Below are 122,228 nucleotides of genomic sequence, written 5' to 3'. Positions count from 1 at the left end.
GCCCAATAGCCGAAGCTCTCTGGGTGGTTCACAAAAATTAAAACCATAGTAAGACAACCAACAGGTTAAAAGCACAAATACAAAATACAATATAAAAAGCACAACCAGGATAAAAACCACGCAGCAAAATTTATATAAAATTAAAATACAGAGTTAAAAATTTAAATTTAAGTTAAAATTAAGTGTTAAAATACTGAGAGAATAAAAAGGTCTTCAACTGGTGACGAAAGGAGTACAGTGTAGGCGCCAGGCAGACCTCTCTGGGGAGCTCATTCCACAACCGGGGTGCCACAGCAGAAAAAGCCCTCCTCCTAGTAGCCACCTGCCTCACTTCCTTTGGCAGGGGCTCACAGAGAAGGGCCCCTGTAGATCTGGGCAGGTACATATGGGAGGAGGCATTCCTTCAAATAGCCTGGCCCCAAGCCGTTTAGGGCTTTAAATGTCAATACCAGCACTTTGAATCGGGTCCGGACCTGGACTGGCAGCCAATGAAGTTGTAAAAGGACTGGCGTGATGTGATCTCGCCGGAGTCTTTTATGACTACAGAGGAGGGGTGGTGGTGAAAGCAACCCCAGTTATCTGAAGTTCCACCAGCCCTACCCAACCATTGGCTGCTCTGGCTGGGGATGATAGGGGTTGTTGTCCAACACAGGATTGCCTACTTCTGCTCTAGAGTAACAGCCTTCCCAATATGGGGCCCTCCAGACGTGTTGGACTACAACTTCCATCATCCCCAGCCAGCATAGCCATTGTCTGATGCCTCTGAAGGGCACCAGATTTGGGATACAAGAGGCTAGGCACCGTGGCACCCCCAGAAATGTTGGTCTATACAGCTAGCTTCCATCAGCTTCAGCTAGGGTGGCCATATGAAAAGGAGGACAGGGCTCCTGTATCTTTAAAAGTTGCATAGAAAAGGGAATTTCAGCAGGTGTCATTTGTATATATGGGGAACCTGGTGAAATTCCCTCTTCATCACAACAGTTAAAGCTGCAGGAGCTATACTAGAGTGACCAGATTTAAAAGAGGGCATCAACTGTTGTGATGAAGAAGGAATTTCACCAGGTTTCCCATATATACAAATGACACCTGCTGAAATTCCCTTTTCAATACAACTGTTAAAGATACAGGAGCCCTGTCCTCCTTTTCATGTGGTCACCCTACTTCAGCCAACAGGGCCAATGTCAGTGATTGTGAAATTGTGGAGGGCACAACACTGGGCAAGTCTCATCTATTTCTGAACCAGAAATGTCTTCATTTCTCTCCCATCTGTACTGGTCTTCCTAATTTTTCAAGGAATCCCTGGAAGCCTGGCCTGCAACAGCAGGTGATATGATCATAGAATCACAGAATAGTAGAGTTGGAAGGGACCTCTAAGACCATCAAGTCCAACCCCCTGCTCAGTGCAGGAATCCACCTTAAAGCATCCCTGACAGATGTCTGTCCACCTGCATCTTGTATGTCCATAGTGTGGGAGACCCCACAATCTCCCTACATCATTGGTTCCATACTGCTCTAACAGGAAGTTTTTTCTGAAGTCCATTGGCTTCCTGTAATTTCAACCCATTATTCCGTGTCCTGCACTCTGGGATGATCAAGAAGAGATTCTGGCCCTCCTCTGTGTGACAACCTTTCAAGGATTTGAAAAGTGCTATCATGTCTACCCTCAATCTTCTCTTCTCCAGGCCCAGTTCTTTCGGTCTCTCCTCATAGGGCTTTGTTTCCAGACCCTTGATCCTCCTGGTTGCCCTCCTCTGAACACGCTCCAGCTTGTCTGCGTCCTTCTTGAATTGTGGAACCCAGAACTGGACGCAATACTCAAGATGAGGCCTAGCCAGTGCCGAATAGAGAGGAACCAGTACTTTGTGCGATTTGGAAGCTATACTTCTATTAATGCAGCCCAAAATAGCATTTGCCTTTTTTGCAGCCACATCACACTGTTGGTTCATATTCAGCTTGTGATCTACCACAATTCCAAGATTCTTCTTGCTTGTAGTATTGTTGAGCGGGTGAGGTTTTTGAAGATAGGGACATTAGCCTGCCTCCAGTCATCCAGCACTTCACCCATCTTCCATGATTTCACAAAGATAAAAGACAGTGGTTCTGAGAGTTCTTCTGCTAGCTCGCTCATTACTCTAGGATGCAGCTCATCAGGCCCTGGAGATTTGAACTCGTTCAAAGAAATTAGGTGTTCCTTGACCATTTGTTTATCAGTCTCAAGCTTCAATCCTGCCCCTTCAGCTTGTAATTCACTTTTGCCAGGGGGTCATAGACTTGCTTTTGGGAGAAGACTGAGCCAAAGTAGGAGTTCAGCATTTCAGCCTATGTCATCCTCATTAAGCAATTGAACCACCATTTCTTTCCTCTGTTTTTTTACTATGCACATACCTGAAGAAAGGATTTTTTGTTGCTTTTAGCATTCCTCACTAGCCTCAGCTCATTTATTTTATTTCAGATTATTTGGGAGAAAAATCAACTGGCTAGCTTTGCTTTCTGTGACAATACATCTTGGTAGTTAAGTTTGCCATATGTAGTTCTAAATTGGCACATGCAAATTTTATGCCTGGGTCCCAAATCTTTTAAGGCCTTAGCAACGCCCTGAGCTGCTTGTTTGGAAAGTGTCAGGACCGGAATCTGTGGCCTTGTTACTGCCAGTAGGTCGGCTGCGATCGCCTTTATTTCTGTGCTGGGAGCGGCCCCTTTAAGAAGCAGCCACTGACGGCTGAGCGGGGCTCTGTCACGTGATTTGTTTCTGGCACACGCAGCTTCTGCCCTTCCTCGGTCACGTGGCAATGGGGCTAGCACAGAAGGGGCCAATCAGAGCTCTGAGGAGCAACGTGGTCCCGCCTCTTGCTGAGCCCCTGCCTGATTTGTTGAGCCACAAAGGAAGGTGGGCTTGGTTGGAGCAGGTAACTTTTCCCTTCTCTTTTCCCTGTCCTGCAGCCATGCAACGGCTTCAGGGTTCCTCCCTTCTGAACCCTCTCCTTCCCTGCAATGGCTTTAAGGACCTTCCCTAATCATGGCCCCAATCCTCCCTCCTCCCAGGTAATGATTTTAGGATCCACTCAGGATTTATTCCTTCCTTCCTTCCAGGATCTATTCCCACATTTAAATTATCTCTGGCTCCCACTGCGTTGCTGAGTTTGGGGGGTGGGGGGAGGAGGAGACTTTTGGGGAACTTGCTGCAGCCGGTGGAAGAGGAGCGTAACTAGCGTTGCCTTGCTACAACCAGCTGCAAAATGTTGCTGGTGGGAAGGAGGTGCAGGGCAGCGCATGGTCCGTGCCCCCTTTGGTGGAGCTCCTGCTTTGCCCCGCTGAGGACAGCATGCAATGGTCCCCTGCCTTTGCAACACCCCTGTGAAATACCCTTAACAGGAATTAATGCCAAAGGGAAAAGGCTGGGGAGTAGCCCTATAGAATGTCAATGGACTTGCCATATAGTATTTTGGTGCATCCACACCAAGCCAGTGTTGCACATTCTCGGCTCAAAGCAGCTCTCTGAGGTTTTTTTCTTGGGGGGAGGGGAGGGGTGTTGTCTTTCCTATGAACACCCCCCCCCCCACGGACTTTTTGTGTGCAAAGCAGGTGCTTTGGAACTTGGCTAATCTCTCTTTCCTTTCTACAGCCGCTTCAGAATCCTGTTGTGTTAACAATTTCAGAAAATCTTAAAACTTTCCCATGAGGATGGCTGTCTGCTTTTGCTTTTAGAAATCCTGCTCACACTTGCCGGCCCTGTGCCAGCCAGATAGGAAATAGAGGCAGGGCAAAACATAGTAGGATGAAAGGATCTCTTCTTGATCCCCCCAGAGTGCAGGACATGGAATAACGGGCTCAAGTTAAAGGAAGCCAGATTCCGGCTGGACATCAGGAAAAACTTCCTGACAGTTAGAGCAGTGCGACGGTGGAACCAGTTACCTAAGGAGGTTGTGGGCTCTCCCACACTAGAGGCCTTCAAGAGGCAGCTGGACAACCATCTGTCAGGGATGCTTTAGGGTGGATTCCTGCATTGAGTAGGGGGTTGGACTTGATGGCCTTGTAGGCCCCTTCCAACTCTGCTATTCTATGATTCTATGATATTTGGGGGTGAGTAGGTGGGCTGCAGTTTACTGGCTTCTCAGATCTCTGATACTGGTCATTTTCCAAATGCAGTTCTACTGCCCAGACCAGTAAACTATGCTGACTTGTCACTTTCGCCCTCCCAGGATAATATGTGGCAAAGAAGCCTTGTACTGATTGGCTGAGCTGGTGTGATGTCACAGAATGTTCATAGATCTCCCCACAGACTAGGAGACAAAAGTTATTGGCTATAATTAAAGCCTTGCATATATCCCAGGAGCAGGAGTTGTGTTATGGGGGCAGGATGGGGCTGAAGTCCTCACATTCACTTGAACGAACCTGGAAATAAGTGAACACAGAATATCTAGGTGGAGATTAGCATGCCTGTGTGCACCAGTTGCTGGGGAACCTGGGTGGGAGGGTGCTGTTGCATTGTGTCCTTGTGGGTCCCTGATCAACAGCTATTTGGCCACTGTGGGAACAGAGTACTGGACTAGGCGAACCCTTGGGGTGCCCCAGCAATGGGGCGTTGAGTGTCCACTGTTACTTAAACCCGGAGAAGGACATAAGGCGCACCCAGAGTCCCAATGAAACTAGTGCTGATGAAAGGGGGATGAAAGACCCCCTCCCATGTGTTTTTAGTGGCATCAAAACAGAGCTGTTTTGGGATTGTGGTTGAATCTAGGATTATGGCACTTTAAGAGGGGTTTAGGTGATTTGGAAAAGGCTTCGGAGGAGGGCAGTGAAGATGGTGAGGAGGTATGGAAATCAAATCCTGGGAGGAAAGGTTGAAGGAGCTGGGTAGGGTTCGCCTGGAGAAGACTTGAAGTGTTTGGGGTGGGGGAGACGAGAACCCAGGCTTCTTCTCTGTTGCCCCAGACTAGATCGAATGGGCTCATGTTTCAGGAGGGTGGCCTCCAGCTGCACACCAGGAGGAACTTCTTGACGGCTAGAGCACTTTGACAATGGGGTTGATTGCCTGGCGGGGTGGTGGGCTCTCCCTCGCGGGAGGTCTTTGCACAGAGGCTGGAGAGCCATCGTTAGGGGATGCTTTCGAACAGCGGGGTGGGGCCCGATGACCCCCAAGAAGATCCGCTCCAAAGGTACGATTCTCTCTCGAGTCGTGTCGTGCGTCTCTTTTTACGTGCCACAGCTGTGAGGTTTCCCCTCCTGCCCTGCCCTGCCACTGCCGCCATGTCCGAGCGGGAAGAGCGCCGCTTTGTGGAGATCCCGCGGGAGTCGGTGCGGCTGATGGCGGAGAGCGCCGGCGTGGAGCTGACAGACGAGGTGGCCGCCCTCCTGGCTGAAGACGTCTGTTACCGCCTGCGAGAAGCAACCCAGGTGAGGGAGGCCTCCGTGGGCACTGCCCTAGGGATGCCGGGGACCGGGGGGGACCCATGCCACGCCCTCATCCCGCCTGCCAGTGACCCGACGGCTCTTTCCCAGCTCTGGGTGGCCAACAGGACGGCTGCTGCTTTGGAGTCTGCCATGTCCGTGGGCCTTCTGGCTTGCCCCCGGCCAGTCAAAGGAGAGAATCCGGGGCTAAATGGACAGACAGCTCCATTAAGTGTAAAGCAGCTGTTTGTTTCGTTGGGGAAGGCAGGGGGGGCATCGCTCCGTGGCCAAGCGCTCGCGTTGCATGGAGAAGGTCCGGGTTCCCTTTCCCGGGTCTGTATTCAAAAGCATCCCCGATAGCAGCGCTGGAAAAGGGAGCGCCTCCCTCTCTCTGCCGGAGAGCTTCTGCCACTGCCAGAGTGTGCGATAGCCCAGGGCTCTGGCTTCATGCATCCTCCTTCTCCTCCTCCTCCTCCTCCTCCTCCTCAGAACAGTTCCCAGTTTATGAAACACACCAAACGCCGGAAGCTGACAGTGGAAGACTTCAACCGAGCCCTGCGCTGGAGCAATGTAGAGGTGAGCTGTGGGGCTGAGCTTGTTGAGTGCTATGGAACGGGGAAAGAACCCCCCCCCCCGAGTGGCCCCTCTTAGGGAAATCTGTTGTCTTGGCAGCAACCAAAACTCAGAAGCTCCTGGCACGTCAGCATTGAGTTTTTTTTTTAATTTTACAGAATTTGCATACCGTTCCGTATCTGAAACAGATTCCAGAGCGGTGAATATAAGAAGAAAAGCAGTAAAACGTACAAAGATTAAAACACCATTAAAATTATACTTTTTAAAAACAGAATGCCAATAAAAATGGCGGCTGGTCAGTTGAGGAAGGCTTCTTGGGAAAGAGCCGTTTTCAGAATGGGCCGGAAACAGACTAGTGTTGGTGCCTGCCTGACCTCCAGGGGCAGGGAGTTCCAAAGAAAAGGGGCCACCACACTGAAGGCCCTTGTCTTGGTGGACGCCAGCTGGGCCATAGGTTCACGTGGAACCACCAGGAGCCTGCCCTCAATGACCTCAGTGACCGGGCAGATTGGTAAGGGAGAAGGCACCCTCTCTCTCTCTCTCTCAGGTATCCTGGTCCCAAGTTCCTTAGGGCTTTGTAGACTAGTACCAAAACCTTAAACCTGGCCATGTTGTGAAGCACCAGAGCACTGCTTATGCCCAGAATAATGGATTCATTGAGAAGGTGTTAGCATAACCACCTCCATTTTTAACAGGAAACTGTAAAGTCTCCATTGCACACCAAGCAAAATGTCATAATGCCCTGTATGAGAATGTCTCCTTGTGTGCGTCCTTGCATCCTTGATTACTAATATAAACAAGAGTCCTGGCTCCAGCTGTCTGTGTCGAAGTTAACTCTCTGTAACTTACTGTCAGGCCAAAGATATTGTTTACAGGACTGTTTAGCATAATTAGCTATGCCCCAGTGTTATGTTCTGATTGGTTAATGCTGCTACGGGGCCCTGCCCCTTGCAAGCTCAAATACTGTACCATATTCCCTATGTCTTTTGTCTGATTGCTCCCTTTGAAGAGACCAGGCCTTGATTACTAATCAATAAAGCGCTTTTGAGCCCTCTGTCGCTGGAATGGTGGAGTCGTGCTTAAGGGCTGTTTGGATCTCGTTCTTGGGTGAAAAGAACATTGATCTAACAAAGGGGCTGGATTTTAAACAGCAAAAGCTGATTTTAATCCAGGAGCTGTGAGTTAAGGGTTGTTACTGGAGAGATTTTGGTTCTTACTCATTACTGCAATATGGAACAGCAAAGAAACCTTTACAGGCTGCTCTGTGTTCCTTTTTCACAAGTAGCAGCTTTGGTTTATGAGGCCAGAAAAGTGTTCTCGTGCTTCCTTCAGTATCCTCACCAAGTCGTCTCTTGCTGAGGGTTTGATGCCGGGGAAAGCGTGATCCATGAGCATCCGGTCATTTCAACAAAAGTGTTTTATTATGGGAATATGTGACGGGCTTCTTGTTCAACTTGGGCTTTTATTTGTGATGTTCCGGCACAGTAAGTTAATAGGATATTGTAGAACCTTCTCTTGTGTTAGCATAAGAATAAAATTCCATTTCAAATAAGGCAGTGGGGAAAAACCTTTGAATCGATGGACAGCCCTGCTGGGAACCGCAGGAGGCCTCCTTTTTTATTTATGTTATTTATTACATATTTATACTGCTCAACAGCCAAGGCTCACTGGGCAGTTCACAATTCAAATCATAATATACAATGGTAAATTTAAAACTTAATTTTTTAAAAAAAATATCATATAAAACCAGAAAAAGTTATACTCCAGGGAAAGCTTGTCTAAAAATATGTGTTTTCAGGAGACATTTGAAAGATGTTATATTCTCCGCCTCCTGAACCGCACGAGGGAGGGTTTTCCAGAGGGTGGGTGCCACTACGGAGAAGGCCCCGCCGTCGAGGTTCTTCGTGACGACACTCTGTTTGCCTTGGATTGATGAGCAGGGCCTCTTCTGACGATGGTAAATGTCGTCTGGGTGTGTATAAGGGAAGGCGGTCTGCTAGGTGTCTTGGTCCCAAGTAGTTTAGGGCTTTATAGGATAATACCATAACCTTGTACATGGTTATGGCATTATCCTGTTGTAAGGGCAGCAATCTGAAGAGGTTGTGACACTTGCAGACGGTGTGCGGCTACGGCTCCCAGGACGCCCTGCCGTTCCGTTCCATCAAGGAAGGTGAGCTGTACTTCCAAGAAGATCGCGAGGTCAACCTGGTGGAGCTGGCTTTGGCAACCAATATACCCAAGGGCTGTGCAGAGACGGCGGTGAGAGGTAGGCATTGCCGGCGGGGAGGGGAGGCTTACAGGTGTGGAGCGGCTCTCCCCCCCCCCTTCCCGTAGATCGGTTTTTGTTGGACTGCTTAAGCTGCAATGAAACCAAATTAAAAGATAAAACACACAAATCCCTCAATATACTGAATTCCTGTAGCCAAAGATCCGTAGGTCCTGGCCATGTGCACCTTGTCTCATCATCATTTATTATACGGTCACAGACCCAATGAGAAACCGTGTCAGACATCATTAGGACTGTAAAAACACAATCATTGTTCCATCTGCCACTGTTCCTTCCGCTTTTATAGCCTGCCCTCTGCCTGCCTCTTCCTCTTCCCCCTCCTCCTCCGCACCACCCCTAGTTTCCTGGTTTTAACGCCCCCCCCCCCCGCCCCCAGCCATGCAGTAGTTCAGACCCTGGGCCGATGGGCCTTAGGCCTCCCTCCCTGCTTTTTGACGGCCACACGTGTTACTTCAGTTGTGAGGCCCACAGCGGACACGTCTCTTCTCCCCCGCCCGCCATCCCACGCTTTGCGACTAGATCCACATTCCTGTCATGTGAGAACGAACCCAAAACCACTTCGCCAACCCTGAATTTTTAAAAAAGAAAGAGGGGGGGATATTTTGAGCATGTGAAGCAGCACATTTTAAAGTCACTGGGTAGGGTCCAGTGTTAGAGTAGACCCATTGAAATGAACGGGGCTTAAGTTAGCCATGTCTAACGGTTCCCATTAATTTCAATGAGTCTACTCTTAAGTAAGGCTGCCATTGGATACTACCCACTGAAATCATAGCACCACTGTGCCTACGGCAATAAAATGGCGCGTGCGTCTGCTGCCCCGGCGCTCTCTGGGTGGCCATGTGGTGCCCTGGACTTCAGCCCCAAGGTCCAGCCCAGGCCCAGTTCCAACCCACTGCTCTCACCACGCTTCACCTCAGTCTGCTTTGTTCTTCTCTGCCTGATCCCTTCTTCTCTCGGCCCCTGTTTTGGACCTCCCGTCTTCTGCTTTGGGCAGTTGAGAGAGACTTCTCAGCCCTGAGCCTCTGTGACATCATAGCAGACCAGCCAACCTCTCCCCGCCATCAAATCCAATCCAGAATTTACAATACAGACAACGGGACTAAAGCTGTGCACCAGTTGCTGGGGAACATGGGTGGGAGGCTGCTGTTGCACCGTGTCCTGCTTGTGGGTCCCTGGCCGATGGCTGGTTGGCCACTGCGTGAACAGAGTGCTGGTCTAGATGGACTCTTGGCCTGATCCAGCATCAGGGCTCTTCTGATGTTCTTATGTTCAGCAGTGGATTAAAAGCAGCCCAGCCCTTGACTCTCCCCTGTTCCTCTCTTTCTAGTCCATGTCTCTTACTTGGATGGGAAAGGGAATCTGGAGCCACAAGGATCTGGTAAGAACGATTTATTTATTTTGCTTTACCTCTGTATGTGCTCTGATAATAACAGTTTTGAGACGATGGGTTATAAAACGATGATGGCGTTAAACCAGTCAAAACAGACACAACAAAAACTGAAATGGTGTCACAAAACACAGGGGCAAAATGTGGGGAGAGTAGCAAGGTCACTTCAGCCAAAACCTGGGAAAACCAAACTGTCTGGCCTTGGTGCCTGAGCAATAAAAGGGTGGACCACTCTGAGGGGAGTGCGGTGGGCAGAGACAGGGCACCGCCATGGAAGACGTTTGTCTCTGGTTGGCGCCTGCCTCACCTCTGAAGGCTGAGACAGGGCCTTGGGGAGGATCTCCCATCATTCCCAACCAGCACGGGATTGATGGGAGTTGTAGTCCAAGGGCTACAAGGGTTGAAATGCAACAACATGACAAAACACAGTAGAAAACTTTTGGAAGTTTAACAGTACGGTACGAAACCAAAGTAAAAACTAGCAGACCTAAACTTACAGTAACAGCTCTCCAAATCGGGAATGTTTGGGGCCTGGCATGAGCCCTGCTTGTCTGCCTCTGGCACCCCTGGGCTCCTCTTCCCCACTCCAGTGACCCCCATTTAATCTCCCCCCTCCCCGGTTTCTCCTTCCAGTGCCCAGCGCCGTCTCCGTGCTGACAGACGACCTTCTGAAGTATTACCAGCATGTGACCCGGGCTGTGTTGGGGGAGGACCCTCAGCTGATGAAGGTAGGCCCTGGGGCAGCAGGGAGGGGGGGCACAGCAGACGCCCGAGGGGGAAACTGTGCTGCTGTGTTGCGTGGCACGAGGAAGGAGGGGATTGGTGTCTCCAAGGGCTGCAAAGAACCTCAAACTGGCCCACCACAAAGCGGATGTGCGTGGCTGAGAGTGACGCAGGGTGGCCCCCGCCAAGGGGCCAGGGAACCTTGTTTTTGCCCCAGGCCTGTGGAAGCAAAGAGGGCGACCGGTGCCCAGGAGGCCAGGATGCTTGGCTGTTCAGCTGTGTGCCTCGTGCTCTGTCAGGCTTCTTTTGTGTCCCTGTGCTTGGAGTGGGACCCATTCCACGCTGCTGCCTTTCTCAGCTTCGGGGGTAGAAAAGCAGGGCAGAAAAGAGCTCCAAGCTGCCTGTCAGGCGCTACGCTGTTCCTTTCTCGGCGCCCTGGCAGCTCTGCAGCAGGACCGGAGCTCTGTGCGCGCGCAGCGGGTGTCCTGCCACTGAGCTCCAGCCCTTCCCCGAGCACAACAACGGCCTGTGTGAACCACTCAGAATTGCGCCCGGCCTCTCTGGGGTTTCCTACGGAGGCTTTGGCTTTGTTCGTGCAAGCCCCGCCCTCCTCCTCCTCTCGGTTGCGTTTCACCTTTCTGGTCCCTTTCTGCTCAGGTCGCCCTTCAGGACCTGCAGACCAACTCGAAGATTGCTGCCCTCCTGCCTTACTTTGTCTACATCGTGAGCGGGGTGAGTCCTGCACCCCTTTCCCCCCCCCCCCCCCAGTCCTTTCACACAATTGGTTTTAAGCACAGGAAACACCAGCAGCAGCCTCTCAAAATGGCTTATTTATTTATTACATTTATATATAATAAAGCCCCATAGCCGAAGCTCTCTGGGCGGTTTACAAAAGTTAAAGACAGTGAGCATTAAAAAGTATACAAAATTAAAAACCATCAGAAAACAATAGTATCCATTTAAAACAACAACAGTTCTGGGGTCCATTAAAAAAAAAAACAACCTCAGCATATGTTGTTAAATGCTGTTAAATGCCTGGGAGAAAAGAAAAGTCTTGACCTGGCGCCTGAAAGATAACAGTGTTGATGCCAGACGAGCCTCAGCGGGGAGATCATTCCACAGTCGGGGAGCCACCACCGAAAAGGCCCTCTCCCTTGTTGCCATCCTCTGAGCTTCCCTTGGCGTAGGCACTCAGAGGAGGGCTTTAGATGTTGAGCACAGTGTATGGGTAGGTTCATGTCGGGTGAGGCGTTCCATCAGGTTTTGTGGTCCCAAACTGTGTAAGGCTTTATAGGTTAAAACCAGCACCTGAAATGCCTGGAATGGAGGGAGGCCATTGGTCGGTTTACCCCCCAACTCTGGTTTGCCATGGCTCTTGGGCAAGGGTCTTTCACACTGTCTGCTACCTCAGACCCTTTTAACTAGAGATGGCGGCAGAGACTGATGCTATAGATGTAAACCTGGCTCTCATGGGGCTCGACGAACTTCCATTGCCCACCTGACTCGGCTGGTCTTTGCAAGCCGAGCCATGGGTTTTTCCCGAAATCTGGAAACTTCTTTTTTATTTGCTGAAAAGGTTTCCCAAAATCTGGGGATGGAGGCAGGATTGTACCGCATGCAAATTTTGGAGGGGGGGGGATTCACTATACCTGAGACACATTTGCATTATTCATCAGCCCCTCTGTTATGAGGGGACTGAGGGGCAAAAAAGTGGGGAAGGAGCCGGATGACTAAGCGCCCGTGGCGACACGGGCTCTATGCTAGTTTAGATTCAGTGTCTTGCCTAAGTGTTCATGTCCTTTTGACTTGTCCACATTTTGTTGGGTTGCAACATGGAATTAAAATGGAGCTCGTTGGCATGTTCACCGTTTGACTTACACAACATACTTAAGACTTGGAAGGTGCAAAAGATGTTTATTGTGGCATAAAAGTTAATTATACAAAAAACAAATTTGGCAAATGTGGACAAGTCAAAAGTGAGGGGGGGCGGAATACTTCTAAGAGACCCGGTATACTGTTTAGAAATGATGTGCCAAATTCAAGTGGAGCGATACCTGTTGAAATAAAATCATGTGTCCGTAAAAAATATTAATAATCATAAAGCAAATATATACACTTAAAATTTGAACAGAATGGTCCACAAACAGTAATCCCAAATGCGTTTCGGCCCACAAGGTCTTCTATCATGTGTATACTTTTGAAGGCTGTGCTTTTTACCAAGCCTGCATGAACTAAAGACATTATTTATGCTTCAGATACAACTTGGGAGTTAAGTTTCTTGGAGGCAGGAGGGAACACCAAGTCCCCCATCTTTTCTGGTATATCTTCAAAGATTTATAGGAGCCAATTTTTGGTCCTGTTAAAAATTCATGTATTTGGGGCATAAAAATGGTTTTTAAAAAAATCTGTTAAAAAAAAAGTTTTTTAAAATCTGTTAAAAAAAAAGTTTTTTAAAATCTGTATTAAAAATTTTCCCCACTGATGAAGACCTTGAGGTTCGAAACGCGTTTGGGATTATTGTTTGTTGTATGTTTGTGGACCATTCTGTTCAAATTGTAAGGGTTTTGTGTGTGTTTTATGATTAAATATATATTTTCTATGGACACATGATTTTATTTCGACAGGTATCGCTCCGCTTGAATTTGGATTGAATTTTCCAATCAGTTCCCTTAAATCTATTTTGTTCTTTGGTTTGGTTTTGGTTTAAGAGAACACTTTTTTTTATCAGATAGGCCCTGTATAGTGGGTGTGGGTGGGAGAGAGAGAGAGAGATATGTTTATATGCTCTTTTTCTTTTGTTGAACTTCATATCATGCATTTTGCCAGTTTTTAATTATTCTCTTTTCGAGCTGCCCGGTGGCTAGAGGGCAGGAGAGAAATATAATAAATGAGAAGGAACGGAGCAGCTTGGGCTGCTGCTTGGGTTGGGTCTGCCTTCCCTGCATGTTCCCCGTTGGCTCCCCTGGCAGGTCAAGTCGGTGAGCCACGACCTGGAGCAGCTGAACCGCCTTCTGCACGTGGCCAAGAGCCTGATCCAGAACCCCTACGTGTGCCTGGGCTCCTACGTCAAGAGCCTGATTGCCAGCGTCATGTACTGCGTCCTGGAGCCCTTAGCCGCCTCCATCAACCCTCTCAATGACCACTGGACCCTACGTGACTATGCAGCCATGCTCCTGGGACACATCTTCTGGTCGGTGCTGCCCGCTGCCTCTGTTGTGCCCCTTGGGGATGGGGAGGGCTTCTCCTGCCCCCTTCCGTTCCCTCTGGGGTAACTGGGAGCCACCACGGCCGAGGACCGGCTCGCAGGGGCACCCGGTCGCCCAACAAAACGTCTTATGGATTCACCAATGGAATGGATGGGCTGCAGGTTCTGGGCAGCAGCACAGAACCGCTTTCAGGCCGAGGGCCGGATTCCATTTCAGAGAAGGTCTTGGGGGCTGCATCGTGGCGGAGGAGGCAAAAAAACAAAAACGACATGTTTTAATTTAAAGCTCATATTATCATAGAATCATAGAATAGCAGAGTTGGAAGGGGCCTCCAAGGCCATCCAGTCCAACCCCCTGCTCAATGCAGGAATCCACCCTAAAGCATCCCTGACAGATAGTTGTCCAGCTGCCTCTTGAAGGCCTCTAGTGTGGGAGAGCCCACAACCTCCCTAAGTCACAGGTTCCATTGTCGCACTGCTCTAACTGGGCCTGTTTAGCCTGGAGAAGAGAAGATGGAGGGGAGACATGATAGCACTCTTCAAAGACTTGAAAGGTTGTCACACAGAGGAGGGCCAGGATCTCTTCTCGATCCTCCCAGGGTGCAGGACACAGAATAACAGGCTCAAGTTAAAGGAAGCCAGATTCCGGCTGGACATCAGGAAAAACTTCCTGACTGTTAGAGCAGTGCGACGGTGGAATCAGTTCCCTAGGGAGGTGGTGGGCTCTCCCACACTAGAGGCCTTCAAGAGGCAGCTGGACAAGCATCTGTCAGGGATGCTTTAGGGTGGATTCCTGCATGGAGCAGTATGGCCTTAGAGGTCTCTTCCAACTCTACTATTCTATGAAAGCAATGGGGCCTCTGGTCTGATCCAGCAGGCTAGATTCCTCACGCCTGGCTAACTAGTTTCACTCCTAATTTCAGGGGGAAACATAAGGAAAACTTTCCCTCGGTCACGTTGGTTGGTGACTCAATCTGTGTTGGGGGGCATTTTAAATTTTTTTTGCCTACCCTCGCAGCGTGTGTCACTTGGACGATTCACACGAGCCTTCTGAAACTGCAGAAACCCACTTGAGCAATTTCCCATAGCGGGCTAGATTGCGTCCTCGTCTAGGCAGGGGACCCCTCTTTTTTCCGTTTTGCTTCTGCTGTCAATTGAGGTGTGGCGTGTAAACCGTACGTCTTCCTCTTCTTCAGGACTCACGGTGACCTGGTGAGTGGCCTGTACCACCAGATCCTGCTGTCGCTGCAGAAGGTGCTGGCCGACCCTGTCCGGCCCCTGTGCTCCCACTATGGGGCCGTTGTGGGGCTGCATGCCTTGGGATGGAAGGTAAGGAGCGCTTCACCGTCCTCTTCCCGGCTGCCTCCCCAGCCTGGCTCAAATAGCTGACCCGCCCCTCTGCTGCTGCTTCTGTCTTGCGCAGGCTGTGGAGCGAGTCCTGTACCCCCACCTCTCTACCTACTGGTCCAACCTACAGGCCGTGCTAGACGACTACTCCGTCTCCAATGCTCAGGTGAAAGCCGACGGGCACAAGGTGTACGGGGCCATTCTGGTGAGTCTCTCCCGGCAGAAGGAGCCATCACTTCGTTGCTAGAGATTTCTGAGAAACCGAGGGCTGCAACATCTAGTCTGTTGATGAGTTAGGTCAGGGAGTGACCCTCTGCCCCCTAGAGAGTTATCTGAGGGGCCGTACCATACATTGGATCCCCAGATCCGAGGTCGGACACAGAACCCTGACCTCGGAGGGGGGAATCCTCAATCCGTCCCTCCTCCTGCTCGCAGCTGGTATGGAAAGAACCACGCCAGCTGCCTCCCCAAATTTGGAAACGCAGCCTTGGAGAGGGGGGTGGAAGGTGCCATTTCAGTGGGCAGGGAGGGGAGGAGAATAAAGCTATCCTGGCACCTCCCCATCCGTCTTCGTTCCCCCTCTGAAACATTTCCGCTAGATGGGCAAAAAAAGCCCGTCTAGTAAAATGCAGGGCAAAGGCTGCCTATGCCACCTGGCATAGGATGAACGCAAGGCTCTGAGTTCCGGTGCTGACGATCATCGCAATAAAATCGGCACCCTAAGGAAACTTTAAAATTAGGGCGCCGTTTTAGTTGATCAGTCAGGGAACACATTTTTTAAAACAGTCACACATTTTTAGTATAAATGCCCGATTAGTATCTGCAGAAGGGAAGCATTTAAAAGAAGCATTCCCTCCGGTTCTAAGACAGATGCGTGTGGATGTGGGGGGCAGAGCGCCTCATCGAAGACAGCACCTGACATCTGCACTTCTACGTCAGAAATTCAAACAAATTTATATTAGAAGGGGCAGAAGTCCAGAGAAGAGCAACACAGATAATCAGGGGACTAGAAACTGAGTCCTATGAGGAAAGATAAAGGGTTGTCACACACAGAGAAAACGGGCGTAACCCTGGCATCTTGTCCAGGACTGCAAGACACGAAATAACAGGCAGTTATAGGAGGGCAGATTGTGGTTGAACATCAGGCAAAATGTCTTAACTGTCAGAGCAGTCAGACAAGGGAACTGACTGCTCAGGGAGATGGTGGGCTCTCTGTCGCTGGAGGTATCCAAGCAGAGACTGGGCAGGCCATCTGATAGGGGGGCTTTTATTATTATTATTATTTATTTATTTATTTATTTATTTATTTATTTGTTACCCGCCTCTCCCTCTGGATCGAGGCGGGGTACAACACAAATACAAACACCATAAAATACATATAACTAATTAAAACATTTTAAACTAGTACATTATTAAAAGCAGCACATTATTAAAAAGGCATCTTAAAATTCAGCTGGGTAGGCCTGCCAGAAGAGATCAGTCTTTAAAGTATTTATATATTTATGTACTCCTTTATGAGAAGACCCAAGGTAAAATAAAACGTTTTTGAGGCCTCGTTAAAAGCCTGCAAGGACGGTGCATGGCGGTGAGCATTCGTTCCACAGGCATGGGGCCGCTGCTGAGAAGGCCCTGTCCCGTGTGGAGACCCAACTAACTTCTCTCAGTGGTGGGCAGGTGAGAAGGGCTTGAAATTGGATTCCTGCACCGAGCAAGGGATTGGACTTGGTGGCCCAAATGGCCCCTTCCAGCGCTAGGATTCTGTGACATAGCTGACATGTTTTCCTACGAGAAATGTTGCTTGTCCAAGAATGGTTTTAAATATAACCATCGTGGATGGAGGCTGCTGTTTGGGAAAAGATGCCCTTTGCTCTCTTCCATAGGCATTTGCAGTGCAAAATGGCCTGGCTGTGGATTCCAATTTCCCTATCCACCTCTCTCCCTTCTACACGGGGGGCGGAGGGACGGGACATTTGCTGCAGGTTCATGTATCAGGAGCCCTGCCGTCGCTTGCTCTGCGCCGGTCTGTGAACAAGCTCAGTTTGATGTGCTGTATTTCTTTATTTACAGTCAACAGACCAATATAAAACAAGAAGATACACCATTATATAAAACAATACAGAGTAGGGATAAAAAAGAAGGAGTGTTACAAAATCACTAAAGTGCTGCTCCTCCCTCTAGGTGGCCGTGGAGCGGCTTTTGAAGATGAAGGCCCAGTCCCTCTCGGCCCTGGCCGAGGGCTCCGGGGGGGAGGGTCGCCCGCAGGAGGGCTGCCCCTGGCTCAGCCCCCTCCAGGACCCCCAGGTGGAGTTCGGTTTCGGCATCGCCAGCCACCTGCTGCAGCTGGGCAGCGGAGGGCCCCAGGCGGGCGTGGGCATCGCCGCCAACCCCCCGGCCGTCTCCCTGAACGAGATCTACCAGGAGCTGTACTGCTTCTTCGGGGACAGCCTGGCCATCCGCTTCGGCACGGGCTCGGGGCTGGGCCCGGCTGAGCCCCCGCCGGCCAGCGCCCCCAAGGTGGCTGACGCCAAGAAAGAGCAGCCGGCCTTTGGGGGCGGCGGGGACGCCGTGCGCAAGATGCCCCAGCTGACCGCCAACGCCACGGTCAGCCCCCGGGAAGAGGAGAGCCCCCGCGGGGACTTTGCCGCCGGCCGGCCCGCCGTACACCGCTCCGCCAGCCTGGCCCGCTCCCGCAGCGCCTCGCGCCAGCAGGGCCACCGGCCGGGCATCCGGGACGTCTTCCAGAAGAGCCGCTTCTCCCCGCCGGGGGCCCCCTGCTTCAGCTTCGTGATCGCCGGGCGGCAGGTGGAGCGGCGCTGCCAGGGGCGGCTCTTCCAAACCGCCTTCCTCCAGCACCACGGCCCCAGCCACGTCTCCCGCTACGCCCAGAAGCTGCCCATGATCGGCAGGACCAGCAAGCCGGTCAAGAAGTGGGCCCACTCGGAGTATTCCCTCTACCTGCCGCTCTGAGCGGATTGGAGGGGGGGCGCGATGCGTGCAGCCCGTCTCATTCATCTCGGCCACGGATCGTGGCTTGTGACCCCCTTCCCCGAGGACCTGCCTGCCTGCCTGCCGGGGGATGATGGGAGTCGCAAGGCCAACGCCGCTGTGGGGAACTAAGTTGCTTTAGCGCCACAGTTTCCCCAAAGGAAAGGAAGTGGATTCCTGAGGATTTGGGGCTTCTGTTGGTGCCACTGAAGTGACATCTGTGCCTCCCTCCAAGGAGCCAGCCCTGATCATTCTGCCAAGAGGAACTCTGCACGAGCCACCACCCCAAACCAAAGTCTTAAAAACCTTCCGTGCTTTGGGGGGATGGATTTGTCGTTCTCTGTCGCTCCCATTAACTTATCAGTTTGGCTGTGGAATCGGTCCCGTATCCAGCTTTTCAAGGCTGCTCGGATCTCCCTTGCTTAGAATGAGAGGCTCTCTTGGGCACTGTGTAAGGTTGCCACCTTTTCCCCTGGTGTGTGCTCCTGTGCTTTGAAGAGAAGCTCAACACGCTGAAGTTTAGCAGGAGGACTTGCCTTGCTCTATGTGTCTGTGAAGCATCACCTACTGCTTTCCCTCCCCCAGTCAGGCTGCTATTAAAATGCAGAGGAACAGAGCTGATAAAAAAATGTGGCAACCCTAGAACTGGGTGGAGAAGGGATGTGTGTTTCTCTGTTTACGAAGCAGCTCCTGGCATTAATTTATCAATACATTAAAGGAATATTCAATCTGTTGAAAACTTTCTTGCGAGGTCATGGAATATCCTCGGTCCGTTTTCCTGTGCAGTGTGGGATTTTGTCCGAAACAAGGGCAGCCTGTGCACCCACCTCTGCCCCCACCCCACAAAAACAAACAAACCACCATTTTCATGCTTCTGCATAAATTCACCTGCATTTTAGTGCCCTGAATTTGGTTGGAAGAAGCATGTTACAAGCCTCAGATTAAGAGATTATTCTGGGAAACGTTAACTTTTGGTCGCTACTTAAAGAATGGGAGTGGCGTTTCAATGGGTTACAGTGGGGGAGAACTACAAAGGAGGGGTTTTTTGTAAAAAGAAAAAAAATTGAAGGTGTAACCTAATAAAAATGTTATTTCTCTTCCATAAGAATGTAAGAAGTGCCCTGCTGGATCAGGGTTAGGGGTCAGTGTAGGTGCCAGGCGGACCTATCCGGGGAGCTCATTCCACAGCTGGGGTGCCACAGCGGAGAAGGCCCTGCTCCTAGTAGCCACCTGCCTCACTTCCTTTGGCAGGGGCTCACGGAGAAGGGCCTTTGTAGGTTCGGGCAGGTACATATGGGAGGAGGCTTCTTCACACAGCGGTCAAACTATGGAACTCACTACCACAAGATGTGGTGATGGCCACCAATTTGGGTGGCTTTCAAAGGGGGTTGGATAAACTCCTGGAGGAAAAGTCTATCAAGGGCTACTCATCCTGATGGCCATGTGCTATCTCCATTATTATTATTTATTACATTTATATACCACCCCATAGCTGAAGCTCTCTGGGCGGTTTACAAAAGTATCCGAGGCAGTAAGCCTGTGTGCACCAGTTGCTGGGGAACATGGGTGGGAGGGTGCTGTTGCACCATGTCCTGCTTTGTGGGTCCTTGGGCGAGGCTGTTCGGCCACTGTGTGAACAGAGTGCTGGACTAGATGGACCCTCGGTCTGATCCAGCCTTAGGGCTCTTTTTAGGTTCTGATGTCAAGCCAAAGGGTCACATCTAGGGGTGAGCATATTACCCCAACATTAAAATCACTCCACTGGCTGCCCATTAGTTTCCGGGCAAAGTACAAAGTGTTGGTCATTACCTTTAAAGCCCCAAATGGTTTGGGTCCAGGTTACCTGCGGGATCGCCTTCTCTCATACAGTCCGCCCCGCACACTCAGGTCCTCTGGGGTGAACTTACTTCAGTCAGCTAAAACTAGGCTGACATCAGTTTCCCAGAGGACCTTTTCTTCTGTCGCCCCCAGATTGTGGAATGGCCTGCCGGAGGAGATTCGTAAAATTAACTCTCTGTGTGATTTTAAGGCAGCTTTAAAGACTAGCCTTTTCCGGCAGGCCTATCCAGATCAATGTTAAATCAAGAATTTTTAAGATGTATTGATTCCTGTTCTAATGTTGTTCCCCGCCTAGATCCAAAGGGAGAGGCGGGTAAGAAATAAATATGTTACATTATTAATTATAATTATAATAATTATTATTATAAGAGACTGTGGATGTGTTGAACTAGTGCCTGGCTGCGACAATGGACTGGATGAGGGCTAATAAACTCAATCCAGACAAGACTGAGATGCTGTTAGTAGGTGATTCCGCTGACATGATGGAGGGTGGGTGGGTGTTCTACCGGTTCTGGATGGGATTGCACTCACCCTGAAGGAGCAGGTTCGTAGCTTGGGGGTTCTTTTAGATCCAACATTGTCACTTGAGGCTCAGGTGACCTCAGTGGCACGGAGTGCCTTCTACAAACTCCGGTTGGTGGCCCAGCTACGCCCCTATCTAGACAGGGATAACCTGGCTTCAGTTGTCCGTACTTTGGTAACTTCCAAATTAGATTACTGCAATGCCCTCTACATGGGGCAGCCTTTGAAGATGGTCTGGAAGCTGCAGCTTGTGCAAAATGCGGCGGCCAGATTGATTTCGGGAACCAGAAGGTTCCACCGTATAACACCTGCTCCGGTCCGCTTGCACTGGCTGCCTGTATGTTTCCGAGCCCAATTCAAGGTGCTGGTTTTGACCTATGAAACCTTGGCTTGGGACCACAATACCTGATGGAACACCTCTCCCGACGTGAATATACCTGGTCACTACGTTCAACATCTAAGGTCCTCCTCTGGGTGCCTACTCTGAGAGAGGCTCGGAGTGTGGCAACGAGGGACAGGGCCTTTTCGGTGGTGGCCCCCAGACTATGGAACGATCCCCCTGAAGAGGCTCACCTGGCGCCAATGCTGCTATCTTTCTGGTGCCAGGTTAAGACCTTTTCTCTCTGCCCAGGCATATGGTGGCACATCTTAATCACCCACATGTTTAGTTTTTTTTAACGGTTTTTAATGCTTTATGTGTGTATGTTCTGTGTTTTAGAATTTTAAATTTGGTATACTCGTTTTTATCTTAATTTTAGAATTTCTGTAAACCGCCCAGAGAGCCCTGGCTATGGGGGCGGTATAGAAGTGCAATAAATAAATAAATAAATAAATAAATCAAATTATTAAATGGCGCATTCCGGACCAGCCGTGCAAAGCTCCCAGCAGCGTTTGGTTGCTGCGGAAGTCAGTCCCCGCCCCCTCCAGCAAGTGTCAGGACTGCACCTCAGCTCGGGGTGGGGGTTTGCAAGGAAGCCCGCGGGGTGGGTGGGGGGTGCGGCGGGGCCAGCCCCTGCTCCTCAACAAGGCCCTGCTGCTGCTGACCCGCGAGCCGGGGCTCCGCTGCGCCGCGTCCGCGCAAGCACGCAGCCGAGGGGCGCGCCAGCCCGGAGACGGGGCGGTTGCAGCCCGGGAGCCCGCGGGTCGAGGCTCGGGCAAGCGCGGGCGCCGCCTCCGCCTCCGCCTCTTCCCGCTTGTGCGGACGGGGCGGGGACGCCCAGGAGCCGCGTCCCCGACGGGAAGATGGCGCAGCTGTCGGCCTTCGGGCTGGTGGAGCTGGTGCTCAACGCCGCCGCCCTCCTGTGCGGGGTCATTTGCGCCTCCGCGCTCACCGTCACCCAGGTAAGGCAGGGCGCGGGCGCACGCGGGCGAGCATCCTGGGCGGCGGCGGAGGAGGAGCCGCTCCCCCTGCCCCGCCGGGAGAAAGTTCTCCGTCGCTTTTGCGCCACGGCTCCGCAGGGCGGGAGTGCCTCTGAGCACGTGGAGAGGGCCGAGAACGTTCGCGTGAGCGCAGGCGCCACCCCAGGACCTGCTCAGCCGCGGGACGCAGCCTGACGAGGCGGTTGCGGCGCTGAGCATGTGCGGAGTGTCCGGGCTGTGCGCCCCTCGGGGCGCAGAGGCTGTCGGAGGTCAAGGAGGGCGTGTGACCCCGAGCATGGGCAGAGCGCCGAGGGCTTTTGCTCACTAGAGCAGGGCTGTAAGGTATCGGGAAGCGCTCCTGCTGCCCCACGAAACAGTGTCCAGGGATTTCAGCCCACGGGGTCCCAGGTGAGGAAACAGGTGCGCTGGCCAGGACTGCAGCTGCCCGCAGCCCTCCGTCCTCTTCGCAAGGGGCTCCCGACTCGGAGGGCGGAACTTGAGCCACTTTTAACCATTAGATGTAGCCCTCTCATGCGCGTACACACCGGCGCCGCCCCCCCCCCCCCCCCCGTGTTTGCCGCAACAGTCCGCGCTTTCACGAGCTTCCCGGCTGGGCGGGGGAAAGTTTCAGCCGAGCTCGAAAGCGCCACGTGTCTCCCCTTCTCGGCTGTTCCACCGCCGGGCTCTGCTGTACCCGAAACTGCAGACCCCCGTAATTAACGCTGATTTGGAACCCGCGTAGATGCCTCCCTCCCTCCCAACAGCCCTAGGACCCCTTCTGCTCGGAGTGCCTGGGACTCCGCTGCTGGAAAACCCCACCGCAGCAGCGCAGAGAAACTGCACGTTCCGTGTTTCAAATATGTCCAACTTGCAGCAGACTTCAGACCTCCCTGGCTCTGGCTCCACACCGGCACACACAGCTGTGTAGCTGCAGCCCAGTCAGCCTCTGGTCATGTGAATCCCAGGGCTGCTGCGCCTAATGCTCCTCAGCTGAGAGGCCCAGTGAAAGCTTGGCTGGCTCTGCTCCCTTCTCTCCGCCCTTGCAATGCTTCCTTCCCTTTCTGGGAACACCTTCACTAGACAGCCGCCCTGGTCTGTGTCATGCGCCGGGCGCACATGCCACAGGCGTATCTGGATCAGTGCTCCTTTGTTTTACCCCTGGGATGCCTCATTACCACATCTCCATTCCTGACTGGTCACAACGTCCAGATGATTCAGTGGGGGCAGGAGGGCAAAATTCTCCGTCCGGCCGAAGGTCTGTTCCAGGATGCTGTCAGGATTCAATCACAGGGGAACCCAAGCTAAGCAAGCCAGGCTTTTGTGGCAGCAGACAGAACGGCCCATGCAAGGAAGGGTTGGCGCTGATGTGGTCTCAGGGTCGTTTTAACAATACTTGCCGTCTCAGCAGGAATAAGCTCCGACATAAAAACAGAGACCAATGTAAGTTTCTCCTGCTACACTCCCTCGCTTTTATTTTCAACAATGCTGCCTAGATTAATTAAATAACGCCTTGTTTATTGGGTGAGTGGGTATATCTTTCTTTCTTTTTTAAAGTAGGGTTTGGCCTTAGACTGGTAAGAAAATATTTAGCAAATTCACCCGTAACGTCGGTCATAAGAACATCAGATGTGCCCTGATGCTGGATCAGACCGAGGGTCCATCTAGCCCAGCACTCTGTTCACACAGGGGCTGACCAGCTGTCGACCAGGGACCTGCAAGCAGGACATGGTGCACCAGCACCCTCCCACCCATGTTCCCCAGCAACTGGTGTAAATAATGGTCAAATGTTTTTAGAACAGCACAAATGTATATTTATTACATTTATATCCCACATTCCCCCAAGGAGTGGGTCACCTCCCCACCAACCCCTGGTTTAATCCTCACAATGGCCTGTGAGCTGGGCTAGGCTGAGGCATTGCAACCGACCTAAGGCCACCCGGGAGCTTTGTGGCAGAGGGGGACTTGAAGCTGGGTCTCTCTGGCCTTAGTAAAGCTGCAAGAGCCCTGCCCTCTTTTGTATCTGGTTGGGCTCGATGGCCTTGTAGGCCCCTTCCAACTCTGCTATTCTATGAGTCTATGATTCTATGAACTCAGTCCTGCAGCTTTAACTGTGGTGATGAAGAGGAAATTTCACCAGGTTCTCCATATATACAAATGACACCTGCTGAAATTCCCTTTTCTGTAGAACTGTTAAAAGTACAGGAGCCCTGTCCTCCTTTTCATAGGGTCACCCTAGCTTATGAGCATTTCCTAAGTTTAACCTATCAACTCGTACCATTGCTAGATATTTCTGACGGGTTGTTGTTATTTTATTTCCCTTTGGGAGTTAGCTAGGGTGACCCTATGAAAAGGAGGACAGGGCTCCTGTATCTTTAACAGTTGTATTGAAAAGGAAATTTCAGCAGTTGTCATTTGTATATATGGAGAACCTGGTGAAATTTCCTCTTCATCACAACAGTTAAAGCTGCAGGTGCCCTGCCCTCTTTTAAATCTGGTCACTCTAGTATAGCTCCTGCAGCGTTAACTGTTGTGATGAAGAGGAAATTTCACCAGGTTCTCCATATATACAAGTGACACCTGCTGAAATTCCCTTTTCTATAGAACTGTTAAAAGTACAGGAGCCCTGTCCTCCTTTTCATAGGGTCACCCTAGAAAAGGGAATTTCACCAGGTGTCCTTTGTGTGCAATGCAGCACCTGGTGACATTTCTTCTTCATCACAACAGTTAAAGCTGCAGGAGCCCTGCTCTCTTTTGTATCTGGTCACTCTAGGGAGGGCTCCTACAGCTTTAACTGTTGTGACAAAGACGAAATGTCACCAGGTGCTGCATTCAGCTGTTAAAGATGCAGGAGCCCTGTCCTCCTTTCCAGATGGTCACCCTATGTACCGCTGCATATAATAAAATCTCTCAGCAGTTCACAATATTAAAATACAATATTAAAAACACCAACTGCAATAAAAACAATTGAAGGAGCAGCAAAATGAGCGGCATGCTTACGGCCAGGGAAATGGCGTGTTTTTAGGAGAAGACACCACATTTTCTGCCACCTAAACTACATGAGGAGGTTGGTGCTCCTTGACGTGGTGTAAAAAGCGCCCAGGGCGGCACCTCCCCCACCCCAAAGTACTGGGGGGGGGAAGCCCCTCTGCCCAACTCCCCTTTATCCTCTGCTAGCAGACCTGCCCCCTTCCTGCTTTTCTCTCTGTTCCAGGGGGAATTTGACGGCAAATGCATCCTGTACGGGGAAGTCCTCTACAATGGGCAGCTGACCTTAAGTAGCTCCAGCAGCCTTTCTCTCTGCTACTTCGTCTCGGCGATCTCCATCATGGGGGCCATCTTCTCCTTTGCGGTCCTTCTCTTCAAGATTTATCATTGTTGCTTTAGCAGTGGACAGACGTGAGTGGGGAAGCTGGGCGGGGTGAAATGGAGGGGTGGGGGGCCGTGGGAGTGCCTGGGCTTGTCCCTGAGGGTCTCTGTCCCCCCTGCAGAGCCCACGGCTGGTTCAAGTGCTCCTTGGTGCTCCTCGCCGGCGTCCTCTTCTTCTTGCTCGTCTCGGCCTTCATCCTTCGGTTCGGCATGGATGCTCTCTGCACGTCCATCCAGAAATCTGTAGCTGTACAAAGGCGAGTCCAGGGAAGGGGGCTCAGTTCTCAGTCTCCAGAAAGAGAATCGAACCTGCCTGTATAAAAGACTGGAATCTCTTTCTCTAGCAAACCAAATAATAATAAATAAATAAATAAATAAATAGAATAATAAGAATATATTTCTTACCTGCCTCTCTGATTGGATTGAGGCGAGGAACAACAGCAAGCATAAAATACATAAAATACTGATTAAAAACATAGTATACACTGTTAAAAAAACATCCTAAAAGCATACTAAATGTATCCTAAAACCAATGGGTGACCCAAAGCCCCCAAATCCACACCTGTTAGCTTTGAAAATCAAACCGGAGGGGGTTTGGAGAATCCAAGTGGCCCAGTTTTTCTCTGGCCCCTCTTTCCGATTCACAAACCAGCATGAAAGGAAAATTCAGAAAACTAAGAGGGGCATTTTAATCTTTGCCTGGGGGTTTGTCTATATGTTCCATATACCACGTTATGGCCGCGCAGTTGCGCCCCATATATGATGCAGCTGCCAACTTGCAGCCAAATCGTGCTATTCTCTGTGAATGCGCTTCTTCGATGTGTTGTTTTACTGCAATTTTTTACTTTGCTCCAATGTCGCCACGGTTGATTGTACGTATGTCAGTGGTGGCTTCAGTTCAGATTAAGAGAGTAGGTATTGCGTCCAGTTCTGGGCTCCACACTTCAAGAAGGATGCAGACAAGCTGGAGCATGTTTAGAGGAGGGCAACCAGGGTGATCAGGGGTCTGGAAACAAAGCCCTATGAAGAGAGACTGAAAGAACTGGGCAGGTTTAGCCTGGAGAAGAGAAGATTGAGGGGAGACATGAGAGCACTCTTCAAATACTTCAAAGGTTGTCCCACAGAGGAGGGCCAGGATCTCTTCTCCATCCTCCCAGAGTGTAGGACACGGAATAACGGGCTCAAGTTAAAGGAAGCCAGATTCCAGCTGGACATCAGGAAAAACTTCCTGACTGTTAGAGCAGTACGGCAATGGAATCAGTTACCTAGGGAGGTTGTGGGCTCTCCCACACTGGAGGCCTTCAAGAGGCAGCTGGCGGGGATACTTTAGGGTGGATTCCTGCATTGAGCAGGGGGTTGGACTCGATGGCCTTGTAGGCCCCTTCCAACTCTGCTATTCTATGATTCTATGATTCTAATTGGCAGCCAGTGAAGAGATTTTAAGACTGGTGTAATATGGTCCCCACTAGGTGTACCAGTGACCAGCCTGGCTGCCATATTTTGAACTAGTTGAAGTTTCCGGACTAGGCACAAAGGTAGCCCCATGTAGAGCGCATTGCAGAAGTTGAGCCTCGAAGTTACCACGACCGTCTTTAGGTCTTCCGACTCTAGGAAGGGGCGCAGCTGGCATATCAGCCGAAGCTGATAGTAGGCACCCCTGGCCGTCGCATCTATCTGGGCTGTCATTTGGAGAAGCACCCCCAAGCTGTGAACGTAGTATTTCAGGGGGGAGTGTAGCCCCATCCAGAACCGGTTGACACACCAGTTTCCTTTGAAACAGCAAGAAAACTTAGGGTTGTGTCTGCAGACTCCTCCTAGGAGCCTGGGGGCAGTTTCTGCTCTGTCTCACTGCTCTGTCTTTCCCCTTATCTCATCCCGCGTAGTTGCCAAGACGCTCAGCACAGCCCTTGGGTCAAACCTTACCATGCTGAAAGGTTCTACGACAACCTCTACACGGCAGAGGTGAGTGGCACTTAAATGTCGGTCCGCCGAGTCAAATCCATTTGGCCCTGTGCCGCGACCTTATTATTATTATTATTATTTATTTATATAGCACCATCAATGTACAGAGAAGACCTCTTCTCTGAGTTGTGCCAGTTGGGCACCAACACGCTCACTGTGCCCTAGAAGTTACCAGAATGCCCTCTAGCTCAACCCCATCAGCTCTGGTCAAAGGCAGGGAGGGTCCATAGCCTAAGGAGACCTTTAAACCTCCCTCATTATTTTCTACACCAGTAAAAATCATCATCATCAAGGATGAATTTGGCCCCAAGAGAGGACAGAGATTTTGGTGAGGGAGGATTGTGATGCAACAGCACTCTGCACCATCTGGGCGGTCTGTGACTTTCCTGTTCTGGAGAGGAACTACAGCTAATTCTGGGCACCACACTTCAACAAGGATGCAGACAAGCTGGAGGGGGTTCAGAGGAGGGCAACAGGGATGATCAGGGCTCTGGAAACAAAGCCCTATGAGGAGGGACTGAAAGAACTGGGCCTGTTTAGCCTGGAGAAGAGAAGATGGAGGGGAGACATGTGAGCACTCTTCAAATACTTAAAAGGTTGTCACACAGAGGAGGGCCAGGATCTTTTCTCGATCCTCCCAGAGTGCAGGACACGGAATAATGGGCTCAAGTTAAAGGAAGCCAGATTCCGGCTGGACGTCAGGACAAACTTCCTAACTGTTAGAGCAGTGCGACAATGGAACCAGTGACCTAGGGAGGTGGTGGGCTCTCCCACACTAGAGGCCTTCAAGAGGCAGCTGGATGCTTGAAGGTGGATTCCTGCATCGAGCAGGGGGTTGGACTCGATGGCCTTAGAGATCCCTTCCAACTCTACTATTCTAATTCGACAGACCCTGTTCGCTTGTAGATTTAGTTATCTCAGAGCGTGATCCTACAGTGATGCCCATGACCCTCTGAACTTGGAAGCGTATGGGCGTCCTATGCAGGGTGGCAGGAGCAGCGGAGGCCATCTTGCGCTCTCCTCCCACTCTGTGTTTTCACCTGTCTATGTGGGGCACGTTGGAGCGGGAGAGAAGGAGGCTGGGAGAGGCCTGGGGATCTGTTGTATCCCAGTCTCCCCAGTACCCTGCCTGCCCACCTGGCATTGTCCCTTTACCCCTGCCCGCAAGGTCACTGGCACGGTTCTCTCCATGCCAGCTAGGGAGGGTGAAGGTGCAGGGAGTCTGCATTCCTGGCTCTGTGGTGGGTGGATAAAAATTAGAGGGACCTTTCAGCCTTGATAGGAAACCAATCCCGTTGGACTAAAATGTGCTCTACGATTTACCCTGCTTTGGCGGCATCATCCTAACTCTTGAATGCCTCTGTGTGTGTGTGTGCGCGCATGCGCGCGTACGCACTCTGCCTTCACCATCTCTTCTGCTTTTCTGGCTTTAGGCAGCTGCCTGGGTCAACTTCTTATTCTGGTGCCTGATGGTGGCTCTACTCATTGTGGAGCATTTCAGCAAACCCTCTTCACGTGACGAGACGACACCCATCATTGGAGAAGGACCGCACATCCCTTGATGACGTGGAGGAGAAGACTGTACCATGGCTGCTGTGCGTGGACCAGCTTTGGGGAGCCCTTTCCCCTTCCATTCCCTGTAAGCAACTTGAAGGAGATGTGTGCCTCTCTACTTTCGCGTGTCAAGAGTGTGGATCTTTCCAAGGGAGCATCTCTCAGCCTCTGACGGCCAAAGACTTTCTAAAACAAAGTGCTGGGACTGCTAAGGCCTTCTTGGTCCTGGAAACCGCTTCTTCTCCATCTCGCCCTTCCCATAACTACTCCCTGCCCCCACCCCAAAATGGCCAATTTCTACTAGAAAACCATGCAAGGCAAGTCAGCGTGACAGGCAGATGTCCATGGAAACAATCTCTAGTTGTCCTGAGAATGGGTGGATGAGGAAATCTACATGTTCGCCTAGTGTCGAGCCCCATTCAGCCCTACACCTCTGGGTTCCCCTTGCCAAGAGCTCAGGGCCCCAATTAATAACCGGCACGTCTGCTCTGGGCACCGGCTGGCAAGAAGGGCTCCTTCGCCATTTGCCAATTCCTTCGCCAAGATCGGTGGTCCTTCTTGCGTCGACGGAAGAGCTCAGAATTCAAAGAATACAGCAGATACTTTTTTCCACGGAGTAACATCACTTTATTAAAGTGTGACTAAGAAAAGAGAGAGATGCGGGGTGGGGGGACACAAAAAGAAGCAGCCGGGTTTTGAGCCCCTTCTGCATTTTACTCCGGCACCATCTCACAAGACGTGAAACCTCAGAGACCCTTTAACGAAAGACCCTCCAGCCCCCACGTGGCGTTCCTCAGCCTTCTGTGCTCCGGCATCTTCTTCCAGCCTGGATCGCCAAGAGATGGGGGAGAAAGCTGGACGGAGTCACCGGAAGGTGATGGGATTCCGGTGGCGGCTTGTTCAATGCTTTGATTCTCCGGGACGCAAGACATAGAAGGTGTGGAGGGGAAGGGGGAGCACAGAGCGCAAACACCCGCCTAAGCACACAAGGTTTATTTAAGGCATAAACTGATGAGAACTCCTGGCTGGCTCTTCTCTCTGGTGGACGTCCAAGAGCAGGTCTTGGGCAAAATGTGGGCATGGGGGTCTGTACGTACCTCTGCACCCCACCCCAAAGATCCCAAACTTCTTCAGCCGTGCAGAGCACCTGCGTGAGGGGCCCCAGGGAAGAGTGGAGTGGCCGGTGGCCCCCTGGGTTCGGATCAGATCCAGTTAAGGGCAAGTCTGTTTATGAGTCAGGGGTCAGAGAAGTTTCCACTTAGGGTTCATTTCCTCTCCCCACAAATTTTGTTCTTCAAATATTCACATTAAAGGTGGTGTTTGTGACACTTGTTGGTCCCAGCCGTAACCTCTGGGTGGCGCTGTGATACAGCAGAGCAGCGCAAATACACAAAGGAAATCGCACTTTGTTTCACTTTCATAATCAAATGCAATTTGCAGTTGGTCTCTGCTGCACATGCACGTGAATGCATGGGCCCGGCCTCCCATTCACCCCCTCACCCCCCATAACCAGTTCAACATATAACAAATTTTGCTGAAAATGTGTGTGGAGTTACATTATTATTATTGTGGTACAGTCCCAGTTTAAAAGCACTTTGGGGGATTTATTCACACAATTTAGATTTTTTTTAAAACACACACACTTAAACAGGAATAACCTTATAGAATTCAACTATCTTGAAATAATAACAATCCTGTGCACAATTACTCGAACGACATCCCACTGCTTTCAATGGGTCTTACTCCAGAGTAAGTGTATTCAGGACTGCAGCCTAAAAAGAGGGTTTGAATTCTGCAAGAAGTAAAATGTTCTTACGACATATTTCTACGCCCTTGCACAATCACACACACAGCCCTCAATTGCAGACACATCAAATGTTAGCCTGCTTATGGCTCCTCGCAGAGATGTTGGTATTTGGCGTTAGACCCATGCAATCGTCAAACAAAGTGTCCCCCCCTTGGTAAACCCGCAGAGGGTTTGGGGCCACTCAATGTCCGGAGCTGAAAATGGCTCTTGGAGGCCAGCGGACACTTCAGCAGTGATTGGCTTGTGCGAAGAAGCATCGGGAAGGGCGTGGCGGCTGGTGCTGCTGGTGCAGGAACTTCTCTGTTTGCTCGGCTCCTGCTAAGCGCATTGTACCTACTTCTCTCTTTGCAAGCGAAAGACGCCAACTTCTCTGGAATCTCTCCCTACTTGGTGCAGCAAGGCCACTTGGCAAAAACACAGGCACTGATGCTCACTTTTGCAACCATCAGTGTGGCGACTGTAACTCCGATGAGCGTTTCTGAAAGTTGGCCGTGGGGGGCGCTCACACCGGCACCTTTAAAAGAGAAATAACACATTTCAGCCATTGCAAGAACCATCTGCTTGCAAAGTACATTTTTGAATCCCCAAGGGTATTTTCTCTCAATGCTTGGTTCAGTGCATAGTCTTTTCAAAGAAAACCTGCTCTCGATCACATCTGAGGCCTGGAGCCGGAACTGGTCCAGTCCTGATGGATCTAGAGGAACAGAGATGGGGAAGGCCTCTGCCTTAGCTTGGGGAGGGGTCGGCTTCAATCCCCAACACCTTTAGTGAGAAGAACTGCAGGTAGTCAAGCTGGGAAGGACCGTGGAGAGCCACCTCTGCCGGTCAGAAGGGGCAGAATAAATTGAGCAACTGTAATCTGCAGCGATATACAATTATGCTTTATTTCCATCATTCATACTAGTTGCTGAATTTTTGTAGGTGTGGAATGTATTTGGCCTTGATGTTCAAGCATCGTCCCCGCAGCAAAGCCTCTGTTACACAAGCCAGCGTGGCTGTTTCTGTCTTCTCTGGGGCTCTCTGATCTCCCAGCCAACCCCCCTCAGAACTTCATCTGCCATCATAGAATCGTAGAGTTGGAAGAGGCCTACAAGGCCATCGAGTCCAACCCCCCTGCTCAATGCAGGAATCCACCCTAAAGCATCCCTGACAGATGCTTGTCCAGCTGCCTCTTGAAGGCCTCTAGTGTGGGAGAGCCCACCACCTCCCTAGGTAACTGATTCCATTGTCATACTGCTCTAACAATCAGGAAGTTTTTCCTGATGTCCAGCTGGAATCTGGCTTCCTTTAACTTGAGCCCATTATTCCGTGTCCTGCACTCTGGGAGGATCGAGAAGAGATCCTGGCCCTCCTCTGTGTGACAACCTTTTAAGTCTTTGAAGAGTGCTATCATGTCTCCCCTCAATCTTCTCTTCTTCAGGCTAAACTTGCCCAGTTCTTTCAGTCTCTCTTCATAGGGCTTTGTTTCCAGACCCCTGATCATCCTGGTTGCCCTCCTCTGAACACGCTCCAGCTTGTCTGCGCCCTTCTTGAATTGTGAAGCCCAGAACTGGACGCAATACTCTAGACGAGGCCTAACCAGGGCTGAATAGAGAGGAACCAGTACCTCACGTGATTTGGAAGCTATACTTCTATTAATGCAGCCCAAAATAGCATTTGCCTTTTTTGCAGCCATATTGCACTGTTGGCTCATATTCAGCTTTCGATCTACAACAATTCCAAGATCCTTCTCGTTTGTAGTATTGCTGAGCCAAGTGTCTCCCATCTTGTAACTGTGCATTTGGTTTCTATTTCCTAAATGTAGAACTTGGCATTTATCCCTATTAAATTTCATTCTGTTGTTTTCAGCCCAGCTCTCCAGCCTATCAAGATCACTTTGAAGTTTGTTTCTTCAGGTATTGTATTAGCTTAAAAACAGGGGCAGCATTGCCTCTGCCTAGAGAGAGGGGAGAGCCGCCTTCCTAGGTCTCTTTCAAGGAGAGAAAAAGCTTACCCCCACCATTCCAACATTGCTTCAAGGACACTGTCCTGGACGCGCTGCCAACGGGGTTCTGTGCTGTGCAGGTGACGTTCCGATCGGGGTCCTCTGAGTTGTACCAGATGGAAAGGGATCTCCCGGAGGGGCCAAGGTCACTCTCGCTGGTTGAGTTCCAGCTGAATTCCATGCCGTCTTCCCAGGGCCCTGCGGAGCAGTTCAGCCGCAGCAGAGTTCCATTCCCACCTCTGTCACAGCGGACGGTCAGGTCCGCCTCAGACAAACGCTCTGAACATACGAAAGGGTGCTAATTAGGCAAATGAGACAGATAACAAAGCAAGGAAAAGTGACGGAAAAGCAGCCGCAGGGATATAAGGAAAGCTTTGGCTTAGAGCAGAGAGAGGATAACATGTGTGGCTTCTTTTATATTTCAGAGAACGGAGGGCATTTTTGTCCCATCTCCCATGGTTCTCTAAGTGTAGAATGTGGTGTGTGGGAGCAAAAATGGGGGGTTTTCTGGCAAAAGCTTCCCCCATTCTTATTTATTTATTTATTACATTTTTATACCGCCCAATAGCCGAAGCTCTCTGGGCGGTTCACAAAAATTAAAACCATCATAAAACAATCAACAAGTTAAAAATACAAATACAAAATACAATATAAAAAGCACAACCAGGATAAAACCACGCAGCAAAATTGATATAAGGTTAAAATACAGAGTTAAAACAGTATAATTTAAATTTAAGTTAAAATTAAGTGTTAAAATACTGAGTGAATAAAAAGGTCTTCAGCTGGCGACGAAAGGAGTACAGTGTAGGCACCAGGCGGACCTCTCTGGGGAGCTCATTCCACAACCGGGGTGCCACAGCGGAGAAAGCCCTCCTCCTGGTAGCCACCGGCCTCACTTCCTCTGGCAGGGGCTCACGGAGAAGGACCCCTGTAGATGATCTTAAGGTCCGGGCAGGTACATATGGGAGGAGGCGTTCCTTCAAATAACCTGGCCCCAAACCGTTTAGGGCTTTAAATGTCAATACCAGCACTTTGAATCAGGCCCGGACCTGGACTGGCAGCCAATGAAGTTGTAAAAGGACTGGCGTAATGTGATCTCGCCGGTCAGTCCCTGTTAGTAAACGGGCTGCCCTGTTTTGTACCAGCTGAAGCTTCCGGACCGTTTTCAAAGGCAGCCCCACGTATAACGCATTGCAGTAATCCAAACGAGAGGTTATCAGAGCATGGATAACTGTAGCTAGGCTATCACTGTCCAGATAAGGGCACAGTTGGTATATCAGCCTAAGGCAATGGACGTCTGAAGCTGCCCGGTCCGGGAGCTTAAGGGAAGTTAGAGTGTTATTGTTTTCAGAGGCTGGTTTTCCAAAAGGCAAGTTTTGTCGCTAGTCGACCGGGATGGGAGGGGGTCTAGGGGAGAGACTGCCTGTTTCTTTTTAGATGGACTTATGGGTGATTTTGCCTGATACACATTTACCTCATTTCTTCCCCTCTCCCCTTTCCCATTATTCCCCTTATATTTGCTATCTTTGTAGCTGCTACCAACCAAGTTTTTATTTAGTAATTGTGCTTATGCATTAAACTTTTATCTTGGTTAACTTGAGAGTCTGTGTGCCTTTGTTCCAAAAATATACCAGTCCTGTAGTACGGAGTATTGGGGGGGAACCCGGGGGGAGCACCCCTGAGTGGACCCTTGGGAAGGACTAATTGACTCAGGCTTCCTCTTCTTCCCCACCATGTAGAGGAAGACTGAGTCAATCAGTCTTTCCCAAGGGTCTACTCCAGGGTGTTCCCCCCGGGTCCCCCCTCAATGCTCTGTACTACGTGACCGGTATATTTCTGGAACAAAGGCACACAGACACTCAAGTAAACCAAGATAAAAGCTTTAATGCATAAAAACAATGATTAAATGAAGACTTGGTTGGTAGCAGCTACACAAATAGTAAATATAAGGAAAAGGAGGAGAAAGGGGAGAGGGGAAAAAATGAGGTAGATGCGTATCAGGCCAAACCACCCATAAGTCCATCTAAAAAGAAACAGGCAGTCTCTCCCCTAGACCCCCTCCCATCCCGGTCGACTAGCGACAAAACTTGCCTTTTGGAAAACCAGCCTCTGAAAACAATAACTCTCTAACTTCCCTTAAGCTCCCAGACTGGGCAGCTTCAGACGTCCATCACCTCCAGGCTGAAGACCTAACCCAACTTATTCCAATCAGCCTTTTATCCCCATTCTCCCTAATGAGGGTGCTTGATCTTTCTTCGCACACAAAGCCCAATTAGCCCAGCCAGGAGATAGCCCACAGGGATAGCCCACATGCGTATCAGGCCAAACCACCATTCTAGCTCTTGCCCCCCTCTACAGGATGAGCGGATTGTGGGAAAAGATGGGAAGTGATGTAGTAGAGCCATGGGAGGTCATGGGGTGCACACTTGCCCCCAGATTCCTAAAGCTGAAGGCTGTGCCAGAACAGGACTGGAATAAAAGGCTCCACTCCAGCCCCAAAAGGAGCGAAGGGAAAGTCTCCCATTTCAGAGGATTCAAAACCACATGTGCTGAGTTCTGCCTATGTGATGGTCTGTTCTAGTGTGACCATATGAAAATGAGGGCAGGGCTCTTGCATCTTTAACAGTTACATAGAAAAGGCAATTTCAGCAGGTGTCATTCGTTTTCAGGCAGCACCTGGCGAAATCCCCTCTTCATCACAACAGTTAAAGCTACAGGAGCCCTGTCCAATTTTGTATCTGGTCAATAGAGCAGGGTTTCTGCAGCTTTAACTGTGGTGATGAAGAGATAATTTCACCAGGTGCTTCATGCGTACAAATGACACCTGCTGAAATCCCCCTTTCTATGCAACTGCTAAAGATACAGGAGCCCGGTCCTCCTTTTCATATGGTTACCCTAGTCTGTACAGAAAGCTTTGGGCCTGGTGGATGACATTCTCCTGGATGTGTGGGTGGGTGATTTGAGGTGGCCCAGAGCTTACTGTGGGAGTGCAGAGACAGTCCTTCTTTTGAACAGTCCTTGGTGTCTTAGTGGGGAAAGGAGGAAAGCTCCCACCACAAACATAATGAAAAGGTGGAATCATACTTACTATAAACCTGCAGGCCAAAGGTCATCCTTAATGGGTCTTCTTCTGGACTTATCTGTATTTGTGCCCTGTATGTGCCGGAGTCGTCTTGAACGAGATGACTGACTTGTAACTTCTTGCAGTCCTCAGAGACGTTCAGTCGCCCACGAAATGCTGGATGGAGCGTCTGGAGTTCGCATGGCTTTCTGGGTGACAGAACAGCAAAAGTATCAAAACTGTCGCTTCTACTATTTGTAAGCCAGAAAATGTGTGTGGATTGTTCGGCCGTCTTCAGCTGGAAAGTGACAGAGCCTCCCAGGACTCCCCGGGCTTCCTCCGCCGTTTCTTCTCCAGAGGTATCTGTGTGGTCAAGAAGAAGGCAGAAGAAAGCGTCAGGAGAGCGTCACAGTCGCACCACACTGTCACAATGACCCATGTTGGGACCTCAAATTCCCTGAAAAACTTCCTGTGTGCACAGGAGAAAGGACACAATTTCCCCCAGTCTCTTGAGCTGGTCTGTCACTTGCTCCTGCCACATATAGCTAACAGGCTAAAGAGATATTGATTGATTGCATTTCTATACCGCCCAATAGCCGAAGCTCTCTGGGCGGTTGACAAAAACTAAACCATTCAAAGTATAAAACAAATAGTATAAAAACATGATATAAAATACAATATAAAATCACAACCCAGATAAAATCAGCAGCAGTGCATAAATACAAATTTAAAACAGCGAAGTTAAAATTAATTTATAGACTGTTAAAATGCTGGGAGAATAAAAAGGTCTTCACCTGGCGTCTAAAAAAATATAACGTAGGTGCCAAGCGAACCTCCTTAGGGAGCTCATTCCACAGTCGGGGAGCCACAGCAGAGAAGGCCCTGCTCCTGGTAGCCACCTGCCTCACTTCCTTTGGCAGGGGCTCACGGAGAAGGACCCTGAGGATGACCTTAGGGTCTGGGCAGGTACACATGGGAGGAAGTGTTCCTTCAGATAGCCTGGTCCCAAGCCGTTTAGGGCTTTAAATGTCAATACCAGCACTTTGAATTGGGCCTGGACCTGGACTAGCAGTCAATGAAGTTGGAAATGGACTGGCGTGACGTGGTCTCATTGGCCAGTCCCTGTTAGTAAACCTGCTTCCCTGTTTTGTACCAGCTGAAGTTTCTGGACCATTTTCAAAGGCAGCCCTACATTAGGGTGACCATATGCAAAGGAGGACAGGGCTCCTGTATCTTTAACAGTTGCATAGAAAAGGGAATTTCAGCAGGTGTCATTTGTATGCATATCACACCTGGTGAAATTTCCTCTTCATCACAAGGCATATGGCAGCACATCTTAATCACTCACATGTTTATTTTTAACAGTTTTTAATGCTTTATGTATGTTTGTTCTGCGTTTTAGAATTTTAAATTTTGTATACTCGTTTTTATCTCAATTTTAGAATTTCTGTAAACCGCCCAGAGAACTCCAGCTATGGAGGCGGTATATAAATGTAATAAATAAACAGTTAAAGCTGCAGGAGCTATACTGCAGCTATACCGTGACCAGATTTAAAAGAGGGCAGGGCACCTGCAGCTTTAACGGTTGTGAGAAAGAGGAAATTTCACCAGGTTCCCCATATATACAAATGACACCTGCTGAAATTCTCTTTTTGATACAACTGTTAAAGATACAGGAGTCCTGTCCTCCTTTTCAGATGGTCACCCTACCCTACATATAACTAGGGCTGTGCACAGGGCTCCCAAACGGACTGCAGCAGTGGGGCCAGGTAAGCCCCCCTCCCCCCACTTACCTGCGTCCGTCGCGGTCCAGCGGCAGCTTAAACTGAGGCCCGTTTCCGCTCAACTGAGGCGGCCTGTTTCCACTTTGAGGCCTGGGCCTCAGTTGAAGCCGCCGCCAGACCACGGGGGATGCAGGTAAGCCCCCCTCCCCAATGCCCCCTTACCTGGCTCCACCGCTGTAACCGCACAGGCTGCAAAATCAGATACCAGGCATGGCAAGACAGTGCATTAAACTGCTGGTGTGATGGAGCTCATGGTGATATAAAGCAAGATCTGGGAAACCAAATCTTCCATCTTTAACTGGAAGTTGCATCCTTTACCAAGATAGTCATGGTGGAGCGCCCCCCTCCCCAATACAATGATTTTCTGAATGTATTTGCCAGGTATAGATAAAGGAAATACATACCCTATTTCTTCGATTCTAAGACACACTTTTTCCCCCATATAAACATCTCTAAAAACAGGGTGCGTCTTAGAATCGTGGGTGTGTCTTAGGGTGGTTTTTTTTTCTGTTGGTGGTACTGAAATTAGTGTGCGTCTTACAATCGATGGTGTCTTACAATCGAAGAAATATGGTATATAACGTAAACAATATGAGATATAGAGCTCCTTCACACCAGTGATTTATTGCACTCTCGCCATGCCCAGTATGTGTTTTTGCAAGGACTCACATGACGTCCTTGTCCTGCACTCATTTCACCTCTTCCCCTCCATTTTCCATCTTATTCTGGAGCGGGAAAAGTCGTGAGATTAAAGCGCCCTTCCACCCACATCCTTGCTTCCCCCCCCCCCTTTGTTGGGAGTGTGTGCTTTGAACGTGTGCTTGCTGACGAAAGAGGAGGGCCGGGCAGTTCTCCTCCTCCAGCACACTGTGTTGAAGGAACTGAGCTGGTGGAATGGGCTTTTGCTGCTCCAACCCCCACCCTCCTTCCCTGCAGAAATGGCACCCAGACGATTAAACATTGAATTAGGGTGACCAACTGTCAGGATTTCCCCAGATTTGTCCTGGTTTTTGTTCTTTCCATGGTGTCAGGGGGGATTTTCTATAATTTTCAATAATGTCCTGGAATGACACACCTTCCCCTTTAAGGCTGCCATTAGCATGGCAGGAGGGAATGACATGCTTTCTTGAGGCACATCATTCCCCCACCCCGAGCTCCAATTGAGGTCTTAAAGGGGAAAGTGGGTCATTCGTGGACATTATAGAAAAGGCCCCAATTGGAGTGGATGGTGGTGGTGCAGAATGAAATCCTTTCCCCTCCTCCACTCCAATCGGGTTCTTTAAGGTGGCGGGGGAATAACGTAGTTTCTGCAGGACTCAGAAAGCTGCTTCCCCCCCACCCACCCACACACACTAGGTGTCCTCTTTTTTGGTTTCCCAAATATGGTCACCCTAATTGAATCAGCAACATGCTAGACAACAAAGCTAGAGGGAGGTGGGGGGAAAGGCTCCCACGTCCATCAGCTGACAAGAACCAATGAAGGGGAGAGGGAAGGAGAAGGGGCGGGGTGGGATCAATAGCAGCAGAGCAAACAAGTGAAAAGAGAGGTCCCCGGTATAGCTACCAGCGTGAAAGGGCCCAGCACTTGCCATGCTAAAGAAATGGAGGTCTAAATCATGGGTACAGACTGGGGGTGGGTGGGTGGGGGGGAGGTACGCGTGATGGAGCTCAGTGGCAACTCCCATCTTATCAGACTTACTGGGGTATTTTTTTGTGGCTCAAAGAAAGCTATATGGGGTGGGAGGGAAACGTCATTTTGAGAGGGACTCACGAAAATCTGTGAGTGCCCACTAATGAGCATGAAATAAAATGCTTGTCTGATGTTGCTCAGAGAGAGAGAGAATGAACGAACGAACGAAGGAACCACGGATTGGTACAAAGCACAGCCAGACCCATGTTTTGGTGATGGCTTCATGAGTGATATAAAGGTTCATCAGTAGAGTGTTTTATTGCACGCTCGCTATTGCCCACTTACAGATGTGTGCAGGCCCTTTAGACGCCTTTGCCTTCTACTTGTTTTTCCATCACAAAATAGAACCCCTAAAATGTGACTTTTTAAAAAACACCACCACCAGAATATACCACTATCTCCTGCTATGTGCAGGAAAAGCCAAGTGATAAAAAAAATCAGCCCCCGAATGGGCCACGTGGTCTTTGTTTACTTCCTCTTTCCCATTGGGGAATAAGAAGAAGTAATGAGGTACGGAAGTGGGGGCGGAGAAGCGATGGTCAGGAAATGCGATTTCCCTGTGTGATGCTGATGCTCCTAATGAGGTTTGCTGAGGAAGGCAGGGCTCGTTCCCTCTCTCCCAAGTTGCCAGCAGCAGCAGCAGCGGCAGAGGCAGAGGCGTGCAGCGCTCGGCAGCTCCCAACTCCTGGCTGCCTCTCGCTCTCCATGTATGTCGTCCACAGGCGGCTCTGCTACAGGAGCAGTCACCAGCCGTGGAAGCAGGGAAGAGCCACCGAGAGAGGCTTCCCAAGCACTTTGGGCAAAACGTGGCACTTTGCTGCCTTCTCTCCCCGCTTCTGTTCCCGTGGCCACTAGCAAAGCTTCATGCTCGCTCTTCCCTTATAAAGGGACCCCGACACACCCCCCCCCCATGCACAGCAGTTGTGTATCTGCAGTTCTGAAGAAATAGTGGATGTAGTGCATTGCCTGGTATTCCCCGTAGTAACCTATGGCTGCGAGAGCTGGACCATAAGGAAGGCTGAGTGAAGGAAGATAGATGCTTTTGAACTGTGGTGTTGGAGGAAAATCCTGAGAGTGCCATGGACTGCAAGAAGATCAAACCAGTCCCTACTCCAGGAAATCAAGCCAGACTGCTCACTTGAGGGAATGGTATTAAAGGCAAAACTGAAGTACTTTGGCCACATAATGAGAAGACAGGACACCCTGGAGAAGAGGCTGATGCTAGGGAAAGTGGAAGGCAAAAGGAAGAGGGGCCGACCGAGGGCAAGATGGATGGATGATATTCTGGAGGTGACAGACTTGACCTTGGGGAAGCTGGGGGTGGTGACAGTCGACAGAAAGCTCTGGTGTGGGCTGGTCCATGAAGTCACGAAGAGTCGGAAACGACTGAACGAATAAACAACAAATATGAAGAACCCCAGGTCCACTTTCTGGGAGATGTTCTGAAAACAAGAGCAAGCTGGACCCCAGCTGACATTATTTGTGTCTTCTTTGCAGATTATAGTAATTTCATCACAAATAAGGCTGCTACCTTTGCAATAGCAGCACAGATTTTTTTAAAAAAAGATGTCTGCAGTGGACTGTAAAGGAGATGGTCTGCTATAGACCTTTTGTAAAGGTGTGTTACTGTGTGGTTGCTTTTATTGGTATTTTGTATTGTCGTATTGTATATTTTTGTTCCACATAATAATGTATTTTGTAATGGCCTTTGTGCTATCCATCCATCCATCTCCATAGTCCATGTTAGGAGTCTTCTATTTAAGCATTCAACTGACCTTTATGAAAGTGGCTACACTGATGTTCAAACTGGACCAAAACAAAAGTCTAACATTGAGTGGGGGGTTGGACTTGATGGCCTTAGAGGCCCCTTCCAACTCTACTATTTTATGATTAATAACCAGAGACAGATGATCACTAAAATAATATGACCCAACCATTTTTTTTTTCTAATATTACCCTTCATGGCACCAGAGAGATCACTATATAGTCTATTACACTGCTTCCCAGGCACGCATTGTAAGTGTCCTCTTCCAATTCATCATAGAGCTATTTAAAATCAGCAAACCTTCCTTTTGCTTTACGTGAATTAATCCCTGCAGCATTAATGATTTTGTCCTTAGTGAAGTGCCAGTGTGAAATTGCTGGACTAGACTTTTCACACTGGGGGTGCAGAGATGTCGGATGAACGATATGGCAACTTGAGCTGAATCTTCATCCCCCAGTGCACTAAAAAAACTAAACAGAAATAATTTAAACATTGGAAAGTGAAAAGGTTAGGGTGAAAGTGAAAGGCACAAGAAAGGCACATAAAAGCCTATTCTGGAGCCAACAAAGACACAGTGATTTGCTTTCTGTAGGTTTGGGACAAAGGAAGAAACAAACTAAAATGTAGGAATTGAGAGAAGTTCCCAGCAGCAGAAATGCTAAATTAAAAAAGCCATGAAGTGAAGTATTTGCCTCTTAAAGTTAACCTTTCCCACTCTTAAATTACTAAAGCTAAGCAAACAATTGGGAATGCTGTTTTCGTAACAAATCTGAGCTGGAAAAATGTAAATATTAATTTTGGTTCTCTTAAATTCTAGTGTACATGAGTGAACATTACACATATTTTAAAAGATCCCCCCCCTTCAGTATCGCTAGAAATGGTAACATGGAGACCGTTCCATAAGAGAGACCAGGACCAGACACAGCTGGACTGTGCGCTCCGTGTTGGGTGCAGGTAGCAGAAGTGGAATCTTCGTGAAAGGGCCAGAGAGCCATGAGAAATCCCACCCACCCTCCCAAAAAACAAGGCTTCTTCCTGTCTGTTTCAGCATCTCTACCTGCCAGTTGAGAGATCTCAGCAAGGAAAGGGAAATTGCTAAGGAGATCCGGCTGGTCTGGTTGCCCAGTTTCTCCTGTTTGCAGGTTTCCAAGGCAAAACTCACCTGCTGGCAGAAGGCACAGCAGCACCATCCAGAGACACGACATCATTACTCTTTCTTTCGACCTTCTTGTCCACTTTGCAGGCTCAAGCAAAGCTGTGCTGTGTGACAAGGCAAGAAAGCCTCAGTTCCCCCTTCCTGTTGCAGCTTCCTCTTGAAGGACACATGATCATCAGTGGTAGTTTACTGTTAGTTAGTTTACTCAGTATTAGAGTACTTATCAATGGAACCTTCTCAAACTGGGGAGACGCAACGAGTGGGGTGCCGCAGGGGTCAGTCCTGGGCCCAGTTTTCAGTGACCAGCCGCGAGTCAAGCGTTCCGCTAAACGGTTTTATTGCTTTAGTGTTTTATGGTCAATTACTCAGCCATAAATCTCTGGCCAAGAATGCAGGAGGGAGCTGCTGCTGTTTTAAGAACAGCCCAGTCTTTTAAACAGAGTCCAAGAGTTCTTAGCCAGAGGCACGTTCTGCAGCGTAAGCCTACCGGTCTGGGTCGAAGCACCAAAACAGAGGGTGTGGGCATCAAGGAGCCAAGAGTAAGCGAAGGTCCAGTCCAGTCCTAAATCAAGAGCCGAGTCAGTCATCCAGAATCCCAGGGATACACGTTCAAGCGGAGTCAATCAAGCTGGTCCAGGTCAGCAATCCAGAGTCACAGTCACGAGGCAAGGCGTCGGGGCACAGTAGCAACCGGAAGAACGAAAGGTGTTTGCTACACCAGACCAGCGGTCAGATTCTCCCTTTTCAAACCCTGCCAGCATGACCCCACCCAGATCCCAGCTGTGCCTCATTCCTCCACCTTTTGACCCAACCCCCTCCTACAGTTCAGCGTCTTTTCCCTGCCTGTTCTGCAGGCGCATGCTTTGCCTCACCACCTGCATTTGTTCTGCCCTTCTCCTTCGTCTCCTTTCGCGGGGTCTGGGTGGTCGAACCACCTCCGTCTCCGACTCAGCCTCAGGAGCGACAGGCAGAGGAAGCAACTGACTGGCCCGTGGCTCCTCCACGGGACCTGCATTCTCTTCCATGGAATGACTCCCTACCGACTGCGCACTGGTCTCTGGTCCGGCTGTGGGGGAGGCAACACCCTCTACTTCTTGTAAGTTTGCCTCCTCCTCATCTGAGGAGGCTTCCTCGGGTGCAATCCTAACACCAGTGCTCTTCAACATTTTTATTAATGATTTGGACGAGGAGGTGCAGGGAACACTTATCAAATTTGCAGATGACACCAAATTGGGTGAGATAGCTAATACCCTGGAAGACAGAAACAAACTTCAAAGTGATCTTGATAGGCTAGAGTGCTGGGCTGAAAACAACAGGATGAAATTTAATAGGGATAAATGCCAAGTTCTACATCTAGGAAATAGAAACCAAATGCACAGTTACAAGATGGGGGATACTTGGCTCAGCAATACTACAAACGAGAAGGATCTTGGAATTGTTGTAGATTGCAAACTGAATATGAGGCAACAGTGCGATATGGCTGCAAGAAAGGCAAATGCTATTTTGGGCTGCATTAATAGAAGTATAGCTTCCAAATCATGTGAGGTACTGGTTCCTCTCTATTCAGCCCTGGTTAGGCCTCATCTAGAGTATTGTGTCCAGTTCTGGGCTCCACAATTCGAGAAGGATGCAGACAAGCTGAAGCGTGTTCAGAGGAGGGCAACCAGGATGATCAGAGGTCTAGAAACAAAGCCCTATGAAGAGAGACTGAAAGAACTGGGCATGTTTAGCCTGGAGAAGAGAAGATTGAGGGGAGACATGATAGCACTCTTCAAATACTTAAAAGGTTGTCACACAGAGGAGGGCCAGGATCTCTTCTCGATCCTCCCAGAGTGCAGGACACGGAATAATGGGCTCAAGTTAAAGGAAGCCAGATTCCAGCTGGACAGCAGGAAAAACTTCCTGACTATTAGAGCAGTGCGACAGTGGAACCAGTGACCTAGGGAGGTGGTGGGCTCTCCCACACTAGAGGCCTTCAAGGGGCAGCTGGACAACCATCTGTCAGGGATGCTTTAGGGTGGATTCCTGCATTGAGCAGGGGGTTGGACTCGGTGGCCTTGTAGGCCCCTTCCAACTCTGCTATTCTATGATTCTATGAAAAGCAAACAACTCCAACGCTCAAGGGATAGTTAAGACAGAGCAGCATCTGCCAAGCGAATGTTTCCACTCCGGACAATGATCAGGGCCCAAGCATCACTTTGGGGCCCCCCAGTAGAAACTTCGAACATGCCTGCCCCACACATATGATCCCACCCCATACATACATTTCATGAGTCCTGAAATAAATGTTTTTCTTCTAATTCTGAAATTACCCCATGGTCCACACTGGGGCTTTTCTGCCCTAGCCCAGTGCCCCTCCTTGCTTTGCTATTTTTGGTTCATCCATCCCTGAGCTCTCTCTGCCTACGGATGTACACGTGGGGAATTCATTCTCATGAACATAGTTGGTGGAGGAGGGAGGTGATGTGCTACGTTATCTTGTGCACGTTATTTCCACCCATGGAGAGGGTCTCATGTGCTCCCCTAAACGGAAGCTCAATCCAGACAAAATGGAGGTGCTGCTGGTGGGCGGTCCAATGGAGCTTCTTTCATCTTCACCTTCACTAGGTACAAAAGGGAAAAGCCCCTCCACAGGGACTGAAACCGTAGATCTTCAACACTAAAAGGCTTAAAACACCTGAGAGAAGGCAAGCCTGAGCTTGGTACACAATGTGGGCAACAGGTAAGCTTTGCTACAGGAATCTTTCCAGAGCCGTGGGGCCACCTGGGGCCTGATGCTGCTGGAGAATAAAAACGACGTTCCATCCCAGTCCCTATAGGGCAGCAGCCTCCCGTGGGCCGCTCCATCACCCCATAGACCAGCTCTGGGGAGGCCCTTTGTCTTGGAAGAGATGCTGGTCTCTCTCCCTCAGAACGTCAAGCATCTTTTACCCTCTAGTGGCCCCTGCTAGGCCTGCCCTACTTGTCCTGAAACCTGCTTCCCCTCCAGGGCCTCTCCCCTATACACACACTCCCCCCACCCCCAGGTCAAATTCCCACTAGAGGACAAGGCAAGGCGAGTCAGCGTGAGAAGAACGGAAGGCAGGCAGGCAGATATCTCTGCAAACGGATTTCTGTGGGAACCATCTCCACATGTCCGGAGAACATCTCACCCGGGTGTCGAGCCCCATTCAGCCCTACACCTCTGGGTTCCCCTTGCAAAGAGCCTGGGGCCCCAATTAATAACTGGCACGTCTGCTCTGGGCAAGAAGGGCTCCTTCTCCATTTGCCAAGTTCGGTGGTCCTTCTTGCGTCGACGGAAGACCTCTGAATTCAAAGAATACAGCAGACACTTTTTTTCCACGGAGTAACATCACTTTATTAAAGTGTGACTAAGAAAACAAGGGGAGCTTTCGGATGTGGGGGAATTGCAAAAAGAGGCGGTGGGGTTTTGAGCCCCTTCAGCATTGTACTCCAGCACAGTCGCACGAGATGTGGGAACTCCAGAGCCTTGTTTTTGGCAAGGGCCCTCCAGCGCCCCGCGTGCCCTTCCTCAGCCTTCCGCCCTCCGGCAGCTTCTTCCAGCCTTGATTCCCAAGGAACGTCCAGGAAAGTCCCACTGACTCGCCGGAAGGTGGTGGGATTCCGGGAGCGGCACGTCCCCTACGCCTGATTCTCAAGGGGGCAGCAGTTAGAAGGGGCAGAAGGAGGCACAGCGGCCAAACACGGCCGGCCTGACAGCCGCGCAATGAGCAACCAGGCTGTGCCTGAGGACTGAGGCCTTCGATTCTCATCTGAACAGCTGCACAGGGGACAGGCTGAGTAGGGGGGTGGAAAGGGGCCATGAATTGGCAACAGGGAAGGAGGGAGAGGTGGGGGAGGGACATACCAGGGGGGCAATGAAAAAAGAAGTTGAAGGAAGAACAGGGGGAGAAGTTGCCTGGATGTGTATGCAAGAACAGCTGCACAACTTCAGCGGAACTGCAGAGGGCTGATTCTCAAGCCAATGACGTCCTTGCCGATTTCCGTCACCTGGATGACCAAAGGGGACGTGGTTAGCGTCTTGCTAATCTGGTGGCGTGAGTTTGGCATAATTTGGCCTTATCAGGGAAAGCGCCCCACCCTGCTTGCCTTCTCCAGGCCCCAAAGGTTGCATAGAGCCTCTGAGATCCAGACTCTGCCTGAGGCTGGCGGTAGAGTGAGGCCCACCTCCCCGCCCTACTGTAGGCGTGTTGCAGAAGGAGAAGGCAGCGTTCCAAGCCATTTCAGACTGCAAGCGGAGGATGCGATTTTTAATCCTCCATGCAAGGAGAAAACTAGCACAGCAGGGAGCCAGCTGGCCGACCAGTCGCTTTCTCTGAGGTGCTCGTTTTTAAAATGTATCCATTTGCAGGGGCCTTTTTACACGGGGGACTATAAAGAGGCAGGGCCCTCCCCACAGTCAACCACTCCACCGCACGGGCAGGCTTGTGCTGGCCTCTCTCAAAAGCCATGGCACACGCACCGTCTTCTTGTCCCGGGCCCTAGCAAAGCAGCAGAACAGCCCCTGATGTAAGAACTGCGCCCAGTAGAGGGCTGCAGGTGGGCGAGGTCGCACTTACAGTCGTGACTCTGCAAATCTGGCCGCGGAATTCGGGACTGTAACAAGCCCCGCTGAGCGGGCACTTCTCCACCGGCTTGCCCCGGTAGATGGGCCGATAGGAGGCGGCGCAGATATCGAAGGGGTTGTGCATGTCGTAGTTGAGCTGGTAGGCGTCGGTGGGGTTCTTCTCGCAGGCGGTCAGGACCTTGCGTGTCTGGAAAGGGGGGAGAACAGGAGGAACTGAGCAGTGGCCGGGAGGCACAAGAAAAGAGGACCCCGGGGTCTACAGGAGCCATTTTCCTCTTGAGCTCTTTGGCATGAACAGGGGAAGGGGGCGGCATTTCCACCAACTCTGTGAAGATCTCTCACACACACACACACCACCACCATGCAAACTCTTGTTACTCCGCCTACCCACCTGGAGTCCGCAATTTCATCAGGGTTTGCAGAGCTTCTGGAGTGGGGTGAAGAATTAAGAAGGGCACAGGGCTGTGACGAACAGGGGTCTGTACCCCCGACCCTGCACGGTAGGACCGACTGCAAGACGCCCTTTGTGGTATTCTTCGGAGGGAGAGCTGCCACCCCTCAGGTGATAAGCAACTCTGACCTTGGACAGGTGAGAATCCAGGCTTGGGCACCTCTGGAGAAGGAGAGGCCCCCTTTCCAGAGCTGCCTTTAAGTTCCTCACACCAAGGAGTCTAGCTGTGCTGGGCAAGGCCAACTTCAGAGCAGGCAAAAGAGCCAAAACCAACTCTGGCTTCCAAGGGTACATAAGAACATCAGAAGAGCCCTGAGGGTGGCTCAGTCCAAGGGCTCTGTTCACACAGCGGCCAACCAGCTGCTGATGCCCCTGTATAGTTATTCCCACCTGGGGCCCCACAGCAAGGCAGGCTCCAAGGCTCGACTTTTTGCTGGCCATCTGAAGACAGAAAGGTTTCGCAAACGAAGGCATTTCTATTGGGGGGGGGGGGAACTCCCAGAGGGGGGAATTCAAGATGACCATCGCCTGGGAGGGCCCGATCCTCCAGGCGGTTCCTGCATGAATCTTGTGAAGGGATGAGGGAGCGGGGAGAATGGAGGAGGAGGAGGAGGAGGAGCAGGAGCCCGCCTTGAATGCGCAGGAGTGCAGACTGAGGATGCGGAAGAGCCCCGGCCAGGTCTGGCCAAGGCCTCTTTGCTCAGAGACATTTCTAGCAAGGGGAAGGACATCTTGTGCTAAAGGGCCGGGCTTCCACTTGCGCCTATCCTGGAACCTCCACACGGGGTTATTGCACTCTAAAATAAAAAAGAAGGAGAACCCTTTCTAGTCAGGGCAACAGCCTGCAAGTTTGGGAAAAGAGTGTCTTGCTGGATCAGTTAAAAGGTGTTGTCTTGTGTCCCTTGCCTTTACCAAGAGGACCCAGCCAGATGCTTCCAGAAGATCAGAAGAGGCGCACAAGGGCGATGGCTCCTGCTGCCGGCGTCCTGCACTTGATGGGGACATTTTAACAACCGCTGGCAGATCTTGCCTGAATAAACCGGTTGCACCAAGTCTTAAAGAACGGCAGAAAGTGCTCGACTGCCGAGTGCCTTAACATCGGACGACCTGTTTTCAAACTACCTCCAAGGGGTTCATAGGGTGGGTGACACACATTGCTCCTCCTTCCCCTAATTGGTCTTCACAAAGATGGGAGGAGAGAGAGTGAGACTCTCTCTCACTCTCAAGTGGGGATTTGAACTGGGGAATCCGACCTCAAACCCCCACCCACCCCACTTATGAGCACCTTTGGGCCCAAAGAACACTCTCATGTGGGGATGGGAACTTGGGTTCCCCCAGATCCAGGTCTAGCCCTTCATAGAATCATAGAATAGCAGATGTGGAAGGGTCCTACAAGGCCATCCAGTCCAACCCCCTGCTCAATGCAGGAATCCACCCTAAAGCATCCCTGACAGATGGCTGTCCAGCTGCCTCTTGAATGCCTCTAGTGTGGGAGAGCCCACCACCTCCCTAGGTAGCTGATTCCATTGTCGCACTGCTCTAACAGTCAGGAAGTTTTTCCTGACGTCCAGCTGGAATCTGGCTTCCTTTAACTTGAGCCCGTTATTCCGTGTCCTGCACCCTGGGAGGATCGAGAAGAGATCCTGGCCCTCCTCTGTGTGATGTCCTTTTAAGTATTTGAAGAGTGCTATCATGTCTCCCCTCAATCTTCTCTTCTCCAGGCTAAACAGGCCCAGTTCTTTCAGTCTCTCTTCATAGGGCTTTGTTTCCAGACCCCTCATCCATGACATCACACCGGCCCTCATGGCGCACGCCCTGCCCCGCCCCGTATGAAGGACCTTCAGGATGTTTTCTACTGAGCCGAGCTAACGCCCCAGCAAAACCAGCGCCGACCATTCCGGCTGGCCCTGGAGTCTGGCACCTGGCTCTCTGCATTGCCAGGCAGGAGGGTCTTTCCCAGAGAGGTCTCAGATGTCGAAAGAGCAGCACTCCAGGGACCCTCCTGCCCCCCCCACTGCCCCTCACCCCGCTCACCTGCTGCGCCACTTCGGGCTTGGGGCCGAGCTCCAGGAGGCGTCGGGCGAAGGTGGCAGCCGTCTTGAAATTCTTGAGCTTGAAGAAGAGGTTGAGGGCGGTGCGCAGCACCAGGATCATGTGGACGGGCTGCAGGTTGGAGTGGGTGAAGTAGGCAGCCATCTGTGGGGCAGGAAAACACCGTTCCTGAGGGGAGCGGGCTAGGCGGAGGGCGCGGAGCATTTGCGTAGGAGGGGCTCCACAGCTCAGCGGTGGAAGATCTCAGGCTCAAACTCTGGCGGGAACTCCAGTCCAAGGACTGAGGGAGCAGGGCAGCCCCCGGATGCACAGCCGGACCCAGCTGTGTCTTCGCACACAGCAAGGCTGTTAGGACTGGGCTTTGGGGCTGAAGTCCGGAGTGCCGCAGCTCCCAGGGAACCCCAAAGGAAATGCTCTGGCTCCCCATGGCCACGTATCTATCAGCTGTGTGGAGGTGCTCCTAGGCCCAGAAGCCAGGGTTCCTGAGCAGACAGGGGCAGGCAGAAGGCAGGCTGCAGTGGACTGCTGGCTGCTGGGGCTCTTGCAAAGAACACTCAACAAGCCCCTGGGCTAGCTGCTCCTTGGTCTGATCCGGCAGGACACTTTGGAGGTTTCATTTTTAAGGAAGAGATTTACATGCCTGAACTATTAACAGATCCCGTGGATGCACTTTGGGGGGTGGGGATGGAGGGATCCCAGGGAATGAGGGCAGACGGAGGCAGACTCAAGGTCACCCTCGCCTTTGCCCAATGGCACAAGGGTCCGACACCCGCCCCCACTTCCCCGCCAAGGCCTCAAAGCCAACACGTGCGGGCAGGAGGGGGCGGCTGCCCTACCTCGCAGATGCGCTTCTGCTCCTCCAGCGTCTCCTTGGGCAGCTTCTTCCTCTCAATCTCCATCGACAGCCCCACGATGTATTCCCGGCAGATGGCGATCAGCTGCTGGGCCTGCAAACCCAAGGGAAGAGATTTAGCCCAGCGCTTCTGGACTCCGAAGGGAGGGCAACGTCTGGGGCAGCGCTTTGTGAAGCCTCAGAAACAGAAAGAGAAATGTGAGGGGCGGAAACGGGGGAAAGAGCAGGATGTTCCGCTCTCGAAGGTGGGACCATCCATGGACCCCATAACTTTGCACAAAGTTGAATCCCGCAGTGTGCAATTACATGCCAATGCACTTGTTTTGAACAACTGATTGAAAAGCAGACCTAAGTGAGACCCAATGCAGGATTTTGGAGCTTTGTTTTAGTACCGCAAGTACTTGCAGAGTCGGAAGGGGCCTCTAAGGCCATCGAGTCTGACCCCACGGCTCGATGCAGGGAACCGCCTGGCCTGACATCCCTCCTAGCGGTAGATGTGCAAGGCCGCATCTTCTTTCACCAGCCGCAGGGAGCTGAAGCGCGCAAGCGGGTCGAGGCCCGCCCTGGACCCCCGTGGCCGGAGAGACGGGGCCACTCACCTCGGCAATCTCCTGCTTGTTGTCCACCACCAGCAGCGGCACGCTCAGGAGGATGGAGCGGAACTTCTCCACCGCCTCCTCGAACTTGCCTGCCGTGGTGAGCTGGTAGCAGAGCTGCAGCCGCTGGATCAGGTCGCTCAGTTTCAGGCCTACCGCCGGCAGGGCGTTTTTCAAGCCAGCCTCTTTCCTGGGGAGGGGAGCAAACCCGGAGGGTGAAGAACAGACCCCGTGGCACGCGCTCGAGCCTCAGCTGTTTTTCTTCAGTGGCCGGATGGCCAGAAGGGCTTGGGGGGAGGGAGAGGGGCTGAATCACCTCGGCACAGATCTGCCACTGATTTCCCAGCTGGGGCTCTCGGCATCAAAACACGTGTGCCGATTTAAAGAGGCAAAGACTACTTTTCATGCCTCTCCAGGTTGCATCAGTTTGTGGCCTGGGGGGGGAGAGGGGGATAAACAACGAACTGGTGGGTGCCTGACGGCAGTAGGGGGAACCGAGGAAGAGGCCCAGTGTGGCGAAAGATCTTTCGCAAGCAGCCCAGAGCTCCATTTTATCGGTTTACTGCTTCTATACCCCGCCTTTCCTTCAAGGGTTCTCTCCTCTTTAGTTTGTCCTCACATCCACCCCGTGAGGTAGATAAAACCAGAGGCAGGAAGGAGGTTCTGTGGGTGACTGGCAGTATTTCAACAAGGATTTCTGCACTTGCAGTACAAGCAACAAACTCCCACCACCTGGCCCTAAATTATGCTACTGAAAGGGGGGGGAAGCTTGGGGGAAACCAGAGTGGATTGGTGTGTGCAATGACTGTGAGCTCCGTTCCGTTCTGGTTCTCAAAACTAATTCCTGTGCCCTGAATTCTTTAATTCTAAGCCTCCATTTTGCACGAAGGCACGGTTGGTGGACCTCAGGACTGTAGTAAAACAAATGAAAGAAGTTCTGCAAGCCTGACTCCTGCCTCTCCCTGGACTAGGCCACCTCTGCAAAAGTCACACCATGGAGCTTACTGGTTGAGTGGGGGCTGTGAACTCAGGCCTCCCCGCCCCGAGTTTAATACTCTGACCTTTACACCATCCTGGCTCTCCAATCCGAGGCTGGGTGTAGACAGAAGTGGCCAGCTGCATGTTGCATACATATATGTGGAATTTAAGAACCAAGGAGGATTTTTAAAATGAAAAGCAGCCTCAGAAGCTGACAATCTTGAGCACGGGAGTCGAATTTAATTGTTTCCTGGCTGGCTCATTTTTCTGCTCAGTAACTCTCCCCACATCACACGTTTGTGGAACCCCAGGCAGGAAAAAGCAGCTTGAGGGGCAAAGTTACTTTGACCAGAATGAAACAGCCAGTGGGGTAAGGCTTAAGCACGCACCTCGCCAGTCCTCCACTCAAAATCACAACTTCCCAGGGCTAGTTTCACTTATAAAAAAAACCCTCTTGGCTCTTCGTTAAGACACGTGTGCTCGTATTGGGACTTGGTGGGAAATTGTGAGCTAACCCATAATTTGCCGCAGTGTGTTCCAGATGTGTTCCACAACCTTTCTGAATCTTCAACCCCAATTGGGTGCTGCTAGGTGTGGTCCGAATCCCAACACTGTGGGTAAAAGCACCCACAGTTAACCCAACTACTAACTGCAAATCAAGCAGGAGAGGGCCATGGCTCAGTGGCAGGGCTCACGCGATGCTTGCAGAAGGTCCCGGGTTTGATCCCCGGCAAACATCTCCAGGTGGGGCGAGGGAAGGGTCCTGCCTGAAACCTGGAGAGCTGTTGCTGCCAGTCAGTGTCCACAATACTGGGCTAGATGGACCAGTAGCCTGACTCAGCGGGCCTATTCAGACAATACGCGAAGCCATGCTTAGACCACCAACCCCTTTGCAGCAAATGCTGAGTGAGCGTGTTTAAAATGTGGTTATGTAGCTCCACGGTTAGGAATGGTTCACACGACACGCTAAGTTATAGTTCACATGACACACTCAGTTTTTATGTTCGTTTTATACTTTGAATGGTTTTAATTTTTGTGAATCGCCCAGAGAGCTTCGGCTATTGGGCGGTATAAAAATGCAATAAATAAATAAATAGCTCACACGGTACGCTCAGCCATCATGTTTAGCTCCAAGTGCTTAACCACTGTGGCTTAGCGTGTCGTCTGAACAGGATCAATATACGGCAGCTTCCTATCTTCCTGACCCTAAACCGAGCCTCAATTGTAGTTAGGACTTGATAGTGCCATCTCTAATTAACCCATGACTAATTAACAGATGGCTTGCTGCCATTATGTGGCGCAGAGCGGTAAAGCAGCAGTTTCTGCAGCCGAAACTCTCCCCATGGCCTGAGTTCGATCCCAGCGGAAGCTGGTTTCAGGCAGCCGGCTCGGGTCGACTCAGCCTTCCATCCTCCTGAGGTCGGTAAAATGAGTACCCAGCTAGCTGGGGGAAAGGTAATAACGGCTGGGGAAGGCAACGGCAAACCACCCTGCTATAAGGCCTGCCAAGAAAACATCAGCGAAAGCGGGCGTCCCTCCAAGAGTCAGTAATGACTCAGTGCTTGCACGAGAGGTTCCTTTCCTTTCCTTCCTGCTGCCATTATGTGTGAACTCGGTCAATATGATGTTCAAAGAACATTTAAATGGAGACCGCAGAACGAGGCAGGCCCCTGAACTCAATACTTTGTTTTCAGTAGTGGAACTGGAGCTAGCACACGAATCCTTTCTTACACAAAGCTACCCCTCATTCGTCCCAAGGTTTCTTGATTTCAGCAGCTTAATTTAGGAAGGGATTTTTGTGACGGCTACTGTTAAACTATTGGGAGCCAGAAACTTTTGATGATCAGCTGCAAATCGCCCAGAGAACTATCAGAGAAGCCCCGTTTACCTGCACCCTTCTCCTGGTGTAAGCATCTGCAAGAGAGTAAAAGCTAGAGCTTTTCATTGACTGGGTTCTCTTACATTTATTTATTGTTAGAAGGTTTTAGGAACAATGCAAGAGAGCTGTCAGTTATTTGAGGCATGTGGATGAAGTTAATTCTATTACACTACCCTGATGAGGTTAGAAAGATTTGCAAGCAGGGCCTGGTGGTGGCATCTCTAAGCATAGCGAGTGGCTTTCGACAGGCCACCTGGCCCCACATTTCTCATTCACACCTCCTTGTTCTGAATGCAAGACAATCCCTTCCGGGAATGGAGAGGGAAGAACACTCCTACAATGGGCTACTATGGAAGTACAAGACTACTGAGAAGAACCTCTGGAAGGCTGCAGGGAAGTTCAAGCCTTGCTTCTTCTCTTTGTGCTAGAGATCAGAGCAGCAGGCCCATATCTGGATTAGCCAACGCAGGAGGCAGCGAACAGCAAGGAACGCTGAGGCCAGATGCCTGGCTTGCAGCCTAGGCAGCACGTGGCGAGAGACAGCCAAGCGCAGCCACCAATTCCCGCAGAAGGGACGACGCGTCCAGCCGGCCACGTACCAATTGCGATGGGGGTATCCATACATGGCGGGGAGGCTGGGCAGAGCCTGGTATGTCGTGCGCCCCCGGGCGTAGGTCTGCAGGAAGAGCTGCTTGTAGGGGCCAAATGTGGCCACTCCCACCTGGTCATGGAGAAGCTGGAGAGAAAAGGGAAGCCGGGGGAGGAGAGGAGAGGAAGGCGTCACTACAGGCAGCCGCCAGCCGCTTCAAGAACTATTCCATGGGCCCCTCCCTTCCGTTTCCAGCTCCCAAAATGCGAGTTAGCACGCCCCACACTTTAACAACATCAAGAGCGGTCGCGTTACCTGCTTAAGGAGGGGTGGGAGGGGGGCATATCAGAACTGAGCCTCTCCTAGGGAGGAGTTCAACGCGGACCATTTTCAAGCACAACTGTCCATGCTGATGGCTTAAAAAAGAAGCCCCCACACCTCTAAAGGGAAGGCAAAGCTCAGGGGGGGAACAAAGCTGTTGGGACAAAGAAAGACGACCACCGCTTCCGACCCGCCCTCAAGGATCAGCACGCTGTACACACGCCCAGCGTGGATCAATCGCCCACAGGCAACTTACCCTCATGGCTGTCTCAAAAGAGCTGGCCAGGACGTGATCAACCGGCAACTGGGAGTTGTTACACCAGACCTAAGAGGAAAGGGAAGGGCCCAATTAGAACCGCAAAATCTACAGGATCGGACCAGGAATCTAACCCTACTCATCTCCATGCAGTGAGACAGGACCCAGCCAGACCTATTTAAAAACAGACAGATCACACCCACACCCACACTCGTGTGCTTAAGCATCTGCCTAAAAATCTTTTTAAAATCGTGTCCCAAAACAGGCAGCTTACAACCTGGTGAACTGCTCCAATTGATTTTCTTCGTTTTTTATACTTTTCAAATGGCGTTTCTGTTGTGTGTTTGTTATTGGTTTCAGTTGCCTTAAGTACTAGGAGCAGCGGACACACATGGGGGGCAGGGAGAATAGAGAGCCTTCAAGCCCCTGGCTCTGACCCCTCCCTCCCTCCTTCCCTTTTCCCCAGCTCCTTGCTGGGCTTGCCAGCACCTTCTCTCTTGCCGCCCAGTATCGAAGGGCCCTGCACCTGTGCTTGCGGCCTCCTACCTGTGCAGGGCTGGTGCCTTTGGTAGGTGGTACAAAGAAGCCATCTTCCACTTCCCCAGCGGGACCGGCAGGGACATCCTAGCAGCAGGAAAAAATGGTGACAATGAGAGAACAGGGTCAGGGATAACCAGTGGCCTTACTAGACCAGCTTTGTACTTTTCTACAACCAGCCTTTTAAGAACACAAAGAGCAGCTGTGCTGGATCAGGCAAAAGACCTATGGAGTCCAGCGTTCTGTTCCCAGAGTGGCCAACCAGAAGCCCAATGAGAAGCCCACAAGGTATGAGCAGAGAGGTGTGATTGCACTCATGTCCCGGACAAATGGCAGAGTGCCTCTGATCCCAGACGTAGCGTTCCCCACCGGGACACTCTTTTGGCCACCATGTTACAGGGCAGGAAGATAGTCAGAGGTTGACCACCTGTGCAGTAAGAGGTTCCACTGAGCTATCTTGGTTAAACAACTTTGGACCAGGATACCTGAGAGCGCGCCTTCTCCCTTACCAACCTGCCCGGTCACTGAGGTTATCAGAGGCCAGGCTCCTCTGGCCCGATTGCTGTCCACCAGGAGAAGAGCCTTTAGTGTGGTGGCCCCTTCTCCTTGGAACTCCCTGCCCCTGGAGGTCAGGTGGGCACCTCCTCAAAACAGTTCTTTTCCAGGAAGCATTCCTCAACTGATCAGCCACTGATTTTATTGGTATTCTGTTTAAGCTGAAGGATTCTAATATACTGTTTTAATCCTTTTACTTTTTTATTCCTTTGTTCACCACTCCGGATACGGAGCTGTAAATAACTATTTTAAATAACAGCAGCAGCAGCAGCCGCCTATCAGGGATAGAAGCGCACACTTCCGCTGGCTCCTCCAGCGAAAAGGATGCAGGCTCGCACGCAAGTGGCCGACGAGACCTTTTCGGCCGGGATCCTGCTGCCAGAAACAGAAGGCCACACTGGGCTCCGTGGGCCAAGAGCCAGACCAGCCTTCTTCAAACTGGACCCCCTCAGAAGAGGTGCACTACAGTTCCCATTATCCCCACTTGGCAGCTTCATATGAATGGCATAAAGTCCTTTTAAAACCAATCACTGCCGTCACGGTAAATCCCACCAGTTAACGAGGGGAACGTGTGGAGCTGCCTTAGACGGAGTCAGACCCCCACCCCGTTTGGTCCACTGAGCCCAGTATTGTCAACACTGACTGGCAACAGCGGGCTCTCCAGGATTTCAGGCAGGGTTTTTTCCACAGCTCTATTTGGAGCTGCTGCTGCAGCTGGGAACTGAGCCTGGGAACTCCAGCGTGCAAAGCAGGGGCTGGGCCACTGAGCTGCGCCCCTTGGGCTCACTTACCAGTTCGGGCGGAAGATCCAGGTCCTCTTCAATCTCCCATCCACCTCCTTCGTCGTGGCCTTTCCCCAGGGCCTCATCGCCAAAGCCTTCCCCGGCATCCACAAAGCCGTCTGCAAGGGAGAGGGGAGGTTTAGAAGGGCGGGGTGGGTGGGGGTTAACAGGCACACACTCACACACACACCCCTCACTCGCTAGCTAAACCAGAACTACACAGAAACGGCAGGCAGATGTGTTGCTGCTTTAGGAAAAAGAAACCCCAAAGTAACAGTAGGGTATGAAGACCAACGCACACATAGCGAGGAAGGTTAACTCCCCAGAACTCCTCCTCAGAGTGAATGTTGGGGTGGGAGGGAACCAAATAACAGAAAAAGGACAGTGGGAGGGAAACAGATGTTGCTTTGGGGCACGGTGGAATGGGCTGGAAGTCTCAGCTTGTGCCCGTCTGAAGATGGCGCAGAGGAGGTGTTAACACAGGCTCGGAGCCCTTCGGAGAGATAAATAGGCATCACGGGCTGCTCCCCTTCGAAACTGCACACGATTTGATGAAGGCAGAACTAGCAGTTCTCAATTCTCAGTGCCAGGACAGGACCAAATCCCAGGCAGGGAGCCTGAGCCTCGGACCGCCCCCAACGCTCTCACCTTCGTCCAGCTGCAGCTCCGCATCTTCCCCCCAGCCTTCGGTGCCCACCGTGTCGATATCGATGTCAGCAGCCAACGCTCCGCCTTTACCTGCAGGGAAGGACACGTTCACTCCTTTGCCCCGTTGGGGGATGTTGCCGCCTCAAGAGACAAGCGCCACATCAGTTGGTGGCGAATCTCCAGTGCGGAGAAGGGCAACGGCAGCCAGGCTTGGGGGCTCCCAGAATGACCTCGGCAGCCCCTGCGGTCTCCCCCTGCCCCGTCGCCATTGCCCTGCATGGCCCGAGGCCGGGAAGGCGGCCAGAGGAGGCCTCACCTTTGCTGGCAATTGTCCCTTCAAAGAAGCCCTTGGAGACCGTGAGCAGGGGCCAGTTGGTGTCCAGAGGCATGATGGGAGCTGGGGGCTGGAGCAACTGGGCATCGGGGTCAATGTCTGGGATCTGAAGGAAGAGGAGGAAACCAAAAGCTCTCAAAACACTTTGCAGACCTCGGGACCTCAGCAACGGACGCCTGGTGGCAGAAAACGCCCCACAGGAAGAAGGGTCTAATTGGGAATGAGGAGCCCAGGTAGATGGGGCAGGGAGCCAGACCGCGATTTCAGCTCGGGATCACTTTATGAGCTGCGCCCTGGACAAGACGGGCACCCTGACTGAGGGAGCGGAAAGAGGCTTCAGCTCTTGAAGTGCAGAAAGGGGCCCCAACTTTCTAGGAGGCCAAGCACCGATGCAGTTGTGCACAAAGGGATCTGGCGAGAACGACAATCAGCTTTGTGCGGAGAATTAAGCAGCGTCCTACGCTGATTGGGGTGGGCAAGTTTGAGCGACGCGGCACCGTTTGAGAAAGCTTTGCATCTCAACGGGGCAAGTGGCCGTGTGCTTTGGGAGGTGTCAAGGTGGCCCTTCGGTGGTGTCCTCCCAGGGACAGGCTGTGCTTGCAGCAGAGAAGGCCATGGCAGCATCAGCATCATCTGGGGGTCAGCTGCAGCGGTTACGAACTCTAAGATGGAGGTAAGGTCCAAAATGGGGCCTGAGAGACTTGGGCCAATGTGCCCCCTCTCCCCCCTCCGGACGACCACTCCTCCAACAGCATTTATCAGAGGAGAAGAAAAAGAAAATGCCAGCCAACAGCACCCTGCTCAGCCCTCCACTAACCGTTTCCTTTTCTGGGTCAAAGGTCTCTTTCAGGCTCTCTGCTTCTTCATCCAAGCCATGGGTGGCGGCCGTGAGGTAGGCCAGGGACTCTGAGAAGACAGGCAAGGCAGGGAAAGGCCCGGATGAGGGGCAGGGCTCCGCAGCAGCCATGCCGAGCGAGGAGGAGCCGTTTATCCGGACGCCACCCTGTTCTCCCCCTAGAACGGAGGGAACGTGGGGAGGGAAACCCAAGCCGGGCGTTTCCAGTTTACTCACTCTGCCCGCAGTTCTTCAGGATCCGCACCCTCTCGGCCACGTCCCCCAGGTACAAGGCGTTCTGGTAGTGGCCGCTCATGTCCTTCCGGATCTCAGCTGCGAGAGTGAATAAGAAGGAAGGAAAAAGAAAGAGAGTCAAACTCCCTCCCTCCGTGTCTCAAGAGTTGCGATTCCTCCACCAAACGGTATTAGCTGGCAGCTTTTTCCGAGGGCTGCATCATTTCTGGCTGCTTCTACAAATCTCCCTTCTCCTAATTTGCAAGAAGCTCTTACAACTATATATTCCGCCCCTTAATTGTTCCTCAGCATTGAGCAGGGAGCTGGACTCACGGCTGACAAGAAACCTCTCCAAATATTTTTTAACACTTTAGTATCTTCATTGTTGTGTTTACTGTTTTGGTTATTTTATTGTTTTTGGGGATGCTGGGAGTGATTGCAAACCACCCTGATGACCTCTGCCAGGTGGACATATATAAATTTAATAACTAAATACATACATAATATATGATTCTATGTGGCTTGCACTACGTTCGAATAGCATTTATTTATTTATGTCAACATGCTACCCTATAACGAATGATTCTCAGGGTGGTTGACACAACAAAACAATGATTTAATTAATATATATATATGATAGAATGCATACTATACTGTTCGCTCTTAACTACAGGGACATGGCCGTGCCCCTGTAAATATGCACACGGTCTTCCAGCCCTCCCCCCTCCTCAAGACTAACCTATCTTCATCATCTTGCGCAGTTTCTCCAAGTTGCCCGTAATCAGGTACAGGAAGGAGAGTCTGTCGAAGTTCTTGGTGCGCTGGTAGCACATCTCCACGATCTGGTGGTTCCCCTGGAGCAAGGCCACCTCTCCCAGTTTCTCCCAGCAGTTCTTGTCATCCAGGGCCTTGGCTGCCTCCAGAGCAATCTAACAGGGGCACGGAAAACAAGCCTTGGGTGAACAGAGGACGCTGCCTTGCGCTGATCTGTGTAACTGAAGAATCTGTTTCTTACTGTCTGGTTGCATTTGCACATCACAATTCCTGATTTATCCTGGCTTACTGTGACTGCATGCAGCATGTTTGCTCCTACTTTACTCTTCTTACTTGTGTGAGCAGGTAAAACAACCAGAAATGGATAGCACAGCATTACATCGTTACTCCCAAACAGGCCAGGATCACAAGCCAACAAGAAGCCAGGGCTTGTTGTTGGTTGCTGAATCCTGGCTTATTTGAAAATAAGCCAGGATCCTAAGCTTTCCATTTCTGTCTTGCTTGTGTGAGCAGCAAGACAGAAGCGAGTGGGCTGCATGCACCAGTACGCCACTCTGCTGCTAAGATCATCTTCTTGGCTCGCCGCTCTGGCCATGTTACTCCACTTCTGAAATCTCTTCATTGGCTTCCAATTCACTTCAGAATCCAATATAAACTTCTCCTGTTGACCTACAAAGCTTTTCACTGTCTAGCTCCTTCCTATCTTTCCTCTCTCATCTCACACTATTGCCCCGCTCGTGCTCTTCGCTCCTCTGATGCCATGTTTCTCGCCTGCCCAAGGGTCTCTCCTTCCCTTGCTCGGCTTCGTCCATTTTCTTCGGCTGCCCCTTACGCCTGGAACGCTCTTCCAGAACATTTGAGAACTACAAGTTCAATCGTAGCTTTTAAAGCTCAGCTAAAAACTTTTCTTTTTCCTAAAGCTTTTAAAACTTGATTTTGTTCCAACTTTTATACTGTTAGTTTTACTCTACCCTGTGCCTGTTTGGTGCATTCTCTTCCCCTCCTTATTGTTTTATTATGATTTTATTAGAATGTAAGCCTATGCGGCAGGGTCTTGCTATTTTATTGTTTTACTCTGTACAGCACCATGTACATTGATGGCGCTAATAATAATAATAATAATAATAATAATAATAATACGCTGCACATCTGCAGTAAGCCAGGAACCCGAGTTTATGGTCGTGAGCTAATGAGGCCATTGTGTTGGTGGAAAAAGAACCCTAGAAGCCCATCTGCAGGGCCCCTCCGGCTCTGAGTCTCACCTCAATGTTGCCGCATTCAAGAGCCAAGCTGAACCGTGTCTTCTCGTCCTTCACGAAGTGTAGGGCGACTTCCGGGTAGCCCTTCTTCTGGAGGTAGGCAATGATGGACTGGCCCACCAGCTTGGCATTCCGCACCATGTGGAGTACCTGGAATGGGGGGGAAAGGAGGGCACTGCCCAGTGAGACCTAGTCCTAGAACAGTATAAACGACCATTATATGACAGGTGGGGAGAGAGTAAGAAAAAGAGATCCTGGAAATGTGATGGAAAATGTGTGATGGCAATGAAAAGGGCAACCTCCATGCTAGGATTATTAGGAAAGGTATTGAAAATGAAGCGGCCCCCAGGACCATTATGCATTTCCCAGACTGTGGCTACCCCTGCCAAGGGAGACTTAGGCTCGCTACCCCTCCCCTGTCCTTCTGTCAGAAATGCAAAGCCATTTTTATTGAAGTAGTCCTCTGGCATGTAAGTGGGTTTGCTGGGTTGGATGCGGTTTTTATCCTGTCGTTGCTGTGTTTCTTAAGAACATCAGAAGAGCCCTGAGGCTGGATCAGACCAAGGGTCCATCTAGTCCAGCACTCTGTTCACACAGTGGTCAACTAGCCGTCGGCCAGGGACCAACAAAGCAGGACATGGTGCAACAGCACCCTCCCGCCCATGTTCCCCAGCAACTGGTGTTTACAAGCTTGCTACCTCTGATACTGAAGGTAGCCCATAGCCATCAGGGCTAGCAGCCATGGATGGCCTTCTCCTCTTCCAGGAATCTATCCAACCCCCTTTTGAAGCCATCCTGATTGGAGGCCATCACTACATCTTGTGGCAGTGAGTTCCATCATTTAACTCTGCGCTATGTGAAGAAGTCCTTCCTTTTATTTGTCCTGGATCTCCCACCAATCAGCTTCATGGGACGACCCCTTTGGGTCCTAGTATTTTGAGAGAGGGAAAAAAATGTCCCCAGAGAGGTTTGCCTGGCGCCTACACTGTACTCCTTCCGTTGCCAGCTGAAGACCTTTTTATTTTTTCAGTATTTTAACACCCAATTTAATTTAAATTTAAATTCGGCTGTTTTAATTCTGTATTTTAACCTATATCAATTTCTGCTGTGTGGTTTTGCGCTTACTGCCTTGAATACTGGAGATAGCACACAACCATCAGGGCTAGTAGCCATGGATTGCCTTCGCCTTCATAGAATAGTAGAGTTGGAAGAGGCCTACAAGGCCATCAAGTCCAACCCACCTTGTGATTTAAAATTATCGCGTTTCAATCGAGTTTTATTTTAAAATGTCCCTATGACTGTAAGCTGCCTTGAGAGCCATTTTCTTGGTGGAAAGGAAAGGTACAAATCAATCAAACAAACGATCTTTAGTGCAGCCATGTTTGGGATATTGTTTGCTGTTCTGGTCTTCCATCCCCCCAAAAGGATGTTATTGTAGAACAGAAGAGTGCTTTAGGGCAACTAAAATGATCCAGGGATTGGAGCACCTGGAGGAAGGGCGTACTTGGGGCCACCCAATGAAAATGATGGGCAGAAGGTTGAGGCCAATTAAAGTAGGAATTCATGCAAATGGGACCATAGAGAATAGCAATACCTAAATAAGCAGATATTGTCAATTTCACTGAAAGTACTAATAATTCGGCCCTGGTTAGGCCTCATCTAGAGTATTGCGTCCAGTTCTGGGCTCCACAATTCAAGAAGGACGCAGACAAGCTGGAGCGTGTTCAGAAGAGGGCAACCAGGATGATCAGAGGTCTAGAAACAAAGCCCTATGAAGAGAGACTGAAAGAACTGGGCATGTTCAGCCTGGAGAAGAGAAGATTGAGGGGAGACATGAGAGCACTCTTCAAATACTTAAAAGGCTGTCACACAGAGGAGGGCCAGGATCTCTTCTCGATCCTCCCAGAGTGCAGGACACGGAATAACGGGCTCAAGTTAAAGGAAGCCAGATTCCGGCTGGACATCAGGAAAAACTTCCTGACTGTTAGAGCAGTGCGACAATGGAATCAGCTACCTAGGGAGGTTGTGGGCTCTCCCACACTAGAGGCATTCAAGAGGCAGCTGGACAACCATCTGTCAGGGATGCTTTAGGGTGGATTCCTGCATTGAGCAGGGGGTTGGACTCGATGGCCTTGTAGGCCCCTTCCAACTCTGCTATTCTATGATTCTATGATTCTACAGGAAAACTGTTGTTAAGTTTATGGATCAGTAGCACTTTATCCTTGTAAAAACATTAAATTAAAAACCTGTATTGACTGCTTAGCTCTCTCTGCCAGAAATGCAAGTCTAAGGAGGAAGATCATATACTCCAAGGAGGTGGTTTGTATACACATTTCGGTCAACCATTCAAAGTTCAACCATTTTAGCAGACCGTGGAACAAACTGCCCACATTCCAACCCTCAGAAGACCTTTACTAAAAGATGTGTGAAGAAGCAAAAAGAAAATGTTAAGAAGAATCTGCTTATAGCAGTTGGAATGCTACTAGATAACACACTGACAGCCGTGCAGAGGTCCATGTAGAGAGAAATGGTACCCAAAGATTTGTTTTATGACAATGACCAACATTTCTGCTACGATTTATTTTCACATGGGCAATTTAAATGCATTCCAATTATATGCTTAAGCTTGGGAAAAATAAATTCTCTTACAAGGATGTGTTGCGAGCAACTATTATTACTATTATAATTCCTTCTCCTGCTTAGTTGTAATTACATTTTAAGGTTTTATAAAAAGTGTATAGCCGTTACTGGCTAGAAGATTTAAAGCTTAAGGGAAAATTACAGACTCAAAAGGTATAAGTTGCTGTATTCTTACGTAATATCTCATACATTTTTCTGCATTATTTCCCGTTAGATTTTTAAAAGTATAGAAATGATTCAATAGGAAGAGGGCTGTGGTCTTCATGTCGTACGCCTGAGCCTCCCAGATGCTGGATCCAGCAGGGCCCAGGTGATGGAGGCGGGTCTGGCCATGACTGGCCCGCCATGCTCTTATCAGCGATGGCAAGGAAGTGAAGGGACGCACGCCAGCCTCCACCCCTCCCATGTCTCTGGACATCAGGAGCTGGGAACCAGTGGCCCTGTGGATGTTGCTAGAATCCAACTCCCATCAGTCCCAGCCGGCTAGCATTCAGTGATGATGGAAGCTGTAGTCCAACCTCATCCAATGGAGCACAGGTTCCCCACCACTGCTCTGCACAGATGGGAGATGGAGGCAACTGATGCAAGCCGTTCAAGAAGCAGCTCTGCCCCCCCCCTCCCATCACGGTTCCAAGCCCCCCACCATGCAGCCCCCCACTCACCTCGTCATATTTCCGGTTGATCAGCGCCAGCTTGAACTTGAACTCTGTCGGGTCGATGGTCAGGACCCGGGGGCGGCACTCACGATCCAGGCAGTACACGTTGTTCCCTTTCACCCGCGTCACGTAGATCGGCAAGTCCAGAGTGCGGATGATACCGTGGTCTCTAGAGAGAGGATGCGGAGAAGGTGAGTCGCGTGGGGATGGAGGGACGAGGGCGGCCTACAATCCTGCCTTTAATTTCCAAAGTGAGTAAAAGCCCTACTAGGAGGAGGGCCTTCTCTGCTGTGGCACCCCGGCTATGGAATGAGCTCCCCAGAGAGGTTCGCCTGGCGCCTACACTGTGCTCCTTCTGTCGCCAGCTGAAAACCTTTTTATTTTCTCAGTATTTTAACACCCAATTTAACTTAAATTCGGCTGTTTTAATTCCGTATTTTAACCTATATCAATTTCTGCTGTGCGGTTTTATCCCGGTTGTGCTTTTTATATTGAATTTGTGTTTTTAGACTGTTGGTTGTTCTATTATGCTTTTTATGGTTTTAATTTTTGTGAACCGCCCAGAGAGCTTCGGCTATCGGGTGGTATAAAAATGTACTAAATAAATAAAAGCAACATCTCCCGTTGGACAATATTTACTATCATGACGGTCTATTTTGCTCCTATGAGGCCTCGGGACGAGACAGACCAGGGCCCTCGCACTCCACCTCCTTCACACCGATAATCGCCTGGCGCCAACATTGTTATCTTTTCGGCGCCAGGTCAAGACTTTTCTCTTCTCCCAGGCATTTTTAACAGCATTTTAACAGCATTTAACAACGTTAAGTTTGTTTTTAATGGACCCCACAACTGTTGTTTTTAAATGGATACTGTTGTTTTTATACTGTTTTTATGTGTGTGTGTGTGTGTGTGTGTGTTTTTAAATTGTATACTTTTAATGTTTACTATTTTTAAATGTTGTAAACCGCCCAGAGAGCTTCGGCTGTGGGGTGGTATATAAATGTAATAAATAAATAAATAAATAAATCCTGCTTCTTGGCAAAGCCCTTCCCAACCTTGGCCTCTCCATCCCAGCATTCTTTCCTATCAGCACAGGTTGCAAGTTCCTGGAGGCCACAATGTGACTTCTATTTCGGCTTACAGAGCGCCATGTGCACTGATGGCACTGAACAAGCAAGAATAAGCAGCACTGTCACTTATAAAGCCACTAGGTGAAGCATCTGCTAGACCAACTACGTCCTTGGCTGTAGCTATCTGTGCTCTGGTAACCTCTTGTTTAGATTGCTGCAATGGGTTATAGGTGGGGCTGCCTTTGGAAACAGTCCGGAAACGTCAGCGGGTCCAAAATAAGGCAGAGAGGTTAAGAGGGACATGTTGGAGTCCTGAATTAGGACTGGTTTTTTGTGATTTCCATATCTTTGTACAAGCCTGCAAACCTGGAAGAAACTGAAGACTCAGCATCAGTCAATCAGCTTAAAGGTCAAGTTTGCAGGTGGACTTTATTGAATTATTGGGATGATGCAAAAGTCTAATTGTCTTGCCATTGCCAATTAGTGGTTTCATCATTTGTTCAGGGAAGTGTATATAAAGAGAGTTTTGGAGCTTTGTAACCAGATTAAAATATTCCCTCTCTGCTGATGTGAGCCCTGCTGTAACGTGTATGACCAAGTGTGTGAGTATGTTGGTGTAAATTTGTATTGCCATAAACTGTGTTATTTTCTATCAGTAAAATACTTTATTTTTGTACCAAACAAAATAGACTCTGTCTTGAAGTTAATTTGGTCTTTGCTGACTTTCATAGTTAAGAACCGCTGCTATTCTGCTAATTCACTGGTATAGTGAACAAAAGGGTTTATAAATAATATATAACCCTCAAGAGGACAGAATGATATGAACATATCCCACCAGCGCTTTGGGATCTGCACTGGCTTCAAGTCCGCTTCCGGGCCCAATTCAAAGTATTTAGCCTACAAAGCCCTAAATGGCTTGGGGCCAGGTGACCTGAACGGTCATCTCCTCCCATCCATACTTGCCAGGAGCTGGGTGGCCACTAAGGAGAGGACCTTTTCCCAGCTGTGTCTCCCTTTGGTTTTATACTGCAGTTTCAAAACTTTTAAGAGTGTTGTACGGTGTTTCACCATGCTGCTGTATTTTATGGATTCAACTGTTGTGAACCGCCCAGAGCTTCAGCTGTTAGGCAGAGAAGAAACGCAATAAATACATATGGCTCGGTTACCCGGTGGTGACGGCGTATTTGATGTGGTTGCTGGTGGTGTAGATGAAGACCCCGCTCTCGTCCCAGGCGCCGCTCTTGACCCGGATGTTCTCGTGGATGTTGCAAAGCGACTCCAGCTTCCTGTTGCAGATCATGATGGCTGGAGAGGAGAGATGCAATTCACCAGAGGGCCAACTCTTTAGGAACCCCAACTGAAGAAAGGCCCAGGTGTCTGCATTTGACAGGGTGGTGTAGTGCTGGAACTGTTGGACTTAGAACAGGGGAGACCCAGGTTCGAATCCCCACTTCCCATGAAGCTCAGCAGGCAACTGTGGGCTGGACGCTCATTCTCTGCCTCTACACTCCCAGGGAGCATTGTTTGGTGGAACAAATGGGATAATTCGTATAGACGTGGTACAAATGAGAATGTTATTCCTCTAACATAGTGGTTCCCAAACTCTTGGGGGCAGTGGGATTGCATAGGGGGGCGTTAAGCAGGCGCTAAGAGGTGGTCTTTTCCAAGAAGCGGCTCTCCAGAAGGTCTTAAAACCCAGGGACATTTTTATGGGAGAAGGTAGTTTGGTCCCAAGCCATATAGGGGAAGAATCCACACATGTATTAATACCATTTGAGAAGTGTCCTTTTAATGGTGAATTGAAATGTTTCAAAAGCACCAAAATGCTAATGAAGAGACATACCCTGCTTAGTGTGCCCCGCCCCGCCGGCTGCAAAACAGAGGCGTTCGCTCTCTTTTCCCTCCCTCCCTCGGCAAGCCTGCGGCAGGTGCTTCCCATTTAAAGGGGCCAATTGAGCTACAAAATGACATTGAGCTGAAGCCAAAGTTTAAGAAATTGTACCAGGAGTTTCGGTTATAGAAGGAAATTTCTGATCGCTCTCCTGCACTATGGAGAGTGGTTCAGAAGCTCCTGGTTGCATTTCCAACATCATATTTGGTGGAATGTGGTTTTAGTGTGGTCTGCCTACTTCTCTCCAAGCAAACGAATCGACTCCAGAACACTAAACGTGGTGATTTAAGACTTATGTTAAGTGACTTTAAACCAGACATTGGGAAACTGGTATCACTTCATCAAGCCCATTAAGAATTTGCAGAACAGTGAGGTACTCTACCCTAGTTACTAAGTGTGAGATCTAATATTCTTCCTAAATGACTAGCAGACTTTGAAAAGATGATATCACTGAATCAAGTTCATCAATTATGTTTAATTGAATAAACTAAAAAAATATTATTGGATTCTGAATAAATATTCAATTAATTGTTACTGTTTTGAATTTTATTATCTTCCTTAGTGGGTCGTTGAAAACCGCTATTCTGAATAATGATTTTTACAGTGTAGGGTAAGGGGCACTGGGCAGGAGTTTGTGGAACCAAGGGGGCGGTGACCTGAAAAAGTTTGGGAACCACTGCTCTAACAGCTCTCTCTATCAAAATTTCAATTTGTAAGCACCTCAGTGTCAAGATCCATAATTTCTTCTTCCTTTTTTATTTTGCTTATGTTAGTCTATAGAGCAACATGGACACTGAAGGCATGACTAAGAATAGAGAGATGATTAGTGATTCTCTCCCCAATTCGCTCCAGGAGCAAAGCCGGTCCCTTTCGTGCCGGTTGCAGGGCTGCCACTTCCAGTGGGGAGGAGAGTGCTGTGCTCGGCTCCCCCCGCCTCCTCTGCATCAAGGAAGAAGGGGTGAGGCGACGCTGTCTCCAAGTAAGACGTTCTGCCCAGGAGGACCAGAGCAGCAGCAGCAGCGCATTCTCCAACCAGCTTTCAAGCAACCCAAAGGAAAAACGGCAGCTGGGCTTTCAAACAGTCCACCAGGAGCCCGGAGCAGGTCACGTTCCAACTAAGGTGGGTCACACTAAAATATTATTCTTTAAGAAGAGGGTGGGGGGGTGGAGAAACAAAGGCAAAAACAGAGAGAGAAAGAGAGAGGCAGTTGCAAAGGAGGATAGAGCTCCTTTACTATTAATCACTGCATAGAATGGAGAATTTTGACACAGATGCCGTTGTGTGACAAGCTGCATGTGCCAAAATTCCTTCCTTTGTATGTGGTTGCTCTGGAGCAAGAAGGAGAGATGCAAGAGAGAAAGAACTGAAGATGGCCCACATGTTGTTGCTTTATGATTCTAGGTCCAAAATGCACCTTGCAAGCCTGAAATTGTATAAGGTACTCTCCCTCCCTTGTAAAAGAAAGAAAGAAAGAAAGAAAGAAAGAAAGAAAGAAAGAAAGAAAGAAAAGTATAGCTTAGTTAGAAGCAAAACAGGAGGATAATAAAGAGGAGGGTGAAAAATGGACTAAATGCAAGTTGCAATCCGCCCCGTGAAAGCAGGAACCCAGTGCCAGGCCTCATCTCATTACCATGCTTTGCCAGAAGCGCCACGTGGGACATGTCGGCCGACCAGATGACGTACTTCACCTTGGAGATCTTGACGGAGGCGAGAGTCCTGCAAGGGACAACCATCAGCCCATGAAAGCATCTCAGTCCACAGACGGGATGTTAGCAAAGGGGCCCTTCTCTCCCGATCTCCTGCCCCGGCTTCTCTCGCATCCTGGAGAAGCAGCCCTCCACTGCCCTTTCGCAGCAGGTAAGGGCATCGCAGGCCAAAGGCTTCTATCTACAGGGCTGTGCTGAGCGTTTGCCTCTTCCCCTTCTCCTCCTAGGGTCCCAGGGGAACAACTTCGGCCCCAGCCACTATTGATACCCTATGACAATAGGCACACATCTGCAGCATCTAAAGGAAATTCAGCAGCTGGACTTGGGTCTCCAAAAGAAGCTGCAGCATTTGGAAAGGACCTGGCCAGCCAAGTGTTCTCTCTGGTGTTCTCCCACCTGGATCGCAGCTTCCAACCCAGAGGAAAAGGGCGGTGTTTGAAATAACAAGACCTGGGCAGCTGGTCGTTTGGGGCTTTGGGACAACAAGATGGTGGCTGTAGCCAGTTGGCAGGACCAGGTTGCCCACCAGGTCAGAGGACCGACCCCCGGAGCCCTCCAGCCGCCCGAGGGCCTCACCGTTTCTGCTGCACGTCAAAGAGGGTGATGGAATCGGCATCCCTCAGCAGCAGGTTCCCCGTCCCGGCATAGAAAATCTCATCACAGTTGGGGACCTGGACCTTCTTGGTGATCTCATTTTTCAGGTTCTTAATCAGGATCTGCCGTTGGAGAAGACAGTGAAGGGAAAGGCCATGACACGGGGCACCCAGGGAGGGAGGAAAGATCTCAACACACACACACCCTTGGCTTCCACACTATGAGAATCAGATGCACAGAAGAACAAGCTCTTCACAGGCTCAGGTGCTCCTCAGCACCCTGGCCTTGCCTTTGCCTGGCCCCCCATCACTGCCCCAACGCCTCCATAACGTATTTAAAGCTGCATCCCGCCCACGTAACTTGGAAGGGATCGCAGGGCTGACTCACACACAGACGGGAGAGAGCGAGAGCGGCAAAGCAGGAAGCCCCCAGTTCAGATCCCGTCTCTGCCATGAACTCCCCCAGAAGGCCTTGGGCAAAGCCGCTGTTTTCTCAGCCTCACCCTTCCTAAGATGGAAATAGTAATACTAACCTACCTTAGAAAGCTGCTGCTAGGATTACAAGACAAAGTACATAAAACACGCTAAATTCCCAGAAGTGCTGAACCAGCCTTCGCTAACCTGGCACCGTCTAGATGCGTTAAGATCACAATTCCCATAATCCCCAGCGAGCACAGGCAACATATCCGGAGGACACTATGTCGCAGGAGGGTGTGCTATTCAAATGCTAATTCTGATTAAAATATCCATAGCATGACAGGACTAATTAAGGCCCATTCAAACTAAAAAAAAAACAAGACATATGGCACAAAACCGGCACCCATCTGTAGAACCAGTGAAAGGAGGGGGAGAGACAGTCACGGAGAAGCTGAGCGCCTGTTCAAGTTCAAGCCCGGGCAGCATCTCCAGGAACAGCTGGGGGAGGAAAAAACACCCTCTGGCGCTCTGCCACCAGTCAGCGTAGACTGGCCTGCCCCACGCCGGTGCCTGGCCCTCCATGTCACCTGGGGGATGCTGGGAGTTGTAGTCAAGTACATCTGAAGTCAATGTTCCTAAAAACAAAGGCTCCTCTTGAAACGAACCCACCTTGATGGCTCACCTTATGCCTCTCCCTCAACAAAGACATTACGCTTTTCTTCCTCCAAGTTGCACGTGCTTCTCCCCCGCCGCCCCCCCATCCTGCATCCTTTACTTCTCACAACTACCCTGTGAGGTAGGCTGAGAAGTAAGCGACTGACCACCCAGTAGGCTTTGTGGCCAAGTGAGGATTTGGGGGCAAAGCCTCCTCAGTCAAAGCCCAACGCTCTTATATTTATTTATTTATTTATTACATTTATACACCAGCCCACAGCCGAAGCTCTCTGGGCGGTTTACAAAGCCTGGGTCTCCAAGTGTTGCTGGACCACAGCTCCCATTGTCTCTGACCACTGGCCATGCTGTCTGGGGATGATGGGACTTGCAGTCCGCCACAATGGCTCGGAGGCTCCTTCAGTCCTCCTGGGCGGTCATATCCTTCTCTCTAGGGCTTCTTTTCAGTGGATTGTTCATTGACAACAAGGTAGGTGCATGCGGCAGGGTCTTGCTATTTACTGCTTTACTCTGTACAGCACCATGTACACTGATGGTGCTATATAAATAAATAATAATAATAATAATAAAGACAGTGATTTATTTACTGTGGCACCCCGGTTGTGGAATGAGCTCCCCAGAGAGGTCCGCCTGGCGCCTACACTGTACTCCTTTCATCGCCAGCTGAAGACTTTTTTATTCTCTCGGTATTTTAACACTTAATTTTAACTTAAATTTAACTGTTCCAACTCTGTATTTTAATCTTATATCAATTTTCCTGCGTGGTTTTATCCTGGTTGCGCTTTTTATACTGTATTTTGTAATTGTGCTTTTAACCTGTTGGTTGTTTTATTTTGGTTTTAATTTTTGTGAACCGCCCAGAGAGCTTCGGCTATTGGGCGGTATAGAAATGTAATAAATAAATAAATAAATAAATAAAATTTGTTCCACTGACATCCCGACTTCCCTCTAAGGAGCCTTTCTCCTCTCCGTTTATCCTTACAACAACCCTGTGAGGTAGGTCAGGCTGAGCGTCAGTGGGTGCCCTGAAGTCACCCAGGGAGCTTCACGGCTGAGGGAGGACTTGAACTTGGGTCTCCCGAGTCCCAGTCCAGTGCTCTAACCACTACACCACACTGACTCTCTAAGTTCCTGAGGCGCAGATCCCTGGCGTTTCGGTCCCAGGAGCAGCTGTCCGTGGCTGAGAAAGGGAAGCCAAAGGACTCCTGCCCAGCAGAGACCTTCCCTATCTGTGTCATTACCAGCCGTCCCCAACCTGGTGCCCTCCAGATGTGATGGACTAAAACCCCATGCTGGCTGGGGATAATGGGGTTGCAGTCCAATACATCTGGAGAGCACCAGGTTAGGGAAGGCTGGTGCAAAGTATACAGGCAACTACACACAAGTATCCATACGCAACTCCTGCTTTATAACGAAATCCGTGGTGCGTTAAGCCAATGTGTATCTTTGCCTCCCTTCCTTGAGATCTTACCAAGTTTACTACGTAGTTTAATTAGACCAACTCGATTCCCCCCCCCCCCCGCCCCACTTTCTAAGCTAGTTTTTGCTATTGGGCTGTCGTGCTGCTCTTAAGTTCTGAGTTCAGGCAGGACCAGCTGATCTTTACGCGGAGGACTAGGCCTGCCTTGCTCTAGAGGAAGCTCACTGCCTTCTGAGCCAAGCAGCGCCTTCGTTTCCGGGCCTTACCGAGTGCATCCGATCCAAGACGGCAAAGCGGTTCCGAGCGACCCACACGGCCGTCAGCCCAGAGGAGCGTTTCCCTTCGGGCGCTGGGGAGGAACAAGCGAGAGGCGGAGCGTCAGGCCCTGCCGGCTTCCCTCCAGCTGAGCTCCGGTGGACCAGCTGCTCCCTCCCAGCCCTGCTCATTCACATTCAGCCCCAGGCTACAAGCCCCACCAGGACCCCCTGGCCTTGTTCCCCCCACCCCCACCTTGGATTCTCAAAGCAGCCCACCGCAGGAGCCAAACAGTTGCCTGGGGAACCAGCACCACGGCCGGCTGACAGGGAGGGGACGGCCCTGCTGGATGACACACTGCTCCGTCATGCTAATGAGCGATGCCGCTGCTGCAGCCGAGCCCACCGAGCGACACTCAGGGTCCCGCATCCACCAGCTCCCCCCCCACCGCGCCCTCGATCTGCACTTCCACAGCTGTTCCCTCGCACTGAACCACAGAGCCACGAGTGCCCGTCACGCGCCCTGGGGAAAAGAACGGCACCGAGGGAGCGGCTCCGGCAGCTTTTCACGTGCAGGCGGGGCCCAGCAACACGCAGGCCTCGGAGCAAAAGGCAAACAGAAGCGGCAAGCGGAGCCTCTGCTGCCCAACGGCGGAAACCCTCTGGAGTGGTCGGCATTTAAATAGGTCTTGACAGGAGAAAGGCGGTCAGTGATGCAAGACCGAGTTCAGGTACTCCGTCTTCAGCTCCTGCTTTTGTGTCGGGGTGGGGAGGGTCCTTCCATCAAGGCAGGCCATTGCTGTGGCTGCCCCCACGGCACAGAACACGCTCTCTTCTTTCCCCCACCCTGCTCTCTGCAAACCTTCACATTTGCCCTCTCCTTTCACGAAGAACTGGCTGCTGCTCCTCCCTTCCATCTTTGGAACGTGGTGGGTTTTTTAAAAAAATGTGCGTACGCCCACTGTCTTCTCCCAGGGAATTCCCTGGGGCCAGCTTAGCTGATGGAAGGTGTGGGGGCGGCATGTCATGTCACCTTCGTCAACAACAGGCTCTTTGCAGATTAGGAGTTGTTGTTTTAAGTGTTCGTCTTGCACTGAGGGCTCCATCCCTAGGACGTAAGTATCACGAGCGGAGGCGAAGACGGAGCAGGACGTCCCCACCTCACGTCTCTCCTCCCTTGGCTAGCTTTCGTAGGCCAGCTACTTTTAGCCCCATCTGCAAGGGTAAGGATCCCTGGCCCAGCCTACATGGTCGTTGTACAGATTCCGAAGGAAAGGTGTGTGACGTGCTTTCAACGCTTCGCAGGGGAAGCATATACATTCTGGACATCCAAGCCTACACGTTAACCAACGCTTCCCTGCTTGTACATTGTGGTGGTACTCCAAATCACAAAGGGAGACCACAAGAGCACAGACACCCCTTTCCCAGGATTGGTAAGAGGGGCAAGAAACGTGGTTGGCTCTATCTGCTGTCTCGCAGAACAGAAATGAAGCTGGCATCTCTACAGCCATTCCTATTGTGAAGGAAGTGGTGGTGAAGTGGGCGGCCCAAACCGTCGCTTCATGGTGGCCACACGAACACCCCCTGCCCCAGCCAGACCTTGTGCCAGGATGATTCCTGATCCCAGCAAGGTCAAAGTGTCACCACTGGAGCCTCCACGCCCTGCAGAGAACAGGGAGGCGTTCCACCGCCTTTGAAGCAAATGGCTCCTGGCCACATGACAGCAGCTCATGAATCTGCTAATGGAAGCGATGGCTGCCGGCCTGGCTCATGCATCACCCGAGCTCGCTGCGGGAGCTTTTACTGCTGTGACGTCAGAAGCAGGGGGGACCCAGGTGGAATTTCAACTCCCAAGTGGAAATGAGACGCTAGGAAGGAAGACGTTCCAGCGACGCATTTTGATTTGCAGATCATGCCAGTCTGATCTGGGATTTGCAGAGAGGGAGAGAATGAACACTGGGCACTTTTACAGCCGCTTCGAAAGCGTCCAGGCCTGCCTGGGACGGAGCTGATGTACAAGGAGATCCATCACGACAGGCAAGCCAGCGAGGCGGCCTGCTGCGTGGAGAGGCAGGATGGAGTGTTTCTAATAACTGATTTATAAAATATATATATATTCGCAGCCGTAAAACGGAGGGAGGGACGGACATGAATTTTTCAAGTCCGAAGACCTGCCAATAGCGTGCGGGCGCCACAGGATCAGCGGAGAAGGAACCCAAACGTGACGAGTGGAGGGGGGAAGGGAGCAGATGCACCGCGCACCGCAGGGCTCACCGTCAGGATTCTGGGAATCTGCGTCCTTCGGAATGGTGTAGAGGTCATAGGTGCTGTTCTCCAGGTTACTGGCTCTCTGCGGAGAGGGGAAAGATGAACGGCGTGTCCGTTCCAATCACGCTCACTCAGGACTAGGATTCCTTTCAGCTATAAACATCGTTGCTTTTTATCTGTATCCCACCCAAAGCCAAGGACTTGAGCGCAGCCACATGGCTCTTGATGGCTAAAGAGTCCCTGGATGGAGCCAAAACCCATTTTAAAGTGGCTGCGTTTGGAATACTGTACACAGTTTTGTTCATCTCTTCCCAGAAGAGTATCATGCAGCTGAAAAATGGTGAAGGAAAGAGGAGCCAAGATGATCAGAGAAAGAGCTTACATCTGAGGCTTTTGCGCTTGCAAAAAATCTAACTGGGGTGGGGTTGGGATGATGATAAATATTTATACCAGGCTGGGGAGTTCCTGACCCAAGGGTGACCATCCGGCTTTCCTGATGCTGCAGGTCCCTCTGCATTGTGCCTCTCTCTGCTGCTTGGATAGATTTCTCTCCCTCTGTGTACGCAGGAGGGGGAGAGAGGCCCATGCAGTCAGCCCTGAGGGGCAAAATGCCCAGGAAGGGGTGGGGGCAGCTAAACTGCTCTGCCAGGGGAAAAGTTTCAAGTGGCGGAAGAGGAAAAGAATGACCCTGTTACTTTGCAGCAGACTGGTGGCGGTGGGGAGAGAAGAGAAAGACCCTCTGAAGGGGAATCAGGCTCAGCTGGAGAAAATATCTGGGGGGCGGGGGGGGGGGCTGCGAGAACTGGAAACAAAACCAAGATTGCGCTGCTGCCCGGCAGGGAGTTTCTGGGTGTGGGCTCAGGAGGTGGGCAGAGCGACGGAGGGCAGAAGCCCTCTGCAAATGTCATCTGGAGGGCAGGGGCAGAAAAAAGAATGACCCCCCTTTGCCCTGCAGCAAAGCGGCTCCTAGATGTGTCTCTAGCATGCTGCCTGCACAGCAATAGAAATATCCTCTCGCTCATTCGCTCTCTGCCCTCAGTGCAAGAAATGTTTTAATGTTTACTGTTTTAACTTTTGTGAACCGCCCACAGAGCTTTGGCTGTGGGGCAGTATATAAATATAATAAATAAATATAAAATAAATGCAGCTGACCAGGACATCTGCTTCTGTGTTAGGTCATTTGGTCACAGTAGCCAATTAGAACAAGGGTGTGGACTTCGATGACCTGGGCAGTTTTTGCCCTTGCCTGTCCTCAATGACCGTTCTGGCCGCTGAAAGCCTTTTCCTGTGGCTCAGTGGCCCCTCAGAGATAAAAAGGTCCCTGCCCCTAGGGGGCTTCATACACAATTACGGCTGGTGAGGAGGACGTGGATAGAGAGATTTTCCCCCTCTTTCATAATACTAGGATTCAAAGTCATTCAATGAAATTGGCAGCAAGTTTGAGGACAAAGAAAATACTTCATAGAATTATGAAATTCACAGCCACAAAATGTGGCCATTACTGCATCTGGCTCCAAAGGTGATCAGACAGATCCATGGAGGAGGAGGAAGAAGAGGCCGCCTGTCAATGGGTATTAGCCATGGGGGCTACGTGGACACTTCCGAGTATCGCCCCAAATACCGGTTGCTGACGGGCAAGCGAGGGACGTTGCGGCCTTCCCAAAACCATCTGTGTGGCCGCTATGGAAAGTAGGAGGGAGGACTTGGTGGACCTTCAGCCTGACCCAGCAGGGGAAGTCTTAGGTTCTTAAGGCGGCCGTCTCAGTCAGCCAACTTCCCCAAAAGTGGGTAAGCAGATCGGCCCTGAGGATTGACACCCACACGTGGCACAACTAGAGACCGCAAAAGTGGCCAAAGTTCCTTCTTGTGGCAATAAGAACATCAGAAGAGCCCTGAGGCTGGATCAGACCGAGGGTCAGTCTAGTCATAGAATAGTAGAGTTGGAAGGGGCCTATAAGGCCATCTAGTCCAACCCCCTGCTCATAGTCCAGCACTCTGTTTGCACAGTGGCCAGGCAGCCATCGGCCAGGGACCCACAAAGCAGGACATGGCGCAACAGCACCCTGCTCCCACCCATGTTCCCCAGCAACTGGTGCACCCAGGCTTACTGCCGTGGATACTGGAGGCAGCACACAACCATCAGGGCTAGTAGCCATTGATACGGCCTTCCCTTCCAGGAATGTATCCAACTATGCACTGTGTGAAGAAGTCCTTCCTTTGATCTGCCCTGAATCTCTTCATGGGATGACCCCATCGGGTTCTATTATTATGGGAGAGGAAGAAAAATGTCTCCCTATTCACATTCTCCACACTCTTCCATGCCACCAGGTTGCCCCAACGGTGGGCAGAAAGCGCTGGATGAATGGCAACTTACCGTGCAGAGAAGGACAGCATTCTCAGCTGGGTTATAGGACATGTTGAACACGGGGAACTTGGAGCCGCTGAGAAGGAGAGAGCGGGGAGGTCATGAGTTGCGGCTCCCTATGCCATGGCCCTGGTTTCAGGCAGCGACCAGGACACTGATCCAGAAGAGGTGTCCCAAAGCCCTGGGGAGTCCAGGGGTCTGGCGGGGCAGGCTGCCAGGCACAGACCCAGACATCAACCCAGGACCTAGTCACCCCCACCCCAAGCCACAATCACTGCCTCATGGCCAAGGTAGACACCCCCCCAGGTAAATGTAAAGAGATAAGCGATGGAGCAGAAGGCTCCAGGGATGAGGACTGCCCCAGTGACAGGTAGCAAGGCAGGAGGCTCCGCTGCGCTCCAAGCCTCGATGCCAACCTGGAGCTATCCAACGTCTGCTGCTCCTTCCATCTAACCAAGCCTGCTCCCTGCCCCCTGCCATCTTTTTAGACTTCCTACAGCTGGAGCTGCCCCCCTCCCCACCCAAGAAGAATCCCCACCTTGGCCCATGGGCCCTTTACTGACAGATGTCGGGATGAGAGGCGGCCTGGTGCAGGAAGCCCTGCCCACATGCAGAGCCTGTCAATGGCTGATGACAGGTTCATATGCCGTGGAAAAGCCACTCCTCCACTTTCCCGCTGCTTCAGTGGATTAAGCAAGTAGGCACCACAAAGGAGGGGCAGGACCATGGGGGAAGAACCGGCCAGCGCCGGAGGGGCGGTCGCACCCCTCCCATGTGATCTGCAGCTACCCGAGAGGCGTGGGAGGGAACTGAAGGGAAGCAGGAACCACGACACTCCTGCAAGGCAAGGATCTGACAGGCAAAACGTCTCACTGCCTTCCCTCTAAGGAGTTCAGAATGGTGGTCTTGGTATACCCTCCTTTTAGCCTCACAGCCACTCTGGGAAGTAGGCTGGGTTGAGAAACAGCCCGGAGTGGCCCAGAGTCATTCAGTGGGCCTGGGTTTGGAACGGGGCCTCTCCACGGGCCAGGCCCAAGCACGCCAGCCCCCACGAGCGATGCCAAAAGACCAGAGAACGAGGGACGTCATGCTGTGCTCACAAAGCCGCGCAGCTTTCAGCAACAGGAAAATGAGGCTGCACACAAGCCACCGTGCCGCCATTCCCCTTCTCCTGCCGAGGGTTCTGCTGCCAGGCTGCAGCCCACACCGCCTGCGGAAACCGAGAGCCCTAACGGCAAGAGAAGGAGCAGGCCCCGGCTAGAGCAGCTGTCTTCAACTGCCGCAGACCCAAGACCCAGCTCGGACTCCCGACTGCCATCTGGGAGCCATTTCCACAATTGCTTTGCCGCGACCCACCAGGACTGACCTCACGACCCACTGGTTGGAGAGCCCTGGGCTAGAGGCCCTCCAGCAAAGGGCCCATCCTCACCTTCTCAGCTGCATCACTGCGACGTCTTTGGAGCTGTTGAAGTCCAACTGGCGGAGGAAGCGGTCCTTCACGTAGTAGAGCACGTTCCCGTGCACGGCGTAGGCCGGCCGCTCGCGCTCCAGCTTGTAGACGATCATGCCCCCGTCGTGGCCTGGAGGCAAACGAGGAAAGGCGTCACAACGGGGCAGCCGGGCGAAGCCTGTTGCAGCAAACACGACAAGCAGCCTCGCGGCACCCTGGAGGCTGACGGGTTCATTGCGGCGGAGGCTCCCTCAGGCTGGCGGGCGTCGCTGAAGGGAGATTCAATCTGCTTCGAAAGGTGACGAAGGAGGACGGAACACATGCGCCCCCCCACCTGTTCCACCTTTGGCTCCTCCCCCTTCATCCTCAGCCCTGCTCCAAATTCCCAAATGGTCTCCAAACGTCTCCAGAGTGCTGCAGAATGGCCAAGGCTAAGAGATTTGTCGTGGCGACAACTTGCACAGACTAGAATCCGCTGCTCAGATACATGAAGCGTTCTTCTCAGATCTGCCTTCTTGAATTTCACAGCCTCTGGGCAGCAATGCTTACTTGGTAAAAACAGACAATGCATCAAGTATTTCTGCCCCCTAAGGATAACGCTTCCTGGATCCAATGCTCTAGTTCATAAAAGCCGGAACCACAATAAAACTTTCCGGAGCCAGAGAGACTCTCGCTTGCAGCAAGAGCTGTCAGTGAACCTAGCCTGGATGCCCAGGAAATGATCCCTTTACCTGCAGCGAAGAGGTTGAGGTTCGGGTGAGCTGCCAACACCCAAAAGCGGTCATGGTCCCTGCGGAACGTCTGTACTCCCGTGCTGGAGGGGTGAGAAACGGAAGCAGAGCAATTAACACACAAACCACCAGCGGGACTTTGGGCTTGAAATCTAGGGATAAAGCTGGAAATGAGGAATTAGGACCCAAAAAGGACCGCGAAAGATTCCCAATTCCACAGAGGAACTTGAAAACATAACGCAAATGCACACAAGATTGAACTGTGCAAAGTTGGCGATCCCAGAATAAGGCTGGCTGAGCAAAAGAGAAACTCTGCTGGATCAGACTTTGACGTTCACACATCAAGCTAACCCACGGCTTATTTAACGCATAGTTAATCCATGGTTTGTTGCCCTATCCAACTGAACACATTGGTATGCTTTTATTTCCTTCTTCCTTTGCCTGCTTCCTCTCTGTATCCCAAACGCCTTTGTGATGCTCTAGTACCACCACATTTAAAGCGGTGGAGGTTGTTTTTTTTTTACCACACTTGCCTGCCGCATCTGTAGCTGGGCAAAACAACCCATGAACAACCCATGGTTTTGGGTTTACACATAATGACAACCCAGGGTTCAGACAACCCAGAGTTCACAACCCAACACCAAACCATGGGTTCTCTTTCTAAGTTGCTGGCAGTTAACAAATCGTGGTTTAATGTAGCTGAGTCTGAACATCACATCAAGCCAAGAGTTAAATAATGAGTTAGCATTTTGTGCAAACCAAGTCTTCGAGTCCTTTCAGTCAAGCATCCTGCTTCCAACAGCCAGATGCCCTCCTGGAAAGCCCACAAGCAGGATGAGAAGGCAAAGGCCCTTACCGCTTGGACATATCCCAGACACGAATGCTCTTGTCCTCCGAGTTGCTGAGGATGAGCTCCTGGCGGGGATGGAAGACCGCACAGGAGACGTTGTTGTAATGTCCACGGCAGGTGTCCACCTCCCAGGCTTTCGATTCTAAAGAGAAAGAAGGCTGCGGTCATGATCCAGAGAAGCAAAGCGCTTAAAGAAGGGGAACAGAGCTTGCCTGGGACCCAGCAGGGAACGCCCCACCAGACCTGCTCAGTGACCTCACGAGAGCAGTTCCGATGCCAGGCCTGCTGAGGTGCTCACGCACGGGCCACTGCGCTTGCATGGCCGGAGCGCCAAAGGGACTTAGTACCCCCCTTTCCATATTTACACCCCTCTGGGCACAGCAATTCTGTAATTTATGGACTTTGTTACTACAATTATCCAGACGATTAAACATCCCACTGTTTGTTAATCCTGGGTTGTTTGAGAGTGTATGGGAGCTCCCACAACACTCACCCACGCCTGCTTTACTTCTACTTTGCTGAACAACCCAAGAACCCCTCATTCCTGGGATGTTCCCTGTGACGTCCGAACCTGGAACTCTGGTTTGTTGAGGGAGAAACAACCCAGCATTTTAACCCAAGAGCAAACCATGGGTTAAAATCCTGGGCTGTTCCTCCCTCAACAACCAAGAGTTCTGGGTTCATATGTCACGGAAACAATTCAGGAATGTTCCTGGGTTGTTTAGCAAATCAGAAACAAAGTGGACAAGCAGTTGGGAGCAAACACGACTGCATGCTCCTGCACACTCTCAAACAATGTCCCAACCCAGCCTCTATGTGGAGATGGCCACTAACTTAGAAATCAGGTGCCAGAAGATCACCCAATTTCTTCCTATAAGCCCCCAGAGAAGCAGGGAACTCCACTGCCTTGGGCCATTGGCTCGTGCCCTGCCCTACAGCCGCCAATCCCAGACTGGGACCCCCACCTAAGTTGGCTCTGCAGCAGAAGAGGTGCCTCCTCTTATGCCAACAACAGCATGCTTGCAAAAAGTGCCTCCCTGGGACCAACATGGGCGGCCAACCTAGTCCCAGATTTAACTGAAGCCGAGAGACAGCAACTGAGCCACAACTTGTCGGCAGGCCTACGGGGGCGAGTGGCAATGGCGCCCGTGTCTTTCCGCTCCGTGAACCGTGGAAGGAAAGGTGGCCGCTTACCGTTCATTCGCCAAATCTTGACTTGCCGGTCATCGGCCCCCGACACAATGAGAGGCATGGTGGGGTGGAAGGCAGCCCAGTTCACACCACGATCGTGGCCCTAGAAGAAGAGTCGGACCGTCTCAGAGCAAAGGTGCAGTTAGGGGAGCAGGCAAATGGGAGGCAGGGGGCAATTTTTGCTACTGCTGCCCCCCTGCCGACACAAAGAGACTCCCTAATCGTGTCGTGATTAGGCTCACTAATTGCTATCGTAGAAAGGCCAATACAGCCCTTCCTCTCTGCCCCTTAGCAAAGTCTCTGGATTGCACCCTGGTCAAAGGTGAGAGATAGCTACTGCAGCAGCCCCGTCTGGTCTTCTGGCGTCACACCCTAACCCCCTCACTGCTAATCCAGAAGTCAGCTGCCAAGATCATCCACTCCTCTGACCACATGATGCCCTAAACTCCATCCTTGTCTTGTCTGATCCAGCGCAAACTCCTCATCCTTGCCGTCAGAGCTCTCCATGGCTCTTGCAACCTCCTTTTATATCTTTGCGACCTTTGCCCATGCAGCTCCGCCACCCTCAGTCATGCAAAGGTCCCTCCCTCGCTCCAATAACTGCCCATTTCCCCTTGCTTTACCTTCTGCCTTCCACCACATTTCTCTCACTCATTCCAAATCCTTCACTCAAAGGTCACCTTTCCCCTGAAACCTGCAATCCAGCTCTGAGGCTCACAGATTTTGATGCTCCTCGCTGTTTGGGCCCTAATAGTTTTGTCAGCAGATGCACGTGGATATCCCCCCTCACCACCACCACTCCACAAATCAGGAGTACCTCCAGAACATGCTTCACCACCGCATCGGTTGTGCCAAACAGGTCCACTCCAGTGATCCCCCGGACGTCCGACTCCACAGCTCCAGGGGAGAGGTTCTTCTTCCTCAGGCCTTCAAAAGGTGAGAGGAAGAGAGCAGGGCGGAGCAAGCAAACACGAGGTTACTGAGAGCGTGCGGCAAAATTCGGGGACGGGCCATTTATATAAGCGTAGAACGGACATAAATATGCGAATTGCAACACAGAGAAAAAGAAATCACGTTATCTTCTTTTCCTTTTCCCAAGAAACGTCTACTACAACATGTAGAACATTTCAAATTTCCCTACAGTTTGCCAGGAAGACTGATGCTCCTTTACAATCAGGAAGCAAAATCTGCCAACCTAGGAACGCTGTGGCTGAGTCGCTTGGAGCAGGAGGCCGAAGGTCAAAGAGAAAACATGGAAATGGTGAATCAGGACCTAGCATACTGGATCTTAAGCATTCTGGCTTCTAACCAAGTGTGAAGTGTTAAGAAACAGGGAAGAGGATTTTAACAGAAACGAAATAAATAATAGTAACAACAACAACAATAATAAGGCTCTTAAGATATTAGCATAACCAGACCGGCACTTTCAACACTGCCCTCCTGCTGATCCAGAGGCAACCAAACGGTCTGAGGCTTTAAGAAGGCAGCGCAGGGAACTGAACAACAGGTGGAAAATTTCTGGAGCAACTACACAAATCCAGAGGGAAAGGAGGACACGAACAGAATGAACCAGCTTCTTAATGTTGTGGGATTGAGCAGAGGAGGGAGGCAGAAAGAAAGACACACACACAAATGCACCATAAAGCAGAGTTGTGGGAATTAATATGCCGTGCAGAGCCGTTAAAGACAGACTGAGGAGCCTGACCATGCGAAAGCACTGTCCAACTATCAGGCGCTGGAGTGGAGTTAAAAGCGACCCCACAAGGTCAGGCAAGAACTGGCCACCACTGGCCAGCTGAGCCCACTAGGACACACAGCTTGAGAGACTCCCTACCCATTAGGGACCGGTCTCCCCTTTGGAAGCTCTTTTCACCATGCCTAGAACCTCCCTGTTCCCAGCCTTCTTCTGTCTGGAACAGCACCAAGAGTCCCTGGCTAAGAATAGTAGATGTTAGCTTCAGCCATGAAAAGGGATGCTGGCTTGTCGTTTTTGCAACTCAAACATGGTTAAGCCCCCACCCACCCACGCCAAAGCAAAGTGCAGCGTCCACCTGGATTAAAACAGGGTAAAGGAAAGAAAGGGGGTTATTTCACAATCCTCCAAAAGGTCATTGTTAATCTCACGAGCGAGGCGGCTTCAGTTATGATGCAACCTTTTCATGCATTTTAATACAGCAACCAGAATCCAGACCCAAAACAGCTCCATTCACTCTCCCTCTTTAAGCAGGAGCAAGGGGACATGGCGCTCCATCGCCCTTGACGTGGTGTGGGCCCTGCATGGGCAGTGACAGGGAAGGGTCTCTGCCACTGAGTCTATTTTTTTAAGAGTTGCAGCATGAACCCTCTGTTTCAGAAAAGAAATATCCTAAGATATGAACGAGGCCTAGCGCAGTAAAGCGGCAAGCGGCCAAGTTCCTGGCTCAAACTGGAGCTCACTGGAAAAATTTAACGCAAGCCCTTAGCAACCCACCAGCCACCTGGGACATACAGGTCTACCTCACAGAGTAGCTGTAGGCATGACCCTTGCTTTGTTCTGCAGCCAGCATTTAGAGGGTGGCAATGATGTTAGTGCCAATTAATCCAGCATCTCCAGATGTATAAAGACGCTGTAAAAGTTTCAGGATCTTTCCCATCAGTTCAGGGGGCCGAATTCTGCCAAGAGAGTGAGCGAATGTAGCAGCAAGAGCGCTGGGCAGAAGAGATGATGAGACTCTCCCTATGAGGGAGCACAGATCCTCCCCCACCCCCATCTCCACAGACACAGCTGGGTCATGTCTGAATGTGTGCTACGAAACCCCAGCTGCCTACCCAACCAAAAACTGCAATCCAGAAAGCGGCAAATCTCGCATCCTCGGGTTCTGCTGCAACACGCTCCTCCTTCGAGGTGCACCCAGGAGCTTTGGCTCCTTCACCGCCACACCCAGGACGCACCAGCCTCCCAACTGGTGTGGCTCTTTACATGGTTATATCAGTGACTGGACAGCAGCCCTTCCATAGTCAGCAAGGACCGACGCCCGTCACAGGGGTCTGGGCAGTTTAGGAGCCATTTGCTCAGGATCAAGAACAGCTTCTCAGAACCTGGAGCCAAATAAGACTCAAAGGCCTACATAATTTGGGTGCCTTCACACATAAGCCCTCTTTGTTCATGTTTCTCTGCCACTCACAGTGAGGTAGGATGTGGAAACGTTTATAAAATTATACTTGATGTGGATAAAGGGGATAGAAAACTTTCCCCCCTTTTCCCACCAGAACTAGGGACATCCAATGAAATTCAGGACAAAAGAAAGGGCCTCTTAATTCCCTTTGAGGGACTGGCTAGATGCGGCCCCTGCCTCAGATGGCTTTACATGGGGATGAGACGCATCCAAGGGAGGAGGGCGCCCATCTATAGCCATAAACTGAACCTCCATTTTAGAAGGCAGCAGACCTCTGGATGCCATTTTGGAGCGAAGCAAACAGAGTACCTGTGTGCACACAGGTTGCTACCTTGACACCCCTGCTTGAAGGCTTCCCAGAGGCATCTGGCCCATTGCTGTGGGAAGCAGGATGCTGTATAAAGGCCCCTTCGGCCTCCAGGGTTCATGCTGCCTTCCATGCTTCAGCAACGTGTGGCTGCACACTGGCACCCACATCGGGCTTTATTGCACCTCATAACTGCCAGAGGAGCAGGGCACTGGGAATCCACACACGGGTGCAGGGTGGCAAATGAGCACGTCACCACCTGGTTAAAAGGTATCTACCAAACCCGGCAGAAAAGACAGTGCCCTGCTCTCCAGAACCCCCCTGGCACAGTCATTCAGCAGGGCTGGTGGAACGGGAGCTGCCTCTTGCACTATTCTGAGCACGATCGTGCCTCGCCCAGACACCTGGTCAACAACCCCTCAATCCTCTTCTGCTCCAAGAGAGTTCCGCTTTCAACAACTGCAGTTTTTGGCACGGCGCTGCCGCTGGACAACCCCCTCGACCTGAGCAGCTCACCAGAAATATCCCAAACGCGCACAGTCTGATCCAAGCTGGCCGAGACCACCAGGTCCTCCGAAGGGTGGAACTGGGCACACATCACATAATGGTTGTGTCCAGTTAGCACGCTAAAAGGGAGAGAAGGGGAAAAATGACAACATCAGTGAGTGCTCTCCCAAACATTCAATATTCGAGGGCCAAGATCATTAAGCAAGATAATCTGGAGGGCCACAAGCTGCCCACCCCTGCCTTAAATCCAGCCGCGGCCCTCAGCCTCAACTTCATCTTCACTGTGACTACTTGCACCCCAAGCAGTTTGTGACGTGGTTCTTCTCCCTCATTTACTTTCACAACCACCCGGAGATGTTGGTTGGCCTGAGAGATCCCGACACGCTCAAAGTCACCCAGTGGATTTCATACTTGCGTGGAGTTGCCACAACCTAATCTGACGCAAACCACTGCACCTGCCTTACAGAGCTGTTGTATTCCAGAGAGTGTACCCGATATGCTCCGAACATTCAAAGAGTGCTATATAACATGGTGCATTCATCACCACATTTCACCTACTGATTGAGGAACAGGGGCTCAAGAGTTGCTTTTAAAATACGTTGGGGACCCACAAACAAAATGAACGATTTTCAGGTCTGGATGAAGTTCTGTTTTCAATTACCAAACACACGTCCTTGACTGCCAGTTCCAAACCCGAATCGTCTGATCATCAGAAGCACTTAGGATCCAGGGATATTCCTACAAACGAAGGAGAGACAAATACTTATCCTTCTGCTACGCACAGCTCTGGGGTGAACAGGCAGCCAAAAGGCTTTGTAGAGCTGCGGTCCCAGCACTGTTCTAGACTTCCTAAAGGACAGGCCCATTGACCTGCAGAGCTGCAAAAGTTCTGCTCCAACAGAACTCCAGGGAAAAACAAGACACAGCCAGGACTCGGAGCGCCTTGCTGGACTCACATGATGGAAGAAGGTGGTGCGGATGTAATCCAGGTGCCCCAACAGTGTGAAGAGGCAGCGACGCAGCTTGTAATTCCAGACCTGAAGAAGAACAGACATGGCAGAGTGAACGCTTGGCACTCAAGCTCTCTGCCTTTCCCCACCCTCGTCCCATTTAGTAACAACTCCGGCCATTTTAAACATCCGTCATTCCACAATCAAGTGCCTGCTGAATCAAATGCAAAAAGGTAGGAACTGTTGAAAGATGACACCAACCTAAGAGCAACAGCCCAACAGGATCAGGGCCAAAGATTCACCTACTGCAGCTTTTTGCACCCCACAATGACCAAACAAATGATTTCAAGAAATCCAACAGTATATGGCATGAAGGTGGCACCTGGTGACTGGCATCCAGCGGCAGACGGCCTCTGACCTACGGAGGTTCCATTTAGCTATCATGGCTAACAGCCACTGACAAACTTTTGCCAAGGTGGATTCCTGCCTTGAGCAGGGGGTTGGGCTCGATGGCCTTACAGGCCCCTTCCAACTCTGCTATTCTATGTTTCTCTGTGACTGAGTTTGGCAAGTTAAATCTGCACTGTGTAAGAACAGCGGGCTCCCTCTCTGCTTCCACCCCTCTCTTGGATCACTCCCTTCCGCGTCACAATCTCCTGCTACTTCTTGAAGGGCCGGGCGAGGAGAACCTCATTACCTTAATTTTGTAGTCATCTCCTCCAGACACAAAAAGTGGCTGCTGTTTGTGGAAATCAATACCTCTGACAGGACCTAAAAGACACACAGATGCACACGTGAGATGGCGGTGAGCCAGAGACACACCCAGCAGCCCTGTGTCCTCAAAGGTCAAGCCCAGCGATGTGGGATATATATTTTTCCAGAGCTTTATTGTTCCATGGAAAAAAATTCCAATTCATAAGATTCCTAGTAACAATGAATGGGTGCCAATTGCAAATACAATATGAAGCAAGCTGTTCAAAGACATAGTTAATGTTTTTCAGGTGATTATTCTTATCAAGTATGTGAGAGAATACATATATGTAAATGAAGTACATATATATCTCAGCGTGAAATGAAACTAATATGTTATGAGAGCAAAGGTGTGGGTGCCCCACAACTTCAGTGGGAGAGAGCTGAACTTTGTTGAAAAAGATTAATGATTATCAGCATATTATGCCCAGTTGTTTGGGTTGCTAAAATTAGTCTGTCTAGTTTTCAGTAGCTTTGATTTTTTCCCTTAAATTTAAAGAATGCAAGGGAAATACATGCTATCAACTTTGAATTTTACACGTATTCCAGAAAATTTTTCTACACAATACAGTATTTAATACACATCATGTATGCTTCAATTTTTCCCTCGAGTATTTCAGGTGGGATACTTGTTGTGCACTGAAACAAATAAATTAACATGGGGGTACTTCGTTAGACCCTTCCCCTTCTTCTCCGTGCCCAGTAGAATGTTACCCAGCACAGTATCTTAATGGTACTCCAATACAAGCTGGAATTATGAGTGGCTGGTCTTCCTGTTAAACCGGCAGCTGGTACCACAATTGCTAGTTCCCATTTTTAAAAAGTATTATACATTTTCAACTTCATAGCATGCAATAAGAGCAGAACAGAACAAAACAAAATTCGGACCATGAGCATCTTTATCTATAATAAAGTTATACAACTCTCCTGTTAAAACAGCTCCACTGGCTTCCAGTCTGCTTCCGGGCACAATTCAAAGTGCTGGTTATGACCTATAAAGCCCTATATGGCTCGGGTCCAGGTTATTTGAAAGAACGTCTTCTCCCTTATGAGCCTGCCCGTGCTTTGAGATCTTCTGGAGAAGCCCTTCTTTCAGTCCCGCCATCTTCACAGGCACGCTTGGTGGGAACATGGGACAGGGCCTTCTCGGTGGCTGCTCCAGTGCTTTGGAACTCTCTTCCTGGGGAAGCTAGACTGGCTCCCTCCTTGATGGGCTTTCGGAAGCAGGCTAAAACTTGTTTGTTCCAGCAGGCCTTTGGAGAATAATCTGGCCCTCCATCTACGTTAATGACTTATAATTTTGTTGTGTATTTTAAACATTTTTTTCAATGTATCTTTTAAACTTTGTAAGGCTGCCTTGAGGCCCAGTATTGGGGAAAAGATGGGATACAAATAAATATAATAATAATAATAATAATAATAATGATGATGATGATGTTGAAGCCAGAATCTTTGGAACTTTCAAATTAAGTTTGCTTTGGAGCGGTACAGAAGAACATCTCAGAAACCCTTCTCATAGGCAATGCAAATTCCCTTGCCCATTTAAAATGACTGGATCCACTTCTATTTGCACGTTCAAGTGTACCGTGACACTGTGATTTGCAGCAAGCTGTAAAACAAGACACTACAGCCCCACCCCCTCACATTTTACAGAGGCTCCTTCACACATGTTCGCATTCTAAGTCGGCTCCACTTACCATCATGTTCATCAAATTTGTCAATGAGCGTACACATCCGGTAGTCCCACAGCTGGATCACTCCATTGTGCAGGCTTGTTAAGATCCAAGGCCGCTTAGGGTGAAAGCTCAGCCCTGGAAAGGCAGACAGAAAAGGATGTTTCCAGACAAATGTTTGTGTTTTGGAGCCTAACTGTTATTTCTGTTGCAAAACGGCACCTTTAACACACAGCCTTTCTGCAAAGCATATGAGCCAACTACATAGTTGGGGCTGTTTCATCTGCCCTAAAATGTGCTCCTGTGTAATTCCAAGCTACCAATGCCTCCCATTAGCAATGCCAAAACCTGCCTTGGTGGTTAACGCCGTTGTACCATCACGCATTGCATATACATATATATTCCAGTGCATACCCGTGAGGTACACGTAACTAGGATCACATGGACTTTCCCATCCTCAGTGAATGTGTCCAATTCTCCTTTAAAACTCTGATGACAAGTTGTGGTAAAGTTGGTAAACAAATCTTGTAAGCTAGTAAGGTCTTGTCTGCTGAAGGCATTTCTTCTATTTTGTTCTGTGTACCCCTCCCACCTAGTCCCTACCGTGACTATGCCCCCCCCCACAAAATTCAAGGGATTCTGCTTTGAAATAAGGCATGTTTCCCAGAAAAATCACTGGGATTCTGGCAGCGTGGCCACGTCCAGTGGAAGCCACAGCCTCTCAAGCCACATAGGGTTCTTGTGAGGATAATGGACAGAGGAGAACTACATACACTGCCTTGAGCTCCTGGAATGAAAAGTGGGGTATAATAAATACAGTATATAGATACTTACTATATTATACAGAGTACAATGAGAAATTAGGATGTTTACTGTAGAAGATGTGTGCTGATTGGAGTAATTGCTGTACAGAGTTCGGCTAATTTTAATTTTTTATGTAGTAATGTGTGATAATATGTGTTCGGCTAAAACCCATTCAGGGTAGCCATGAATAAAATTTGTATTTGTACTTATCTATATACTTCAGTTTGATGAATACCCTATATATACATGTACTGTTCTGATATATTGGTAAATAAGTATCCTTTCTTCCCCCATTTTTCTATGTTTACTGTTAAATCATCCGCGGTTCATTAAAAAAAGCTTCTTATAGAAGAAATGAATACATTAATTCTGTAACTGAACACCACATTTATTTGGGAAAAAATGGTTGTAATCCCATGGCTTTGTAAATGAAAGGTGAGTCCATGGTTTTGACTGCAGCGATTATACTGAGTATATAAGTTTATATTATAAAATTATATACCACAAGGTATTATATAATAAATACATAGATACCTAGCTCTATCTATATAAATGCAAAAAGGGAGGTCCTTCTTTTTTTATCTTAGCGCTCTTTATTTTATGGAGAAAAGCAACTAAAGTTAGGAGGCTCTGAAAAATCTGAATACAGTGATTGTCATGTTAATCTGTTGTGCAGTTTTCCCTCTCCTCTCACAAAGTACTACTCAACGAAATTGACGGGCAGTAGATCTGTGAGCAAATGGAGAAAAGGCTGCATATATGCAAGTACCATCTGTCAACTGTTATTTTACCTGGCTTATTTTAAAGTTGTTATATTAAAGCTGCTTATTTTAACGTTTAGGGTGTTTTGTATAATTTGGTACTAATAATAATAATAATAATAATAATAATAATATATATATATATATTTATTTATTTCTTACCCGCCTCTCCCTTTGGATCGAGGCGGGGAACAGCATTAGAACAGGAATCAATACATCTTAAAAATTCTTGATTTAACATTGAACTGGATAGGCCTGCCGGAAAAGGCTAGTCTTTAAAGCTGCCTTAAAATCGCACAGAGGATTAATATACTTTTTATGCTGTAAACCATCTTGGGAGGGGGCACAACAGAGCCTTAAGAAGGCAACTAGAAATAAATAAAACAGACTATCAGCAAACGAAAGGATATATATAAGGGTGCAATCCTGTGCATATTTAGACAGAAAGAAGTTCTACCATTGCCAGCATTTCCCAGTCTGGGTCGTGCTGGGAATTATAGGACTTTTTTTCCCCTAAGTAGGGAGACCGTCTAAGTGCTTTAGGGTGGATTCCTGCATTGAGCAGGGGGTTGGACTCGATGACCTTGTAGGTCCCTTCCAACTCTGCTATTCTATGATACTATGATTCTACGGGTAGAGGGAATTGTGCAGGACACGGAATCATGGGCTCAAGTTAAAGGAAGCCAGATTCCAGCTGGACATCAGGAAAAACATCCTGACTGTTAGAGCAGTACGACAACGGAACCCGTTACCTAGGGAAGTTGTGGGCTCTCCCACACTAGAGGCCTTCAAGAGGCAGCTGGACAAGCATCTGTCAGGGATGCTTTAGGGTGGATTCCTGCATTGAGCAGGGGGTTGGACTCGATGGCCTTGTAGGCCCCTTCCAACTCTGCTATTCTATGATTCTATGATAAGTATGCACAGGATCGCACCCTAAATGGCCCTATTTTACACATTCAAAACTTTTGTAAACCTCCCAGAGAGCTTTGGCTATGGGGTGGTATATAAAATGCAATGAATAAATCTCCTTGTCCAGGTGTATCTTTGACATCCCTCACAGATGCACTGCATAGGTATGCATGATCTCAAGCACCTATAGAGATGCCTGAGACCCTATTCCGACTTACCTGGGAGTAAGCCCCACTGTTCTCAATGGGGCTTACTTCTGAGGAGACACATGGGGGATTGATGGGTCCCGTGGTATGAAGAAGGAGGAGGAGGCCTTTCGAGCTGGCCAATGACAGGCAGCGCTGAGGGGCCACATCCACTGTCAGCCCCACTGAAGCCTCCATTCATCTCAATGGGTCTACTCGGAGTACAGCCCAGGGTTTTGTCTGCCCCTGCTGAGGTGGCGCAGCCCCCGCTTGTGACCCCCAGTAAAAAGAGCACGTCAGCCTGCCGTTCTACACGTGTTTACTTGGGAGTAAAACGCATTGAACTCAATGGGGCTTACTTCTGAGTAGACCCCCGAGCAGGCCCGCGAATGAGGGGCGGGGTGGGCCGTACCTTTCACGCGGGCAGACTTGGTCTCGAACTTGGTGAGCATCCTGAGGCGCCTCTCGCCGTCCCCTCAGGCCTGGCAACTCCCGCAACAGCCGCCGCCGCCTCCACGTCACCGCCGCCGAGCTCCGGCCACCTCAGCACTTCCTCTTCCGGCCAGGGAACCACAGAGAAGACGCGGAAAGACGGGCCTTGCCGTGGAGGAGCGGCCCCTGGAGGCGGAGGAGGGAACGCCAGCGTTCGGCAAGCCGGGCAGCCGCAAAGGAGGGAGGAGGAGCAAAACCGGAAGGAGCCGCCGCCCTGGACCATAGAGTAGCGCCGGCCGGGCAGCAGGCCATGGAGACGCGGCTAGAGCGGCCCGGCAAAGAGCGGAAGCGGAAGCCGCCGGGGAGATGGCGGCTTTGGAAGAGGAGGAAGAAGCGGCGGCTACCAGCTGCGCCCGGAGAATGGAGGGAGCTGCGGGGCGGCTGCTCCGAGGGCTTCTCCTTTGCGCCTTGGTGGCGGGTGAGGCAGCCTGACATAAGCAGCTGTGGAGGCTGTGCGTGGGGGCCCTCAGGGGAGCTTATTTTGCCTCGCCGGCGGTTCGCCAAAGCCCGCGCCTGAGCCTGCTTAAGGGAGAGCAGCTGTAGCCCCCTCTGACACCGGGTCTCTTGTGTGTGCCTACTTTAGCCTTCCCCAAGCCGGCCCTCTCCATTTGTGTTGGACTACAAACCCCAGTATCTCCCATCTGTGGGATGCTGGGATTTTCAGTCCACCACAACTGGAGGGCGCCAAGTTGGGAAGGCTGTTATAGTCCCCATTTAACTGGAACCTCAAGGTCCAGCAAGCTGAGTCAAGTGCACAGTAGTGGCTCTGGGGAGCCGTGCGCACCTTGTGGGATTGAGGAGCTGAGGGCCTCCGAGCGCATGACTCGGGCTGAACATATGGTGTCAGTATCAGAGCTGAGCTCGCAGCCCTTCTGCACAAAAACCCACTTGTGGTTCCTGATCCTCATCCCCAGATTTCTTCATTTCAGCAGCAAAGAAAGGGAAGGGAAGAAAGTCTGTTGTTGCTGTTGTAGCTAAACAATTGGGAGTCAGCTTTGCAAATCGCCCAGAGATCTGCCAGTCGATTTCTATCTGCTTTCTCCTCACCCTTCGCCTGGGTGAGGAAAGAAAAGAGAGTGGTTTCTGTGTGTCAGGCAGAAATTCAAGCGGTGCATATTTCAGCAGTGTCGTTAGAACAATAACCACATTTGAGTGGGAAGTGGATGGCCTGTGCAAGGAGAGGAATGGGATGAGCGCAGCCCTGTTGATTCTCTTGGAAGCTTCCGGTCCTGTCAATCGCAGTGACGTATTGCCGATATACAAGCTGCTCTTCTTCGCTGGTTCCGTCCCCACCTGGAAGGCCAGACTCCGAAGGTGGTGATGTGAGGCTGCTGTCCTGCCCCATGGCCCGATGGCCTGTGGGACACCGCAAGGGTCCATCTCGTTTCCAGTGCTTTTAATATCTCATGAAACATTGGCTGAGGTCGTCCAGGGATTTGAGCTTAGATTGCGCCGGTGTGACGATGATGCACAACCCTTCCTCTCATCCTCATCATCCAATTTCAGGGAAGCCATAGAAATAATAAAACGGTGTTTGGAGTCAACGCAGGAGTGGATGTGGGTTAACGAGGTGAAACTCAATCCGACAAGGCAGAGGTGTAATTAGTCTGGAATGGATGGGTGAGGTAGTTCAACCTGTTCTCAGTGTGGTTTCCCTCCCCCTTGAAGAAGCAGATCTGTAGCTTGGGGGGCATCGCTGGATCTCTCGTTTTCCCTAGATGTCCGGTGGCAGGAGTGGCTGTGGTTGTCAGGGGTACCTTTTATCAGCTTGGGTTGATGCACTCGCTATGGTCTTTATTATTGTACTGCACATAGGGCTGCGTATGAAGGCAGTCTAGAAAGTTCATTTGGTCCAGAATGCGGCAGCCAGGCTTTTGTTCAGAGCATAAAATTCTTATTTTACATCAGCTCCATTTACTACTGGTCTCATTTCTAGTTGCTAATTCTAGCCTTTAAAGCCCTAAATGGCTTAGGACCAGGTTGTTGTTGTTGTTATTATTATATTTATTTGCATCCCGCCTTTTGCCCAATGCTGGGCCTCAAGGCGGCCTAGGTTTCCTAAGGAACCGCTTGCTCTCAGGTGGATCTGCCCAGGAATTCAGGTCAGCGTCAGAGGTCTTCCTTTCGGTGCCCTCTTGGGAGATTTTGCAAATGAGCACAAGAGACAGGACCTTCTCTGCTGTGGTGCTGCAACTCAAGAATGGCCTCTCAATTGAATTTTGTCAGGCTTCCTCTTAGTGTTTCTTTCAGAAACGAAGACACATTTATTTGATGGGCATTAAATGTGCAGCACTTAGTTTTATGGCTGCTAGTTTTTAATGTGTGACGTCTTTTGCCCTTGCCAACGTGTTCGTTTTATGTTTAAAGTGTTGGTCGAATTATTCTTTCTTTGTTGCTTTTAGAAGTTGTTTGTTGTAGCTGTACTTTTATTGACTATATTATTGTGGTTGTGCCAATTTGGGTACTATTGGGTACTATTCGTAGAGAAGTGGAATATAACGTACGGTGTTGTTGATGAAGAAGAACTCGTGTTCTTCCTGAAGGTTCAAGGTTCTCCAACCTGATGTCTTCCAGATGTGTTGGAATACAACTCCCAGCATCCCCAGCTAGCATATGAAGTCCAACACATCTGGAGACACTAGGTTAGGGAAGGCTGCTGTGTAGGAAGAGTAGGCAGCCCAAGGTTCTCCAACTGTTTTGGACTACAGCTCCTGCAATCCGTGCCCATCCGCTATGCTGGCTGGGGCAGATGGTAGTTGTAGTCCAAAACCTCTGGAGGGCTGCATGTTTCCTACCCCTGCTCTATAGTACCAGCCATCTCCAACCTGATGCTCTCCAGATGTGACCGTGCAGGTTGTGGGATTACGAGAGAGTTCATCCAACACGTTTAGAGTGTCCCAGTTTGGGGATGGCTGCCCAGTCTGGGCCTGACTGGGGAAGAAGCAAGCAGCTTTCTGACTTAAACAGGAGCGTAAGGGAAAGAGAGAGTGGAGTCAGGGGCGGGTGTTGCTTAAGCAAGTGAAAAAACCATAGCTTGGCTTTCTGACAGGCAGAAATCCGTCAGGGACATTTATGGCGGCGCGGTTCTCTATGATTCAACTGATTATCCCGCTTGCTTCTTCTTCCCCTCTGCATGTGCTGGAGTGTGTTCTAAGCGGGTCTCCCTTCCTCACTGGACGTTTCACAAAGCCCTAGCTTGAGCGGGGCAGAGAAGTCACAGGAGCAGTAAGCAAAAGGATTCTGCCGCATGACAGGCAAAAATCCATCAGAAATGCGCCTTTCCGATAACAGTGGATGATAGTTAATAATTACACGTGCATTGTGCCTTTTCCCTAAGGAGAGCAGGGTGTTGTCGTCTCAACAACCCCTGCGGCTGTCTGATAGTGCCGGTCCCAAGGTCACCCAGGCAGCGTCACAGCTGAGTTGGGATCTGAACCGAACCCTCCTTGGTCCAAGTCCAGGCTTTGTATCTGCTACTTCACAGTGACTTTTGGCTTGGAGATGAGTCTGTGCCTGAAGCGGCAGAAAAAGATTCTGCCGTTTGAGCATCTGCCTGCATCAGGCAGCTGGTGAAAATAAAGGTGCAATGTCTGAAAATAGAGGTGGCCACCCCTTCGTGGCTTTTTTTCTGTGCTGATCATCCCAGGATAAGGGTGGGTGAGTGGGTGTGGGCGTGAAGGATAGTGCGGTGGGAGGGGGACCGGATACTGGACGGGTGTGAAGGCCACATGATCCCTGACGTGCACTTTTAGGAGGAAGGAAAGTCCAAAGAAAGGCTTTTCTGGCCTCAGCCCTCCGGAAAAGCACCAGAAAACAATGAGGGAGGTGTCCATGAGCAGAAGCGAGTCAACTAACTTTGCTTTCTAAGTTAGGAGACTCGAAGCCACCCTGGTGAACGAGCAGAAGATGGCCAGAGGGTCTGTGTATTTGGGCAGGGTTTGAAGCTGGGAGGTGGTGCTGGTCACATGCTGTTGATGAATCTGGCATTTGTTCTGTGGTTCATTTCTCTGGTATGTGACATGCACTTAGGGAGAAAATGGAAGGCATTTCTGTACTGGTTCACTTTGATTGCGGTAGAGACGCACCGGAAAAATCTTGGAGATTTGCTGGTTAGGTGGTTGCAGTAGTGTGTGTGTGTGTCTGGCAGGAGTTTGTGCAACCGGACTTCCGGACTTCTCATTTAACCACATGCTCTGCTTCATCATTGAGATGAAGCAAGGAAGCACGGGTGTGCAAGTGACACCGACGAAAGTCTTTTTTATACTTATCATAAGGACTGTAAGGTAGTTTATCCTAGCTCCACGGTCACCCAGTGAGGTTTTTTCCCAAGTAGGGATTTGAATCCAGGTCACCACGGTACATTGGCTGTGGATTGGGCGTGAGAATGTGTCAGCACTTTTAATGCTAAGGGTGAACTAAACATTTCCAGCAGGCTGACAGGGAAGTGAAGGAAGACCTTGAGTCTGCTCAGACCTTGGCCAGGGACGGCCTTCCCCCAACCTGGTGCTTTCCAGATGGGTGGGACTGCAATTCCCATCATGGGAATTGTAGTCCAACACATCTGAAAGGCACCAGGTTGGGGGAAGGCCGTCTCTGGCCTCCTGTTATTATTATTATTAATATTAATATTATATTATCCTGCCATTTGCCCAATACTGAATCAAGGCCAGAACAGAAGAGTCTCTTGCCACTTTGCCCGTGAAGGTCACTCCCCGCTCACGCCAGCTTTTCCTCTGCAGGCTCAGGCTGGTGCAACTCGGTTGAGAGGAAAATTTATATCCCGCTGAACAGGACGGCTTCCTGCGTCCGCCTCCTGAATGCCACCCATCAGATCGGCTGCCAGTGTGAGTAGGAGCTTTTGCTTGGGAAAAGGAGGCGGAAGCTTGGCTCCTGTCCTGCCGGTGCCCAGACTGGTTCTCTTCACATCGTGCCGTCGGGGTGCCAGATGGGGCTTCATAGAGGGCAGGCAGACGGGGCCGTGCTTTTGAGGGGGTTTGGAATTCGCCCCTGGAGAAATGGCAGAGAAGCGGGGAGGCCGGGTGGTAAACAGGGCGGCCGTCGGCACGTGCTGAGGCCTGGTGACAGCAGCACGTGGGAACTACCCTGTTTCCCCGAAAATAAGACAGTGTCTTATATTAATTTTTGCTCCCAAAGATGCGCTAGGTCTTATTTTCAGGGGATGTCTTATTTTTCCATGAAGAAGAAGAATAAAACACATTTATTGTTGAACAAAAAAAAGGTCTTATTTTCGGGGGGATGCCTTATATTACAGCGAGAGGCAAAACTGGAAGTAGGTCTTATTTTTGGGCAATGTCTTACTTTCGGGGAAACAGGGTAGGGAGTTGAATCAAGCAGCAGGCAAGAGGACGTCCCGAGGGGCTGGAATACGTCTATGTTACCTGGGGGGGGGCACCTGTCTTCTCTCATTGCAGCCTCCATGAACGGGGACACTGGAGTCATCCACGTCGTGGAGCGAAACTCTGATCTGAAATGGGTGCTGACGGATGGACCACATTCCCCTTACGTGGTGGTGCTAGATGGGAATCTATTCACTGGGTAATGAGCTTCCCCCCTCCCCCCCAAGGGTATTTATTGGGTTTGTATCTGCTATTTCTGAGGGGCGGGGGCGCCTTAGTCCCATCCAGTGACTAAGTGGTTGTCTTAGTTTTAACGATGCCAGAGCATCACGTGCCCTTGAGCTGTTCTCGGGTCCCTGACGCTGCGCATTGGGGAAACAGCTCAAGCCCAGGGAGAGAAGCGGTCTTGCATAAAGAGATGCCCGGCTTCTTCTCTCTCTCTCTCTCTCTCTCTCCCCCCCCGCCCCCCAATTCTTTTTTCTTAGCAACTCCTGTTTACTCTTTTCTGTTTTCCTCCTCCTCCATCCCTTCCTTTACTCGTTGCGTTGTGCCTGTTTTAAATTGGTGAGCTTCTCTGTGTGGTGTAAAATGACAGAACTGCGAACCTGTTGTACCTTACCTTGTTTCATAATGTGAGTTTTGGAATGCTTGAGTAGGTGGGGTTAAGATCATGCAATTTTCCCTGTGTTAAGAAAGGTAATTTATTTGTGGTTAATTAAAAGCCGTTGAATAAATCAGCATAGACAGTTGCGCTCCTGTGGCTATCCTGTGAGATGTGACGTAGGGTCACAGCAGCAAAGAAGGCCTCGAGGTGGAGCTGTTTTGGGGAACGCGCCCTTGGGCAAACGCAGAGGGGCCTGGGGGCGGAGGCCGGCGGCTACGTCTCTCCCTGGTGGGGGGGGCTGAAAACTATTCCATAGGGGGTGGGGAGCATGTGACCCTCCTAAGGTTGTTGGACTCCAGCTTCCATCAGCCTCTGCCCACATGCGCTGTGGTGAGGGATGATGGGAATTGTAGTCTAACAACCCCACCCCTGCTATGCCATTCTTTAGGAGCAAAGCACATGGGGTTCCTGCTTTTTGGCAAAACAATAAACAGAGAAAGGAAAAGTTGCTCTTTCCAGTTACTTGAAATTGCTTCTTGGTGGGGAATCGAAGGGCCACTTTGGGGAAAAAACAGCTTGTGCCTTAATCCCGGCTTCCTTCATAATTTTGCCCTGTTTCCACCGAAAATAGTTTTGTTTGATGACGTCTTGTTTCTTTCTTGCATGCAGCACTTGAGTGCTGCAAGTGGCTCATACTGTTTTCAAGTGGTATAAAATACCACCCTGGAAGGATGTTCCTCTTCTCACATCTCTCTCTCTCTCTCTCTCTCTCTCTCTCACGGCAGGGCTCTGCTGCAGAAGCTGAAAGGCAGCTCTCGGATCTCTGGGCTGGCTGTGGCCATCGCCAACCCCAGTCCTGCTGGAGGGTTCTCTCCTGGTTTAACATGCCCCAATGATGGCTTCGGTAAGGAAAGGGGGTATTATGATCAGTGATGGGACGTGCCCCAGTTGGCTTTCTGAAGGGCTAGCCTGGGTCGGATTATGTGGAGGTGGGGAGGGAAGCAGAAAGCTGTCAAACGTTTGGGTGGTTAAATTTCAAAGAAGTCTTAACGCTCAATCATACAATCATAGAAAAGTAGAGCCTCTAACGCCATCGAGTCCAACCCCCTGCTCAGTGCAGGAATCCACCGTAAAGCATCCCTGACAGATGGTTGTCCAGCTGCCTCTTGAAGGCCTCTAGTGTGGGAGAGACCACCACCTCCCTAGGTAACTGGCTCCATTGTCATACTGCTCTAACAGCCAGGAAGTTTTTCCTGATGTCCAGCCGGAATCTGGCTTCCTTTAACTTGAGCCCGTTATTCCGTGTCCTGCACTCTGGGAGGATCGAGAAGAGATCCTGGCCCTCCTCTATGTGACAATCTTTCAAGGACTTGAAGAGTGCTATCATGTCTCCCCTCAATCTTCTCTTCTCCAGGCTAAACATGCCTAGTTCATAGAATAGCAGAGTTGGAAGGGGCTTATAAGGCCATCGAGTCCAACCCCCTTCTCAATGCAGGAATCCACCCTAAAGCATCCGTGACAGATGGTTGTCCAGCTGCCTCTTGAAGGCCTCTAGTATGGGAGAGGCCACCACTTCCCTCAATGCTTATGTCAAGGTTCCCTTCCTGATGATGTGGCATTTCAGCTATAGAAGTGGTGTGAGTGACACTCCAGACAATTTAAGTTTAACACAACAGTTTACTATAATAAAACAAGCAAATTACAATTGATAGTATTTAATCAAAAGAGCTGTGTGTTACGAAGGTATTTAATTTATTTATTTATTTATTTAAGCATTTTTATGCCGCCATTCAGCCAAAAAAGGCTCTCACAGCGGCTTACAAAAGTATTTCTTGACAGTCCCTGCCCACAGGCTTACCGTCTAAAAGACATTACACAGAAGGAAAGGGGATTGGGAGGGAGGAGGAGGTGGGGGGGAAGGAAAGCAAATTCAGGCAGTACAGTCTTAGTTGCAAAGTTGCAAAATGGAAGTTCTTTTACCCTAGCTGCATTTAGGCTTTTCCAGCTGCTGCTTCCCCGTGCTCTTGTCTTTTCCTGCTCTCTTTCCGGCTGGATTTCTCTCTCTCTCTCTCTATATATATATATATAATCTTCCCCCACAACAGAAAGAACTGTTTCAATCTTGAAGAAATGAAACTTAACTGGAGAAATGAAACCACTCTTATGGATATCCTCTTCCCAACAGCAACAAAACCCCCAGGCCTCTAAGGCCTGACCTTTTGACTTTGCTTCTGTAGGTCTCAAACCTTCATGGCTTATTTATTTATTTATTTATTGCATTCATAGCCTGCCTTCTTTCCTCCAAGGAGCCCCAAGTGGCACGCATAATCCTCCTCCTCTCCGATTTCATCATTTATATAGCGCTTTCTCATTGCAAACCTTACTACAATCCTTTCAGATAGTGACAGTAATGTTGACTCTCGTATTGCAGATGTCGGCTTGAGAGAGCGTAGCTTGTCAACGGCCAAACAGGGTGACTTTTGAGCCAAGGATTCCCTGGTTCAAGGCTCCCCCTTTTTCCCACTGTGCCACTTTAGCTCCTGGGCTTGCGTCTCCGCTCTGTTTGTTCCCCCTCTGTCTCCCAGTCGTCCCTTATTCCTCTGGGCTCCTCCGCCTCTCTTCATTCAACCGACCCTCTTTTCCTTGGTCTGCAGCCCGTCCTCCGTCTCCATCCCTGGGCTCTTTCACTCAGCCGGGCTTGTTCTAGGAGCAATTCAGCCGGCATCAGCCAGAGACGCTTCATTGACACTGGGGCAGCTCAGCCAATCACTGCAAGATGTTTCCCAAGCACAGCCAGAAAACGTCTCAGTGCATAATAATGCAGACAGCTCTGGACGTGAGCGTCATTTCCAAGGCAGCAGGATTGCATGTGTGTGTGTGTCCGACTTCTGACCATTTGCCGTCCTCTGAACCACTCAAGCTCACTTGTACCTTCCGCCCCCTCCCCCCCCCCCGGTGTTCTTCAGGCGTCTATAATGGCAGTTACGGCCCCGAGTACGCTCACTGCAACATGACCGTGTGGAACCCGCTCGGCAACGGCCTTTCCTACGAGGACTTTGGGTTCCCCATCTTCCTCCTTCAAGATGAGAACGAAACTCAAGTTATTAAGCAGGTACTGTGCGTGGATTATGTCTTCTTGTAAGTTTTCTCCTGCGTTTTTGCATCCTCAACCCTTGAGTGGTAGTTTATCGCGTTGTCTCATGAGCGATTCCCAATTAACGTTACGAAACTGTGCAACTCGGATGGTGGAAAATCCTGAACCGGCCTCTCTTCCTCTGCTAGTGCTACCACGCCTACAACGCCCCTCGCAATGGCTCTGTGCCCCAGTACCCGTTGTGTGCCATGCAGCTGTCCTCCCACATGCACGCCGTGACGAGCACCGTCACGTGCATGAGGCGCAGCGCCATCCAGAGCACCTTCAGCCTCAACCCAGGTGAGACGGCAGCGCCGGGGTGGAGGTTGTTCCTGTCTGTCCCCTCTGGCTGAGTGCCTAAGAGAGCGGGCTGTGCATCGGGAAGGCTTGCCTGTGCCATGGACACCCGAGGGAGGCCCTGAGGCTGGGTGGGGGAACTCAGGCCGAGGGGGGGTCTTGAGCTGATCCTCCATGGTTTCCCACGTGGCCACGAGCCCTTTCTGTCATAAGAACCTCAGAAGAGCCCTGAGGCTGGATCAGACCGAGGGTCCGTCTAGTCCAGCACTCTGTTCACACAGGGGCCAGGCAGCCTTCAACCAGGGACCCACAAAGCAGGACGTTCGGGTTTCCCCAGCTTCTGTGTGTGTTTTTCCCATTCCAGAAGCTTGCTGGCAAGAAGAGCTTTCAGCTGCCCCCTTCGTGGTCTTCCATTTGAAGAGCCCCACGTCTTTGCACCGCACTTTGGTCGGTGGGTCTCAGGGCTCACGTAAAAAAATGAAATAGATTCCGCAAGCCAGAAATCTCCCCAGCGCCACCAGCTCCTGGTTTAATCTCCAGTTAAAGGGATTGTGGGACGGGGTGAACCCTGAGGCGTTGGGAGAGCTTCTGCCAGGCAGAGATGACCGTAGTGCCCGGGGGGCAGCTGCGCAGGGGGCCAAAGCCGCTGAGAGACTCCTGGTTCGGTCCCTGGCATCTCTAGGTGCAAAAGGGCTCTTGGGTGAGCAGCCTGGGAGGGGATGGCTTTCTGCCTGAGTGCGTGGAGAAGCGCTGCCTCGCTGGATGGACCGCCATGTCCTCTCCCGTCAGCTTGATCCCTGGCTTGTCAGAGCTCAGATCAGGGATATCGTTTTCAGCCTTCCCGGATCACCTTTCTGCCAGCTTGGCACTCAGGGTAATTTGCAAATAATTCACAGCTGAGAGCGCTGCCACAAAATTCAGCGCTGAGCTGCATCGGAAAAAAGCAACCGGCAGGAGCTCTGTGGTAAAAGGCTCAGCCGCTCTCCTCTGGCCGGCTGCTTTCTCAGGTTTGCTTTTCCCTCCCTGCAGAGGTCGTCTGTGATCCGCTCACTGATTACAACGTGTGGAGCACGCTGAAGTCCTTCAACGAATCCGCAAAGCAGCCCTCGGAGAGTTTCGTCATCGCTTCCAGCCGAGTAGGCAGTTTCTCAAGTTCCCAAATGTGCCCACAGGTCCAAAAAGGTTGAGGATCCCTGATTTAAACAAAGAGGCCATTTCGAGTTAAATTCAACGTTAAGCCCACTCATAAGATGCAGCAGTTATAATACGCTATTAGAAGACACCAGATCAAACACAGGCTCATGTTCCACTGGGCTCATTAAAACCGTGCTGAAGCTCAAAGACTTGCAGCAGCCTGGAACAGGCGAGATTTAAGCCCCCGTCCTGCAGGGGCCATGTGCAGATCAGCGGAAACCTATGTGAACGTAAACAGAAACCAGTTTCTTAAGGTGTCTATCACCAATTTCCTTTGTGACATGTCATTAAAAAAAGCCCTATGAGGAGAGAGTGAAAGAACTGGGCATGTTTAGCCTGGAGAAGGGAAGACTGAGGGGAGACATGAGAGCACTCTTCAAAGACTTAAAAGGTTGTCACACACAGGAGGGCCAGGATCTCTTCTCGATCCTCCCAGAGTGCAGGACACGGAATAACGGGCTCAAGTTAAAGGAAGCCAGATTCCGGCTGGACATCAGGAAAAACTTCCTGACTGTTAGAGCAGTACGACAATGGAATCAGTCACCTAGGGAGGTTGTGGGCTCTCCCACACTAGAGGCCTTCAAGAGGCAGCTGGACAACCATCTGTCAGGGATGCTTTAGGGTGGATTCCTTCCTTGAGCAGGGGGTTGGACTCGATGGCCTTGTAGGCCCCTTCCAACTCTGCTATTCTATGATTCTATGAAGTTACAAGAATCCAGATTCCGGCTGGACATCAGGAAAAACTTCCTGACTGTTAGAGGCCTGACTGTTAGAACCCATGACCTAGGGAGGTTGTGGGCTCTCCCACACTAGTGGCCTTCAAGAAGCAGCTGGACAGCCATCTGTCAGGGATGCTTTAAGGTGCATCGATCAGGGGGTTGGACTCAATGGCCCAACTCTTCTCTGCTTCTGTGAAAATAATATCGGCTCCAGTTCTCAGCCTCCCCACTTCCACAAGTGACGGGTCTGTGCTGCAGACTTCAGCGCAGGAGGGTGGTGGCCCTCCAGACATGTGTATCCCAAGCTGTAGATGGCTTTAAAAGGTAAAACCAGCCCTTTTGTTTCCGTGTCTGGAAACCCAACCGTTGGTCGTGAGGCCAAGACGATGCGCGCGGTGCTGCCGGACCGTCGGCACTCGCTGGATCTTCTTGACTCTTTCCCTTCCTCCTGGCAGATCGACAGCCACTCCTTCTTCTGGAACGTGGCCCCCGGAGCAGAGAGCGCCGTTGCGTCTTTTGTCGCCCTCTTGGCTGCGGCCGAAGCCATCCACAAGGTCCCCGGCATCGAGTCCTTGCCAAGGAACATCATGTTTGTCTTCTTCCAGGGGGTAAGGGCTCGCCTTTTCGTGGGAAGAGGAGGAAGGGGCGAAGTGTGTGAATGGGCCCAGGTTCAATCCAGGTAGAGCTGGGCATGGCCCCTCTCTGCCTGAAACGCCGGGGCACTGTGGCTGCCAGTCAGTGTACTCCATACTGAGCTCAATGGGCCAAGGAGCTGCCTCCATCTCAGGCTGCTTCCAAGAGACGTCCCGAGAGGCTTCTGCTCTGGCGGGGGGGAGAGAGCCGCATCTGTGCGCTCCGTCATTCTCAGCTGGAAACGTGGGCTGTGGAGTCCTGGAAGAAATGTATTTATCCCCCAGGGGAACTGAACAAACAGGCCAGAGAAGCAGATGTCCCCTGGTCCCTCCAGGGAATTAGCCAGCGATGGGGGGTTTCTGGGAAATTTTGAGTAGGAAAACCTTGCGGTGAATTTTCTGATGTCCTCAAATCTATTAGGGATCTGATTTAGCAGTTTTACTTGACGTAAAAGTATGTCATCTTAATTTTAAATGTGGCAGGAATACCTCCACAGTTCTGCCAGTAGACAAAATTATTTGAGCTGTAATGTTTGATTGGGAGGAGGCAGGCAAACGGTGAAGTACACTGAAGCTGCAATCCCCCCCCCCCCATTCCCTGGGAGTCATTCCTGTTGAATGGAATTACATTTATTCTGAGTAATAGCATTGGGTGTCAAAAGGACTAAGCGTACAACCCTATTGATTGTGCTTGCATTGGACCGAATCCTCAATGGAGTCTCCGTTGCCCTGCTGGGCTGTTGCCAGCAGGGCAGAAGGAGCAAGGGGGGGGCATTTTTGCCTTTGCGCCCTCTTTTGTTTCTCCCCCACCCCCCACCCCAATGGGCCTTTGAGCCTGTCTAGCTGAGGCACACTTGTGGGGTGGGGCTGAAGAGGCCATAGGGTTTCCCCTATCCTGACCTCCCTTCTCTCTTCGCCACCCACCGCAACGCCCCATTTCACACCTCTCCAGGGCTGCTTTTGCGACTTCCTCTTGCACGAGCAGGCGCAGGGCAGGGGAGCAATTGGATCCCAGAGTCACCCTTCCAAGGTCTTCAGAGGGGGGTTCTGAAGAATCCCCGGGGTGCTCTCCTGGGACCCCGGATTTGCTCTCTGAAGTGTTGGGCTCAAACAAATTCAAAGCTTTCCTTGGACATTCTTTTTATTGGAATGTTTGTTAATATTCTACGACTTGCTAACTCAGTGTCATATACACTTCTTTACATCGCTTGAATTTCTTTCTTTTTTAAAAAAAAAAATGGTACTGAAAACTATTCTGTTTGCTCACAATGCTGTGCGTTTTTCTCTTCTTATAAAGGCAGGCGTGCTTCTTAGGGATGACCACCTGAAGAACAAAACTGATTCCATTTTGACTGTTATTGGATCTATTTGTTTTGTCACTAATTTTAGGAAAGAGGCGGGTTTTTTTTAAAAAAAAAGTTTCCCCCCCTCTTGCATCCTTGGCGATAGAGTTCTAATGAAAGCCCCCAGATTCCCCCCTCTTGCTGTGGGGACCACGTGTGTCCTGTAGCGCTGAAGTAAGGGTTTCGTTTCAAAGGCTGACACCTCGTACATCCAGGCATTCTGTGGCTAATTGGGGCCCCTGGGGTCATTTTCCTCTCATGGATTAAGTCAGTGCTGGAGCGATTCTTATGATAAACTCTTATGATAAACTACAAGCATGGAACTGCTTGTAGTTTAATCTCTGCTTGCATCTGCTTCCTAACACTGGGGGGAAACACATATAAAAACTGATAAAATGCAACTGGCAATCATAATAGAATCATAGAACAGCAGAGTTGGAAGGGGCCTACAAGGCCATCGAGTCCAACCCCCTGCTCAATGCACGAATCCACCCTAAAGCATCTCTGACAGATGCTTGTCCAGCTGCCTCTTGAAGGCCTCTAGTGTGGGAGAGCCCACAACCTCCCTAGGTAGCTGATTCCATTGTCGCACTGCTCTTACACTCAGGAAGTTTTTCCTGATGTCCAGCCGGAATCTGGCTTCCTTTAACTTGAGCCCGTTATTCCGTGTCCTGCACTCTGGGAGGATGGAGAAGAGATCCTGGCCCTCCTCTGTGTGACAACCTTTTAAGTATTTGAAGAGTGCTATCATGTCTCCCCTCAATCTTCTCGTCTCCAGGCTAAACATGCCCAGAAAACATGCCCACAACCATAAAAGCTGTGGTTATCTGTGTGGTTAGAGTGTTGAACTGGAACTCGAGAGATCTGGGTTCAAGTCCACCCTCGGCCATGAAGCTCACTGGGTGACTTTGGGCCAGTCACTGAGTCTCAGCCTGACCTGCCTCACAGGGTTGTTGTGAGGATAAAAATGGAGAGGAGGAGGGTCATTGTGTTCCTTGCAGTAGGAAAAAAGGCAGGATATAAATGTAATAATAATAATAATAATAATACAAGCTATGGTAACGGCAATACTACCTCCTACCAATTGGTCACACTGGGCCAGAGCGACCAGTTCTCTGTCTTGGTGTGAGGCTGTTTCATCCGTGAGTGGGGAGGCCCACGGCCGAGCGCCAGAGCCCCCTTCTGAGCTTGCAGAAGGCACCACGGTCCATCCAGTCATCTCCCCTTCAAAGGGTTTTGGGTCGCAGTTGGTGATTGGGGCAGGGGACCGTTCCGGGTCTGAAGCCCTGGAGTCCTGCTGCCCGTTGGCGGTGGATCAGTGGTGTGATAATGCAGCGCCGTTCCGGGTGCATTTTTACCGGGGGTGGGGGGTTGTACACAGAAGGTCCCAGGTTCCATCCCCAGCATCTGCCGTTCAAAAGGTCTCTGGTAGGAAGTCTGGGAAGGGCCCCTGCCCAAGACCCTGGAACGGAACTAGCAGCCGTAGTGCCAGACTGTGTGTGTAAGCCTGCTTCGTGGGGCGGGGGGGGGCAGGTTGTCTCCATTGCAGCCAGAGCCCAGGCTTTGCCCACCGAAGGTCCTGAGATGGTCCCTAGTGACGGCCACCCATGGGTGAAACGGGCCATTGGTCTGACAGCTGAAAGCCACACCCTGGGTTGGCGGGGAGGCCGCTGAGTGGCGGGACACCTGCTGCTCACACGGAAGGTTGAATCCCCCCAGTTAAATTTCCAGCACTTGGAATGATCTTGGAAGGAGGGCTGGGAAGGGCCCCGAGGGCTGCTGCAACTTGAAGTAGACCCTTCTGAGCTTGATGGACATCAGGCGCTGAGTTGGGACGTCCTTTCTCAATAGAGCCCCCGTTATCTGTGGCAGGGAAGCCTTCTACCGCCCCTCGGCTGGGATTTAGCTGACCGCAAGCGCGGGAACTGGGCAGTGCCCTGCCGGGTCAGGCCACACCGGTGAGGCCAGCTTCTTAGAGAGGAGCGTTCTGGTCAGCCATCCAGATGTCTCCAGAAGGTGCACAAACGGGGCAAGAAAGCGAGGTCTCTCCTCTGGTGTGCAGCGGCGCACTGCCTCTGAACATAAAAAGTCACGTGGAGAGGATTAAAAATATATGCACGCTGGAGCAAAATGCCGTTGGAGCTGGCAGCTGTGTGAAGCCAAGAGGATATTTGCAGGGGGGGGCGTGCAACGCGGAAGGGGGGGGAACCGATGGTGAGCAGCTGATGTTCCCCTCCAGGCATCACATTGAAGGGCCTCATTTGCTCAGTGCTGCCAGCGTTGTGGCGGCTTCCAAAGTCCTGGGAAATGGCCGTGTGATCTCCCCCCCCCCGGCCAAACTCTGTGGCGGGGGGGGGGGGATTGGCCGCTGCGGCCTCTCTCGGAAGGCTGCAGAATTCGCCGTTCCAGGATTGGCATTGTGAAACCGGCTGCCATCATGCGCGATCGTGCTCGAGGGCACTGAAAGTGCTTCACATAGTTTTTGCAGCGATCTGGTGCGCTGGGCGGATACGACGGCCCCGTGCCCCTTGGGGTGGGTGGGTGCTGGGGGGTGGGGAGAGAATGACACCTGGCCTAAGACAAGCTGATGGCGTGTAGCGGTCGAGAGACTGAGCGGTGAGCCGGGAAGGTCCGGTTCAGGTCCCACGGATGCCGTGGCTGGCCTGTGGGACGTCTCTCCCTCTCTTTCAGCCTCGCTTCCCCTGCCCTCAGCTGCGATAATCGCAATCTCCCTTGCCGGGTTGTCGTCAGGCATTGATTTTAAAGCGCTTTAAAAATCCCCCTTCTTGTTGTGACCGTTCATCGCTGAGCTCTGTCCCTGAAAACGCTTTCTGGTTTTGCCTCCGCCTCTCAAGGAGACCTTTGACTACATTGGCAGCTCCCGCATGGTGTACGACATGCAGAACGACAAGTTCCCGGTCCAGCTGGACAGCATCCACTCCTTCCTGGAGCTGAGTCAGGTAGGGGCTCCTTCCCTCCCTTGGCTGAGAACGCCTGCCTGCCTCTTGTGGGCCCGAAAGTGGCTGTCCTGGCCTTGCTTTTCCATGTCTGGGAACCTGCAGAAGATGGGGCCGAAGATCCGAGCTGCCGCAGCGTGAGAACTCGTGGGTTGAGTCCGATTCCTGCCTCTCTTTCTGCTGCTGTCGCTCGGGGTCCCTGGTCAGCGGGAGGGGGGCTCCTTGGCTCTTCGCCAGAGAGCTGAGACTGCCCCAACAAGGGCTCCCATCCGAGCAGAGTGACGGGGGCTGCTTGTGTTGCAGGTGGCGCTACGGATTAACTCGGATCTGTGGATGCACACGGATCCCGTCTCTCAGAAGAACAAGTCTGTTGAGGTAAAAGCATGGAAACAGCTTCCGGTGGGATGGGCGTCCTGGCAGTGGGAGCCGACGGAGGCCGCCTGTGGCTCCCACCAGAGGCCTTCCTGGCCGCCCTAGAGCCCGGCAAGGCCCCACTGCGCACTCCTCCACGTGCTCTGCGCATGGCCCTGCCTCTCTGCCCCTCTGCGAAAACGTCCCGTTGCCACGTCTTGGTCCCCTCGTGTTTGTCACTAAAGCAATTTGCGTGCTTCCTGGGTCCTACACAAGCTGCGGGTCCTCGCTCTCTGTGGCTTCCAAATGCCTGCCAGAAGGCCTCTAAATCCCCCTGCAACCCGCCTGAATTGCACGCGGCCCCCAGCGCTTCTGGCAGGCTGTGCCTCAACAGGGGATGCGGCTTTGGAAGGCACAGAACCGGCCCGGTCCATTCTCTCCCGCTCTGTCTCTGTGTGTGTGAGCGTTGGGGGAGTGGATGGGCTGTTGTGAATGGGAAGGGGTGGGGTGCCCATGCTTGTGGCCCCTTGGGGGGGTACAGCTCTCCAGGATCAAAAGCCTGCCCCCCAACCGCTTCAGAGCAACTCCTTCATCCTTCCCTCCTACGAAAGCTCAGCCCGAGTACGCGTGCTTGAACGGAACCCACATTCTCTCCCCGTGTTCACCTGACACCCAGCTTCTCCTTCCTTCTGTTGTCTCTCCCGTGTCAAATTTTAGATTGTAGCCTCATAAGGGCAGGGACCTCCACGCGGAGGGATGGGGCTGCGTTAATGATGGTGCCCGGGGGGCGGGGGGGGTGAGTGTCAGAGAGCGGCGTAACGCTGCTGGGCTTGAGAAGGTCCGCAGAGGTGTTTGCTTGTGTGAGAAAGAGAGAGATCCTGGCTCGTGTGCCCCGGAGCGCTCCAACGGCCGCCTGGCCAGGCCCTGTGCCAAAGGTATCCGTGTCGATCCTCACCGTAGGCTGAGCAGGGGATGAACTCTTTGCTTCTCTTAGCTGTGTGGATGTTGCCGTCAGGTCGGCTTAGCTTCTGTTTCTTCCCCCCCCCCCCCCCCCCGCGACTGCTGCTCTCCAAAGCGGCCTCACAACAGCTACAACGTAATAATTAAGCTCATTACAGAAATGGCAGTAATTGCTGTTGTGCTCCTTGCTTCTTAGCAAAGCATTCAAAACATGGTGGAGACCTTGAAAAACAGCAGCGCCCACACCAGCGTGAGCCTGAACGAGATCGCCGCCTCTCAGCCCCTCCCGCCGTCCTCCTTCCAGCGTTTCCTGAGGGCCAAGCAGATCCCTGGCGTGGTTCTGGCGGACCACAACAGCACTTTCCAGAACAGGTAACGGCCCGGCGGGCCCGGCCCATCAGCTTGGCCGGCAACTCTGCATGCGTGGTTTCATTTTATCTTGTACACCGCTCCGAAATTTTTCAATGGGGAGCGGTATATAAATATTCTAAATAAATAAATATCAATGCTAGCCACCATTGCCAGTGTTAGAGGATCATGGGAGTTGTAGGCTGAAACATGTGGGGGGCAGAAGCTGCCCACCCCTGCCTTCAAGGAGATTACAGCTGCCCCTGAGGGTGGGGAGGTGTGTCTGGTGTTTTTAAAGTTGCCCCCCTATATTTCTCCCCACAATGTTTTGGAGGATTCAAGTTAGAATTCTGGAACGTTCTAGGAGTTTGATCCTTCCCTGTGCTGGCTGTTGTTCTGCATTGCGTTGCAAATATTTGCATTGTATTTTTTTATTTTTAACTCTATGGTATTTATTTATTACGCTTCTATACCGCCCCCGTAGCCAGGGCTCTCTGGGCGGTTTACAGAAATTCTAAAATTAAGATAAAAACGAGTATACAAAATTTAAAATTCTAAAACACAGAACATACACACATAAAGCGTTAAAAACCATTAAAAAAAACCTAAACGTGTGGGTGATTAAGATGTGCCGCCATATGCCTGGGCAACGAGGAAAGTCTTAACCTGGCGCTGGAAAGATAGCAGCGTTGGCGCCAGGCGAGCCTCGTCAGGGAGATCGTTCCACAGTCTGGGGGCCACCACCGAAAAGGCCCTGTCCCTCATTGCCACACGCCGAGCCTCTCTCGGAGTAGGCACCCGGAGGAGGACCTTAGATGTTGAACGTAGTGACCGGGTATATTCACGTCGGGAGAGGCGTTCCGTCAGGTATTGTGGTCCCAAGCCGTGTAAGGCTTTATAGGTCAAAACCAGCACCTTGAATTGAGCTCGGAAACATACAGGCAGCCAGTGCAAGCGGACCAGAGCAGGTGTTATATGGTCGAACCTTCTGGTTCCCAAAATCAATCTGGCCGCTGCATTTTGCACGAGCTGCAGCTTCCGAACCGCCTTCAAAGGCAGCCCTACGTAGAGGGCATTGCAGTAATCTAACTTGGAGGTTACCAGAGCACGGACAACTGAAGCCAGGTTATCCCTGTCTAGATAGGGGCGTAGCTGGGCCACCAACCGGAGTTTGTAGAAGGCGCTCCGTGCCACTGAGGTCACCTGAGCCTCAAGTGACAATTAACTGTTTTTAATCCGCCCAGAGAACGTTGGCTATTGGGTGGATTACAAATGAAATAAATAGATGAATTCCATTTGGCTTGTTCAGGTTCCCAGTCCTCAAGTCGCTCCTGCTACCGTTCCAGACCTCCTTCAGGCCCTGATCCCTGGGGTATCTCCGCAGTTGAAGAGGGTCTCTGTTCGGGAGGGGCCCACTCTGTCTTCCCCAGGGGTGGGGGCAACAGCCTGTGAGCCGTTCACTTCCTCCTGACAGCAGCCTGTAGGCCAGAAGGGCGTTTTGCCGTACAGCCAGTCCACTGATTCCACGTAGGCAGCCAGTTCCAGAATAAAGCCATCGAACAGAAATGCACCGCGTGTGTCTGGGCAGAGCTGGGCCGTACGTACGAGGCCCAAAACAGAGATGTAATCGTGGGAACAGGGAGTTCGGCTCACGTCTCCTTCTTTACTAGTGAAATTGTGAGCAAGACTTCTGAAAGATCACGGCGGTGACCTGAATGTTCATAGGGCTGCCGTGGAAAATATCTTTGGGGCAGGATCCGGCCGGAAGCCTGTCCGTTAGCTGCCCCTGTTCTACACAGGCACCCCCCACCCCCACTAGCTGCATAACTTGAAACGCGTTAAAGAGTCCTCGCAAGCTCTTTCTGGCGGTGGCCAGCAGAGGGGGGTCGCAGCCACCGTTTCACACGGGGATCAGGAACTGTCGTGATTGTATGGGGAGGGGAAGGAGCCTGCTGGGAAGAGCGAAGCAGTTGTGGATTCGGAGAGGGGGGGGAGGCGGAGGGCAGCAGACGGGTGCGATGTAATTAAAGAGGCGCAGCGTAATTGTTCTGACAGCCGCGAGAAATCCAGTTTCGTACTGAGAATGTTTCCCCGCTGCTGGCGGGCGGCCAGAGGTGGGCGAGCGGCGATGGAGCAGGCAGGGCGGCCTCATCCCTCTCCTCCAAGGGCTGCTCTCGAACACAGACAAACGGGAGATGGGGAGATGGCGTCTTTGTGGCAGCCGGGGGGAATCCAGGTGTTGCAGCAAGGGGGCTCTCCCCTCTCTCCCCCCCACCCCACAACATGACCCCCAGTCTCAGTGCCCCACCGCCACAAGGTGATTGTATGTTCCTTGCTGGCCCGGAACCAGAGGAGTCTGGGGACGGGGAGCCCAAATCGTCTTTGGCCCCATGCAGGCCAGCAGAGGCAGGAAGGTCAGGTCTGGAGCAAGAGGGCCTGAACCCCAGCCGGCCTGCTTCTCGGGCCCCTCCCTCTGGGCGCTGCAGGTGGGTGGGCGGGGGCGAACCCCTCGTGGCTGCAGGCCCGGCTGGGGGCTCAGGCATAGTGGCCTCCCACAGGTGTCCCTGAAAGGAAGCCTCCTTTAAGGTCGTCCACAAAAGAGCTGCATGTCCGGGGCAGATCCAGCCACACTGAGGCCGTGGCTGCCCACCTGCAGAGGCCTTTGGGGGTGACTCTGCTTCTTGCCCCACCATCCTCACGGTGGCAGCACCCGGGCTCTGGCTAAGCTCCTTCCTTCCCCAGGAAGGCTCCCCAGGCCCCTTCCTCATCGGGGACCCCCCCCCCTTGGATACTGCCTTCGGTATGGGTTCATTGTTGGTTTTGGGCTAATTTTCCTCCCTGTTTCGGTCTCTTGCTCTGCTTTTCTGTGGTTATTGAATAATGTTTCGGGTTTTGGTTTTTCCTGGGTTGGGGTACTTTGGCGTCTCGACCCTTCTGGGGGTGGTACAGAGGCTTGTGCCTCATAAGATAACTCAGCGCCACGTGTCTGGAGCGCTCTGCAAATGCCACGCGGCGTCCTGACGGCTGCATCCCTCGGCGCCGGTGGAGGCGTCCTGGCAGCAGGCCGCTTGCTCTCCGCCGCCGGCAGCCCGGCCTGACTTGGCAGAGGGGGCCCAGCTCGGGGCCTGCCTGTTAGAATGCCGCCGCGATGGGCCCGGGCATCTCGTGGTTGGCAGCGGGCGCGGCACACTTCTGCGGCCCTTTTGGCATGGGCCCGGACCCTTGAAACGGTGGGTGGGCGGGTGGGAGCTCTTTCTCTTTGGCCCCCAGGGCCCCCCTGCCTGCCCCACATCACCGGCTCCGGCCCTGGCTGCACTCCAAACCCGACGGGTGGGACCTGCCTGTGAGCAAGACGCATTTAGGAGTCGGGAGTGCAAGCTGCAGGGATCTGGCCCTTCCCCCCCCCCCCGCACCCACCCCGGCCCCCTTCCAATAAACGGCTTGAGCTCATCAAACAGGCAAAGCTGCAGAAGGGCCAAGTTAATTACAAAGCCTCATTAAACGCTTTGAGGAGAGGGGGAGAGGGGGGCTGTATTCCAGGCTGGGGCCCAGATTCCCCCCGCCCCCCTCCTTCCCAGGGGAAAACCTCCCGGCACCTGCTCCAGGCACACGACCTGTTCTTGAATGCCCCGCCAGGCCCTTGCTCAAAGCAGCCCCCCCTCCCTCCCCTCCTCTCCTCCTCCTCCCCCAGGTACTACCAGAGCATCTACGACACGCCGGAGAACATCCTGCTACATTACCCCCCAGGACTGAGCCCCGAGGAAGCCTTGAATTACAGGACGACCACGGCTGAGGTTGAGTGTGCTGCGGTGGTGGTGGTGGTGGGGGCACCCCTGTGGCCTTTCCAAAGGCTCCTGGGCAGGGAGCAGGGAGGGGGCTTCGGATGGCTGTGCGTTGCCTCGGGTGCCTGCTTGCCCTAGAGATGCGCCGGAGGAGGGCTGCTGGCCCTGCTCTCCCTGCGCCCGCCTTGATTAACGCGCCGCCCTCTCCTCTTCCTCGCAGTCCCTGGCAGACGTGGCCACCGTGGTGGCCCGGACTCTCTACCAGCTTGCAGGGGGAACAGCGAACGCCTCAGCTATCCAGGCGGACCCGGAGACGGTAGGGGCTGACAGGGGCCGAGCGCTTTGCGCGCTTCCCTTCCGCCTGGGCCCGTCCCTCGCACGGCGTGTCGCCTCGCCTCCTCGAACAGCTCTCTTTCCCTTCCCCCGCTCTTCATTTAAGGTTTGCGGTCCTCCCCCGCACCCACACTAAGGCTGCATGAACCCCAAGTGGCCGCAGGGAGCAGTCCTGGGCCGGCCGAAGCGTGCCCCTGACCAAAGGACCCTCCAAGTGGAGCCGTTTCTTCTGCCCTCTAGGCACAACGGGGGCCCTGGACTTGCCTCCCCCGCCCCCCCCCCCGAGTCCCGGCCTCCGGAATGGCCGCTCAAGCCCCACCCGCCCCCGAGTCCCTTCACAGCAGCTCTCTGGAGGTCTAGAAACGTCTTTTTTGGAAAGAGAAAAGCTGGCGTTCTTGGGGTGCTGAATTCTGTCCCCACTTCAAAGTTCTGCCCTGGGGTTGAAGCCTTTCATTCAGAAAGCCCCGGTTGGGTGGCGAGCGGCCCCCCGCAGCCAGCAGGACGGCTCAGGGGGAGTTTGAGCCTGAGCCTCTTGACCCCGGTCCTGCCGTTTGGGTCCACTGTGTCCGACGCTGCCTCGCCTCAGCCTCCGTGCCGCCTTCTCCTTCGCTCAGGGGGAGTTTGAGCCCGAGCCTCTTGACCCCGGTCCTGCCGTTTGGGTCCGCTGTGTCCGACGCTGCCTCGCCTCAGCCTCCGTGCCTCCTCCTCCTCCTCCGCAGGTCACGCGCATGCTGTACGGCTTCCTGGTCCGTGCGAACAACAGCTGGTTCCAGGGGATCATTAAGGCGGAGCTCAAGCGATACCTGGGTAAGGGCGGGCCCTGTGTGCATTTGTGGGAGGGGGGAGGGGACCCTTCGGGCCCGAGGCCTCCGCCCGGCCGGCCCCCCCTTCCCGCGGCAAACGCCCCTCTCCCGCTTCCTCCTAGTCGACGACCCCCCCCAGTACTACGTGGCCGTGTCCAGCCCCGTGAACGCCACCTACTTCGTCCAGCACGTCTTGGCCAACCTCACGGGCACCAGGCTCAACGACAGCGTCACCAAGGAGCAGTGCCTCAGCCTGGGCAAGGCCGCCAAGGGAGAGGTGAGTTTGCTCGCCCTGCTCGCTTCGCCCCGCCTGGGGGACGCTGGGATTTGTAGTCCACCACCTCTGGAGGGTGCCAGGTCAGAGTTGGCTGCTTTAGTGCTGGTGGAGCTTTCCTGCCTCCCCTCCCCGGCCAGGAATCTCTGAGGCCGCTGCCGTCTGCTCTGTTGGGTGGCTGCTCTCCAACGGGGGGTTCTCCCCCCCCCCCCGAAGCTCTGCTGTCGGAGGGGCCAGGAATTGAGCCTGGGGATCCCTGCTGTGCTCACTGCGAAGCGGCTTTCTGAGCGATTCCCCCTCCCCCAACGCTGCCCTGCAAAGCTGCAACTTCGTTAGGTCGGGAGAGGACAAAGTGCCCCCCACCCCCCAGGTCCCAATCCAGGGCCCCTCCAGCTCGCGGGCCCTGCTCACCTGGGGCACCCTGCGCCTCCGTAGCCGTTTGCTGCCGAATTTCAGCAGCAGACGCGACTATTGCAAAACTTTTTCCGCTTAAAAATTGAAATAAAGTCGTGGCAGGACGTGTTTCCCACCCTCTGCTGTGCAGGAACACCGTTGATCCATGAGTGTTTTTCCTGAATTGTTTTAACTTGCTAGAAGCTGTAAATCAAACTGCTTTTAATGGCTGCTTGTATTTTCTGTCTTTTTAGTCTTACGTTTTTAGGTGTTTTTTTTATTGTTTTAGAGTTACAATTTTATTGTTCGCTGCCTCAAGCTCTATTCAGGAAAGGAAGGGACTGTAAAGTGCTCTCAATAAATAGGTGTCCCAAATGTGTCACTTTCAAGAGCTCCTGGAAGCTAAAACGTCCGGCTCCCGTGAGAAGCAAACGTGACGCTGCCTTGCTCCTTCCCCCAAACGTGGGAGCAAGAATTCCCACCTCCCAGCTCCGTCCTGGGTCTGGGTCTGGCAAACATCTCTCCTTCTGTCGCTCCCGTTTCCTCTGCAGTCGTACGATTACGCCTGGGTGCAGGGCTCCCCGTCCCCCAACGCCACGTCCCCCCGCAAGCCGTTCTGCGTCAGGTCCACGGTCCACCTCTCCCAGGCGTCCTCCCCAGCCTTTGAGCTCCAGGACTGGGGCTCCACCGAGTACTCCACGTGGACAGAGAGCCGCTGGAAGGAGCTTCACGCCCGGATCTTCCTCGTGGCCAGCAAGCAGTTTGAGGTGAGTTGGCTGCACACAACCGAAAGAGCAAACCCGGCAGCAGGCTTGCTTGCTAACGGAGAGAAACTGCAACTCGACGCAGGTCTCTCTGCACGGCCGTGAGGGCTCTGGGGTTGACCCGACACTTGCTCTCAGGGCTGGACCCCGCGTGGCAGGAGGTGCCCTCGCTCTGTGGCTTGGACTTCACTGCTTGAAGGGATCTCTGGTAAAGGAGGCTGCGGAAGTCCTCAGCCTGAGACCTGCTACCGGCCAGAGCGGGCAATACTAGATGGGCGCAGGGTCTGACTCTGCATAAGGCCGCTTGAAACCTGATCGCCTGAGACTTTGGGAAGGGACGGAGCTCAGCAGTGGCCTTTTGCACGCAGCCGGGCCTGACTCGGGTGCCGGGCGCTTCCAGGACAGGCGAAGCGTGGCCGGGCCAGGCTCCTGCTTGCTGCAATCTGTGTAAATCGCAGGTCAGCAACCCAGCGTCCTCCCAGGGTTTTGGAGCACAACTCCAACAATCCTTGATGATTGGCCCATGCTGGCTGAGGCTGATGGGAGTTGTAGCCCAAAACATCTGGATGTCATAAGGCTGCCCACCTGTGGCATAGAAACTATACAAATTGAGTAAATATGTCATTTCCTCTCCCTTTATATAATTTTATTTTGGTTTTTGCCAATTGTGGGAAGCTGTGCAGTGCTTCCAGTGACAGGAAATCCTGTTCAGTTCCCTCCTCTGACTTCCGAGAGTTTAGCAGGCATTGGCCCACGTAATTTCAAATCCTTAAGGCCTAGCAACTTGTCTTGTTTTAATGAAATCTGTCGTACTGCGCTTACATGGAACTACTTGTAAGTGACCCCTCCTAGTAGAGCCGGTGTGGTGTAGAGGCTAAAGTGTTGGACTGGGAGTCGTGAGATCCGGGTTCTAGTCCCCACTCGGCCATGGAAACCCACTGGGTGACTTTGGGCCCATCACAGACTCTCAGCCCAACCCACCTCGCAGGGTGGTTGTTGTGAGGATAAAATCCACCCCGCTTCTAAAATCCCTCCCCTGACTTCCTATCTCTTACAGAATCCAATACAAGCTTCTTCTTCTCACTTTTAAAGCCTGTCATGATCTGGCTGCTCCCTACCTTCCGTCCCTTATTTCACTTCATCGCCCCGCTCGTGCCCTCCACTCCGATAACACCACGTCTCTTACCTGCCCAAGAGTTTCCACTTCTCTCGCTCGGCTTCGCCCGTTCTCGCTCGCTGCCCCCTATGCCTGCAATTCTCTTCCAGTGCATTTGCGGACCGCCACGTCAATTTCAGTTTTTAAATCTCGCTTGAAAACGTTTCTTTTCTCGAAAGCTTTTCAATCATAGCATGGTCATAGTAGTCTATATTTTAGTTTTAATGCCCCCTACCCCGGTTGGTTTTCCCCCTCCCTCCCCTGTCTGTTACGGTGATTTTAGATTGGAAGCCATATGGCAGAATGTCTTGTTTTATTCTGTACAGCGCCATGAACATTGATGGCGCTTTATAAATAAATAATAATAATAATAATGAGGAGAAGGATTAGGTACGCCGCCTTGGGTTCCATGGAGGAAAAAAGGTGGGATATAAATGTTATAAATAAATAAATACCTAGAGAGCTCCAGCTATTGGGTGGTATAGAAATGTAATTAATAAATAAATATTAATAAATAGAGGGCACACACGTTGCCTCCAGCAGCCTCAATTTCAAAGATGCTCCTCTGGCAAGATTGCAGGGTGGCTCTGGGCGTCTCTCCACGTCTCTTGTGCTGCTGCCAACTCCTTTTAGGTAGGAGTGTGCTCTCCGCACCGAAAATCTAGGGGTCCGATGGACCTCCGAAATCACGATGCGGTTAGGGGGCGGTTTCAAACCCGTTGGAAACCCGCGGTGGGGTTAGAAGATCGTTTGGAGCCCCGAATGGATCCGTAGTTTTTTTAGGCCACGTGCGGGCTCGTTTCATGTTGATAGACTGCTAACCGGACACTTCTAAGTTAGGAAGACACTGAGAGGTGAGGGAAGGGTAGTTTTGAGACTGACATCTGTGGCTAACCAATAGCCACAGTCTCCTCCCTGGCCCCCCTCCAATCACGTTGCTTAGGGGGAGGGATTGCAAATGATAAAAGGAAGAGCTCGTAGCTGTGCTCTTTCGCAATGTGGCTGAGGCTGACTGAGTGTCCCAGAAATGGGAAAGTTCCATCAGTTCTCCCTAGCACCATCCTATCTGGGGGCATTTTGAAGCCCCCTCTGCCCTTGTCCAGCAGGGCTAATGGGGCCAGGGGGCAGGAGCCTTGCCCACAGCACTGCCGCTACTGCTGCTGCCAGCCTGAGACTGACCGCTGGCTTGAAGGGGGTGCAGCCTCTGAAGATCTAGCATACCTGGGATCCTCTGCCACAAAAGAAAAATGACCCCAGGCGCTAGACTTGCGTTTTGAAGCAGAGGGTGTGGGTGGAGCCACACCTGACTTCTTCTCCTACATTTCATAGAATCATAAAATAGTAGGGTTGGAAGGGGCCTACAAGGCCATCGAGTCCACCCCCCTGCCTAATGCAGGAATCCACCCTAAAGCATCCCTGACAGATGGTTGTCCAGCTGCCTCTTGAAGGCCTCCAGTGTGGGAGAGCCCACCACCTCCCTAGTTCACGGGTTCCATTGTCGTACTGCTCTAACAGTCAGGACGTTTTTCCTGATGTCCAGCCGGAATCTGGCTTCCTTTAACTTGAGCCCGTTATTCCGTGTCCTGGTTCCATTGTCGTATTTTATTTATTTATTTATTAATTTCTATACCGCCCAATAGCCAGAGCTCTCTGGGCGGTTCACAAAAATTGTTAGACTGCTCTGACAGTCAGGAAGTTTTTCCTGATGTCCAGCCAGAATCTGGCTTCCTTTAACTTGAGCCCGTTATTCCGTGTCCTGCACTCTGGGAGGATCGAGAAGAGATCCTGGCCCTCCTCTGTGTGACAACCTTTTAAGTATTTGAAGAGTGCTCTCATGTCTCCCCTCAATCTTCTCTCAAGCTCTCTTGAGAGAAGATGAAGCGCATCTGAAGTGTGTGTGTGGGGGGGGGGCAATGGTTGGAGGTATTGTTGTTTTTAAAATTCCTAATAATCAAGGTATGAAAGGATCTGCATCCATCTTTGCATGGCTAAAGCCCTACTTAAGAGCTTAGAAATTACAGAGACGTAAGCATTTCTGTTAATTCCCATTGATGATAATAGAGTAGTTCTCCGAAAATGGAACAGCGCAGGGAGACAGAGCCTCATCAGAGTTCTGCCCTGAATTTCAGGGAGGAGCAGACCCGCTCTGCACACCCGCTTCTAAGTCCTGTTCGTTTCCTTTCTATCCTTTTCTGCAGATCATTATACTGATCATGGGCCTTGCTATTCTGATTGTTTCCTTTGTCGCCACCTACTTCATCAACGCCAAAGCAGATGTGCTTTTCACCACCCCGGGAGACTCTGGGGCTGTGGCGTATTGAAACCTGGTTGGGGAAAGCCTTGTGCTCAAAACCAGGCAAGGTGGAGAACGTGAAATTGCTGGTAGAACAACACTGGAGCTCCTTCGCCAGTTAACACGGACTGTGGAACTACGAGGGGTGTCTCCTTCTCTCCCCCCCCCTCAAATAAACCCTTGTGCTGCAAGAAGGTATTGGCAATACAGGGACTGTTTTTTGGTGAAGGAGGGGTGAGTTTATCCAGGTCTCCCCCACCTTCGTTTTGCATGGCTGTCCAGAGAAGGTGAGGTCTGAAGCCTGGCCCACCTGGATACCTGGCACGCACCTCTGTAAGGACAGGAGCCGGTTGCTGGGAAAACCCTCTCCAGGGGTCTGTGCAGATGGGGACCTTTCTTCAGTCTCTTTGGTCCTCCCTCTTCCATTATTGTAAAGTTCCAGATTAGCAGAGCAGTTGCTCAAATCCTTTGATCTGTGTGTATCAAGATGAAAATAAAGAGGGACGCGCCTGGGGTGGGTGGGGAGGAGGCTGGGATGTTGGGTGTAAAATATCCTTTTTTAAAAATTTGGAATTTTTGTATATATAATATAAATAGCTTGGTTTAATTAAAAAAAAACCTACTTACAAATTAAATCCATTGATCCCATTATGGCTTTTATGTCTTCTTTGGGTGACCAAGGAATCGAGGGCTTTGTGCCTGGGGTGGAGTGGTGAGTGGGTCAGTCTCTCCTGACCTGGAGAGCGTGTGACTTTTACGTCACCCCCAATAGAAGCCAAAGAGGTATTCTGAGATGAGGTTTGAGCCTCCAGGATGTGCAAGGTGGAAGACAAGCAGAGCTGTGTGAAACAACAGGAAAACTGACACTGTGTTTTTGAAAAAGAAAGCTGCTAGTCCTCATGGCTGTGAAGGCAAGCTTGAAAAGTGTGTAAGTAGCTCCTGGTAAGATCACATTCATGAAGAGCAATGGGGGGAATATAGAGCAGGAGGTGAACAGGAAACTGCACCGGTGGACCTTGGGGGATGGGAGAGTGAGACTTAAATCTCCATCTAGGCCCAACTGGGTTTGGGCATTTGGCAACCTACGTGGATGACCAAACGTTACCAGATTCCAGCTGTGGTGCAAGTAGAAGTCGTGGAGCTCCTGAGCTCAAGTGCAAATTCTAGGCCCAAACAAAACGTTGCAAAACTATTTTTTTTTCAATGTTTAGGCCTGGTCCCTGTAGTGTAGGGGAAGGAATTTCAGGTTATCAATTGGAATCTGATTTTGAACCATAAAGAAAAAGGCCTAGAAAGGTACCAGCCAACACAGGAAGCTGGAGAGGAGCTTCTCCCAGGATCTTCAGCCAGGGATGAATCTTCACCGGACTTTATCAGCAAAAACGCGAACAACTCAGAGTCTGTGGGAACTCAGCAATCCTTGGAGGTGAACGGGACTTCCGAGCTGACGGATCCCAGAGTCCGCCGCAGATTAAGACGGGCGGCGCTAAAAGAAGGCGAGAGTCGATCAGCTCAGCTAGCGTCTGGCCAAAGGCTTCTTCAGAGGAACCCTCCCTGAAGTTAAGGGAAAAGACCTTCCCTTTCATTGAAAGGACAATTGTCTCGCCTAGTCGGCCAAGTTTTAGCCTGGAGGAAAGTTCCTAGTGTTTAAACTCTCTTCAGGTGCAAAGCGGTGTTTATTGGCTGAATAAAGTTTTGTGGATTGCTTGGCAGGTGCTTATCAACACCAGAAGCCTGAAGCTCTGTTAAAGTATATCAGTTAAAGTATATCAAAATGGTCCTAACCAGAGAAGGATATAAGCAACTGGGCCTCACCCCCACAACAACTATGAAGGCAACGCACCGAAAGGGTCACAGGCAACCCAAAATAACTTGGCAGGCCTCTTTATTGCCTCGCGCTGCAGCGGGAGGGCTTGGGAACACGACAGGCTGCCCCAATTGCTTAGTGTCCAATTCTTAGAGCAAAATGGTAGGAAACATATTGAATCCTATCCCTGCCCCACAGCTTCCCTCCCCACCATCTGCCCCTTAGAGCACGTTGTTCCACAGCTGAGCACTGACACAAAATACGAGGTTTGCTCACAGGGAAAAGTCCTTGCTGCTTTTGCTCTAAAAAACAGACCTGGCTTTGACCAAAGTTTGAGATTGATAAACAAATGGTCAAAGAACACCTAATTTCCTTGAATGAGTTCAAATCTCCAGGGCCCGATGAACTGCATCCAAGAGTAATGAAGGAGCTAGCGGAAGAACTCTCAGAACCTTTGTCTATTATCTTTGCAAAATCATGGAAGATGGGTGAGGTGCCGGACGACTGGAGGAGGGCTAACGTTGTCCCTATCTTCAAAACGGGCAAAAAGGAGGAACCTGGGAACTACAGACCAGTCAGTCTGACATCCATCCCTGGGAAAATTCTGGAGCAGATTATAAAGAAGTCAATCTGCCGTGATTATTAGAAGCCAGCATGGATTTGTCAGGAACAAATCCTGTCAGACTAATTTGATCTCATTTTTTGATAGGGTAACCTCCCTTGTGGACTGTGGGAATACTGTCGACGTCATATATCTTGACTTCAGCAAAGCTTTTGACAAAGTACCACATGACATTCTGATTAACAAACTAGCTAAAAGTGGGCTAGATGGAACAACTATTAGGTGGATCCACAGTTGGCTACAGAATCGGACTCAAAGAGTACTTATCAATGGAACCTTCTCAAACTGGGGAGAGGCAACGAGTGGGGTGCCGCAGGGCTCAGTCCTGGGCCCAGTGCTCTTCAACGTTTTTATTAATGATTTGGACGAGGAGGGGCAGGGAACGCTGATCAAATTTGCAGATGACACCAAATTGGGTGGGATAGCTAATACCCTGGAAGACAGAAACAAACTTCAAAGTGATCTTGATAGGCTGGAGTGCTGGGCTGAAAACAACAGGATGAAATTTAATAGGGATAAATGCCAAGTTCTACATTTAGGAAATAGAAACCAAATGCACAGTTACAAGATGGGAGATACTTGGCTCAGCAATACTATAAACGAGAAGAATCTTGGAATTGTTGTAGATCACAAGCTGAACATGAGCCAACAGTGAGATATAGCTGCAGGAAAGGCAAATGCTATTTTGGGCTGCATTAATAGGAGTATAGCTTCCAAATCACGTGAGGTACTGGTTCCTCTCTATTCGGCCCTGGTTAGGCCTCCTCTAGAGTATTGCTTCCAGTTCTGGGCTCCACAATTCAAGAAGGATGCAGACAAGCTGGAGCGTGTACAGAGGAGGGCAACCAGGATGATCAGGGGTCTGGAAACAAAGCCCTATGAAGAGAGACTGAAAGAGCTGGGCATGTTTAGCCGGGAGAAGAGAAGATTGAGGGGAGACATGAGAGCACTCTTCAAAAACTTACAAGGTTGTCACACAGAGGAGGGCCAGGATCTCCTCTCGATCCTCCCAGAGTGCAGGACACGGAATAACGGGCTCAAGTTAAAGGAAGCCAGATTCCAGCTAGGCATCAGGAAAAACGTCCTGACTGTTAGAGCAGTACGACAATGGAATCAGTTACCTAGGGAGGTTGTGGGCTCTCCCACACGAGAGGCCTTCAAGAGGCAGCTGGA

General features: G+C 51.1%; 5 protein-coding genes across 6 annotated transcripts; 3 read left to right on the top strand and 2 right to left on the bottom strand.

The window, feature by feature from the left end:
- The first annotated feature begins 2,882 nt into the window (after positions 1–2,882).
- TAF6L (TATA-box binding protein associated factor 6 like) lies at positions 2,883–18,638 on the top strand. Of its 2 annotated transcripts, none has more exons than XM_063145913.1 (11): positions 2,883–2,906; positions 5,207–5,394; positions 5,878–5,964; positions 8,077–8,227; positions 9,576–9,626; positions 10,269–10,363; positions 11,016–11,090; positions 13,328–13,548; positions 14,760–14,892; positions 14,987–15,115; positions 17,089–18,638. In XM_063145913.1, the coding sequence occupies exons 2-11, from the start codon at positions 5,248–5,250 to the stop codon at positions 17,875–17,877; spliced, it is 1,878 nt and encodes a 625-aa protein (XP_063001983.1). In that variant the 5' UTR covers positions 2,883–2,906; positions 5,207–5,247; the 3' UTR covers positions 17,878–18,638. The 2 variants fall into 2 exon arrangements, with proteins under 2 accessions (XP_063001983.1, XP_063001982.1); XM_063145912.1 differs by lacking the exon at positions 2,883–2,906 and adding an exon at positions 2,938–3,042.
- A 2,839-nt stretch (positions 18,639–21,477) lies between these two features.
- LOC134412072 (transmembrane protein 179B-like) lies at positions 21,478–29,896 on the top strand. Its single transcript, XM_063145847.1, has 5 exons — positions 21,478–21,597; positions 24,827–25,011; positions 25,104–25,238; positions 26,865–26,943; positions 28,377–29,896. Exons 1-5 carry the CDS (start codon positions 21,499–21,501, stop codon positions 28,503–28,505), a joined length of 627 nt encoding a protein of 208 aa, XP_063001917.1. The 5' UTR covers positions 21,478–21,498; the 3' UTR covers positions 28,506–29,896.
- Positions 29,897–30,080: 184 nt separating this feature from the next.
- LY9 (lymphocyte antigen 9) lies at positions 30,081–41,822 on the bottom strand. The gene is made up of 4 exons (XM_063145846.1): positions 41,751–41,822; positions 35,377–35,712; positions 32,298–32,567; positions 30,081–30,818 (listed from the first exon to the last, which is right to left on the bottom strand). The coding sequence occupies exons 1-4, from the start codon at positions 41,794–41,796 to the stop codon at positions 30,688–30,690; spliced, it is 783 nt and encodes a 260-aa protein (XP_063001916.1). The 5' UTR covers positions 41,797–41,822; the 3' UTR covers positions 30,081–30,687.
- A 3,254-nt stretch (positions 41,823–45,076) lies between these two features.
- On the bottom strand, positions 45,077–90,971 carry COPA (COPI coat complex subunit alpha). Its single transcript, XM_063146198.1, has 33 exons — positions 90,854–90,971; positions 87,807–87,920; positions 86,057–86,130; positions 85,366–85,446; positions 85,071–85,147; positions 84,419–84,528; positions 81,258–81,367; positions 80,444–80,543; positions 79,256–79,391; positions 78,400–78,482; positions 77,648–77,798; positions 76,228–76,294; positions 73,860–73,935; positions 71,598–71,680; positions 68,806–68,945; positions 68,154–68,239; positions 65,798–65,936; positions 63,568–63,730; positions 60,269–60,415; positions 58,972–59,161; positions 58,236–58,331; positions 57,981–58,069; positions 57,146–57,269; positions 56,830–56,919; positions 56,191–56,300; positions 54,854–54,931; positions 54,308–54,376; positions 53,741–53,877; positions 50,288–50,474; positions 49,672–49,782; positions 48,818–48,979; positions 46,325–46,519; positions 45,077–45,755 (listed from the first exon to the last, which is right to left on the bottom strand). Exons 1-33 carry the CDS (start codon positions 90,891–90,893, stop codon positions 45,696–45,698), a joined length of 3,675 nt encoding a protein of 1,224 aa, XP_063002268.1. The 5' UTR covers positions 90,894–90,971; the 3' UTR covers positions 45,077–45,695.
- A 255-nt stretch (positions 90,972–91,226) lies between these two features.
- Positions 91,227–119,274, top strand: NCSTN (nicastrin). The gene is made up of 17 exons (XM_063145898.1): positions 91,227–91,351; positions 95,673–95,777; positions 96,366–96,489; positions 97,680–97,798; positions 99,861–100,006; positions 100,177–100,327; positions 101,354–101,460; positions 102,693–102,845; positions 107,068–107,172; positions 107,473–107,544; positions 108,677–108,852; positions 112,520–112,622; positions 112,831–112,926; positions 113,663–113,750; positions 113,869–114,023; positions 114,965–115,180; positions 118,532–119,274. The coding sequence occupies exons 1-17, from the start codon at positions 91,240–91,242 to the stop codon at positions 118,652–118,654; spliced, it is 2,151 nt and encodes a 716-aa protein (XP_063001968.1). The 5' UTR covers positions 91,227–91,239; the 3' UTR covers positions 118,655–119,274.
- The last annotated feature ends 2,954 nt before the right edge of the window (positions 119,275–122,228 follow it).

Source organism: Elgaria multicarinata, chromosome 21 (assembly GCF_023053635.1).
Source record: "Elgaria multicarinata webbii isolate HBS135686 ecotype San Diego chromosome 21, rElgMul1.1.pri, whole genome shotgun sequence".
NCBI lineage: Eukaryota > Metazoa > Chordata > Lepidosauria > Squamata > Anguidae > Elgaria > Elgaria multicarinata.
Note: the sequence above shows the minus strand (reverse complement) of the source record. Positions and strands in the feature narration are given on the sequence as shown.

What these genes read in the sequence shown, in the direction of transcription:
- TAF6L (XM_063145913.1), top strand. Translation starts at nt 5,248, where the DNA reads ATGTCCGAGCGGGAAGAGCGCCGCTTTGTGGAGATCCCGCGGGAGTCG. An exon ending in GCCTGCGAGAAGCAACCCAG is followed by an intron (nt 5,395 to 5,877) that starts GTGAGGGAGGCC and finishes CCTCCTCCTCAG; the next exon opens with AACAGTTCCCAGTTTATGAA. An exon ending in CTCCTGGGACACATCTTCTG is followed by an intron (nt 13,549 to 14,759) that starts GTCGGTGCTGCC and finishes CCTCTTCTTCAG; the next exon opens with GACTCACGGTGACCTGGTGA.
- LOC134412072 (XM_063145847.1), top strand. Translation starts at nt 21,499, where the DNA reads ATGGCGCAGCTGTCGGCCTTCGGGCTGGTGGAGCTGGTGCTCAACGCC. An exon ending in CCGCGCTCACCGTCACCCAG is followed by an intron (nt 21,598 to 24,826) that starts GTAAGGCAGGGC and finishes TCTCTGTTCCAG; the next exon opens with GGGGAATTTGACGGCAAATG. An exon ending in ACAACCTCTACACGGCAGAG is followed by an intron (nt 26,944 to 28,376) that starts GTGAGTGGCACT and finishes TTCTGGCTTTAG; the next exon opens with GCAGCTGCCTGGGTCAACTT.
- LY9 (XM_063145846.1), bottom strand. Translation starts at nt 41,796, where the DNA reads ATGATGTCGTGTCTCTGGATGGTGCTGCTGTGCCTTCTGCCAGCAG. An exon ending in CTTTGGCCTGCAGGTTTATA is followed by an intron (nt 32,568 to 35,376) that starts GTAAGTATGATT and finishes TCGTATGTTCAG; the next exon opens with AGCGTTTGTCTGAGGCGGAC. An exon ending in GCAATGTTGGAATGGTGGGG is followed by an intron (nt 30,819 to 32,297) that starts GTAAGCTTTTTC and finishes TCTCTTTTAAAG; the next exon opens with GTGCCGGTGTGAGCGCCCCC.
- COPA (XM_063146198.1), bottom strand. Translation starts at nt 90,893, where the DNA reads ATGCTCACCAAGTTCGAGACCAAGTCTGCCCGCGTGAAAG. An exon ending in GCGCGTTTGGGATATTTCTG is followed by an intron (nt 81,368 to 84,418) that starts GTGAGCTGCTCA and finishes CACCTTTTGAAG; the next exon opens with GCCTGAGGAAGAAGAACCTC. An exon ending in TGGATCTTCCGCCCGAACTG is followed by an intron (nt 54,932 to 56,190) that starts GTAAGTGAGCCC and finishes TCCTGCTGCTAG; the next exon opens with GATGTCCCTGCCGGTCCCGC.
- NCSTN (XM_063145898.1), top strand. Translation starts at nt 91,240, where the DNA reads ATGGCGGCTTTGGAAGAGGAGGAAGAAGCGGCGGCTACCAGCTGCGCC. An exon ending in CCATCAGATCGGCTGCCAGT is followed by an intron (nt 95,778 to 96,365) that starts GTGAGTAGGAGC and finishes CTCTCATTGCAG; the next exon opens with CCTCCATGAACGGGGACACT. An exon ending in TGGCCAGCAAGCAGTTTGAG is followed by an intron (nt 115,181 to 118,531) that starts GTGAGTTGGCTG and finishes CCTTTTCTGCAG; the next exon opens with ATCATTATACTGATCATGGG.